The following is a 144,179-nucleotide window of genomic DNA, read 5'->3' on the forward strand; positions in this document are numbered from 1 at the left end:
TGAGCCTATTTTGAAGTTTCTACGACAAAACTTCTTAAAAAAACCTTATATTCCCCCAGGGCATAACTTACAATCCTTGCCCTGAGGGATGTTGAGGAGCGTCCTCCTCAAAAACATAACTTTTATCAGCAAATCAACTACGCGTGGAAGGTGTGTTAGTTGCCTTTCCGATAATTTTCGATTATTAAAAAGGGCATAGGCCACTCCAATTTCCAATTGAATGAGCCATTTTCGAAGTTTCTACGACAACTTCTTCGAAACAAAGTGCCGTGGTCTAAAGGAAAAAAAAATAATACATTGTGCCAACATCGTTCTAATATGCACCCAGGGCATAACTTAAAACCCTTGCCCGGAGGGCTGTCGGGGAGCATCCTCCTCAAAAAGATAATTCCTATGTGGAAATCAACTACGCTGAACAAAATGGCTATCTCAAAATTTTGATTGTATGTCTTTGGGGAAATGGTTGGCGTGGAAGGGGTGTTAGTTGCCTTCCAGTCACTTTCGAATATTAAAAAGGGCACTAGCCGTTCCAATTTCCAATCGAATGAGCCCTTTTCCAAGTATCTACGACAAATCCTTCGATACGAAGTGCCCAGGTATGGAAAAAAAAATATAATACATTGTGCCAATATCGTTCTTAACTTTTTTCGACTTGCACTAATATTCAAAGATAATTGAAGGATTTTGTGATAAGGTATTCGAAGTTTTGTATACAGTAATTTTGATGAATAATGAAGAAGACCAGCGTCCAGCCAGCGACTCGCAAAGTTTCTACCTCATGAATAGGTAGAATATCTTGTAAATAAACATGTGATTTGAGGAATGCTCAAATCTATTCTTTTATAGGTGCGACGCCGGGGACTAGTGGTAATCGTAATAGTAGAGGTAGCACAAGAATATTAAACTTTATAATAAAACCTTATATGCCCCCAGGTCATGACTTAAAACCTTTGCCCATAGGGTTTTTTTTGTTGGGGGGGGGGGGGGTCATCCTCAAAGACCTAATTTCCAGAACCTGAAACTACGTTAAACAAAATGGCTATCTCAAAAATTTTGATTCAATGTGTTTGGGGAAATGGTGGGTGTGAAAGGGGGGTTAGTTGCCCTTCAATCACTTTCGACTATTAAAAAGGGCACTAGCCCTTTCAATTTCCAAGCAAATGAGCCCTTTTGAAGTGTCTACGACAAAAATTTCTAGGAAAGCCTTACATCCCAAAAGGGCATAACTTTAAAACATTGCCTTGGGGATTGTAGGGGGAGGGTTATCATCCTCAAAGACCTAATTTCCAGAGCTTTCAACTACGTTGAAAAAAATGAATATCTCAAAATTTTGATTGCATGTGTTTGGGAAAATGGTGGGCGTGAGAAGGGGGTTAGTTGCTCTTCAATCACTTTCGACTATTAAAAAGGGCTCTACCCCTTTCAATTTAAAAAAGAATGAGCCCTTTTTGAAGTTTCTACGACAACAGTTTCTATAAAAAACCTTACATGTCCCCATGACACAACTTATAACCTTTGCCCTGAGGGCTGTGGGGGAGTGTCTTCCTCAAAAACATAGTTTCTATCTGAAAATAAACTACGTTAAACAAAATGGCTATCTCAAAATTTCGATTCAATGTGTTTGGGGAAATGGTAGGTGTGAAAGGGGTGCTAATTGTCCTTCAATCACTTTGACTATAAAAAAGAGCAGTAGCTATTTTAAGTTCTAAGCATTTAAGCCCTTTTGAAGTTTCTATAACAAAACTTTCTATAAAACCCTTATATCCCCCTAGTGAATAACTTACAAACTTTGCCCTGAGGGTTGTAGGGGGGAGGCTTAACATCCTCAAAGACCTAATTTCCAAAACTTTCAACAACGTTGAACAAAATGAATATCTCAAAATTTTGATTGCATGTGTTTGGGAAAATGGTGGGCGTGCGAGGAGGGTTAGTTGCTCTTCAATCACTTTCGACTATTAAAAAGGGCACTAGCCCGTTGTTTTTCTAATCGAATGAGCCTTTTTTGAAGTTTCTACGACAACGATTTCTATAAAAACCTTATATGCCCTAGGGCATAATTTACAACCCTTGCCCTGAGGGCTGTGGGGGAGTGTCCTCCTCAAAAACATAACTTCTATCTGGAAATCAACTGCGCTGAACAAAATGACTATCTCAAAATTTTGATTGGATGTGTTTCGGTAAATGGTGGGCGTGGAAGGGGTGTTAGTTGCCTTTCCGATCATTTTCGACTATTAAAAAGGGCACAGGCCACTCCAATTTTCAATTGAATGAGCCCTTTTCGAAGTTTCTACGACAACTTCTTCGACACAAAGTGCCCTGGTCTAAAGGAAAAAACAAAATAATACATTGTGCCAACATCGTTCTTATATGCCCCCAGGGCACAGCTTAAACCCCTTGGCCTGAGGGCTGTGGGGGAGTGTCCTCCTCAAAAACATAATTTCTATCTGGAAATCAACTACGCCGAACAAAATGGCTATCTCAAAATTTTGATTGGATGTGTTTGGGGAAATGGTGGGCGTGGAAGGAATGTTAGTTGCCTTCCAATCACTTTTGACTATTAAAAAGGGCACTAGCCGTTCCAATTTCCAATCGAATTAGCCCTTTTCCAAGTATCTACGACAAATCCTTCGATACGAAGTGCCCAGGTATGAAAAAAAAAATATAATACATTGTGCCAGTATCGTTCTTAACTTTTTTCGACTTGCACTAATATTCAAAGATAAATGATGGATTTTGTGATACGGTATTCGAAGTTTTGTATACAGTAATTTTGAGGAATAATGAAGAAGACCAGCGTCCAGCCAGCGACTCGCAAAGTTTCTACCTCATGAATAGGTAGAATATCTTGTAAGTAAAAATGAGATTTGAGGAAGGCTCAAATCTATTCTCTTATAGGTTTGACGCCGGTGACTAGTGGTGATTGTAATAGCAGTAGTAGCATACAAATATTAAACCTTATAATATAAACCTTATATGCCCCCAGGGCATAACTTACAACCCTGGCCCAGAGGTTTTTTTTTGGGGGGGGGGGAGGGGTTCGTCCTCAAAGACCTAATTTCCAGAAATTGAAACTACGTTAAACAAAATTGCTATGTCAAAAATTTTGATTCAATGTGTTTGAGAAAATGGTGGATGTGAAAGGGGGGTTAGTTGCCCTTCAATCACTTTCGACTATTAAAAGGGGCACTAGCCCTTTCAATTTCCAATCAAATGAGGCCTTTTGAATTGTCTACGACAAAACTTTCTATAAAAGCCTTATATGCCCCCAAGGCATAACTTACAACCTTTACCCTTGGAGTTGTAGGGGGAGGGTTGTCAACCTCAAAGACCTAATTTCCAGAGTTTTAACTTACGCTGAACAAAATGAATGTCTCAAAATCTTGATTCTATGTGTTTGGTAAAATGGTGGGCGTGAGAGGAGGGTTAGTCGCCCTCCAATCACTTTCGACTATTGAAAAGGGCACTAGCCCTTTTTCTAATCGAATGAGCCTTTTTTGAAGTTTCTACGACAAGGATTTCTATAAAAACCTTATATGCCCCCAGGGCATAACTTACAACTCTTGCCCTGAGGGCTTTGGGGAGTGTCCTCCTCAAAAACATAACTTCTATCTGGAAATCAACTACGCTGAACAAAATGACTATCTAAAAATTTTGACAGGATGTGTTTCGGAAAATGGTGGGCGTGGAAGGGGTTAGTTGCCTTTCCGAGCATTTTCAACTATTAAAAAGGGCACAGGCCACTCCAATTTTCAATTGAATGAGCCCTCTTCGAAGTTTCTACGACAACTTCTTTGATACAAAGTGCCCTGGTCTAAAGAAAAAAAAACGAATAATACATTGTGCCAACATCGTTCTAATATGCACCCAGGGCATAACTTAAAACCCTTGCCCTGAGGCCTGTGGGGGAGTTTCCTCCGCAAAAACATAATTCCTATGTGGAAATCAACTACGCTGAACAAAACGGCTATCTCAAAATTTTGATTGTATGTGTTTGGGGAAAAGGTGGGTGTAGAAGGGGGGTTAGTTACCTTCCAATGACTTTCGACTATGAAAAATGGCACTAGTCGTTCCAATTTCCAATCGAATGAGCCCTTTTCCAAGTATCTACGACAAATCCTTCGATACGAAGTGCCCTGGTATGAAAAAAAAATAATACATTGTGCCAATATCGTTCTTAACTTTTTTCGACTTGCACAAATATTCAAATATAAATGATGGATTTCGTGATACGGTATTCGAAGTTTTGTATACAGTAATTTTCGAGGAATAATAATACTACTAATTTTTATTTTGTAATTCTGTTAGAAATACATAGCTCTTAGATATTTCAACTATTCTGTAAGGACTCTGATAGGCCAAAGCCATTTTGTTTTTACCAGATTTCTACTTCTCTTGATGAATAATGAAGAAGACCAGCGTCCAGCCATCGAATCGCAAAGTTCCTACCTCATGAATAGGTAGAATATCTTGTAAATAAAAATGGGATTTGAACAAGGCTCAAATCTATTCTCTTATAGGTGCGACGCCGGTGACTAGTGGTAATTGTAATAGCAGTTGTAGCATACAAATATTAAACCTTATAATAAAAACCTTATATGCCCCCAGGGCATAACTTACAAACCTTGCCCTGATGGTTGTTTTTTTTCGGGGGGGGGGGGGTCATCCTCAAAGACCTAATTTCCAGAACCTGAAACTACGTTAAACAAAATGGCTATCTAAAAAATGTTGATTCAATGTGTTTGGGGAAATGGTGGGTGTGAGAGGGGGGTTAGTTGCCCTTAGGAGCCCTTTTTGAAGTTTCTACGACAACTCTTTCTATAAAAACCTCATATGCCCCCACGGCATAACTTAAAACCTTTGCCCTAAGGGCTATGGGGTGGTTGTCATCCAGAAAGACCTAATTTCCAGAAATGTCAACAACGATGAAAAAATGGCTATCTAAAAATTTTGATTGTATGTATTTGGGGAAAAGGTGGGCATGAGAGGGGGGCTAGTTGCCCTCCAATCACTTTCGAGTATTAAAAAGGGCACTAGCCCTTTGAATTTCCAATCGAATGAGACCTTTTTGAAGTTTCTACGATAAAGTTTTCAATGAAAACCTTATTTGCCCCCAGGGCATAACTTATAACCCTTGCCCTGAAGACTGTGGGGGGAATGTCCGGCTCAAAGGTATAATTTCCAGAATTTACAACTACTTTGAACAAAATTGCTATCTCAAAATTTTGATTGGATGTGTTTGGATAAATGGTGGGCGTGAGAGGGGGGTTAGTTGCCCTCCAATCCCTTTCGACAATTAAAAATGCCACTAGCCCTTTTAATGTCCAATCGAATGAGCCCTTTTCTAAGTTTCTAAGACAAAGCTTTCAATGAAAACCTTATATGCCCCCCCAGGGCATAACTTAAAACCCTTGCCCTGAAGACTGTGGGGGGAATGTCCTGCACAAAGGTATGATTTTCAGAACTTTCAACTACGTTTAACAAAATGGCTATCTCAAAATTTTGATTGGATGTGATGGGGAAAATGGTAGGCGAGGAATGGGTGTTAGTTGCCTTCCAATCACTTTCGACTATTAAAAAGGGCACGAGTCATTTAAGTTTCCAATTGAATAAGCTCTTTTTGGAGTTTTTACGACAACTTTTTCTATAAAAACCTTATATGCCCCCGAAGGCATAACTTACACCTCTTACCCTGAGGACTATGGGGGGGGTGTCATCCTCAAAGACCTAATTTCCAGAACTTTCAACTACGTTGAACAGAATGGCTATCTCAAAATTTTGATTGGATGTGTTTGGCGAAAAGTTGGGCGTGAGAGGGGGTTAGTTGCCCTCCAATCACTTTCAACTATTAAAAAAGGCACTAGCCTTTTGTTTTTCTAATCGAATGAGCCTTTTTTGAAGTTTCTACGACAACGATTTCTATAAAAGCCTTATATGCCCCCAGGGCATAACTTACGAACCTTTCCCTGAGGGCTGTGGGGGAGTGTCCTCCTCAAAAACATAACTTCTATCCGGAAATCAGCTACGCTGAACAAAATGGCTATCTTAAAATTTTGATTGGATGTGTTTGGGGAAATGGTGGGCATGGAAGGGGTGTTCCTTGCCTTTCCGATCATTTTCGACTATTAAAAGGGCACAGGCCACTCCAATTTTCAATTGAATGAGCCCTTTTCGAAATTTCTACGACAACTTCTTCGACACAAAGTGCCCTGGTCTAAAGGAAAAAGCAAAATAATACATTGTGCCAACATCGTTCTTATATGCCCCCAGGGCATAACTTAAAACCCTTGCCCTGACGGCTGTGGGGGAGTGTCCTCCTCAAAAACATATTTCCTATGTGGAAATCAACTACGCTGAACAAAATGGCTATCTCAAAATTTTGATTGGATGTGTTTGTGGAAATGGTGGGCGTGGAAGGGGTGTTAGTTGCCTTCCAATCACTTTCGACTATTAAAAAGGAAACTAGCTGTTATAATTTCCAATCGAATGAGCCCTTTTCCAAGTTTCTACGACAAATACTTCGATACGAAGTGCCCTGGTATGAAAAAAAATAATACATTGTGCCAATATCGTTCTTAACTTTTTTCGATTTGCACTAATATTCAAAGACAAATGATGAATTTTGTGATACGGTATTCGAAGTTTTGTATACAGTAATTTTCGAGGAATAAAATTACTACTAATTTTGATTATTAATCCTGTTAGAAATACATAGCTCTTAGATATTTCAACTATTCTGTAAGGATTCTGAAAGGCCAAAGCCATTTTGTTTTTACCAGATTTGTACTTCTCTTGATGAATAATGAAGAGGACCAGCGACTCGCAAAGTTTCTACCTCATGAATAGGTAGAATATCTTGTAAATAAAAATGGGATTTGAGGAATGCTCAAATCTATTCTCTTATAGGTGCGACGCTGGGGAATAGTGGTAATTCTATATCAGTGGTAGCATACAAGTATTAAACATTATAATAAAAACCTTGTATGCCCCCAGGACATAACTTACAACCCATGTCCTTAGGGTTTTTTTGGGGAGGGGTTGTCATCCTCAAAGACCTAATTTCCAGAACTTGAAACTACGTTAAACAAAATGGCTATCTCAAAAATTTTGATTCAATGTATTTGGAGAAATGGTGAGTTTGAAACGGGGGTTAGTTGCCCTTCAATCACTTTCGACTATTAAAAAGGGTGCTAGCCCTTTCAATTTCCAATCAAATGAGGCCTTTTGAAGTTTCTAAGACAACACTTTCTATAAAAGCCTCATATGACCCCAGGGCATTACAACCATTGCCCTGAGGGTTTTAGGGGGGAGGGTTGTCATCCTCAAAGACCTAATTTCCAGAGCTTTCAACAACGTTGAAAAAAATGAATATCTCGAAAATTTTGATTGGATGTGTTTGGGAAAATGGTGGGCGTGCGAGGGGGGTTAGTTGCTCTTCAATCACTTTCGACAATTAAAAAGGGCTCTACCCCTTTCAATTTCAAAACCAATGAGCCCTTTTTGAAGTTTCTACGACAACGCTTTCTATAAAAAAAACTTATATGCCCCCAGGACAAAACTTACAACCCTTGCTCTAAGAGCTGTTGGGGAGTGTCCTCCTCAAAAACATAATTTCTATTTGGAAATCAATTATGCTGAACAAAATGGCTATCTCAGAATTTTCATTGAATGTGTTTGGGGAAATGGTGGGCGTGGATGGCGTGTTAGTTGTCTTCCAATCACTTTCGACTATGAAAAGGGGCAGTAGCCATTCCAGTTTCCTATTGAATAAGCCTTTTTCGAAGTTTATACGAAAACTTCTTGCATGCGAACTGCATTGCTCTAAAGGAAAAAAATAATAAATAATACATTGTGCCAACATCGTTCTTATATGCCCCTAGGGCATAACTTAAAACCCTTACCCTGAGGTTTGTGGGGGAGTTTCCTCCTCAAAAAATATATTTCCTATCTGGAAATCAACTATGCTGAACAAAATAGATATCTCAAAATTTTGATTGGATGTGTTTGGGGAAATGGTCGGCGTGGAAGGGGTGTTAGTTGCCTTCCAATCGCTTTCGACTATTAAAAAGGGCACAAGCCACTCCAATTTCCAATCGAATGAGCCATTTTCGAAGTTTCTATGACAACTCCTTCGATACGAAGTGCCCTGGTATGAGAAAATAAATACATTGTGCACACATCGTTCTTTACTTAGGCAGCGCGATTGCGCTGCCTATGATTGTAGCTATTTTAGGAGAGGCTCAGTAAAGGTCTTGATAATGGGCTCTTTGCTACCTAAGAAACTAGCAGCTTTACATGAACTAAAATCTTTAGGAATGGATCCAGAGCCTAACCTATGCCCAAAGAGAATCTTTTAAAGTACCGTACCAATCTCAACTCTTTCCAACTCCAAAGGGCACTGAACTGTGGCAATCTTTTTGTTAGAAAAACGAAGCTTTCACAGATAGAAACACAACATATATTAAGCCCAAAGAAAGTGCATTTATTTAGGCTTGGTTCCTCTACAATTTCAATTGGCAGTTATCTGTTACCTTGTGGTTAGTGGTCTGATTTCTATCAGTAATTCACTTTCTTAGAGAAATCTTTCAGTAACTTAACTAACACTTATCTGTTAGCTTCCAAAATCACAATTCCTGTCAAACAATTTTTGTTTGGATGGTAGAAACCCTGCTAAAACCTGGGGTTAGACAAAAAATTCAATACAATATAAAGTACTAAGTACATTTATTATATTCTAGTAATATGCAAAATACAAATTAGGAATTAAAAATGAAAACTCAAATTAGTTATCAGGTTAATTTTTGTGTTGCTTTCGCCAATTGTTCACACAAATGAACAAATCTTGTCTTACTAATAAATAAATAATGCTTCCAATTTCATAGATCAAACTAAGCAATTTGGACCTGTAACAAAAAAAATTAAAGACTGCATGAAACTACAAAGAGCGTGATACTCTTGTGTGTATTCATTTTGCTTGAGACGAAGTTGATTCATGTATTCATAATAAAGACTGATTTGCATTTTGCTTGATCAAGCAAATCCAGCAAGGGTTTAAAGTACAAGGCTAATTCAAGGCAACTACTTACTTCTCAACAAGAGTCATACACCATTGGAATCGCTGTCAGCACTCTCTCTGCCTAACCTTTCAAATACCATCTTGACGGGCACTGGGAGAAGAAGCAGTGGAAGTTCAAATGGGAGACATCAACTCGAGGACACTACAGACGTGGAGGACTTTAAAACTCCTAAATGGATTATGGTGATAATTTGGGCTTTGGGATCATCTCTGAGAGGTGCATAGTAAATTCGTAATTTACAAGATGATTTAGCTTGGATACATCAAGTCTTTTCCTCTGCTCTTTCATAGTTCAATAATCATTTCTGGGGGAAATTCCAATTTGAGCCCTTAATGGGGCCCCAAAAGGTAAGACAATCAATAATTTCCAAAAATTTTAAAACACCTTTTTTATATAAAAAAAAGCCGTCTAGTGAGAAAAAGTTACCATTCGCAGCAAAGTTATTTTCAAAACAAACTTACCACAATTTTTAAAAAGAGCTGGCAATCCTTCAAAAATGGCATCAGTAAAATTAACATCATTTTGAGGGGTTTTCTAGCTTTAATTAATAATAATAATAACAATTTATTTATAACCCACTTTTATACAAAACAAGAAGAATAAATTACAACAAAAAGGAAGAAAAATCAAATACACAGATACAAAGATAACTTAAACCTTAATCACAGACAAAAAAAAACACGGATAATATTATGGTATGGGCCTAGGGACAAAAAGGCATGTCTTGTTAAATTAGTACTAAGCAATTCAAACAATTGGATAATGTCGGTAGCACCATACTTCTCAATGCTACGTGTATTACAATATGAAGTGGGAAGGTACAGTAAAAATTTGCAATACCTAAAATAAGCAACACAGATCTGGCGCAAATCATTCTTATTCAATAACGAATACATTCCACTTAAAAACAAGACAGAATGGTCAAAATATGTGGAACACATTTTAGCTAAAGCTCGGCATGAATATTTTCCACAGTTAGGTACAATTTTCACATATTCAATCTTCAACTTTTCTTTAACATCTCTCAGAACCTGAAGTCACTAAAACGTGAGTGTAGAACAAATACTACTTTCTAACCACCATAAATTTGCAATGTTGCAAATTACTGAGAATCCACAGGACAAATTATGAGCTGATAATTTGGGATTGAAAACTAAATATTTGCATTTATGAACATTCGAAAATAGACCAATGTCCCAAAACATCATAGAGATACGTTGCACAAATAATGCCAAAATGGACTTGGTTCAGCTTAAAACTAGCAGGTCGTCCGCATACACAATATAACACAAATCAGATAAATCATAAAATACGAAAGCTTGAAACTTAGTAACACAGTTGAATTCAAGCATTAAATAGATAAGGAGATAGCACTCCAACCCATTGTACTCCAGATTGAACTGGTATATTACCATAGCACCCAGCACCAGATTTTAAACAAAGAAACGAATTACTATATCAAAATTTAAGTACATGTATGACAATCACTCCAAACTCTGACAAAGAGTGCCACACTTTTGCATGGCAAATACTATCAAAAGCTTTAGACAAATTTAAAACGCAAATATGTGATTCACAACTTTTAGAGTGGGCGTCATAAAGAATTGAAGCTAAAACCTTATGCACATGTTGGCACCTCATATGAGGTTAAAACCCAAATTGGTTTGAGTCTCTTGCAGTTTGTTCAATAATATATGGAAGCAGAACATATTCAAAATCTTACTAATACTGCAAGCAATAGTGATGGGCCTATATGAACTGCAATCAAAAGGGTCTCTTCCACGTTTAAGAATCAAAGTTACCGTTCCACAAAGGAAGGAGTCAGGCACCATTGACAAACATAAACAGAACTGAAAAAGTAACTAGAGCTGAGCAACTAGTGCCAGACAATCACAATGTAAATGCTGAGTGCTAATCCTATCAAGGTCACTCAATTTAGACTATAGTTTAAGCATACAATTAACAATACTTTTAGTTGATACAGGAATAACATGACGTTACCGCAAAACTTTAGGTGGCAAAAATTTAGAAACTAAGCACTGAAAATGATATTGAACACTATACTCAATCTTACAAAAAATATTTTTATAATGCCTAAGCCAAGACGAATCTGAAATAACATCACTAGTCCCTAATGAATCAAATTTAGACGCATTAATGACTTCTTTCCATTGTACTGTACTTTTAGGGAACTCAGCACCATTAAATCAAACCAAACAAAGATACTGTTTAAACTCCGCTTTTGTCTTAATTTTTATACCAAACATTTGGCCTTGCAAGGGCCGCCCACACGCAATCCAAATACGAAGCCAGATTTTAACACCATTTTTGACGGTTTTAAAACCTGTGTCTTCTTTCTAAATAGGACTTCAAGTTTTGAGTTTAACCCGGACAGGGGGGACAGCCACATTTTTAGTTTGTTTTGTGCACTCAACTAAGCGAAGGTAATAAACATTCAGTTGCACTCTGGCTTGTGGCGAAAAAACGCTCGTGCACAGTAGATTAAAAGGGATCTTGACACAGGACAACAGAGCTAATAGGGTAGAAATATATAAAGGCCAATTGGCTTTGCTCTACTCTTGTTTCATACACCATTTTTTATAAGCAGTAGCACAAGGATCAGTCTGATCTATAATCAGATGGATCAGTGGTTAATGTCACAGTAAGGGAAAGAGAAAGGTAGTCAAAACCACATTTGTCTTTGTCAACATTAACAACAGAACAGGGAACATTGGCAGAGCAGATACAATGATAAATATTAGTCACAGTACAACTATTATGAATATAACTGTAATTAAGAGCTTTGGGTACTATGCAATAGCCAATTGGCAACGAATCTAAAACTAAGTTGGTACAAGAAGAGGAGCTATCAACATTACAATTGAAGTCACCTTTCACAAGCCACCAATACCCATGCTTTTCAATATTGCATAACAGAGTTTTAAGGGATGAACAGGCATTAGAAAACAAAGTAAGTTAAGCTAGACATTCTGATCACAGTAAAGATATACATTTATAGATACAAGGTGACTAAGTTGTATTGCCATAATATTAACAGAGGAATGAAAAAAGACATGTGACAAAGGAGTAGTTAATCATTTGATAACACATACAAGCCCCCCAGAGGGTTGGTCTTTTGTTTTGCAGGCATTGATGGTAAGCAAAATATGGTGGCTGCTTCTTTGTAGAGAGTTAATGGACATGGCAGGAAGTAAATGTTCTTGCAAGAAAAAATTGTCAAAATCATTCATTTTTTGATTTAATGAGCCATCTTTATCTTTTGCATCATTGATATTAAAAGAGCAGATTGAGACAGATAATTCAACAGTCATTTCCAAGTCCCACATGTGCTCAGGACATCATGTAGAATACAACATTGTAGACTATATGATGCATAACTAACCTCACAATTAGCGCATTTTTGATCAAAAACACAGAGGGAATCACAGGATGATACATGAGAGCCGGCACAGCAGCTGAATTTTGCTGGCTTATTGCATTTCGTTTTCATGTGGTTGGGAGATTGACAATTATGACAGCAGCAGGGCAGTGCAGGAATTCACAGACCCAGAAGTATTCATAACTAACCTTGAGCCTGAGTTGTAGGCTATTACTCTGGGCTACAGCACTAGCAAAGGTAACTTTCACAGCCAGGGATTTTCCCAAACGTTCAGTGTTAATGACCCCTTCACATTCCTTAAAAATTGTTGCATCATAATTAGTGGGCACCCCCTTAACAATGCCATGAAATTTCTTTTTGTGGATCATGATGTCACAGCTATTCAATATGGTTGGAACCGCATCACTGAAAATCTTTGCTGCAGATTGTCTAATCTGAACAAACAGCTTATCGCCAAAAGGCTTTATGCTGTGAATAGCTTCATGACCAGGAATTTTGTTAATGGGATGAGCTCATTTTGAAGGGTTGTCAAGTTAAGTATGCACTTTTGAAATGATAATGGTGGAGGTGCTTTCTGTATGGGGACTAGCATAAGGAATGGGAAGTGATGGAAGATTTAAATCATAAGCTGTTACCTTTTATTTGATGAAGTCAAGGGTACTATCCAGAGCACAAATTTGGAAGCAAGTTTATGATAAGCAACAGCAGGAATTACAGGCACTTCAGTGGGTGAAATAATTATGTACATTGCCACTATTAACTTCTCATTTTCTTACTTCCAAAGCAAATCAATCATATCTTTCACATGCCAAGCAGAGGCATTATCACCTTGTCTCCTTGGTGCTGTTTTGCTACTAGGGTGTATTTCTGTCCATAAATCAACTTTAGCATATTTAAGAATATTTTCAGGAAAAAAACTCCACTGCATGACTAATAATAACTTCATCATCAATACCTGATCGAATGTTTGATTGGATAAAACGAAGAATAGCTGAATGCGAAAACATTACTATTTTTGCTTAGCTCAGCCCAAAACAGTCTAGGTCCAAAACATAGCCAAAATTAATCCATTATCCAGTAAAAAAGTCCATCAAAATTTCAAATGTAATCATTAAAACCAGCATTAAAGTCCATATATATCTGCACTCTCAATGTTATAATATATTCCAAAGTTAATCCAGCTTAAAATTTAACTATTGTACATTGGTCAGATGCCAAATGAATATTGGATTTCTGCAAATTTGTTTTCAAAATAACATTTTACTGTTGAAACTAAGGAAAATGATAATTATCATTCTTGAATCAGCTGCAAATGACAATTTTTCTCACTAGCCAGTTTTTTCAGAAACATGTTTCTAAACTTTTGATTACTATGGGCTGAATATGCTGATAGTAATCAAAATGCATTTTCCTGCAGAAGTGATTATTGAACTATGAAACAGCATAAAAATGGCATCAATTGATATATTCATTTTCATCCTGGTTAAGTTACATTATGGTAAAATTCTAGACAAGCTACTTTTTGCTATCTAGGAAAGTGGGTAGGTTTGGTACATAAAAATTGTATTTATGAATTGAGGACCAAAGATATAGTCTGGAAAAGTATTGCCAAGCTACAAAGTTAACCCTTCTCTGATTTCTATGTCTTAGAAATTTACTTACTTGACAAGTATTAGAATTTTGACAAAACAACATTAGCCTATACCTTAATTTTCAGTTTCTTTTTCTCTGGTTTTGGTTTTGAAAATGCAATTCCCATTTCTTGAGTAGGATTTAAGCCATATTAATGTTTTTATTTGTTTTTTTTTTAATTTAGGATATGTGTTTGAAGATCTTTGAAACCTCATAAATTGGGATTCAGCAAAGCTCTGAAGCTGAAAATACTTTTGTTGTATGCCAATACCTCATTTTGTGTCAGTAATAGATTAAAAAAAAAATACAACACAAATTAAAACAATGCAAAGTGAATTAAGATTTTCTATTGCTAACCATATAAAGATTGAAGACAGGTTACAGAATTAAATAATATTAATTTGTAAAAAGAAAATTGAACAAAGTTAACATTAAAAAACAAAAATAATAAAAAAAAAACTATTACATGCATACAAAAAGCAAAAAACATATCCAATTAAAACAAAATAAACTACTGTATTCAATTAATTTATCAAAAACAAAATTAAAATTATTCACATTCTTATGAATCCATAGTGAAAGTTGTTGTGAGTTGGCTTTCTTACACAAAAAATTGGTCCAATGTTTACTGAACAGCTTTTCTTTTAACATAAAATAGCAATTGATATTTGTAGATACTGCCTGGGACACTTTAAAACTCCTTCTGCTGTCAAGATTGTTTCTTTTTTTAAATCTCCATAGCTTTGTCAATCAAACACAATCAAACATCAGAACTGAAAAGGCAAAAAATTATGTAGGAAATCTTAAATATCACATTTATTATATAAGTGAATGACCAGTCCTGGTCATAAGGAAACATGTTAATAAAATAATTCTTACTTCATAATATGCAAAATAATCCTAGTTAACAAATTTTCTAGCGGGAGCACCTTTATCCTCACTATTTTTACTGTTGCACAATTTTGTCTGTTTTCAAATAGTTTATATATGAAAGCTAAACACCATCACTGCCATCTACCAAAAAGATACAAATAGGCACATAGGATAAATTTACACTGAATTAGGTTGGATTAGTTAGATGGCTCTTGGGTGTTTCTTTTACAAACAATTTCAAGACTTGGAGAATAGACATAAAAATGAAAAATATGATTGAAAAAACTGGAAGAACAAGCAAAACAGGGAGGATAAAGGTGCTGCCCCTGGAAAATTTGTTAACTAAGATAATTTTGCATATTATGAAGTAAAAATTTTATTAGCATGTCTCCTTATGACCACAACTGGTCATTCACTTATACCTTTTTTTTAACAGATAATGAACAGCTTTTTTATTTTTTATGGCAGGGCGGTTTTTATAACTTACTGTTTTTTGTATCAATATTTTTACATTATTTTAAGGTACTTGTCAATTAGCTGGAACCCATGCAAAATATTATATATGGAAGATGCTTAAGAGACTAGTCAAACAGATTTCTTTCAACAGAGAATTGGATTGCAAACCATGGTTTGTCATTGTATTTACAATATTTAAACTTTTTTTTTTTGGGGGGGGGGGGGTAGGGGGAAATAAGGTACCTAGGTTAGGTTACATATTTAATATATGCTATGCTTTACTTTTTATCCCCTAATGTGCAAATATATAGCCCAAATTTGTTTCTATGCTTTACTCCTCACCCCCTAATGTGCAAATATATACCCCAAATTTTTTTCTAAACTATTATATTTTCATCAAGTGTTGTTTTATTTCAATAGCATTAACCAAACTTGACTTCTTGCATGGGTTCCAGCTAATTGACAAGTACCCATTTTAATTTGAACATATTTATTAGAACTTTTAACATTCACCAGATTTTAGATTAAAGTTATGACCATTCCTATTATCTACCTACATGCATAATTGTTGAGGTTCTCTTTAAATTGCTTATATTTCTTTGTTCACAAGTTTATTGAAGCAGCCTTTTAGCCTATGCACCCCACTAAGAAACATCCTGGATCTGTCCCTGGTTCTATGATTATCTACCTTCTACCTTCATCATTTTTTTTCAATAATGAAAAAGGCTTAAGCCACTTTTGTCTCTCACTCAGACTATCTGTCTTGGCTTTTTCCTCAATTAGCCATAGCCAGATGGCCATTTAGGGATTTTGTAAGGCCATTAAGTGATTTCTACTCCAAGATTTTTAAAGATCAGTGCCCTCTAGAGAGAGAAGGAGGGGAGGCAGGTAGGTAGTCTAATTGGAAATAGCCTACCATCCCAGGAAATAAATTAGTCTGCATATCCATCCCTGAATGTTTTGTAGCTTGTCTAGAAGTTTATCCTAAAAATTTATTGTAACAGATCTATCACTTTACACAGAATTTAATGATTAGGCTAGTTTACCTTGATATTTGGATGAGCTTCAGACTATTTGCAGCACTACACAGCCTTCTGATATTTGAAATTCTATTCATTTTAAGCAACTGCTGGGAACCTTCTACTAGATTTATCCAGCAGGAAGCTTTTATGCTCTTTGGCTTCTATCTATAGTCTCACTATCAAGAAGTGTCTCTCTTGTTATAAAGTCTCTCTACAAGTGCTACTTTAATTGAAGCAGCTCATTTCCTGTTTTCGTTTCACGTGCGCGCTTTTTGAGTTATTTGCTCAAGACGTCCCCGTAGTTTCCTGCTACATCGTTTTAAAATAAAAGGCCCATTTTTAGCACTAAGATCTTACATCTTTCTGCAAAGATTATGGTTTTTTTAACTAATCTTTGTTCTAAGATCTCACAGCTCACTGATGTTAGGACAACGTGTGAAAACTACCACTGTTCTGCCATATAGAACAATGATGCGAAAACATTCACGATACGCTCACCATTGTTCTGAGACCACCGATTGGAGCAGAATGAGGACAGATGCTTGCACAAAAACGACCAAAGATTCAAGATCTTTGTTCAAAGATTTCACTTTTAAGCGTTTTCTTACAAAAGATGTAAGATCTTAGCACATTGATGAGTGAAAAAACGCCCCTAAAGTAATGAAAATTAGCCTAATAAAAGTAAAAAACAAAGCAAAGAACATTAAATCAAGTGATAAAAGAACGTTAAAACGAAGAAAATATGTTTTAGCATTAGATTTTTGTCACCTAGTAAAAATACACTCATGACTCCGCTCTTGACTTACAAAATTCGGGAACAAGTCTTCAAAATTCGGGGGATTTTTGGGGAAACAGAAGAAATGGAATTTCAGTAGGAAAGTCTGAGAACCCTAATTCGCTTTTAGGCTCAGTGGGCTCCAGCATGGCTTGACGGTCTGCGTGTAGTAAATCAAGAGTTTTTACGAGGTAGGTTCTAGAGCCAAAACATGAGATTTGAACGCCTAGCTGAAAACACTTTGCTGATATTGAGGCAATTTTTCAAAGTGAAAACACAAAAATCGGCTGAAATATAGTCTGATTAACTATTATTTTAGCTTTTATATTACATTGTATTTGTTATTTTATGCTTTTAGCCAGAAAATGAGTCTTTTATGTCGCCTAAATTAAGAAAGATGGCAAAACTAAAGCATATAAAGGCGACAATAGCGTGCCAAGCAAAAAAAACAGCAATAACTTCTTCGAACAAACGGATATTCTTCCATAATCCAACTGGGAGTTAAGCTACAGGAAAAAGAATAGAAAACAAGAACAACTAGGGAGGTGCAGTAAAATTGGCGCACAATTTAATTGGAAGTCTGGAGATAAATACAGCTACTTCTTGAGGAGTCACTGAAGCTTTAACTTATGACAATAGTCTTACCACCTCACTATATATGACAAGAGAGGATGAATCAATATCCATTCGCTTCATTCCGAATTTAGTTTTTATAATAGATGCTACTGACATTGTTGCCAAGGAATTTTGTTTCTCCAATCGCACATCATTAAGAACACTAACAAGCCTTCTTCCGTCACATTTGAAAATGGTAGCGCATACATGTAATACAAAACCTTTCTCAGATTTTTAAACATCAGCTTTCCACAAGGGTAGGTATTTCCGTCATACCTACGTCAATTTAGTCCAGTTATCGCGTACTGCACCTGGTAAAATAATATACAGAGCCCTAATGCATGGGCTACCTGGAGAAGTGGCCCCAAACCGTCCAACAAGGATGGTTGGAACCTATATAAGTAAGTAAGAGTGGGGTTTTGGGTGGGGCGGCCAAAACCTCGAATTCTTAGTGAGTCAAAAACTAAGCCAAAACTAGGTTTTCAAATTCTGGCATCTGGAAATTTTAGAATTTTCTATATTTCCTGAGAAAGCGATTGCTATATTCAGATAGAATATTGAATTCTGAATCGAGTGGTATGCTTATTTTTTAGCTATTTTATCATGGTCCTATATCCGAATATAATTACCCTAACACCACCAGCGTACGTGGCATAGGAACCCAGCCAAATGTCAAATAGATTCAATAGGTAAAACATTCAGAATAGCTGCAACTGCAAAGGATATAACGAAGAAGTTGACTGCAGTTAAACTGTAGATAAAATAATAAATTCAGGGAAATTGCATGAATTCAAATCTCTATAATGCGTAACTTTGCAAATTTTCAGTTGAAGTTATTTGAAGTTTCAGAAAAATCTCTTAATCTTAAGCGAGTCAGCATTAAAAAAAAAAAAAAAAAAAAAATCAAAATTGACGTTAACCTAAAAAAAAGTCCATGTTTAAAAATCATGCATAAAATATGGCCATTTTGAACAAATCTAGTCGCTTTTAGCATGAAAAACGACGCGTCTGTTTGGCCCTTAAGTAAGATTGTTTGGATTTGGTTGATCAGTGTAGCTAATTCACCATAAACCTTGGTATATTCTACATGACCTAACCTGCTCTGAATAAGTGGTAATAAGAAGCCACGATTGTAGAAATCTTGAATGGGACTTTTGGTAGCGCCACTAAACTTCGAAGGCTTTGGTAAGAACTTTACCAAATCAACTTACAACCGTTCTGTATTTACAGTTTTATAAGATTGAACAACTTAAAGTCTTTGTTAAAGCTTTTCTTGTTTCCTGGGTTTGTCTCTGGAGTTGTACTTCTTCTCTAATGTGGACTAAGGGTGTTTTGAAGAATCCCCGGAAAGAGAAAAGATACAAATTAGTTCAACCCTTCGTATTTCTTTAGCGGAAGTTAAGCCAGTCACGAATTCATTTTTTATTTACTGTCAACCTTTATTCTTGACAAGAATTCCTACAAAACCATTCCTTTACAAGATTCTATCCCTTCTTTTTATGTATAAATATTGTGAATATTTTGCTATTACTTAATCTAACAAGACTGACTTAGACTGTAGGTGTGGTAGATTTAAACCACTTGTTTTATTGCTAGTTTGAAACCACTCTAGTTCTAGGACTCTCGGACTCTTAGTTACTTATGGAAAGTATGGTCGAGCCAGGTCTAGTTTTTCACGCTCCCTCTGGAATCCCCAAGTAAGTATACCCTTGGTAGCTGAAAAAGGTTTTTCGAGAATTGGGATTTAATTATCTAATTTCAGGGCCAAGCTGATTCTAAGAATTTGTCGGCTATACCACCTAGCTTGGAAAACAGATTGAAAATTTACTGATTAAACATTACAGATTAAACTATTACTCACATTAAAAAGAGTGATAGGATCTAGGTACCGTTTTGGTTTACTTTTAATATTGTTCTGACCCAAGTTCCACTGTAATCTAGCGAAAACAGATAGATACTGGGAAATAAGAGAATAGCAAACTTGATGAAAGTGAAACCAACTTATAATTGACTTTCTACGCCTTTTGTTAAATGTTAAAGGCCAAACTGGGGGATAGCCGTAGATTTATTAATCTTATTTATATCTCAAATTATGGTATATAAGGTAGACTCAAGTGAAATTATCAAGAAATATGTCTTATAGGGAGGACTCTAAAGAACTGAATTTGACACTTTTCCTCACTCCTACTGAAGATTAATTAAAAACTTTTTCACACAATAAGTTTTTCAAAGAAAAGTAAAGAACTCCATTAAACAAAAAATGAGCAAAAATAAAATGAAATAATCTACCAAGCGTGAAACTACCACAAATCGGCATCGATGAATAAATGAAACCCAAAACGAACAGAAATTACAATAAATAACCGAGTAAAACTCAAAACGAGCAGAAATTAACATAAGTTGGCTCAAAACCACTATGCCTCCCATGGCCAGAACATAATTTGCACTTTACTGAAAAAAATATAAATGTTTTTACTTTTATAACATTAATACATCAAATATTATAAACTATTTGATTACTAAATATCAGTATATGTATATTAAACTGACAATGAACATTCATTTGTACTTTTTTCAGTAAAGTGCAAATTATGTTCTGGCCTTGGGAAGGCATAGGGGTTTTGAGCCCAACTTGTATTAATTTCTGCTCGTTTTGAGTTTGACTCGGTTATTTATTGTAATTTCTGTCATTTTAGGTTTCATTTATTCATCGATGCTGATTTGTGGTAGTTTCACGCTTGGTAGATTATTTGATTTTAATTTTGTCATTTTTTTTGTTTAATGGAGTTCTTTGCTTTTCTTTGAAAAACTCGTTTTGTGAAAGAAACTTTTTAATTAATTTCTGTTCGTTTTATATTGACATAGTCTTTTCAGGGAAAAATAAAATAATACTTTAAATATTGTCGTTTTTTTTAAGAATTTATTGTTTGGCCTGCTATTTGTATTCTGCAGAAAATTTTTCAGCAATTTTTAACAATATACACCCATTTAAAAATCTGGACACAAAAAGTAGTGTTTAATTTAGTTTCATACCTCCTCTAGTTGACATGAAATGGAAAACTTGATACCATTCGCAAAAAAATCTGTTTGCTTTCTTTGATAGCTTGGATACACTTACGCTATTTTGATTTGGTTAAATTTTAAGAGCGGAAGTAGCCCCGAAATTTAGAACATGATACCCTCAGTCGTTCTTGGGATACTGCTGAGATGCCTTATTGGGAATTAGCATTAACACAGTGTATTTTGATTTAATCTTGAGGCAACATTTAGTTTTTAAACATAAAGGCACATGGGTGGATGGGTGTCGGAGGGGGATTAGTTTCCCTCCAATCACTTTCGACTATTAAAAAGGGCATCAGTCCTTTCTATTTTTAATCGAATGAGCCCTTTTTGAAGCTCTTATGACATATTCTTCGATACGAAGTGCCCTGGTCTAAACAACAACAACAACAAAAAATAATGCATTATACGCAAATCGATCTTTACTATAAAAATGTCAAGCCTTCCAATAACTTTTGACTATTAAAAAGGGCATAAGGCCTTTCGATTTCCAATCGAATGAGCCCTTTTTGGGTTTCTACGACAACGCCTTCTATAAACACCTTATATTCCCCCAGTGCATAAATTACAACCTTTACCCTAAGGGCTGTGAGGGTGGTTGTCATCCTCTAAGACCTAATTTCCAGAACTTTCAACAACGTTAATCAAAATGGCTATCTCAAAATTTTGATTGGATGTGTGTGGGAAAATGGTGGGCGTGAGAGGGGCGTTAATTGCTCTCCCATCACCTTCAACTAATAAAAGAGGCACTAGCCCTTTCAATTTCCAATCAAATGAACCCTTTTGAAGTTTCTACGACGACGCTTTCAATAAAAACCTTATATGCCCCCAGGGCATAACTTACAACCCTTGCCCTGATGGTTGGGGGGGGGGTGTCATCCTCAAAGACCTGATTTCCAGAACTTTCTGCAACGTTGAACAAAATGGCTATCTGAAAATTTTTATTGGATGTGTTTGGAGATCTGGTGGGCGTGAGAGGGGGGTTAGTTACCCTCCAATTACTTTCAACTACTAAAAAGGGCACTGGCACTCTCAATGTCCAATTGAATGAGCCCCTTTTGAAGTTCTTACGACAACTCTATTATAAAGACCTTATATGCCCCCAGGGCATAACTTACAAGCTTTGCCCTGGGGGCTCTGTCATCTGTAATTACATAATTGCCAGAACTTTCAACTACGTTGAACAAAATGGCTGTCTCTAAACTTTGATTGAAAGTGTTTGGGGAAATGGTGGGAGTGAGAGAGGGGTTAATCACTCTCCACTCACTTTCGACTATTAAAAAGGGCAATTTCAGTTTCCAATCAAATGAACCCTTTTTGTAATTTCTACAACAACTTTCTACATAAACCTTATATGCCCCCGGGGCATAACTTACAACCCTTGCATTGAAGGTGCTGAGGGGGTTTTTATCCTATATAAAGTAATTTCCAGAACTTTGAACTAAGTTGAGGAAAATGGATGTGTCCAAATTTTGATTGTGTATAGTTGGGAAAGCGGTTGGCGTGATAGTGGGATTTACTGTCCTCGAATTACTTTCTACTTCTAAAAAGGCACTAGCCCTTTCAATTTCCAATTAAACGAGCCCTTTTGAAGTTTCTAATCGCTTTTTATAAAAACCTTATATACCCCCAGGGCATAACTTACGACCCTTGCCTTGAGGGCTGTCTACTGTCTTTCAAGGCTTGTAAATTTGCTATTTTACATAATTTTAATATTTTTGTCATCTTATTTTGTCCCGGATATGACACGCCATCTGATCTTCCAAACCAGCTGCTCACCCAAAATTTGACTTCTACTATTATGCATAACCATGATTCGGGCATATAATTGAGCGTGGTTAATTTTGAAGAGAAACCAATATTGACGTCTTAACGCTTCCGCTGCATTGCAGTTACAAGCTTCAGCCTCTGTATTTGCTTTGTATGTACCATTCAAGCGATATTACAATGAAGCCGCTAACTCATGGATGATTTCGAACCCAAACAGGAGGATTACCATTTATGAAATTGGAACATTTGTCAGAATCGTTTTTCCAAGTGATCTATAATTATAAGCGAGTATAAGTGTTCTAAACTGTTTATAAGTGATCGGAAGTGTTAATAAGTGATCTAAAAGGTTTATAGGTTATCTAAAGCACATATCAATCATCTTAACCGTTTTTTAATTAATTAATCAATTCTAATTAATACGTTTGTCTGATTAATCTAAAAAGTTTGATATTATCAAAATCGATTATAAGTCGAGTAAAGCGTCAATTAATGATCAACTGCTTTTAAAAGTAACCTAAAGGGTTCTTCTGTAATCTAAATCATTTATAAGTGATCTAAACCGTTTAGGATTGATTTAAACCGTTCATACGTGATCTAAATCGTTTATATGTGATCCAAAGCGTTTGTAAGGGATTTGAAGCGGCTATAAGTGAATTAAAGCCTTTATAAGTGATCTAAAGCATATAAGTGATTTAATGCGTTTATAAATGATCTAAAGCGTTAATGAGTGATCTAAAGCGTTTTTGAGTCATCTAAAGCATTTGTATTCCATCTAAATCGTCTATAAACGGTCTGATGCGTTTATGAGTGATCTAGAGTGCTTATGAGTAATCTGAAGCAGTTTGTAAGTGATTTAGAGCGTTTATAAAGTCTACAGTCTAATATTTATACATAGAAAGGAAGTGCTAACTCTGTAAATGAACTGATCCATAAGAGCTCTTGTCTTAAGTAAAAGTTGACGAGTAAAGAAATAAGGAGTTAGCCAAAGCGTCAAATCCCCCTAAAGATTAAAGAAAAGGTTGAACTAATCTGCCTCATTTTCCTTCTTCAAAACTTCTTCAGATCTTCAAAACATACACAGCCCATAATAAAAAATAGAGACAAACCCGGAGACAAGCCCAAGAAAACAAGAGAAAGCTGTTGTCAAAAGCCTCAAATAATTCAATGTTATAAAAGTATTAAATAAAGTTATCTAAGTGTTTAAAAGCTATCTAAAGCGTTTATAAGTGATTTAAGATGTTTATAAGTTATTAATTAAAAAAAAACTTTCCGAAAAATAAGTTTCTCAAAGAAAAGTAAAGGTCATTTTAAACTTAAGCTCAGAAAATACAAATACCTGTTAAAATTCAAACTCAAAACGACCAGAAACTATTATGAAAAAACAAATGAAACCCAAAACGAACAGAAATTAAATAAACAATCATAGCAAAAAACAAACCAAAAGTAATAATATAAATGAATAAATAGAGCTTAAAGCGAGCAATGCTTAGGTTGAATATGAAAATCAAGCTTAAAACGAAGAAAAATATTTTGCTATTAAAGTATAAATGAAACTTAAAACGAACAGAAATTAAATAAACAATCAATGCAAACAAACATACAATATATATTAATGTAAATGAATGAATAAATCTTAAAACGAGTGAAACCTAAATTGAATATACAAATCAAGTTTGAATCGAATAAAAATAGCTACAAACAAGAGTTTGGGTATCGTATCACTGCAGAAGCCTAAAACCTACTGGGTCATTGGCACTTTACTGAAAATGAATTATATTACAAGTGTTTTCTTTTGTACTTAATATTGAACATAAATATTAAAATTATAGTAAAATTTTGAACTGATGAGCTTTTAGCAATTAATATCATTATGCATCAAATATTCAGTTTAATTTATTAGTTCTTTTGAAGATTGGTCAAGACAAATATAGTATTACTACAAGCAAAATTTGGATACTGCCCCTTCTTTAACTGTAAAAACCTAAAGCCTTCTGCGTCATTGGTGCTTCACTGAAAACGAAATACTCGTATATTAAAAATTTATTATTTTCCAGTTCTTACAGCATTGAAAATGAAAATAAAAATTACAGTGAAAAAAGAAAATCTTGAACTAATGGATCTTTCAACAATTAATATCATTATATATCTAATATATATTAAACTGAATATTAATAAATTAAACTGAATATTTGATGCATAATGATATTAATTGCTAAAAGCTCATCAGTTCAAAATTTTACTGTAATTTTAATATTTATTTTCAGTATTAAGTACAAAAGAAAACATTTGTAATATAATTCGTTTTCAGTAAAGCGCCAATGACGCAGTAGATTTTAGGCTTCTGCAGTGATACGATACCCAAACTATTGTTTGTAATTATTTTTATTCGATTCAAACTTGATTTGCATATTTAATTTAAGTTTCACTCGTTTTAAGATTTATTTATTCATTTACATTAATATATATATTGTATGTTTGTTCGCATTGATTGTTTATTTAATTTCTGTTCGTCTTAAGTTTCATTTATACTTTAATAGGAAAATATTTTTTTTCGTTTTAAGCTTGATTTTCATATTCAATCGAAGTATTACTCGCTTTAGGATCTATTTATTCATTTATATTATTACTTTTTGTATGTTTTTTGCTATGATTGTTTATTTAATTTCTGTTTGTTTTGGGTTTCATTTATTCTTTAATAGTAATTTCTGGTCGTTTTGAGTTTGTATTTTAATAGGTATTTGTATCTCCTGAGCTTAAGTTTAAAATGGCCTTTACTTTTTTTGAAAAACTTATTTTTCGGAAAGTTTTTTTGATTAATTTTTGTTCGTTTTTGATTGCAAAAAGTTTAAAGGTTTTTTTGGGCAGGGGGGGGGGGGGTGCTTACTGTCCGATTATTCTTGACTTTAAAAAACGGATCTATAACTTTCAATTTAATTCGAATGAGGCTTTTTTATAAGTCTATACGATTACCTATTTGATAAAAACCTTATATATGAACAATAGACAGCTTGCATAACTTGTGGACAGCGATTGACAACAATGAATTGATTGAAAAAAATAGTTCCAATAAGGGGGTATAGACCATTTAACTTGCTGACACAAAGGAATCACCGCTGTTTGGAATTTACCTTAATAGGAATTTGTATTTCAAAGCAATTTTGCATCTATCACAGAGTATGTATTTTAACCTTATAATTGGATAATTATAATAGATTTCCTATGTGATCTTCTCATACAAAACCCCTTCCCATAAGTTATAAACCCCCCTTAATAAGTTATGCCCCAGGGCATAACTTACAACGCCTAACCCTGGGCCCTGGTGGGCTGTGTCGACACCGGAGTTTTTTTGTTATCAGAACTTTGAACTATTTTAACAAAATGTCTATCTAAAAATTTTTATCTGATGCATTTAGGGCGTGGAGGAGGGAGAGGGGCTAGTTGCCCTTCAATCTCTTTTGACTCTTAAAAAGCGAACAACAACTTTCAATTTTCAATCAAATGAGCCCTCCCAAAAGTTTATACGAGCATCCCTCCCATAACAAATAATATGAAGGACTCGGAGAATCCTTAAATTACAACCCTTGCCCTGAGGGCTTTGAAGGAGTTGTAATCCTCAAAGACCTAATTTCCAGAACTTAAAACTACGTTTAATAAAATGGCTGTCTTAAAAGTTTGATTGGATGTGTTTGGGGAAAAGGTGGGCGTGAGAGGGAATCACTTTCGACTATTACAAAGGGCACTAGCCCTCGGAATTTCCAATCGAATGATCCTTTTTTGAAGTTTCTACGACAACGCCTTCTATAAAAAACCTTATATGCCCCCAAGGCATAACTTAAAACCCTTGCCTTGAGGGTTGTGGGGGAATGTCCTCCTCAAAAACATATTTTCTATCTGAAAATCAACTACGCTGAACAAAATGGCTATAACAAAATTTTGATTGGATGTGTTTGGGGGAATGATGGGCTAGGCGGGCTAGTTGCCCTCCTATCACTTTCGACTATTAAAAAGGGCACTAGCCCTTTGAAGTTCCAATTGAATGTGCCTGTTTTGAAGTTTCTACGACAACACTTTCAATAAAACCTAATATGCCCCCAGTGCCTAACTTAAAAATCTTGCCCTGGGGGTTGTGAGCGAATGTCCTCCTCAAAACCATATTTTCTATCTGGAAATCAACTACACTGAAAAACATGATTATCTAAAAAGTTTGATTGGATATGTTTGGGGGAATTCGGGGACTGGGGGGAAGGGGCTAGTTGCACTCCTATCACTTTCAAAAATAAAAAAGGGCACTAGCTCTTTAATATCAAATCGAAAGAGCCTGTTTTGAAATTTACGACAACGCCTTCTATAAAAACCTTATAAGACCCCGGGCCATAACTTCAAACCCTTGCCCTGAGGTTTGTGGGGGAGTGTCCTCCTCAAAAACGTATTTTCTATCTGGAAATCAACAACGCTGAACAAATTGGCTATTCCAAAATTTTGATTGGATGTGTTTGGGGGAATGATGGGCGGGGGAGGGGCCGAGTTTCCCTCCAATCATTTTCGACTATTAAAAAGGGCACTAGAACTCACGATTTCCAATCAAATGAGCCCCTTTTGAAGCTTCTACGACGACCCCTTCCATGTGAAGTGCCTCTGGGGGAAAAAAATAATAATAATAAAACATTGGAGCCGTATGGCCTTTACTATAGGCAACGCTACAGCGTTGCCTCTGATCTAGAGCGTTTATAAGTAATCAAAAGCATTTTAATCAATATAAGTCATTTATAAGTGATCTAAATTGTATATGAGTCATCTAAAGTGTTTTTAAGTGACCTAAAGCGTTTATAACTGATCTAAAGCCTATACGAGTCATCTAAAACGTTTATAGTTATCTAAAACGTTTGTAAGTGATTTAAAGCGTTTATAAGTGATCTAAAGCTTTTATTAGTGATCATAAACATCCTTTGATTTTCGAATTAAAATCAACTTGCCATCAGCAACGGCTAATTGGAGAAATCGCAAGCCATGGCTAATTGGAGAAATATCCAAGACAGATAGTCTGAGCGAGAGGCAAAGGTGGCGTAAGCCTTTTTCAGGATTGCATAAAAATGATGTCATTTAACTTGGTGATAGATAGTATGTCGTCCATACATCCTAGGGATGGATGATCACTTATAGCGTTTATGAGTGATCTAAAGCGTATATATTAATATAAATGTTTTCAAGTTATCTAAAGCGTTTATAAGTGATGCAGAGCCTTTATAAGGGACCAATAACGTTTTTGAGTGATCTAAAGGGTTAACAGGTCATCTAAACCGTTTATAAGTCATCTAATAGCAACATACTATCAACTACTTTTGTAATATCAACTCCGCACACAAGAAGATGTTTGATCACATTTTGTTGATAAATATGGGAGTAAAATATTTTTCAATAGTTTACTAATAACAAAACAAAGTGTTATACGTCAATATGATCAACATTGGATCGTTGCCGTTCTTTCTCCCATCAAAGAAGGGACACAATGCTGGGTTACTATTACCTAATATAATTACCTAATAGCATACAAGCAGGTAGATTACTAAAAATGGTAGGAACTGTAGCATTTTGTGGTTTGGGAAGGAACAGCCACACGCTACTTTGTTCATCCATATCTGTACTAACAGACTCTGGTTTTTCCACCAGGAAATTTAACATCCGAACACAGTCATTCAATCTTGATGCCATAATAGTATATGGCTCGCTCAGGAAAACTGGAACATCTGTCGGGTTCTTAATTGCAAATCATGAAACAGAATCATCTTTCAAGATTCGGTCCGACAGCAATCCGTAACAGTCGGCCATGTAAGCCTCGGCGCCTCTCAAGAATATCCGCTTTAAAAATATCACGATTAATTTCAATAGTCTCTTTAAACGCAGCTTTTCAGAAAAATTTCGCTGCTAGTTCAACAACAGAAACCTTATCTGCCTTGTTAATAATTTGTCTCTGTAGAAAGTTTAAAACGGGACAAATATACACTAAGTCCATATTATAGGGTACAAAAACGTACTTCCCCATAATCAAGAGGATATTCAAAAATCATAATCTGTATTTGGATCAAGCCGTCAGTAATTTATAATATTTCGTAATATGAAAATTTATAATATTTTGTATTTTCTTACTGTCAACAGTTTCGCTTATTGCAAAATCTAATTAAATGCAAAGTATAATCCAGCGTACGCCCTCACAGTTCAAAGGTTGAATGAAAGCGTTTATAAGTGATCTAAAGTTTTTATAGTTATCTATAGCGTTTGTAAGCGATCCAAAGCGTTTATAAGTGATTTAAAGTTTTTATAAGTGATCTTAAGCGTTTACAAGAGACCTAACGCTTTCGTAAGTTAAGTAAAGGGTCTACAAGTAATCTAAATTGTTTATAGCTGATTTAAAGCGTTTATAAGTGATCTGAGAGGGTTCAAATCCTAGTGTACCCAATTATTTGGTTTGAGACGGGGGTCATTGCCATGACTCTGTAAGCTCAGCCCGAATCGATCCAGCTCTAAATGGGTATCGGGAGAAATCTGGGGAAGGTAAACAGGAAGGGTGTGCGAAAGCACAGGATGGTTGGCCCCCAACCCCCCACTGCACTTCCTTGCTGAAGGGCTAAGAAACGAAGATAGCACCACCGGTAGAGACTGTAAAGCCCAATGCCGTATTCTTTACCTTTTTTTTTTACCTTTATAAGTGACCTAAACCGTTTATAAATGATCTAAAGTGTTTATCAGTGATATAAAGCATCTAAAAGTCATCAAAAGCGTTTATAAGTCGTCTAAAGCGTCAATAAATGATACAATGGGTATATAGGTGATCTAAAGCGTTAATAAATTACCTAAAGCGTCTATAAGTAGTCTAAAGCGTTTGTAAATGATCCAAAGCGTTTGTAAATGATCTAAGGTGTTTATGAGTCAACTAAAGCGTTTATAAGTGATCTGAAGCGTATATGAGTCATCTAAAGCGTTTGTCAGTCATCTAAAGCGTTTATAAGTCATCTAAAACGTTTATAAATGATTTAAGGCGTACATAAGTTATCTAAAGCGTTTATAAGTGATCTCAAGCATTTACAAGTAATCTAAAGCACTTGTATGTGCATAGACACTGTATTGCCTGTACAATGTATATTTTGCCGACAAAAACAAGCTTTGAATATGTTAGCATTATTTAGAGCAATTAGTGTGCTAAGGTCTTTGGTGTATAAAATAGGCAAGGATGTTTAACAAGTAGATAAATTATGATAAAATACTAAATAATTAAAATATCACATTAAATGGAAGCCACGAATAATGAGGATTTTTAAACTGCAATTAATTTATTCAAAAAGGATTTTATTCCTCTTTAAGTGCAATGATTAGGAAAAAATACGCACTGCTTGCTGGCAAAATGTAACAGGTTGCTACATGTCGTAAAAACGTAAGCTTTCATGTGGAAATGCATTAGTGATCACTCGCTGGTTGTGGTAAAAGTTTATTCTTCATGATATTCTGGATTTCCATTATCATGGAAAACAAGAATTGAACAAAAATAAAAAAATAAATGCTGTTTAGTGGTAGTTTCATAATAAAGCATAAAGTAACACCCCCAGTTTGGGTAATATTTGAGGGACAGAATGGGTACTCATGTCACAAAGAGACCAATCTAAGCTCAAAAGATTGATTTCTAAGTTGTTAAATAATAGTAGAACAAGCATCAGAAGGGTCTGAACATCCAAAAACTAGACAAATATTTAAATTTAAAACTGTCCGCATCCGACCAAAAGTATATAAGTACTGCTTTACATTTTGTTTAAGGCTTACCTTACGGAGCTTATGTTTGGAATCGATCCAGATGTTTCAATATTACTGCCGAATAATTCCCGAGTGAATCTTCAGTTGTGCTTTGCTGCCTGCATCTAAATTTCGGAGCACCCACCTTGCTTCAATGACAGACAAATTACTTTACTTATCGTAGGAACGCTGCTGCGTGTAAAAAAATAGTGCATTCATATGAAAATGCACCAGTAAATGTAATTTTTTTTATGACAAGCCACAGGCAATTTTTCTTAATGAATACATTTTATTGTGTCAAATGTATTCAATTTTCACAGCATTATTTAATTCTGAAACATTCATTTTCTGAGGACAAATTTGCTTTCCTTGATAATTGTCAGGAAAGTTATGTGTACTTGTAGCCTACATGAAACAGGAATCCCAAAGCCCAGTTACTGCAATACTGTCCAAAATCTACTAATGAATGACCAGAAAAATAAAAAATTGGCAACTATAAAGCAGATTGACATTTAACACATTCTGTAACTTCAGTAGTATAATTTCTGAAATGAAGACGCCCAGAGAAAAATCCCTAATATACAAACCAACAAAACTTCACGGTTACTTCTTTAAACTTCACATCGTCCTAAGGTAAAGCCCATCAAAAGCGAGAGAAAAGGTAACGGGTCTGTTATATCAAGTAAATCGGCAAAGTACCGATTTCTCACGGTCATGACGTACTATAGCTTTAAAATTTCCGAAATGACGTTTCTTTAGAATTCCTCACATAATGTTTGAACTGGTGATATCGAGACCAAAATCGCTTAGTGCAAAAATTAATTACAGCTTTACAATTACTTCTTGAAACTTTATCATCCAAAAGCAAAGCCGATTAAAAGAGAGAAAAAAACAATTGGTTCTGTTATAGTAAGTTGCTTGGTAAATAATCAGTTTATCAGGACCATGACGCACAAAAATCCTAAAAGTTCAGAATAAAATTTTATGTTAAAATGATTTATAGTGAAAATATTCATCAAAATATTAATACAGTCAATGTGGCTAATCTCGCCATAGTACTTCAACTTCATCTGTCCGATACCTGAAACAAAGGAAATTAAAGAATATTTGAACTTAAATCTAAAATAATAGGGACGAGCCCCAGCTGCAACTTAGGTCATGATATAGCTAAACTTCAATGCCATTTATGGTGGTAACTTAGGATTACGATGTCATTCATCATCTTGCATAAGAAGATTTTTGTTTCAATCCGATGCAATTTTTTAGGGCTTTTGTGGCTATTTTTCAAAATTCTCTTAAATTTTTTTTCAGAATAAAATTTTACTATTAAGACTAATTTAGATAATGGTTAGTATTCCTGAATCAGCCAGAAATGGCAATTTTTTCTCACTTGCCAGTTTTTAATTTTAGTTAAAAACCTGCCAGTTTTAGGCTACTATGGGCCGTGTTTCGTGCTTTAATAGGTTCCAGTTAACGCTACAACCTCGACTTATGATAGGACGATTAGCAGCACACTCCACCCGATCAAACAGTTCATGGTAGCGAACCGTAAGCAAGGAGTGACCCGACTCAATAGTAACCGAAACTCTAAAAAACAGAATTTTGATACCAATAGACCCATCAAAAGAATTGGCTTATTGTGCTGATTTCAAATATATAAGTTTCATCAAGTTTAGTTTTACCCATTGAAGGTTACGAGCCTGAGAAAATTTGTCTGATTTTCAAAAAAAGGGAAAACACACCCTAAAAGTCATAGAATCTTAATAAAATCACACCATCAGATTCAGCAAGCTCCTATCTGCAAAACTCTGGAATTTTGTATTTTTTGCCAGAAGAAAGATCACGGATGCGTGTTTATTTGTTTGTTTGTTTTTTTCCCAGGGGTGATGGTATCGAGCCGGTGGTCTTAGAATATCGTAAGAGGGCTCATTCAAACCGAAATTAAGTGCCATTTTTAAGTGACCAAAAAGTTTGGAGGGCAACTAGGCCACCTCCCCCTCCCCTTTTTCCCCAACATCATCTGATCAAAATTTTTATATAGCCACTTTGTTCATCATAGTTGAAAGGCCCAAAACTATGCCTTTGGATATAACATGACCCCCCACAGCCCCAGGGAAAAAGTCTTTAAGTTATAAAATTTGGCCACTGTTCACGCATAGTATTGTTATTGGGAATTATGTATACATTTCCGGGTGGGGGGGGCAAATTTTCTGCTGGGTGTTTTTAAACGGGAGATTTTCCATGGGGAGGGAAGTTAGCGGGGGGGGGTGTGAACTTGTCAGGGGAAATTATACACTGGGGGAATTTGTCAGAATTCCTATATAAAATTCTTTTTACGTGTCTTCCTTTCTCTTTTCCGTCTCAATTTTACGCGTGGAGTTGTTAAGGGTAATTGTCCGAGATTTATTTTCACCGGGATTGTATTGTTTAGCGGATATTTCCGTGGGGAGGGAGATTTCTCCGTGGAGGTGACGCCAGATTTCCTGGCATTATTTGAAAACAATCAGGAATTTAATAAAAAAACTAATTTTTTCAACTGAAAGTAAGGAGCAACATTAAAACTTAAAACGAACAGAATTGAGTTATGAGTTAATGCTCATAACTCAACACCTCACTCCTTACGCTAAAGTTTTAATTTTATCCCAATTCTTTGAGAACGACCCCTGAATTTACAAGGGTCGTTTATAATTCCTTCTTTTTATTTTTCGGTAATGTTTGTTTAAGGATTCACTCGACTTGACTTCTGAACGTATTAAATAGAAAAAAACAAGCTATTTTCTTAACTGGAAGTAAGGAGTGACATTAAAACTTAAAACGAACAGAAATTATTCCGTATATGAAAGGGGCTGTCCCCTCCTCAACGCCTTGCTCTTTACGCTAAAGTTTGACTCTTTCTCACAAGTCTATTTTTTAAAACAATAAAAAACTTTGATAACGTCTGCATACTTCCAAATAACAAATACTATATGTAAACGATGGGCAAAGATCATAACTTGCAGCCCTTCCCCCGAGGACTGTGGGAGATTAAGTAATCCTCAGAGATATATTTATTAGGTTTTCGACTATGCTGAACAAAATGGCTATCTCAATTATGATCAGTGACATTTGGAAAAACATTAGCGTGGGAGGGGGCCTAGTTGCCCTCCAATTTTTTGGTCACTTAAAAAGCGCACTAGAACATTTAGTTTCCTTTCGAATGAGCCCTCTCGCGGTATTTTATGACCACTTGATCGACACGATCACCCCTGGAAAAAAAATAAATAAACACGCATTCATGATCTTTCTTATGGCAAAATTCCACATTTTTGCAGAAAGGAGCTTGAAACCTTTACAGTAGGGTTCTATGATACGATGAATATGATGTTTTGATTTTCGTTAAGATTCTATCGCTTTTAGGGGGAGTTTCCCCTTTTTTTTGAAAATAAGGCAAATTGTTTCAGGCTAGAAACTTTTGATCGGTAGGACTAATCTTGATGAAACTTAAATATTTGTAATCAGCATAAAACTCCGATTCTTTTGATGTATCTACTGGTATAAAAATTCTATTTTTTAGGGTTTTGGTTACTATTGAGCCGGCTCGCTCCTTACTTGCAGTTCGTTACCACGAACTGTTTGATCAGTTCGACTTTTTTTTAAACTTGCGCCTATTTTAAAGCTTGTGTACAATGGGTTGTGGCTAATGTGTGTCCTTTTAAAGCAGTAAAACTAACCTGAAAGTCACAAGGGTATTGATTCTAAGAATTTGATTCTTTCCAATGAACTAGATTATTTTTGATGTTTAATTTTTCATTATTCTACAGTTTGTCAAATAAAAACCAGTTCAAAATATAGATATTTTTCAGTAAAGCAAATATGACACTCGAGTCTTCAAGAGTTTAAGGGGCTTAACTAGAGTTAACTCGGCTTTTTGGAATTGTTTCGTTTCAAGTTTAAGTTGATATATTATTCATATTGATTTATATTCGTTTCATGTTCAATTTTTTAATTCATAGTAATTGCCATTTGTCTTAAGCTTGGCTTATTATATTAATTTATTTCTGTTCGTTTAAGATTTTAATATCACCCTCCACTTTTCTTTATAACAGATGTTTATGGAAAACATTTTAAAAAATAAAGCAAATTTCTAAATAGAATGCTTTAAATTTCAAACCAAATCTAGATGACAGAGCGAGAAAACAAAAATAAAAAACTACACCTTACTGAAAAGATTAGATATTTTACACTTTCTGGCAGACATGTCGGCGACTATTGAAACTACAGTGATTGCGTTTGTCTCGATACTTGGATAAATACCTTTACCTAAAAATCAAGAATGACACATATTCGTCTCCAAAGAAAAGAGCAGCACTTACTTTTTTCGTGAACGAATAAGAAGCTAAGAAAGAGTTCTCTAGCGGTTTTAAGCTGATGCTAGGATTTACAGAGGCATATTTACTTCGTATACCTTCATATTTACTACGTATGAAGTAGGGAGCGGAAAATTGTTCTCCATGTCTGGCAAAATGAAAAAAATTACGAAAAAAAAGGATGTTTCTAGCCAGTGAAAAAAAGAAGGATAAATATACAGACATTTTGTTCGAGACCACTGCTCGGAAATCTTCAGTGCACAAAAGTAAATTAAGAATAACAAATACACGAATATAGGTCCAAAGGACAAAATAAAACAAAATAAAAACAAAACTCTAACACAGAACACTAAATTTAAAAAGGCCCTCTCCAAGCAACAGAGTGAAGGTAACTTTTAGAAATTATTCTGTATGTCTTACCTTCGGACTATAATTTTAAAATTTTTTTTTTGGATAGAAATTATCGGAAAAATTCTTTTCGTATAAAGGCTTAAATACTACATTTCGCCTTCGTGTAAAAGTATGAATTTAGACATAACTTTTCATCCAGAGCACTACAATATGACATACGAGCAATAATTTTACTTGTTGCAAAGATCACAGAGATACTTAAAATACAATTAGTCACTCTTCATGCAAGGGTAGGTAAGTTACTTTTTGATTATTTTGCTATAAAGAAATTTATAATTCCTCTGCTGTTTATACGCAATGCAAGCAACATTTAAACGATTTGTAGGACATTGATGACCCGTGGCGATGTCTTTAACATCTCTGTTTTTATAAATAATATATTTACAGTTTCTCACTTGGATAGAACAACTGTCAAGACTCACTACTTATTTGATTGGGGGTAAAATGCCATTGACCCCAAACAGATAAGCAATAATTATGCATTGGCAATCCGAAATTTTAAAATAAGCAAATAATACCTTTGCGTGCAAGTAGTTTGCTCAAGTGGAGTTGTAATCCCTGCATTATACATTTCTATTCCAGCCCAGGCTATCATAGCGCCGTTGTCTATGCAAAATCTTTCATCTGTAGCGAATAACTTAGCTTGTCTTTCTTTGCACATCTGATCCATCATTTCTTGCAATCGGAGATTACATCCAACACCACCACAAATAAGAACTTCTTCACTGCCACAGTGTGCCATGGCTCTTTCTGTAATATGTAAAGTTGATCAATCAGTATTTTGATCGATTACTTTAAGTGGGAAAGTTGGATGTCAGAACTGACGATTACAGGAATTATAGCAATCAAGATGTGGCTTGTAATCAAAGAAATACAAAGCCCGATAACTAATAGAAAGCAAATATGTATCTTAGAACTACGAAGATACTAACTATGGACATTTTCCCCTAGCGATGTAGATTCACTTCTCAAGCCCTGCAGGTTTGATAGAAATCCTAGAACCAGCCTTTCAGTAGGCCCAAGTGCCGAAACCGAAACTATCTTATAGCTTTCCGCTGAGTGCAGGCATACACGTTTTATAAGATAGGAGAAATTTACGAACCAAAATAATAGCTTTTCATTTTCCAGAAAATAGATATAATAAGGCACTATTGCAACAAAAAAGAAAGCCGTTCGACAAAACAAAAGAAGAAAAGAAATTCGGTAAGTTTTTCGGTCTATTTTCAGGGAATTTTCAGGAATTTAAATTTGTAAATAAATTAAATCGGTAAATAAAAACGAAAAAGATGGGTTAAATGAGGGAAAAGGCATAAATAAAAAGAACGACAGAAACTAATGGGATGGTTAATACTTTATTTTTCGGCAATGTAGGGATACAATATTTTAAGGAGTTTACAAGTCTATTGATTTAAACAAACCATCTGCAAATTTCCGTAAAATTCTCTTCATCTTTCGCGTGAATTTTACAGCGTGTTGTAAACTGCATTAGTTTATGGAGCGATTCTTTGGCTTTCAGAATTTCTTCTGGTGTGAAAAAGCCGACACCTGTATCAACTATTCCCTCCTGTTTTTCTCGTCTTTCCATACTGTGGCTCACGAAGTTCAACACAGCATTCAAGAATAATTTGTCCTCCATTTCCGTCGACATCCCGAAAACAACGCGGTACTGTTGACGCACCTTAAGAAAAGGTTGAATATTGCTTATAAAATTTGCCTAGTAAAATCTTCTATTGACCACTTCCAATCGGCAACACTGAGCTAAAATAATTGTTCCCAGGGGAAATCACAGCGGTCAAAATAACCAGGCCATAGATAAGCCGATTATAAAAAGTCTTCAAATAAGTTTCCACTGGGAAATTACTCACAATGTAAAACAGGGTTTTATCCAAAAAAGAGTTCTCTACACCACAAGCTCTAGATCAAGATATATCTATCTATAAACAAGACCAATGATTAACAATGTTGTTTATCATTACAAAGAATGGAGCTGGGCTTAACATGGCTCCCTAGAGCACAGCATTGTACACTGGGAAAAGATCGGAACATACATTTAGGTATTTAACTACTTGTGGTCTAGTTGAAAGGAAATACGCTATTATTCTAATTAAATGGGTATCGACATGGAATTCATTTAAATGTTTTTCTACCAATGAATTATGGTTAATTGAATCAAAACCTTTTGCAAGTCCACTGCTACAATATTCAGCTAGATATTAGGTTTCTTATGCCTTTTAGATATTGTGTCTATTAGGTAAACAAAATATTGAGGGGTGAATGTAGAACTTAAGTACCAAAATTGCCTAAACTCAAGATTTGGGATTATCTTTACTTTTAACCACTCATCTACAAGGCTGCCATCTAACTTGGAGGAAGCAGGGCAAGTGTAATGGGTAAGAAACTCTCAAAATCTTGATTGTTACCTTTCGTTTTGACAGGAGTAAGAAAACCTAATTTCCACTAATTTGAGAACTTACCAGCAGAGCTAATTTGATTAAAATTAAGAAGAGGTTTAATAAGATAGCCAGCAAAGGCTTTAAGCATTTCCGTTTGAATCTGTAGTGGAGAAGTGCTACACTTTTCCATGTTCTTAATTTTTCAACGACTGAAATGACGCTAGCGACCAAAGAAGTTTGAGTCGTTTTGTTCTTTCTGCGTGGTTAACTTCAAAAGGTTATGTATTTTTTTCTTCTTTTTTTTTTTTGGGGGGGGGGATATTTTTCTGCTGCCTAAGCCCCTGTCATACTTAAAGCAAACAAGGAAAGGTTTCTATATTTACTATGCGAGGTGGATAAGAGGACATCAGATACCATAAGGTGGCCGTGAAGAGACTGAAAAGCTAAGTTGTTCTAGTTTTATCTTGGCTAACATTCCTGCATGTCAGCACAGAGACTTGCAACGTAGGCAAGGAGACACCCGAGATGGAGATGGAGGGGTTTATGAGAGGAATAGTCCATTGAGGAGATAAACAACAGTATGCATGTTTTATATCCAAATTACTATGTGGGAAAGCGAAGGGGGTCGGCCCGATCTTGGGGGTAAAAAGGGGATCCCTCCACAAAAGCCCTTGTTATTTGCAGGTATTGATCTCAAAATTCGGCATCAATTATGTATGATTTAAATAGTTATTACTATGCCGTACAAGCATGGTTAAGTCAAAAGAAGCCTGAGACATTTCAAGTTTTGAGATTATTGTTTAAGATTATATGTACATGTTTTCGTTTGTTAGTATACTATCAATTTTACCAGGATTATTGAGTTTTCTAGGTAGAAAATAAAGCTTAAAGTCAAATGCCCTTGCTTCAAACAGCATGTACTATTTTATAAATTTTGTTTTTTTTTAACCAGCATTTGAGACAACTCTAAAACATAGTAGCAATATATACTTATTTTACAAATAATGATCGAGTATAGGAGATCTGGGAAAGTTAAAAAAAAATAACAGACCTGTAGTTTCAACTAACATTGCAAATATGGTTTCTTGAAGAGAAAAGCACAAGTCTTCTTGGGTGTAACCACTTTCTAAGAGTTTGGTAACTCTTTCTTCTAAATACGTCAAAAGGCCAGAAAATGAGACATCCATTCCTTTCACTATATACGGTAACTGTACAAACTTAGTTCCTCTGGAAATAAAACGCATTCAACAGAAAAGTCTGTCTACGCATAATTGATCCAATGGACAATAATAAAAACAAGTAAATGGTGACACAATTATTAAATCTTCAAAATTAGAATTGACTATACATATTTTTAGCAGTTTACAGTACGTCGTGCCCAAAACCACGACTTTATGTTTTGATAATTTTCCAGGAGAGCAAAAATACAAAGAAGTATCAGTAGCAAAATAACTAAGTTCTACCAGAACTGCTAGAATACAGAAGAATACGGAGCTACTAGAGAACTCCCACGAAGTACAATAGCTAAGCTTTAACAGAACTACTAGAGAACAAATAGGATAGAGAAGGACATGGAACTACTAGAGGTCTTTCATGCAGTACAATAGCTAAATTCCGCAAAAAGTGTGGCGTAAGTCATTTTGTTTTGGGCATGACACCTTACAGATGAAACTGGCTGTAGCTATTAGTGGTGCAAAATTAATTAGAAATCTTTGCAAAACGACTATCTGCCTCTTATCGATTTGTAGTGATTGGTCACTTTACATGCCAGCTTCAAGCCCTTTTGAGGGTTATCCCCATGTTTGCAAAAGATAAGTGTAAGTTCATTGGCCGTGCCTTGTCTTATGAAGCGGTGTTCTGTCTGAAGAATTCTCGTCTGTTGTATGGTCTAATCACGAATTACAACTGGAATATAGCGAAAGAAAGACTAAGGCCAAGTCACAAGTCACAGACCAACAAGACCCTTTGCCATAAGATCGCTGATGGTTAAAACATCAGCTATAACTTTGGTAAGGAGGCGAGGGCCTCCTTGCTCTTACCAGAACCATTGTCATCTGACGTCACAAAGCTTCCTAAATAACTTTCTTTCAGCTAACAATAATCTAACGAATATTTCCAGTCTCCTGTTTTTTTCTCTCTCTCTCTCTCATTACATCTTGGCATTCTTCTAAATCACTCGTCTTTTCCTTGACCATTGAACACATTTGACAAATAGGAGACGCATTTACACCTATAGGGAAGATTTGTAAGATATTTCCGGCTGTTTCTACTTCTTGTTTTGGATACCATGGCCCTTTGAAACCTTTCTCTATTTATTCTCTAAAAATCTTTAGTCAATGTGGCCTTACATTTCTGCAGAACCATCCTATTTTCCGATTTTATCCAGGTATACTCAATTAGCACCAAACTTTCACCTCAAAGAGCTAATTTTCATCATCTTTGGACATGTAAATACGAAGTTCTGATGCTAAAAATACAGCTTAATTACCATACATCCTTTTCCCTTCTCTCTATTCATGAGTGTCTGGGGATGCAATTTAAAGCAATAAGATCTCCAGCGATGCAGTAAAAATGGACAAGAGACATTTTCTTGTCTAATGGCCATTTAGCAAAATTAAGGGCAGGATTTTTAACACTATTCCCATCGTCTGGGAAGTGGCAACTACGAATATAAAATATAAAAGCCATTTAAATATTGGGATAGAAGAATATCTCTTAAGGTATTGTGTAAATATTCATTAATTCTAACACTCTTTTAATCTTAATCTTATGCAACGAATCTCATTTCTTCATGAATATTGGATTGAAAAATTTAATTTTATTATTTTCTTTTTTGGGAGAGGGGGGGGGGAGGGGCGTAGGGCCCATGAATCGAAAAAACAAATACTGTTTAGACTGATTTTGTTTTAAACAAGACAGATCGTAATAAACTATACTCCAGGATTTGCTGTTAAAACTACCCGGAACCTATCATGACTGCTAAAGAAAATGCTATTATGTTCCAGTCTTGACGGGCCAACTTAGACTGAAGAACTAATCCGTGAAAATTATGACAAAATAGTTCGGACGTGCTGAAGCACGAATCATGCACTCAAAACTGAAGTAGGCCTACTACTTAAGTAAATTTTTGTTCAGTTACATAATCTCAGACACTTAATTAAACCCTTAAATACAAATCCCGTGTCCGATGTTGCGACACTGCTCTGGACCGTCTCTCTCCCAATATCTTTCGAGTCAATTGATCTATTCTAAGCATTTCAGTTTGAAGGATCGTTGAATACCTTCCAATTAGCAAATAGCCACTCGTTCAGCTGGTACTTACTTAGTAGCCAGGAAAAAACTGTGGATGCTAGGAAAAGTGCACTAGAAAATTTTGAACAAAGCATATAAAACTACAAATGAAAGATTTGCAAAACAGTTCAAGTTCATACACATTATTCTATGCAAAACGTCCAAAGTTAAAGACATATGTGAAAATAGTCCCTCCGAAATAGATTTTCATCACTGTGAACCCTCTTCACTCAGTTCGTCACTCTAAGCTCTGATCATTACCAACGGTCAGAACTTGCAATATCTTGCGTTAGTTGTACACCCCCCCCCCTAACTGGACCAAAACTACGCCTCCAAATACATCTTTCTACCTAATTTTGAATTGTACTGAATTATAGTCAAACTATTTATTCTTGTTTTATATCACTTCGAATCTTTAGTTAATCTTTTGAATGCTGTCAAATTTGTATTTTGTTAACACTAATGTTTATTGTGTTAGTGTTTAAGTTTTTATTGTTGATATAAAGCAAATCTGGCTGTGTCAAACCTTGTGATTGTATTTATAAAAATTAGACATGGTTTTATCCTATCCAGACTTCAGGAAACAACAAGCTTTTAAAGCTATTAATCGGAAAAATTAATTTCTGAGAAAGAGCCTGATGTTAAGTGTTTTTCAGACAATGTCTGGGCTAAAAGAATTACTAGTGCAGTTAGCTGGTAGCGCCATCATTACATATGCCAAGCTAGCAGCACTACCACTTTTTACGACATAAAACTTGACAAAAAGGAACGCAGCTTGAGATTAACTGGTACCATTTTCTCTCACTGCTGTACCAGCTCTCGTTGAAAGAAAAAAACTTTTCACTATGCTTTTGACGTTCGAAGGACAGCGTAGTGCCCCCCAGATAAAAGTATTGTCCATTTTATGGAAACTTTCAGGTTTTACACTGGAAGTAAGGTTCTTACTTTCTTAGGTCAAACTTCAGCTCGGTTTCATCTACACATATTTATTGTTGCCCTCCAAAAATTGACACAAATAACTTACTTCTTTGCCAATTGTTCAATATTATATCCTGGACTTGGATCATTGGGCAGTTTCAAAATCCTAGCAAAACGGTCCAAACAGTTACCAACAGCAATGTCAATGGTTTCACCAAATATTCTATACCTTCGTTCCAAGTAAGCAATAACTTGAGTGTTCCCACCACTGACATATAAAACTGTGGGGTTCTTAGCCCCAGTAATTAGTCGGGCCATTTCAATGTCTAGAAAAAAAAAGAATAAAAGGAAAGGAAATCTGAACAAATAACGATCCATTTATAATGAAAATTTGATAACGTCAAATTTCAGTCCGCTCCAAAACTGGGTCCAATGTCTATGATAGATCGCGTGTTCTTAGACTACGATTTAAGTGAAACTGCACTTGTTTCTTGACTTTTCAAAAGATGTGGTTCTGTCTATACACCACGTGACAGCGTGTATCTTGGGATTTAGGCAACAGCCAAATTCAAAATGTTATGAACATTGTAACAATAAATGTTGGGTTAACAAAACTTTTAGTCTATTAGAAGCAAATTATTACAATTCTTTAAAAATAAGTTTATTTGTAAGGTAGTGAATCACTGCTGTCAGTGTTGAGAAATGACACACCTGGTTTAAATTTTTTATTTTATGAGATTCAGTAAGCCCTTTTCACCTCAAAAATTTTGAAATATTTCAACACTTTGCTATAAACCTTTATGTTAGGAAAACTAGTTCATTATAAAGAAGCCATGTATAATCCCGTTTTGAACTTTCTTTTTCGGGCAATAAAATTGAGTAACAAGTATGATGAAATAGTTGCGAAGGCAGCTCAGAATTTCAAAGCCGATGAGCTAATCAAGGCAAAGGAAGGATTATGTCAGTCAACCAATGCGTCTATCCCACCTTGAGAGCATGTTAAACCCCAAGACTTAGTCTCTGATCTAATAAGAGCCATCCGTACCTCTGCCGAAAAAAATAATACCCCCGAAGTTTGTGATATATGAGCGAGACAAGGTATCCATATTCTCAGGGAAGGTCATAGCCACACTGACTCGTAAGGTTAATGAGCTTCGTTCAACTGTGAATGATCTTTTTATCCACCAAAGATTCTTCAAATCAGCTTAAAATCCTCATAGACCTCTACTGTGTGATTCTTAAATAACCCAAAAAGAGACTTAATAAGCCAACAATCATAAAAATCATCTTGAGCCCCTTGCCGGCGATTGTTCATCAATATCGTGAATCTGTAGCCGCTCAGCAACGAGAAGCGTGTGGTTATCGATGACAAATTACCATATAAGTCTCTTGCTGATACGCCAAAAAGCGCTAAAGACACTGACGCTAGGCTGAAGACCCTCATGTATTGCGGTTTTATTAGACATGTTCCTGATGAGGTCTCTCCACAGGATTTGTCTTCCATGATTCGGAAATGTACAACAGCCGAGAAAATCCGGCAAACTCACTCATACAAGCTTGTTTTTGAAATCAAGGACGATTTAAAAGCAGCAATGAGCAACTCTATAACCTTCAGCTACAAGCGCCTCAGTATAGATGCCCATGGATATTTGCCGATGAGATATTTTCAGTGTCAATAGTACGGACATTCTGCTAAGAATTGTTATAATGCTTCTCAATGTTTTCGTTGTGCTGGTAACCATGCGAACATAAAGGATAAATCCTGTTATTCTGCACTGATGTGTGCTCTCTGTAAGCAGTGGGACCACTTTTATTACAGTATTAAGCATCCTGTGGCCAGAAAACTAATGATGAAACCATGATCACCTCGAAACTAAAAGTGATTTCATGGAGTCTGAAAGATAGTGTAATGAATAAACTCCTACTAATAGAAAGCTTAACGTCTTGCAATGATGTACTGTGCATACAAGAGTATTTCCTTTCCGCTGAGTCCTCTTTCTTATTAAAAGTCAATGATAAAACCAAAGTTTTCACTGTGCCAGCCAAGCGTTCGAGCAGAAGCAGAGCTTCAACCGGACTTGCAGTGCTAACCACTTCCCACCTCTCAGCACCCCTCTTCGTCGAGAACGAGTGTTTACTTGGCTTAAAATCTGGTGACGTGTTCCTGCTACTTAGCGACTGAATACAGGGATCTTACTTCTGGAAAAAAAAAGTTATCTCGGGCTACAACAAAGCTTGCTAAATCTTTGCAGTAGTGTGCCCTTGCATCTCATCACCTTATCGTTGCTGGGGATGTCAACTGTAATCTCTCACTGGCAGATCAGTCAAGAGCTCAAATAGACCTACTTTCACCGGTCTTTTCCAATCTGACTTTTGTCTAAGATGACAATTCGTATCCGTATATCCACAGCTCAGTAGCTACTACCTCCCTTGGTTCCATGCTCTTATCGAGTGATGCGACTGCTAAGGGTACAAGCTATGTTGATTTTAGCTTTTCAGTATCGGTACATTTATATAACGGTTTCGTTACTAACTATATTCCCCTTTCTAATCAAAAAAAAAGAAACGGAAGTGAAATGTTAAATGTGATTGGAAGAAATTTAATTTGAACGCGTACAAAGCAGAGCCCGATGCCATACTTGGACAAATTAAGGTCCTCTTCCTTCTGCTATAACAATCCTCAGAGCTTCTAGAATCAGAGAAACAAATTCTAATCAACATTTACTTTAGTGAAATCACTCATGCAATTCATTGCGCCGTTCCTTTAGGCATAGTACGCCCAAGGTCAGAAACACCTGGTTGGTCGCTTAATCTGGCATTACAAAAAAAGATGTAAATCCTCTAAATTTTGGTGCCAGATATGGGATGATTGTGATAAGCCAAAATCTGGCACCGTTAATGATGTTAGGTTGTATGCTAAGAATCATTTTACGAATTGGCTCGCCAACTATAAACCTAAAATTATTGCCCACAAGAGTGAAAATTTCGAAACTAATCCAACTGAGACCTGGAGATTCATAGGAGGAAAAAAGGCCAGAACGATTGTCTCAGAGTTACCAAGTGAGAGTGACTTTATCAATTATTTCACAAGCAAATTTTGTTTCCTCTTCCCCCTTGATCCTGTGTTAGAATATCATTAAAAATCTCTATTAGCGGACAGTCTGGTCGATGTTGAATCAGATATTGGTTTTGCTAGTGCTATCATTCGCTTTCAAAAAAGTTCTCACGTCAAAATGACCATTTATTTGGTTTTCATTTACTATATACAAGTGACAAGCTTCTGCAGCACCTACAGTTATTGTGTCAAATTATTTTCAACTCTGGTACTGTTTCCGAATCTTTCTGCATTGGTAAATTGACTCATGTTATCAAAAAGATAAAGATAGCCGGTAGTTCTGCTCTTATAGGCCTATAACAGTTTCTTATGCTCTTTGTAAGATGGTGGATCTATTAGTGATAAAGGATGTAAATGGTGTTCGTTCTACTCCAGACAATCATTTTGGTTTTAAGGAAGGTCATAGTCAAGAGCACCTGCATTACCTACTTGCTAATGTTCTGATTGATACAGAGAGGAGCGGTGAGCTTATCGTTCTGGCAGCTCGAGATGTTTCTCGTGCTTTCGAATCTGGCCTGCATTCTCATTTATTATATAGTCTGCAGCAGCGTAGTCGTGATCGCTCACTTGAGCGAGTTTTCAAAAATATGTAAGCTAGGTTATGTGTTGCCTTAAAGATTTCCTACCAATGATGATTATGTTATCTGTAAGGCTGAAATAAGAGTTTGGAAAGGAATGCGCCAGGGTAGGGTAACTTCGCCCCCCTTGTATAATAATAGTGCAATCGAACCCTAAAAAAGATTATAATTAATTTAATTTTTAAAGGATTGGACCTTTCCATGCTCAATTTCGCTAATGATATTTTACATTTAAGCAAAACTGTGTCGTCTATTGAGAATAATTTGTATATGCTTAGTAGGGAATATGTCAAAATCGGTCAGCGATTATTTAGGTAATGGACCTAATAATTATATAATAATCGTTAAAAATCAGGAGGATTGCAGTGTGTCTGCGCTAAATCAAAATATACAAAGTAGGCACACCAGAAATGGTATTTAATTTCAACCAAAGCTGCCATTTAAGGGTTACTGAGCTTGTTGTTTACAAATTTGAGGCCAATACTGCAATTAAGAAGTCTGAAATTGGAATCCATTAATTGGCTAAACTAAACGAAGCATTTAAGCAATCTATTTAGCTTCCAGGATAGTGCAAGCAACACTCTAATTCTTCGAAGGTTTAGAAAAGTAGTAATGCCTTCCTTATCTGCAGAAAATTCCATTCGTTTTAAATGCAGCTTCACTGTCCACTGTAATCTCGTGTTCCTTTTAGATTCAACATCTTAAATAAGCTAATCTGCTCGTTTTATGGTTTGAAATTTACTCTTTACAATTTATGGAATTATTTAATTTTTAATTAGGTCCAACTCAAACTAATTATAGCAACGGTTATTGCTTTTAATTGTATAAAAATGATGTATCTTTTTGGCCTAATGCCAAGTCAAGCATTAGTTTCCTCTATCATTTCGTTACCAATATAGGCTTTAATTCGTCTGATATCAATACACTAGAACACTCCTCCATTCTATATTGTTTAAAGTTTCTGTTTTGGCTAGTCCCCGACAAAACCCCAAACATTTTAGGTATTTTTCTTTAAACTCATCTAAGCATAATCTAGGGCTTCCAGCCTTTCTTTTACCAACTTCCACCTGACCACAACCTCTCATGATGCAAAAACTTAGTGTCCTCATATTGATTCCAGGTACTACCTGACTTAAAGTGACCTGCAAACATGAAAAGTTGACAAGCCAAATCAACATAACTTTAAAGATGCAATAGAGAAATTACTTACGGCCAATACAGTGGTTGACACCAACAATTGGTACTTTCCACAGTTGAGATAACGTTCGAGCCACAATGGCAACTGATACAAGAGGCGCACCCATACCAGGACCTTTAGTATAGGCAACCACGTCAACATCTTCTGGTGAAAGCTTAAAAATGAAACTTAGAAAAAAAAATACACGGTTAACAAGCCCAATTTTGGTGTAATGAGTATTAGAGCATTTATGCATAATTGGGGAAATCAGTATAGCAAGGTGCCAGCTTCTGTCAATTTGAGGCATCTTTCTTTGCAAGCTGAAACAAAGCCTGACTTTTGTATTCAAGATTGTGGTCGATTAGCTTTTTGAAATTTATATAATAAAATTTTTGTTTTATTTTTATATATTTTGTTTCATTGTTTGTTTTGTTTTATGTTACGTTTGGTGTCATTATGTGTCATTTATACTCTTTGGTTTTCACATTATTGTTTAAAAAAAATTTTTTCACACGGACTAGGTAAGTTTCTTTTCCATCCTCCTTCATTTTCCCACTTGCTGGCGCTGAGGGCAAATCTTGAATATCCATCCAAATTACTAGTAATTCTTTTCCTTCTATTGACCTTATCCTATTTTCAATAATTGATTTTTCTCTTCTAATATTAAAATATGGAAATAGTAAAAAAAACTAATAAATTATAAAGGTTCGATTTTCAAACAGTTCGTGGTAACGAACTGTATAGTAAGAACAACTCGTCTTAATAGCAACCAAAACTCTAAGAACCGGAATTTTGATACCAATAGATACATCAAAAGAATTCGATTTTCATGCTGATTTTAAATATATAAGTTTCATCAGGTTTAGTTTTACCCATCAAAGGTTAGGAGCCTGAGAAAATTCGCCTGATTTTTGAAAAAAGGGGAAACACCCCCTAAAAGTCATAGAACCTTAAGGAAAATCACACCATCAGATCCAGCATATCAGAGAACCTTACTATAAAGGTTTCAAGCTCCTGATCTGCAGAAATGTGTAATTTTGTATTTTTTACCAGAAGAAAGATCACGAATCCGTGTTTATTTGCTTTTTTTACAGGGTTGATCGTACCGACCCAGTGATCCTAGAATGTCGCAAGAGGGCTCATTTGAACGGAAATTAAAAGTTCTAGTTCCTTTTTTAATTAAAAAACACAATTTAAATAAATTAAAAAAAATTAATTTAATTTTTTTTTTTTATGTAAATTCTGACTAAAAACTGCATTTTAATGGCTAATCTTCATGAATGCCAGCTATCCTAACCACTAGTATGCTTACCATTGTATCATCGGAGGTTTATGAAAAATAAGTTGCATATTACCAAACTGAAAAGGTTACTGTTTACAAAATGTTGAAAAGATACAAAGGGATTGATTTTTCTCGTATAAAGTATCGACCCAGTGGTCTTCGAATGCCCCGGGAGGGCTCATTAAATGGAAATTAAAAGATAAAACAAAAAGATTTATAATGGAGGGCATATAACGTTTTTACAGAAAGCGTTGCCGTAGAAACTTCAAAAAGAGCTAATTCAATTGAGAATTGAGGTGGCTAGTACCCTTATTAATAGTCAAAAGTGACCGGAGGGCGAATCCCCCCCCCCCACGTTCATCATTTCCCCAAACACTTCCGATCAACATTTTGATATAGCCAATTTGTTGAACATAGTTGATCCGGAAATTATATTTTTGAGTATGACAACCCCCCGCAGCCCTCAGGGCTAATATTGTAAGGTCAGCCCCGGCGGCATATAATGTCTTTAAAGAAAGCGTTGTCGTAAAAACTTCAAAAAGCGTCATTAGATTGGAAATTGAGAAAGTTATTGTCCTTTTTAATAGTCGAAAGTAATCGGAGGGAGAATCACCCCACCCCATGCCCATCATTTCCCCCAACATTTCCGATCAACATTTTGATGTAGCCATATTATTGAACGTAGTTGAAAAGTCTGGAAATTATGTCTTTGAAAATGACACCCACCCCCTCCCCCATAGCCCTCAGGACAAGGGTCGCAAGTTATGCTCTTGGGGTATATAAAGTTTTTATAGAAAATTTTGTCATAGAAGTTTTGTTCAAAAGGGCTCATTCGATTAGAAATCGAGAGGACTAGTGCCTTTTTTATTAGTCGAAAGTGATCAAAGGGCAAATGCCCCCCCCACCCCTCATACCCATCATTTCCCCAAACACTTACAATCATAATTTTGAGATAGCCATTTTTTCAGCGCACCAGAAAGGTCTGAAAATTGCGTTTTTGAGGATAAAAAATCTCCCCAGCCCCTAGGGCAAGGGTTGTAAGTTATGACCTGGGGACATATAAGGTTTTTATAGAAAGCGTGGTCATATAAACTTCGGAGGGGGCTCATTGGATTGGTAATCAGACGCTCCAGTGCTCTTTTTAAGAGTCAAAGTGTTCGGAGGGCAGCTACCCCCTTCCCACCACACACGTCGTATTGTCTCGAAATGCATCCAATAGAAATTTTGAGATAGCCATTCTATTCAAAATAGTCTAAATATCATATAACAAGGCATTTGGGGTTGAGACAAAACCCAAAGATTAGGGGCAAGGGTTGTAAGTTATGCCCAAGGGGTATTAAAGGTTTTTATGGAAGGGATGGTTGTTTAAATTTAGAAGAGGCTCAGTATTTTTCCCTGAAAAAAAATTCGTCAATATAAAACGATCAGAAATTAATTAAAAAACTTTTCCCACAAAATAAATTTTTCAAAAAAAAGTAAAGAACTCCATTAAAACAAAAATGAACAAAAATAGAATCCAATAATATACCAAGCATACAACTACCCCAAGTCAGTTTCAATAAATAAATGAGCCCAAAATAAACAGAAATTAAAATAAGTAACTGAGTCAAACTTAGAACGAGCAGAAATTAATATAAGCAGGGTTCTAAAGCCTAAGGCTTCCAAATGCCAGTCTATAATTTTTACTTTAAAGAAAAGAATTCTTTGAAAAGAAATCAAAAATTAATGAAGATTTTAAGAAATAAATATCAGCAAATGTATATTAAACTGACAATGCACATTTTTTTTTCAGTTAATTCATTTGAATTTTTTTTTCAGTGGACAACTCATCGTAACAAACACCAGGAGATTTCCTGGAGTCAGAATAGGCATCGGATTCGATATATTATTCTCATTCTCAAAACAATTCCACTTGCAAGTCTTATAAAATAAAAAGAACATTGTAGTATAGATTTCGATTTATTACACGAATATACTTATTACTCATATAGCTTATCCTATCCATATAGAAGATATCATGGTGATTTTTTGGGGAGGGTAAGGTAATGGAAGAGCTCCCAATACCTCTGTTTGTATACCCCACATGAAAATAAGGGAGACTGGAAAATAACTGGTGTACTCACTTGGAATATTTACTTTAAGGCATATATGCTACAATATGTCAAGAACACCTTGCCATAATAAATTTTACAACAGTTTCAACGGAAATCTGGACCCTTTTTTGCATTTTGTTACTATTAGTTTGAACTTTTGTTTTAAGATGAACTACTGCTTCAGACATTAGCCATAGTGACTAATTTGATCTAGCAGAAGCATTCGAAGCCTCACTAACTGCCGATAATTATGGCCAAATATGACGAGACAAAACTGCTACCATACATGAGAAGAAAATGCAAAATTTCACTAGGCTATATACATTTTTCCTCATATAAGAACAGTGCATACAATTTATTATTATTATAGCATGCTTGTTTTAACTAATTACAGGAATTGAAAATCCAAATTTAGCCGGAACGGTGAGGTAGGATTAGAATTGGTCCTACATTTACCAACATAAGGTAAATGTTGGCTTCATTCTATCATAAATTACAAAGGCTTGCAAAATTTGAGTTATTGAAAAGTGCGAGACAAGTTTTTACCGAGTTTTAAATTATTTGGTGTGCTGATTTCGAAAACACCCCTAATTTTTTCCATTACATGAGGATTTTTTGAAAAATCGATATTGATATTTTGGGTAAAATACTATTTAAAAATAAATCCTTTCAAACCCTTTTGCATGTTTTATCTGGCAACAGTGTTTTTACTCATTTAAAATTATGTAAAATAACTGACTCTTGGCGCTGCAAGTTGATTTTTTGGAACAACTAATTTTTTGTAGGTTTAAATGGCTTGAAACCGCTGTTGCCAAATTGCACGAGCCACTTCTGGTCGAGAAAAAAACCACTGTCTTTGAGTTTAAACGTTTTTCATCAATTTGTGGTGCAACCACCACAAATTAGATGTAAACCACCAATATACTACTTAAATTTGTTACTAAGGTAATTTAAATAAAATAGACGATTGACCAAGAGCAACAAATATATATATATATATATATATATATATATATATATATATATATATATATATATATATATATATATATATATATATACGTACCTGAAAGCATGAAAGAAGTTTTAAACAGAGTAAAAACAAAGCAAACATGGGTTCCTATTTAAGGGGATTGATTTTTTTTTTCTTTTATAATCAATCTTAGACCTATTACGTGTTAGTACCCAACAGTAGTCAGCGGGATTGTTCTTACATCATTTTCCTTGACACCTATACTGCTCATCTTTGATGCCTAGGTGGAGCCTTTCACCCTTTTCTTCTCACAGTGATCCTGCATTTTTTGGGAAAAATAGCTAAGATTTATGGAGGAACCAAACACTTGAACGTATCCATTATATCCATAACCGATTGGTTATAGTCAGGATCCTGGTAATTACCCAAAAATTTACTGACAACACCTCTAAAAGGAACCCAAGCTTTTTTTTTTCTTTGTTGCCATGCTAGTCTCAAAGCTTCTGGATGACTGGACCAACAACGATTTTCTCTTCCAACTTGGCTTGAGATAAATCTGGAAACTGTTCCAGCAAGAATATGAAAAAAACCGCCATCTTTTGGAACAGTCTGTAAAACTGTTTCATTCCACCTAATCACACCTGCAAACGGGATGGCAATAACTTTCATAGGATCAAATAAGCCGTTCCTAATGACATTATGGGTACCTGGTTCTAAATGTGGTCTCTTTGGCCATTCTTTTCTTCTTAATGCTGTTTTATTTCGGCTGTCCTAGTCATGGATGAAACTTGGGGACTTGTATATCCTCCTTTAAGACCAAGCATGTAGACAGCTTTCAAACCACAGGAAATGATTCAATCATGGTCAAAACATTGCTAAAATTTTTAGGCTGAGCACCTGGTATTCATACTCTACTTTTAAGTGCATTTAGTGTCCAACTGCAACAGATACATAGTGGCCTCCATGATGAAGAAAGAGAGCGTTAATGCTCTTTTGATGAATCTATAAACAGCCTTCCTTTATCTTTGACATAGTTTGGACTAAATTTTACCATCAATCCACCAATACCAGGACAAAAGACCAGGTTCTCCACTTCATCAAAGTATTTTTTTTTTAAACATCTTTTTCACGATTCCTCCAATAATAAAGATATGTTCCTTTAGTCAATGCGTGTTTTTCTTTCATTCTGGAGCTCAACAATTCTACTGTCTCTGTCAAAATGCCTGGCTCTCTAATCTGATCATTAAGCTCAATCTGAGAGAGCTAAGGCAAGTAGCCTCCAGAGGGCTTATATTTGATGTCAGAGCCTTTAACTTCCAGATCTTTTTTATTCTCAAGACTCTAAGAGCGATGACTGGCAATTTAGTTGCAGGTAAAGGGACTATATATATATATATATATATATAGAAAATTAGAAAATTATATATAGAAAATTAGTTTTAAAATAGATCCTAAATGTCGCATCACTTGTGGTATTTTAATTTGAAAAATACACAAGTTTTAAAGCAAACAAACTAAAAAATCATAAATTTTCCTAGTTAAGTCTTCTTGGTCCCATTGGCAAGGCCTCAGAAGGAGGTACAGTTTTTCACCAGTTTTGTGGGATTCTATTTATGTTTTGTAAACTGCGGGCAGATTTAATTTTGGTATGATACTCTATTTCTCCAATCAATTCCTGGCATGAATTCCCACATGCAGACGCAGTTTCAATTTGTATGGGTAGAATAATAATTTTACGGGCTAGCGCATCCTTCTAAAAAAATGCTGTACCCGATACCGAGTTCCAAGTACTTTAATGGTGTTTTGGACATTTCCTGGATGAGAGGGGGGGGTCCTAAGAGAATCAATACGAACTACATATATCTATAGCAGTCATTTTCTCAGAAATCAGTTATACTTAACTGATTATATCTAGTCAGTTATACTACCTTTGCTTCTTCCAAGGCAGTTTGGACAAGATCAACAACATGAGACTGATGGTGCCGGGCTGTTTGACTTGGCTGGAAACCTAAAAAAAGAAACACTAAAGTAGTATAAATAGAGTAAAAAGAATTAATTAAGGTAACTGTTTACATTAGTTCGTAATAATAAACCTGTTTCAGAGGCAACGCTGTAGCGTTGCCTATAGTAAAGTCCATACGGCTCCAATGTTTTATTATTTATTATTATTTTTTTTTCCCAGAAGTACTTCATATGGAAGGGGTTGTCGAAGAAACTTCAAAGGGGGATCATTCGATTGGAAATCGAGAGTTCTAGTGCCCTTTTTAATAGTCGAAAATTATTGGAGGGCAACTAGCCCCCCCCCCACGCCCACAAGTCCCCCACCCACAGCCCAGCCAAATTTTGTGATCGGCATTTTGTTCAGCGTAGTTGATTTCCAAATAGAAAATATATTTTTGAGGAGGACACTCCCCCCCAACCCTCAGAGCAAGGGTTTTAAGTAATGCCCTTGGGGCATATAAGGTTTTTGTAGAAGGTTTTGTCGAAGAAACTTCAAGAAAGGGTCATTCGATTTGAAATTAAAAAAGCTAGTGCCCTTTTTAATAGTCGAAATGGATTGGCGGGCAACTAGCCCCCCCCCCCCCACGCCCATCATTCCCCCAAACACATCCAATCAAAATTTTGAGATAGCCAGTTTGTTCAGCGTAGTTGATTTCCAGATAGAAAATATGTTTTTAAGTAGGACTCCCCCCCACAACCCTCAGGACAAAGGTTTTAAGTTATGCCCTGGGGGCATCTAAGGTTTTTATAGAAGGCGTTGTCGTAGAAACTTCAAAACAGGCTCATTCGATTGAAAATCGAGAGTTCTAGTGCCCTTTTCAATAGTCGAAAATGATTGGAGGGCAACTCGCCCCCCCCCCCCCACGCCCATCATTCCCCCAAACACATCCAATCAAAATTTTGAGATAGCCCTTTTGTTCAGCGTAGTTGATTTCCAGATGGAAAATTATTTTTGAGGAGTATACTCCCCCACAACCCTCAGGGCAAGGGTTTGAAGTTATGCCCTGGGGGCATATAAGGTTTTTACAGAAGGCGTTGTCGTAGAAACTTCAAAACAGGTTCATTCGATTGGAAATTAAAGAGCTAGTGCCCTTTTTAATAGTAGAAAGTGATTGGAGTGTAACTAGCTCACCTCCACCCCCCACGCCCATCATTTATCCAAACACATCCAATCTAAATTTTCAGATAGCCATTTTGTTCAGCGTAGTTGATTTCCAGATAGAAAATATATTTTTGAGGAGGACACTCCCCCACAACCCTCAGGGTAAGGGTTTTAAGTTGTGCCCTGGGGTCTTATAAGGTTTTTATAGAAGGCGTTGTTGTAGAAAATTCAAAACAGGCTCATTCGATTGGAAATTAAAGGGCTAGTGCCCTTTTTAATAGTCGAAAATGATTGGAGGGCAACTCCCCCCACTCCCATCATTCCCCCAAACACATCCAATCAAAATCTTGAGATAGCCATTTTGTTCGGCGAAGTTGATTTCCAGATGTAAAATGTATTTTGAGGCGGTTATTCCCCAGCAACTCTTCGGGCACGGGTTTTAAGTTATGCCCTGGGGGCATATAAGGTTTTTATAGAAGGTGTTGTAGTAGAAACTTCAAAACAGGATCATTCGATTGGAAATTAAAGGGCTAGTGCCCTTTTTAATAGTTGAAAGTGATTGGATGGTAACTAGCCCCCCCCCACGCCCATGATTTCCCCAAACACATCCAATCAAAATTTTGAGATAGACATTTTGTTTAGCGTAGTTGATTATCATATAGAAAATATATGTTTGAGGAGAATGCTCCCGCACAATCATCAGAGCAAGGGTTTAAGTTATGGACTTGGGACATACAAGGTTTTTATAGAAGGCGTTGTTGTAGAAACTACAGATAAGGCTCATTCAAATGGGAATTAAAGGGATAGTGCCCTTTTTAATAGTCGAAAATGATTGGAGGGCAACTAGCCCCCCCCCACGGCTATCATTTCCCAAAAAATATTCCAATAATGCTTGTGAGGGAACCAGTCTGTTTAGTGTAGCCGATTTCCAGATAAACAATGTATTTTTGAGAAGAGCGCTCCTACAACACTCTCAGGGCAAGGGTGGTAAGTCATGCCCTGCGGGCATGTAAGGTTTTTATTGAAGGCCCTCTCATAGAAACGACACCTAGTGCTCTTTCAATAGGAAATTAAAGGGCTAGAACCCTGTTTGACAGACGAAATTGACTTGGGGGTACCTAGCCCCCCCCCCCCACGCCGATCATTTCTCCAAACTTCTCCCATGAAAATTGTATTCAGCGTTGTCGATATACAGTTATAAAATTTAATTTTGAGGAGGCACTCCCCCACAACCTTCAGGGCCATTAATTTAAGCTACGATCTTGGGGCATAGCAAGTTTTTATAGAAGGTGTTGTCGTAGAAACTTCAAAACAGGCTGATTCGATTGGAAATTAAAGGGCTAGTGCCCTTTTTAATAGTCGAAAGCTATTGAAGGGAAACTAGCCCCTCCCCCCGACGACCCCAGGTCTCTCACATACATGAAATCAAAATTTTGAGATATCCATTAATTAAAAGGAGTCTTTATTTCCGAACCTTAGGCATTTATTGATGATACCTCCCCCACAGCCCACAGGACAGGGGCTGTAATTTGAGAATTCTAAGAATACTGCCCATTATTTCTTATGGAAGGGATGCTCGTATAAACTTTAGACAGGGCTCATTTGACTGAAAATTGTAAGTTCTTGTTCATTTTTTAAGAGTCAAAAGACATTGGAGGGCAACTAGCTCCCCCTCCTCCAAGCCATAAATGCATCAGATAAAAATTTTGAGATAGACATTTTGTTAAAATAGTTCAAAGTTCTGATAACAAAAAACTCCAGTGTCGACACAGCCCATCAGGGCCCGGGGGTAGGAGTTTTAAGTTATGCCCTGGGGCATAAATTATTAAGGGGGGTTTATAACTTATGGGAAGGGGTTTTGTATGGGAAGAACACATAGGAAATCTATTATAATTATCCAACTTTAATGTTAAAATACATACTCTGTGATAGATGCAAAATGGCTTTGGCACACAAAATCCTATTAAGGTCAATTCCAAACAGTCGTGATCCCTTTGTGTCAGCAACTGAAATGGTCTAAACCCCCTTATTGGAGTTATTTTTTCAATCCATTCATTGTTGTCACTCGCTGTCCACAAGCTATGCAAGCTGTCTATTGTTCATATATAAGGTTTTTATCAAAGAGGTAATCGTATAGACTTTGAAAAAAGCCTCATTTGATTTAAATTGAAAGTTATAGATCTGTTTTTTAAAGTCAAGAATAATCGGACAGTAAGTACCCCCCCCCCTCCATGCCATAAAAACTTGAAACTTTTTGCAATCAAAAACGAACAAAAATTAATTAAAAAAAACTCGCCCTCCACCCGCCCCTCCTTGAATAACATTTGCCTGGGAAACCCTCTTTTCTTCTTCTTTTTCATTGCTGCTAGGTGGGAACTGGAACATTATCTAGTTCTATGTCAGAGCTCATTCGAAAGGTAATTTTTATACCTACTTAAGACAAAGCTCCCCCCCCCCTCCCCTTGAAAAACAAGGTAAATCGCTTTTTGCATGAGAAACCCTTATGTGTCCTCCTTTTTCTTCTGTTTTTTTTGTTTATTTTTTTTTTGCTGCTAGCTGGAATTTTTATATATAATCGTTTATTACACATTCAAATTGTGACGCCATCATAAAGTACCATATAACACCCAAAAGTGCACTTTAGGTGGCAGTTTTAGAATGGAAGGCCTGGGAAGAATGAAGAGAGTATCAGCATGATCTCTATTGTTGAAAGCCCTAATTCTGTGCTTTAAAATAGTAGTAGAATGCTATTAATACGCCCCATGACATAGATACCTCTTCGAAGCCCGGTACCGGCACTTTTTTCAGACAACACAGAACAGAGATTCCCCCAGTGCTGCCATTTACATATCAAAAACCATAGATGGCATTAATATTAACTAAAGTTATAGATGGCGACATGTTTCCTTTTTCAATGACACATTTGTTTGCCTCTAAGCAGTTTGTCAATTGAGTTTGTGAAATTTTTGTCTGGTGTAGGAATCGAATGTGAGAACCATGATTTCCTATAGTAAAAGAATAATGCGTTAGTCAGATGAGCCAACAAGTCATTATTATTATTATTATGTTCTTAGAAATACATTCTAACCAAATGTTATCAGTGCAATGTTTCCTGGCGCAAGCCGCCTGGTGTTAAACATCACTGTATTGTGCCAAGTTAATATGCAATTACTGTGCCTTGAGATGAATGTTTATGGAAATTGCTTGGCATCATTCTAACAACTCTTTGTTTCCGAGAATTTTTTTTATCATATCTCAGTTTCCGGTGAAAATGCATTTGTTTGCCAAGAATAAAAACTGGTCCAAGTAATTATTATTACTTGAAGGGAATTTGAAATGAGAATATGTCAGATAAAAGATTTTTTTTAAAAAGTTTGACCCCCCAAACTTTTTTTGGGACTTAAGAATTTTTTGGACTTATAATTTTTTTTTTAACTTTTTTTTTTCATGTCTTAAGGTGACATGTAATCTTTGGTGAAAATGGTTTTTGGACTTTTTTTTATGCGGTAATCCCCGTGGTATTCTGTGCTTGGCCATCGACTGTAGATGGTTTATTGTATGTTTTCAATCAATACTAATTGTGCACTGGAAGGATAAACAAATACGTTTTATTTTAAAAAGTTAAGATGATGACGATATTGAACAAGTGAACCTTATGACTACAGATATACATAGACTGCAAGATGATTTAACAGCAAATGTGAAATATACTAAAGACAATGATTTAAATCAGTATGTGAACATAGTGAGATAAAATATGCCATTATTGTATTTTGAAAATAAAAATATTTCAAAAGAAGATAAAAGTTGATGATATGTCCAAACACTTTTGGACTTTGTTGATCGGACAGACTGACAAAAAGACACTCACAGAAACACAAACACACTGGCACAAAGACGCAAAGGAAGACAAGAATAAAGAATATAAAATGGGATTTGAAGTAAATTTGACAGGCTATTAGCAAAGGGTTTTGTCAGTTGTATATTTTTTTGAAGGGAACCATATGACAGCAGGTTGTTAAAATGAGAAAAACTGCATACTTAAATCAAGTATTTGTGTTGCAATTGGCTAGTTTTAAAGAAATGTTTTGATGTTAGATGCTAGAAACAAGCTTGAATCAAGGAATGTAACCTGAGAAACCTTGGTTCACTTAGCGTGACGGGCTACGCTAAGTGAACCTAAACGAACCTAACTTGAAAGCAGTAAACTTAATGTAACCTAGCTATCGGTAACTAAAACACTCGGAATTTACCAGCTAGATAAGTGTGTTGTGTTCATAAGTGCTCTTATTAATTTTTGGGAGGGCTCAGCAACAAAAATACTGGGAAATTATCAACTACCTGAGTTTATTGTAAGGAAAAGTACTTTTATTAGGTTGTTGATACTCAGTCAGCAACTAAGACACTCGGAATTTACCTACTAGCTAAACTCGTTGTATGCAAAAGTTGTTTTATTTAATTTTTTAAAAGTTACCATTTAACAGAATCGGAATTTACCAAGTAGCTAAGCTTGTTACACTCACAAGAGCTTTCAACATAGTTTTTATACATAGCCGGTAAATAAAAGACTAGAAATTTACCAACTAGCTGAGATTGTTATAGTCAAAGGTGCTTTAATTAATTTTTCGGTACTCAGCGAGCAACTAAAACACTTGGAATTTATCAACTACCTGTATTTACTGTAGTCATAAGTGCTTTTATTAGATTTGTGATCATCAGTCAACAACAAGATACTCGAAATTTACTTACTGTTTGAGTTTGTTGTATGCAAAAGTGCTTTTATTTAACTTTTTGATGCTCAGTCACCAATAAAAGACTCGGAATTTATCACGTAGCTGAGTTTGTTGTACTCAAAAGTGTTTTTATTAAATATTTTTTACACACAGTCGGTAACTAAAATACTCGGAATATACCAGCTAGCTGAGTTTGGTGTAGTCAAAAGTGCTTTTGTTAATTATTTTTGGTACTCAGCAATAAACTAAAGCACTCAAAATTTATCAACTACCTGAGTTTATTGTAGTTAAAAGTGCTTTTATTATTTTTTTATACTCAGTCAGCAAATAGGACACCCGGAATTTACCTACTAGCTGAGTTTGTTGCATGCAAAAGTGATTTTATTTCATTTTTTTATACTCAGTCACCAACTACTCGGAATTTACCAGCTACCTGAGTCTGTTGTGGTTAAAAGTGCTTTTATTATTTTTTTTTGGTATTCAACCAGCAACTAAAACACTAAAAATTTATCAACTACCTGAGTTTATTATAGTCAAATATGCTTTTATTAAATTATCTGATACTCAGTCAGCAACAAAGACACTTGGGATTCATCTACTAGCTGTTTGTTGTATGCAAAATGGCTTTTATTTAGTGGCTTCTCAGGGTATATTCCTTGATTCAAGCTTCTTTCTAGCATGTAACATCAAACATTTCCCTAAAACAGAGCAGTTGTAGGACAAATCCTTGATTGAAGTCTGACATTTTTATCAATTTGACAACCATTTGTCCTATGGTCCACTTCCAAAAATATTCACTTGACAGAACAAATTGCTAATAACCAGTCAAATTTATATAGTTCATTTCAAATTGTCTATGTCAATCTCATTACCAGCATATCATGTACAATTCTAATATGAGCATGTTAAAAATTCCTATAATTTTCAAAATCAAGGAAGGTTTATCAGGGTACATTCTTGATTCAAGCTTGTTTCTAGCAAGTAACATCAAACATTTGCTTAAAACAGGGCAGTTGCAACACAAATCCTTGATTAAAGTCTGAGATTTTTACCAATTTAACAACCTATTGTCCAATGGCCCCCTTCCAAAAATATTCACTTGACAGAGCTAGTTGCTAATAACCTCTCAAATTTACCTAGAATCTTTTCAAGTTGTCTATATCAACCTCATTACCAGCATACCAGGTCCATTTCTAATTTAAACATGTTAAAAATAACTTCAATTTGCAAGATCAAGGAAGGCTTCTCATGGTACATTCCTTGATTCAAGCTTGTTTCTAGCATGTAATATCAAACGTTTCCTTAAAACAAGCCAACTGCAAGACAAATCCTTGATTTAAGTCTGAAGTTTTTATCAATTTAACAACCTATATGTCCCATGGCTCACTTCCAAAAATATTCACTTGACAGAACCTTTTGCTAATAACCTCTCAAATTTACATAGAAATCCTTTCAAGTTGTCTATGTCAACCTCATTACCAGCATACCAGACACAATTCTAATATGAACATGTTAAAAATCCCTTCAATTTGCAAGATCAAGGAAGGCTTCTCATGGTACATTCCTTGATTCAAGCTTGTTTCTAGCATGTTACATAATACATTTCCTTATGAAAAGCCAGCTGAATGACCAATCTTTGATTTCAGTCTAAAGTTTTTATCAATTTAACAACCTATTGTCCCAGCGCCCCCTTCCAAAAATATTCACTTGACAGAACCATTTGCTAATAACATGTCAAATTTACATAGAAATCGTTTCAATTGCCTATGCCAACCTCATTACTAGTATATCATGTCCAATTCTAATATGAACCTGTGAATAATATTTCAAATTTCAAAATCAAAGAAGGTTGCTCAGGGTACATTCCTTGATTCAAGCTTCTTTCTAGCATGAAACATTAATCATTTCCTTAAATCAAGCCAGGTACATGACAAGTCCTTGATTTAAGTCTGCAATTTTTTCTCAATTTAACATCCCACTCTCCTATTGGCCCCCTTCAAATGATATACAACTGACAAAACCATTTGTTAATAAATCATTTCAGTTGCCTTTTTCAACCTCATTACCAGTCTACCATGCCCAAATCTATTTATGCACCTGCTAATAATCCCTTCAAATTTCAAAGTCAAGGAAGGTTTCTCAGGGTATATTCCTTGATTCAAGCTTCTTTCTAGCATGTAGCATCAAACATTTCCTTAAAACAGGTCAGTTGCAAGATAATAACATGATTTAAGGCTCAAAATTTTACCAATTTAACAGCCCATTGTGCTATTAGCCCCCTTCCAAAAATATTCACTTAACATAACCATTTGCTAAAAACCTGTCGGATTTACGTGGAAATCATTTCAAATTGTCTACGTAAACCTCATTATCGGTATACGATGTCCTAATCTAAAACGAACCTGTTAATAATCTCTTCAATTTTCAAAGTCAAGGAAGGTTTCTCAGGATAAATTCCTTGATTCGAGCTTTTTCTGGTATTTAGCATCAAACTTTCCCTTAAACAGGCCAGCTGCAAGATAAATTTATGATTTAAGTTTCCAATTTTTTTAATTAATTTAACAGCCTATTGTCCTATTGGCCCCCTTCCAAAGATATTCACTTGACAGAACTATTTGCTAATAACCTGTCAAATTTACGTAGAAATAATTTGAAATTGTCATTGTAAACTTCATTACCAGCATACCATGTCCAATTCTAATATGAACCTATAAAAATTCCTTCAATTTTCAAAATCAAGGAAGTTTTCTCAGGGTAAATTCCCTGATTCAAGCTTGTTTCTACCACGTAACATCAAACATTTCCTTAAAACAAGCAAATTGCAAGGCAAATACTTGATTTAAGTCTGCAGTTTTTCTCATTTTAACAACCTGCTTTCCTATGGTACCCTTCAAAAACACATACAACTGATAAAACCATTTGCTAATAACCTGTCAAATTGATTTCAAGTCTCAATCCATTTTCTTTGTTTTTGTCTGTCTCTGTGTCTTTCTGCCAGTCTGTTTGTTTGTGTGTGTCTTTTTGTCTGTTTGTCTGCTCTAAAAGTCCAAAAGTGTTCACCCATATCATCAACGTTTTTTTTTTATTCCGAAACGTTTTTATTTTCAAAAACACAATAATGGCATATTTTATCTCACTAGGTTCATATATTGATTCAAATCATTGTCTAATATATTTCAGTTGCATTTAAATCATCTTGTAGTCTATGTATATCTGTAGTCATAAGCTACACTAGTTCAATATTGTCATCATCTTTACTTTTTAAAATAAGACGTATATGTTTATCCTTCCAGTGCACAATTAATCTTGATCGAAAAGATACAATAAACCAACTACTGTCGATGACCAAGCACAGAGTACCACGGGAACGGCCGCATAAAAAAAAAATTCCAAAAACCACGTTCACCAAACATGTCATTTTAAGACATGAAAAAAAGTTGAAAAGTTTTTCAAGTTCTAAGAAAAATTCAAGTTAAAAAAATTTCTAAGTAAAAAAAATTATAAAATTCTAAGTCCCCCCCCCCAAAAAAAAAAACAAAATTGAACTCTGGAGGGAGTATGGGGCCCTGGAGGGGAACATGGGGACCCAAACTCATACTTAAGTCCGGTAATGGAAAACCAGTGTGCTCAGGACCAATACATTATAGAAAGGATACCTGACCAGTTGTAACTATTACAATTTTTGGGACCAAAACAAGTGCCATTGACCAATCAAAAGAATCTCAAGGCAATGATATCGTTTGCACTAATAACATTTGGTTAGAAAGTATTTCAAAGAACATAATAATGACAATGACTAACGCGTAGTTCTTTTGCCATAGCAAATCCTGGATCTCAGGTTCAATACCTACACCAGACAGAAATTCCACAAATTCAATTGAAAAACTGCTTAGAGACAAACAAATGTGTCGTTGGGAAAGAAAACATGTCGCCATCTGTAACTTAGTCAACAAAAGCGCCATCTATGACTTCAGTTATGTAGATGGGCCATCTATGACTTCAGTTATGTAGATGGCAGTACTGGAGGAATCCCCGTTCTGTGTGGTCTTAAAAAGGTGCTGGTTATGCCATTTCTGGGGATCATCAGATTTCTGGGTCCTGGAAGCAAAAAAAAAGTATCATCATGATCTCCATGATTTTTAATGTTCTTCAGTTTTCTAAAATCTTTATAAAATTTCTTGATTTCGTAAAGATTTAACAGAACAATATTTTTAATATTAAAATTTTAATTTTCAGAACTTTCACCAAAGCTTGAAACACTTCAAAATAAAACACGGTGACAACTCCAGAAATCAAAGTAAAAGAGCTCTGTGGTCCAACCGGTTGTAGCCTATGATATGAACCATGCTTGAAATTTTAAATTATTCTTTGTTATTTGGATATAGTGAATACGTGGATTAAATGTGAGTCTGTTATAGTTAGTAAAAACGCACAATTTTTTTTTTAAACAAAGCTTATCTGATGAAAGCAAAGACCAAAATTGAAACTTAAAACGAACAAAAACTACTGCTTCGCAGTTCAAGCAACATATTTTTTTTAAATGGTTCCAAACCAATTTGCTTGTGATATTTTCCTATTTTTATAGAATGCCGAAAATCCGGCACTTAATTGAAAACACAAAACCGACGCAACAAAACAGAATTAGAGGCAAGAATTCTTTGAGGAGCCTGCAGAAAATAAAAGACTAATTTACAAAGCTCTCATTAGTCTTTTACAAGCCATGAAATCAATAAATTTTACTAGATAATTTTGATTCTCTAAGAAAACTCAAGCAGTTCTTAGTAGAGTGCTAGTTTTACAGAATTTTACAAATATAGGAAAATATTAACAATTCAGTTTATTTGAAACACTTTTTCAAAGATATTTTGCAGAGACTGCGAAGCAGTAAATTTGCCCTTTCAAGTTTCAACTTTGCCCTTTACTTTCATCAGAAAAAAAAAAAAAATTTTTCCTTGAAGACAAAAACATCAGTGTGCCAGGACTCTGGTCTCCTAAAAAGTGGACAAAAAACTGCAATACATTGAAATGAATGGTCAAAGACTAATAGAACCACAAAAGGAATAAGCATCACCGAAACCAATACTGATTCCCTTAAAAGTTGTGCAAGATTTTTTGTACTCAGTTTTTGGTATTAGTGATACTTGTGTTTCAAAGAAACGAAAAAAAAATCAATACTTATTGACCAATTCAAACATAGTGGCTATTTCATAATTTTGACTATTGCTAAAAGAGTCTAAAATGGACAAAGGGGTCCTCTGCCCTCCAAGTACAGTTCAACATTCCCCGAAAGTTTCAACTTAATGCCCTCAGCTGTTCCAGTGATTATGCTGATGCGCCCTTTTGACAACCAGCATGCACATAGTGTGTATTGATTTTAAGACATTCCCTCAAAGTAGTCACAGGTGGACGTATTAGCAACTGCCAGCAGTTACAGTCACAGTTGCAAGTTGTCGCAGTTGGAAGTAGCCACAGTCACAACCAGTTACATTTGTAACCTCAATAGTAGTAGTAGTAGTGGCACAGAAAGTTTCAAGTTATTCCCCTTACCCATTCCAGTTACACCAGTTACGTCTTTCCAGGTTATGCATTTACGATAGCTTGATATTCCAGTAACGCCTTATTGATAACTTGAATGCAGATAATTTCCTTTGGTTTAGCCCAACATACCCCTCAACATTCCTCGGAATTTCACCTTAAAACCCTTACCCTTTTTGGACGCACCCAGGATACCCCCCCCCCCTCCCCTTTCTTAATGATAAATCCTGCATGTAAAAAATTAACAAATTGCATAACTTACATTTCTTGCCCTGGGGGCTGTAGAGGCATGGCATCCCCAGAGGCATAGCTATTATAAATTGGGCTATTTTCAATAAAGTGGCTTTTTAATATTTATGTCATTGTTCGGGGTAATGACATAAATATTAAAAAGCCAGAGGCAATCCTCAGAGGCAATGTTGTTTGACTTTTCAAGTGTCTTGAACAAGATGGCTTTTCCAAACTTTTGATCAGATATTTTTGGAGGGAGGGCAGCTAAAACAAAAATGGATGAGGGAAAGGAGGGAGTATCTAAAAAGGGCAAGAGCATTGGTTGTCCTCTGGTAGCTCTTCAACATCCCCTAAAATTTTCAACTTAATAACCTTAGCTGTTCCTTAGATATTGCTGATACATTCTTCTGACAACCAGCATGCACACAATGCGTTTTATTGTCTTTGACATCCCTCTCGAACCTGTGAGGGGGTTATATAATCCCTGTGGGCATAGATTTATAATCTATGATTCGAAGATTTATATGATCTTTGTGGATTTCAAGAAAGCCTTCGACTCCGTAGATCGTGAAAGCCAGGGAATATTCTCATCCACTATGGAATCCCTGAAAAAATGGTGACGATTACTACCGCCATGTATGACGATGGTGAATGTTGCATCAAGACACCAGAGGGCCAAACTCGTTTCTTCCGGATTTTTTCAGGAGTAAAACAGGGATGTGTTCTATCCCCATAACTTTTTGTAATAATGGTTGATTATATCCTGCGGAACACAGGGACAGAAAGCATCAGATTAAGCCCTGAAGTCCAGGTCATAGATATTGACTTCGCAGACGACTTAACAGTGCTTGAGTCAAACATAAAAGAAGCTTCAAGAATTAATGGACGAGGTCACGGTAAAGGCAAACCATCTTGGCCTACGTGTGAATGCTGAGAAAACCAAATGCATGGCGACTAGTGACTCTCCTCTGTCCATCAAATGTGGCGACCAAAACGTTGACCAAGTCGTCCAGTTCTAATAACTGGGAAGCATCATTGAGAACACCAGCTCGATAGTGAAAGAAATACTCACCAGAATAGGACAGGCAAATGGCGCCTTCAACAAACTACGTCAACTATAGAGACATCAGAGATCTTCTCTGCACCTAATGCTACACCTTTTCAACAGCTATGTTATACCAATACTACTCTACGCAGCAGAAACACGGCACCTGAATCAAGAACAAGAGAGAAGAGTCCTGGCTTTTGAAAACTCGTATCTTCGTAGAATATTGTACATCCATTTGTCAAAGAAGGCGGCAAACAAGCCAATCCATGAAATACATGCTCACCTCTAATTACTGACACTATTAGAGTAAGAAGGTCAAGATATTTGGGCCATGTCCTACGTATGGATGACCATAGACTCCGTAAAGCCACTTTACACTGGCAACCGCCAGGAATTCGCAGCCGGGGAAGACACAGAAACACACTAGGCTGGACCTACTAAAGAGATCTACAAAACCTGCACACTTCTGTTCTACCGGAATGGGAGGACATCACTGCAGCAGCAAACATAAGGGAACATTGGTGGCTCCTCCTTGATGCCCTGGGTGCTTCAGGAGGCACAGGCGGATCTAAGGTCTAAGGTAAGGTGGGCACAGTTATTTCACCTTTAAACTATTTTGAACAAGACGGCTATTTTAAATTCTGATCTGATGTTTTTGGAGGGAGTGCAACTAAAAAGGAAATGGGAGGGTAGGGAAGCCCTTCAACCACTTTTCAACACCCCCTTCAACTGAAAGTTTTAACTTAATACCCTCAGCTGTTATCAAAATATTGCAAATCCTCCGTTTGCATAAACTGGTTGAACATAGTGTTTTTTGATTTAGCATAACATACCCCTCGACATTTTCCAAATTTTCACCTTAATACCCTTAGTCTTTTCAGATACACCCAGAATCAAACATTTCTCCGTTTCATTACGATAAATCCTAATTTACTAATGATATAATGATAAGGCCTAATGTACAATCCTTGCCTCAGGGTTATGGGGGCATGGCATCCCTGGAGGCCTAGCTATTACACAATTTGACTGCCAGTACTTTGAACAGAACAACAATTTCGAAATTTTTATCAATGTTAAGCAGAAGGGGCAACTAAAAAGGACAAGGAGGGGCACTTGTTGCCCTTAAATCTTTCTTCAAACTCTTCTCAGCATACCTTGAAAGTTTCAACTTAATACCCTGAGCGTTTCCTTAAATATTGCTGATATTCCCTTTTCACAACCAGCAAGCACATACTGTGCTTTGATTCTGTTCAGCATCCCCTTTTCATATTTCCTAAAATTTCCATCTTAATACCCTAAGCCTTTTTGGAGATTCAGGATAAAACCTACCCTCTTTTCCAGTAAAAAAAAAACCTTATATGTTAACAATAGGCAACTTGCATAACTTACAGCCCTTGCCTTGGGGGCTGGGGGAAAATTAACCCTGGAGGCATAGTTATTTGACCTATGGACTTTTTGAACAAAATGGGTATCTTAAAAGTTTGATCGTATACATTTGAGGGGAACAAAGCATGAAGGGGGGGGGGGGGGCTGGTTGCCTTCCAATCACTTTTGATTCTTGTAATAGGCATTGGAACTTTTTATTTCCAATTAACTGAGCCCACTCTAAAGTTTATGCAACCACCTTTCATATGAGTTGCCTCTGGTAAAAAAAAAAAAAAAATAACAATAATAACCCACGTCGAAGCTTTATAGCAATTTACTGCAGGCAATGCTACAGCATTACCTACTGATTTGAAGTATACGAACAAATATTTGTATTGTACTCTTAGAAAAAATTGCATCAAAAACTGAGAAGAAACATAAAATTTAAAAGCTTTTAAGCTTTCTTTCTAAGCACTCCTTTGTGTAGCCCTATGTACCTGAAAAAAGGGATTGTGCTCTAAGTCACCTTGTCAGCATTGAAGACCCATGGCACAACTACCAACATGGAGAAATGATTGGCATTCTCAGGCAGTATGCAATCCCTTATATTAAGTGAACTTTCATAAGTTGATTACGTCAGTCCAGTACAATTTTCAAAGAAATATTCCTACTTTAATTGATAATAAATATGAAGACAATAATACTAAGTTCATAGAGTTACACTTTTGTGCAATAATGGCTAATTTTTATGGTCTGCCAGATTTGTTAATTATTTTTTTCTGCAAGTGCAAGCACTAAGACTGTGCAACAGCTTCATTGAAATAATTCAAATGATCTATTGAAAACCATATCATATATACCCCACATCGCTCTAAGTAAAGAGAACTGTGGGCACAATGTATTTTTTGGGGGAGGGGGTTAGAACAGGCCACTTTGTGTCAAATAAGTTGTCATAGAAACTTCAAAAAGGGCTCATTCGATTGAAAATTGAAAGGACTAGTGCCCTTTTGAGTTTGCCATTTTGTTCAGCCTAGTTTAAAGGTCCGACAACTTTGTATTTGAGGTTGACAACCCCCCCCCCCCAGAACCCTCCGGGCCCGGGTGGTGAGTTATGCCCAGAGGGCGAATTGGATTGGTAATCAGAAGTTCTAGTGCCCTTTTTAAGATTCAGAGTGATTGGAGGGTAGATATCCCCTTCGTGAAATGCATCTGAAAGAAATTTTGAGATGGTCTTTTGTTGTCGTAGAAACTTCGAATAAGGCTGATTCGATTGGAAATTGAAAGGGCTAGTGCCCTTTTTAATAGTCGAGTTATTGGAGGGCAACTAACACCCCTCCCACACCCACCATTTTCCCAAACACATCCAATCAAAATTTTTAGATACCCATTTTGTTAGACATAGTTGAAATTTTCAAGAATCGTGTCTTTGAGGATGACAATCCCCCTCCCAAAGCCCTCAGGAAGAGGGTTTTAAATTATGCCCTGAGTTCATATAAGGTTTATATAGAAAGGGTGATCATGAGGGGGCTCATTGGATTGTTAATCAGAAGTTTTAGTTCCCTTTTTAGGATTCAGAATAATTGGAGGGTGTATACCCCCCCCCCCCACACACACACACACACCTCGTATTTTCTCGAAATGCATCTGATAGAAATTATGAGATGGACACTTGTTGTCATAAAAACTTCAAAAAAGGCTCGTTCGGTTGGAAATTGAAAGGGTCTTTTTTAATAGCCAAAAGTGATTGGAGGGCAACAATTATACCCAGGGGAGCATAAGATTTACATAGTTCTAGCTCCCTTTTAAGAGTCAATTATGATGGAGAGCAACTAGCCCTACCCCCTTCCTGACATCCTCCTTACCCGAAATGCATCCATATGAAATTGTGAGATGGCCACTTTGTTACCAATAGTCCAAAAATATTATGACAATGTCATTAAGGTAGGCACAATCCCCCAGAGCCCATGGGCAAGGGTTGTAAGTTATGCCCTGGGGCATAAAAGGTTTATATGGACTGGGTGGTTTTATAAACTTTGGATCAGATGTAGCTCATTTTTTTGAAAGCCCCCCCCCCCCCAATCGTATCATTCCCAAAACATATTCAATCAAAAATTTAAGAGATCTATTTTATTCAGCCTTGTTGAAAGGTCCAGTAATTATGTCTTTGGGAATGTCAACCTCCCCAGTCCTCAGGACAAGGGCTGTAAGCTAGGCAATTCGTTCATCGTTTACACATAGTAGGCCTATATGTTATTGAGAAAGGTATGCATGTTCGAATTTTACTTTCCAAAAAGACAAAGTTATACACAATCCTTATATGTATAAAAGTTGTCAAAAGGGTGTAACACAAGAATAACTGAGTATATTAATTTGAAAATTCAGGACATGATAAGGGATATGATCAAAAAGACAATATTTGCATACTACCAACACTACTATAATTACCATCCTGTTGCTACCACCTCTACTACTACCAGACTAATCCATTTCAGTATTGAGGGGAAATTCGAACTAAATCAAAAGATGTTATATGCATGCAGATCGTCAAAATAGTATATTTCAAGAATTGATTTGGGTATTAAGTTGGAACTACCAGAGAATACTTAAAGGGGAAGATCACCATAGACAGCACAATAGCGCTGCCTAAGTAAAGAGCAATGTGGGCACAATGTATTATTTATCTAACTAAAAGGAAATATGTGCACACTACTGCTAATACTAATGTTACTGCTACATTCATTACTATTACTACAACTACTTCTTCTATTGTAACTATTTGTAAGGATAAGTGCAATGTCGTCAAAATTTCAAAATTTGTAAGAGCATACAGGTTATCAAAAGTGTATACCAGTAATGTCATGGCAATCACTAATGGTATCAAGTTGAAACCTCCAGGACTGAATGAGAGGGATGTTCTACTCACCAAAAGGCAATATGGCAATATTGCTGCTGCTAGTAGTACTACCACTATTCAATACTATAACTAGTAATATCAATACTACTACTGTGACTACTATTACGACTATGCCTAAGGGTATGAATGTCAAATCTTCAAGGAATTTCAAGGGTGGAAGGTGAAATGAATCACAAGGTGCTGTCTTTATGAAGGTTGTCAAAAGATTGAACCAGAAATGTATCTGGAAAAGTTTGGTGTATGTAGTTGAAAATTAAAAGGCTTGTTTTCGATGATGTCGTGCTGGCCAAAAGAAAATATTTGTATCCTAAAGCAACTGAATCTACTCACGTTATTGCCAGTGCTACTATACTGCTACTAATGGCTATCAGTACTACTACTGGTAGCCTACTGCTACTAATGTTGCTACAGTCATTGCTACTGCGCAATCTAAGGGCATTAAGATGAAGCTTTTAAGGAATATTCAGGCAGATGTTGAACTGAATTAAACAAACTATGAGCATGTTTACTTTCAAAAAGGTGACAAAGTAATATCTGAAGAACATCTTATATTATTAAGTTAGAAATTTAAGGGTAAGTTGTGGGGGATTTTGAACTAGGCAGAAGGCACTAGGTGCATACTTTTAATACTACCACTACAGTCACTGTAACTAATGATGCTAAGCGCAATAAGGTGAAACTTTTAGGGAACGTTTTGGAAGTCTTAATTAAACAAAAACCGTATGCATGGAGGTTGTCAAAAAGGCATATAAGCAATATCATAGGCAGCACCACTCTATAATAGCTGGAAATATCATTGAAACTTTTAAAATAGCTAATTCAATTCAAAATTAAAAGTTCTGGTACCTTTTTAAGAGTAAAAAGAGATTGGAGGGCAAGAAGCCCTTCTCTCAAGCCCTTTCATTTTCGAAACGCATCCAGTCAAAATGTTTATATAGCTATTTTGTTCAGCATAGTTCAGCATAGTCCAGCAACTATGTCTTTAGGGACATTGGGCCTGTCAACCCCCAAAATTATGCAATTGACCCATTATGCTTTGAAACTAAATGTTGCTTTAAACTAAATCAAAAGGAATTGTGTTTATGGTTGCCAATAAGATACCTCAGCAATATATTGAGAACTGGGGGGTATTAAGTTGAAAATTTTGGGGCTACTACTATTACTACTTCTGCTTTCAAAAATTTAAATAAACCTAAAGAGTGTAAGTGTGTTTAGGTTGTCAAAGAGCACAGATAGAAGCTATTGGGAATTATATTAAGGTGTATTTTTCAGGTCAACTTCAGGAGTTATAGAATTAAATTAAAAAATACTGTTTGTGTCAGGAATCAAAATTGTTCAAAAAGTATCTCCAATGTACAAACAGCAACCCAAAATATGAATTCTTATAAAAAAAAAAGCTGAAAAGACATAAAATACTTTTTTCTTCCATGAAAAAGACTATAAGCGGCAACGCTATAGCGTTGCCTATAGTAAAGGCAATACAGCTCCAATGTTTTATTTTTATTTTTTTCTTCCAGAGGCACTTCATATGGAAGGAGTCGTCACGTAAACTTCGGAATCGGCTCATTCTGTTGGAAATCAGAAGTTTTAGTGCCCTTTTTCAGAGTAAAAAGTGATTGGAGGACAACTACCCCCCCCCCAGGGCGTTTTTGCCCAAATGCATCTGATAAAAATTTTGAGATAGCCATTTTGTTAAAAATAGTTCAAAGATCGTATAACAAAACTCCGGTGTCAACAAAACCCCCCAGGGCCCCGAGGCAGGCGTTGTAAGTTATGCCCTGGGGGCATATATGGTTCTTATGGAATGGATGCTCATATAAACATCAGAGAGGGCTCATTTGATTGGAAACTGAAAGTTATAGTTAAGTTTATAAGATTCAAAAGAGATTGGAGGGCAACTAGCCCTCCCCCCTCCACGCCCTTTTTTCTCAAACCCATCCACTATGAATTTTGAGATAGCCATTTTTTTTTTTAATAGTTCAAAGATCATATAAAAAACACTCTGGGGTCATCAAAATCCCCAGGGCACGGGAGCAGGCGTTGTAAGTTATGTCCTGGAGGCATATATGGTTATTATGGAAGGGATGCTTGTATAAACTTCAGAGAGGGCTCATTTGATTGGGAATTGAAAGTTATAGTTCACTTTTCGAGAGTCAAAAGAGATCGGAGGGCACCTATCCCCCCCCCCTCCACACTCTTTTTTGCTACAACCCATCTGATAAGAACTTTGAGACAGCCATTTTTTTTAAAAATAATTCAAAGATCATGTAATGAAAACTCTGAGGTCAACACAGCCCCCCAGGACCTGGGGCAGGCATTGTAACTTATGCCCTGGGGGCATATATGGTCCTTATAGAAGGAATGCCTGTATAAACTTCAGAGAGGGCTCATTTGATTGGAAATTGAAAGTTCTAGTTCAGTTTTTGAGAGTCAAAAGAGATTGGATGGCAACTACCCCCCCCCCCCCGCGCTCTTTTCCTCCAAATGCATCCGATAAAAATTTTGAGATAGCCATTTTTTAAAAACAGTTCAAAGGTTCAGATAAAAAAAAAACTCCGGTGTCGATACAAACCCCAAGGCCCGGGGACAGGCGTTCTAAATTATGCCGTGGGGGCATATATGGTTCTTATAGAAGGGATGCTTGAATGAACTTCATAGAGGAAATTTGATTGGAAATTGAAAGTTCTAATTCACTTTTTAAGAGTCAAAAGAGATCGGAGGACCACTAGACCACACACTCTTTTTTCCTCAAACCCATTTGATAAGAGCTTTGAGATAGTTCAAAAATTAGATAACAAAAACTCCAGTGTCGAAACATCACCCCTGGGCCGGGGGGGCCGGGCTAGTATGTTGTTCCTACGAAAGGGATGCTTATACAAACTTCAGAGAGGACTCATTTGATTGGAAATTGAAAGTTCTAGTTCCCTTTTTAAGAGTCAAAAGAGATCCGAGGGCAACTAGCCCCCCTCCACACCCTTTTTTCCCCAAACCCATCCGACAATAACTTTAAGATAGCCATACTGTTAAAAATAGTTCAAAGGTCAGATAAGAAAACTCCTGTGTCAACGCGAATCCCCCCCCCGGGCCCGGGGCAGGCGTTGTAAGTTATGTTCTGGGGGCATATATGGTTTTAAAAAAGGGATGCTCGTATGAAATTCAGAGAGGGCTGATTTAATGGGAAACTAAAATGTCTAGTTCACTTTTTAAGAGTCAAAAGAGATCAGAGGGCAACTATCCCCCCCTCCACGCCCTTTGTTCCACAAACCCATTCAATAAGAACTTTGAGATACCCATTTTTCTAAAAATATTTCACAGATGATATAACAAAAACTCTGGGGTCAACACAATCCCCCAGGGCCCGGGAAAGGCGTTGTAAGTTATGCCCTAGAGGCATATATGGCTGTTATGGAAGGGATGCTCGAATAAACTTCAGAGAGAGGTCATTTGGTTGGATATTGAAAGTTCTAGTTCAGATTTGAAAAGTCAAAAGACATCGGAGGGATACAAGCCCCCCACGCCCCTTTTCCCCAAATGCATCCGATAAATATTTTGAGAGAATCATTTTGTTAAAATTAGTTCACAGGTCAGATAAAAAAAAAACTCCAGTGTCAATACAACCCCCCAGGCCCCGGGGACAGGCGTTGTAAATTATGACCTGAGAGCAAATATGGTTCTTATGGAAATGATGGTCATAAAAACTTCAGAGGGTACATTTGATTGGAAATTGAAAGCTCTAGTTTACTTTTTAAGAGCCAAAAGAGATCCGATGGCAACTAGCCCCCCCCCCTCACGCCCTTTTCCCCCAACTGGGGGGTTGTCAGTTGTCTCCTGGGGGCATTTATAGTTCTTATTGAAGGGATGCTCGTATAAACTTTAGAGAGGGTTCATTTGAATGGAAATTGGAAGTTCTAGTTCACTTTTTAAGAGTCAAAAGATATCGGAGGTAAACTAGTCCACCCCACACCCTTTTTTTTCAAACCCATCCAATACGAATTTTCCCAAATGCATCCGTCTTTTCCCAGATGCATCCGACGAAAATTTTATATAGCCATTTTGTTAAAAATAGACCAAAGATAATATAACAAAACTCCAGGGATAAAACAGTCCCCCCCCCCCAGAATCCGAGGGTAAATGTTGTAAAATGTGTCCTGGGGGCATAAAAGGTTTTTTTATGGAAGGGATGGTTGTATAAACTTCGGAGTGGGCTTATTTAATTGTAAATCATAATTTCTAGTGCCATTCTCAAGAGTCAAGTGATCAGAGGGCAACAAGCCCCCCCCCTCCAAGGCCCTTTTTACCTCAAATGCATCCAATTAAAATTTTGAGATACCTATTTTGTTCAAAATAGTTTAAGATCAAATAACAAAAACTCGTGGGGTCGACACATCCCCCCAGAGCCCTGGAGAGTGTTGTAAGCTATGCCCCGAGGGCATATAAGGTTATATGTAAGGGGTGGTCGTATAAACTTAAGAGATGGCCAGTTTGATTGGAAATTCAAAGTTCTAGTTACCTTTTTAAGAGTCATTAAAAGTGATCGGAGGGTATCCACCCCTCCCCCCCTACATATTTTTCCCCAAATACGTCCAATAGAAACTTTGAGATAACCATTATGTTCAAAATAGTCCAAAATTCAAATTACTATAAATTAGGGGTTGAGGAATCCTCCATAGCACCTGGGACAAGAATTGTAAATTATGTGAGTTGTAGGCTCTTAAGAATCAAAAGTGATCAAAAAGTAACAGCCCCCCCTTGTGCCTTTTTATCCAAATGCATCTTACCAAAATTTTGAAATAGCCATTTTGTTCAAAATAGTCCAATGCAAATTACTATAAATTAGGGGTTGAGAAATCTTCCCTAACCCCGGGGCAAGGATTTTAACTTATGTAAGTTACCCATTATTAAATATCAGTATATATATATATATATATATATATATATATATATATATATATATATATATATATATATATATATATATATATATATATATATATATATATATATATATATTGAATTGACAATGCACATTCATTTGTATTTTTTCAGTAAAGTGCAAATTTTGTTCTGGCCTTGGGAAGGCATAGGGTTTTGAGCCCAACTTATGTTAATTTCTGCTCGTTTTGAGTTTGACTCGGTTATTTATTGTAATTTCTGTTCGTTTTGGGTTTTATTTATATATCGTTACGGATTTGTGATAGTTTCACGCTTGGTAGATTATTTTATTTTATTTTTGCTCATTTTTTGTTTAACGGAGTTCTTCACTTTTCTTTGAAAAACTTATTTTGTGGAAAAAGTTTTTTTTAATTAATGTCTCTTTGTTTTATATTGACATAGTCTTTTCAGGGAAAAAGAAAATAATACTTTAAATCTTTTGTTTTTTTTTAAGAATTTCCAGTTTGGCCTGCTATTTATATTCTTGGGATAATTTTTCAGGATTGTTTAACAATATACATCCTTCTCAAAATCTGGACAAAAATATTAGTGTTTAATTTAGTGTCTTACATCTTCTAGTGGACCTGAAAGGGAAAACTTGATACCATTCGCAAAAAAAAATCTGTTTATTTTCTTTCATAGCTTGGATACACTTACGCTATTTTGATTTGGTTAAATTTTAAGAGCAGAAATAGCACCGAAAGTTTGAACATAATACCCTCAGTCCTTCTTGGGATACTGCTGAGATGCCTTATTGGGAATTAGCATTAACACGGTGCATTTTGATTTAATCTTAAGGCAACAGTTAGTTTTTAAACATAAAATTAAAAAGGGCATCGGCCCTTTCTATTTAAAATCGAGTGAGTCCTTTTCGAAGTTCCCACGACAATTCCTTCGATACGAAGTGCCCTGGTCTAAACAACAACAATAACAAAAAAATAATACAGTATGCACATATCAATCTTTACTATAAAAATTTCAAACCTTCCAATGACTTTCGACTATTAAAAAGGGCACTAAGCCTTTCGATTTCCAATCGAATGAGCCCTTTTTGAAACGAAAACGCTTTCTATAAACACCTTATATACCCCCAGGGCATAAATTACAACCCTTACCCTAAGGGCTGTTAGGGTAGTTGTCATCCTCTAAGACCTAATTTCCAGAAATTTCAACTATGTTAAACAAAATGGCTATCTCAAAATTTTGATTGGCTGTGTTTGGGGAAATGGTGGGTGTGAGAGGGGCATTAGTCGCTGACCAATCACTTTCAACAATTAAAATTTCACTAGCCCTTTCAATTTCCAATCAAATGAGCCCTTTTGAAGTCTCTACGACAATACTTTCAATAAAAACCTTATATGACCCCAGGGCATAACTTACAACCCTTGCCCCGAGGGCTGGGGGGGGGGTGTTGTCATTCTGAAAGACCTAATTTCCACAAGTTTCTACTACGTTGAACAAAATGAGTGTCTCAAAATTTTTATTGGATGTGTTTGGAGGAATGGTGGGCGTGAGAGGAGGGTTAGTTACCCTGCAATCACTTTCGACTATTAAAAAGGGCACTAGCCCTGTCAATTTCCAATTGAATGAGCCCCTTTTGAAGTTTTACAACAATTCTATCTATAAAAACCTTATATGCCCCCAGGGCATAACTTACAGCCTTTACCCTGGGGGCTCTGGGGGTTTGTCATCCTTAAATACATAATTTCCAGAACTTTCAACTACGTTTTACAAAATAGCTATCTCTAAACTTTGCATGAATTTTTTTGGGAAATGGTGGGCGTGAGAGGGGGGTTAATTACTGTCCGCTCAGTTTTGACTATTAAAAAGGACAATTTCAATTTCCAATCAAATGAGGCCTTTTTGAAATTTCTACGACAACTTTCTATAAAACCTTATATGCCTCGAGGGCATAACTTTCAACTCTTACATTAAGGACTCTGATGGGGCTATCATCCTCCTAATTTTGAGAAATTTCTACTACGTTGAACAAAATTGATATCTCAAAATTTTCATTGAATGGGTTTGGGAAAAATGGTGGGTGGGAGAGAGGGTTAGTCGCTCTCCAGTCACTTTCAACTATTAAAAAAGGCACTAGACCTTTCAATTTCCAATTGAATGACCCCTTTTGAAGTTTCTACGACAACGCTTTCAATAAAAACCTTATATGCCCCCAGGGCTTAGCTTACAACCCTTACCCTGAGGGTGGTGGGGGGGGGGGGGGTTGTCATCCTTAAATACCAAATTTCCAAAACTTTCAAATACGTTGAATAAAATGGCTATATAAAAATTTTGATTGGATGTGTTTGGGGAAAAGCTAGCGTGAGAGGGAGGTTAGTTGCCCTCAAATCACTTTCGACTATTAAAAAGGGCACTAGCCCTTTGAATTTCCAATCGAATGAGCCCTTTATTCAGTTTCTACAACAAAGATTTCAATAAAAACTTTATATGCCCCGAGGGCACAACTTATAACCCTTGCCCTGAAGACTTGTTGGGAGAGTGTCCTGCTGAAAGGTATAATTTCTGAACTTTAAACTGCGTGGAACAAAATGGCTATCTCAAAATTTTGATTGGATGTGTTTGGGAAAATGGTGGGCGTGGAAGGAGTGTTAGTTGCCTTCCAATCAATTTTGACTATTAAAAAGGGCACTAGTCATTTCATTTCCAATTGAATGAGCCCTTTTTGAAGTTTCTACAACAACGCTTTCTATAAAACCTCATATGCCCCGGGGGCATAAATTACAACCCTTGCCATGAGGGTTGTGAGGGGTTGACATCCTTAAAGACCTGATTTACAGAACTTAAAACTACGTTGAATAAAATGGCTTTCTCAAAATTTTGTTTGGATGAGTTTGGGGAAACGGTGGGCGTGAGAGGGGGGTTAGTTGCCCTCCAATCACTTTCGACTATTAAAAAGGGCACTAGCCCTTTCAATTTCCAATCAAATCAGCCTTTTTTGAAGTTTCTACAATAACACCTACTATAAAAACCTTATATGCCCCCAGGGCATATAAAGACCTAATTTCCAGAACTTAAAACTACGTTGAATAAAATGGCTATCACAAAATTTTGATTGGATGTGTTTCGGGAAATAGTGGGCGTGGAAGGGGTTTTAGTTTTAAAGGGCACAAGCCACTCCAATTTCCAATTGAATGAGCCCTTTTCGAAGTTTCTCTGACAACTTCTTTGATACAAAGTGCCCTGCAATAAAGGAATAAATAATACATTGTGCCAATACTGTTCTTATATGCCCCCAGGACATAACTTAAAACCCTTGCCCTAAGGGTTGTGAGGGAGTGTCCTCAAAAACATATTTTCTATCTGAAGATCAACTACGATTAAAACAATGAAAACCGCAAATTTTTCTTTGAAGATGTTTGGGGGAATACTGTGTATGGGGGGGGGCTATTTGCCCCCCAGTCACTGTTGACTATTGAAGGGGATACAACCCAACCCAATTTCCATATGACAAATCTATACTCAAACTTTCTTCGACAACTCCTTTGATACGAAGCGCCCTGGTATGAAAAAAAAATAAAAATAAAAATAAACAATACAATTGTGCCAACATTGTTCTTTACTTAGGCAGCGCGATTGCACTGCCTATGATAATTGGGAGAACAGAATACAAAGACGAGTGAGAATTGGATTAAGAATTGGTTGTTAGACTGCAGTCATCTTCAGGGAGTAGGGTTTGTGTACTTCTAATGAAAGGTGTCTTCACTACAAACAAGAGTATGGCTACTCTCCGTTTTACTAAATGTAAAAATATCATTCTCTTACTTAAATAACCAATTTCCGTACTTAGAATTAGCATTATCTTATTTAAGGGGCTACAAAGTTTGGCAAAATTAGTTGAAAACTGAAAGGACTAGTGCCCTTTTGAGATTGCCATTTTGTTCAGCCTAGTTGAAAGGTCCGACAACTATGTATTTGAGGATGACAACCCCCCCCCCCCAGAACCCTCAGGGCCCGGGTGGTAAGTTATGCCCAGGGGGCTCATTTGATTGGTTATCAGAAGTTCTAGTGCCCTTTTTAAGATTCAGCGTGATTGGAAGGTAGATATCCCCTTCGTGAAATGCATCTGACAGAAATTTTGAGATGGTCTCTTGTTGTCGTAGAAACTTCAAAAAAGGTTCAGTCGATTGGAAATTGAAAGGGCTAGTGCCCTTTTTAATAGTCGAGTTATTGGAGGGCAACTAACACCCCTCCCACACCCACCATTTTCCCAAACACATCCAATCAAAATTTTTAGATACCCATTTTGTTAGACATAGTTGAAATTTTCAAGAATCGTGTCTTTGAGGATGACAATCCCCCTCCCAAAGCCCTCAGGAAGAGGGTTTTAAATTATGCCCTGAGTTCATATAAGGTTTATATATAAAGGGTGATCATGAGGGGGCTCATTGGATTGTTAATCAGAAGTTTTAGTTCCCTTTTTAGGATTCAGAGTAATGGGAGGGTGGATACCCCCCCCCCCACACACACACACACCTCGTATTTTCTCGAAATGCATCTGATAAAAATTATGAGATGGCCATTTGTTGTCGTAGAAACTTCAAAAAAGGCTCATTCGATTGGAAATTGAAAGGGACTTTTTTAATAGTCAAAAGTGATTGGAGGGCAACAAGTATACCCAGGGGAGCATAAGATTTTTATGGAAGGGGTGGTCGTGTGAACTTTAGAAGAGGCTCATTTGATTGGAAATATATAGTTCTAGCTCCCTTTTAAGAGTCAATTATGATGGAGAGCAACTAGCCCTACCCCCTTCCTGACATCCTCCTTACCCGAAATGCATCCATATGAAATTGTGAGATGGCCACTTTGTTACCAATAGTCCAAAAATATTATGACAATGTCATTAAGGTAGGCACAATCCCCCAGAGCCCATGGGCAACGGTTGTAAGTTTTGCCCCGGGGTGTATAAGTTTTTATGGAATGGATGGTTGTATAAACTTTGGATCAGATGGAGCTCATTTTATTGGAAGCCCCCCCCCCCCCAATCGTATCATTCCCAAAACATATTCAATCAAAAATTTAAGAGATCTATTTTATTCAGCCTTGTTGAAAGGTCCAGTAATTATGTCTTTGGGAATGTCAACCTCCCCAGTCCTCAGGACAAGGGCTGTAAGCTAGGCAATTCGTTCATCGTTTCACATAGTAGGCCTATATGTTATTGAGAAAGGTATGCATGTTCGAATTTTACTTTCCAAAAAGACAAAGTTATACACAATCCTTATATGTATAAAAGTTGTCAAAAGGGTGTAACACAAGAATAACTAAGTACATTAATTTGGAAAATTCAGAAAATGATAAGGGAGATGATCAAAACGGCAATGTTTGCATGCTACCAATACTACTACAATTTACCACCACTACTACTGCCAAACTACTCCGTTTACAGTATTGAGGAGAAATTCGAACTAAATCAAAAGATGTTATGTGCATGCAAATTGTCAAAATAGTATATTTCAAGAATTGATTTGGGTATTAAGTTGGAACTACCAGAGAATACTTAAAGGGGAAGATCACCATAGACAGCACAATAGCGCTGCCTAAGTAAAGAGCAATGTGGGCACAATGTATTATTTATCTCACCAAAAGGCAATACGGGTAAGCTACTGCCAACACTGACACCATATCAGCATTTACTACTATTACTACTACGTCTCCAACTGCAGTGGCATGTAGAACTACAGGCTCCAAAGTGGCCATTTCGTAAGTTGCGAAAGGCCACCGATTGTCAAAATGGCATATTGGCATCGTCGAAGCACCGATTATGTGCATTAAGTTTAAACTTCTAAGATTTGATGAGAGGGATGGTCAATTCATAATAAGGCAATATGGCAATACTGCTGCTGCTAGTAGTACTACCGCTATTCAATACTATTACCAGTAATATCAATACTACTACTGTGACTACTATTACGACTATGCCTAAGGGTATGTAGGTGAAATGTTCAAGGAATTTCAAGGGTGGAAGGTGAAATGAATCACAAGGTGCTGTCTTTATGCTGGTTTTCACAGGGGTGTAACAGCAATATCTTAGGAACAGTTAGGTGTACGAAGCTGAAACAAACAGGGCTTATTGTAAGGGATGTTGAACTAACCCAAAGAAAATATTTGCATCCTATTGTTACTGCTTCTCATACTACTACTACTGTTACTATACTGCTACTAATGGCTATCAGTACTACTACTGGTAGCCTACTGCTACTAATGTTGCTACAGTCATTGCTACTGCGCAATCTAAGGGCATTAAGATGAAGCTTTTAAGGAATATTCAGGCAGATGTTGAACTGAATTAAACAAACTATGAGCATGTTTACTTTCAAAAAGGTGACAAAGTAATATCTGAAGAACATCTTATATTATTAAGTTAGAAATTTAAGGGTCAGTTGTGGGGGTTTTGAACTAGCCAGAAGGCACTATGTGCATACTTTTAATACTACCACTACAGTCACTGTAGCTAATGATGCTGAGGGTATTAAGGTTAAAATATTAGGGAACGTTTTGGAAGTTTCAATTAAACAAAAAAACCGTATGCATGCAGGTTTTCAAAAGGGCATTTAAGCAATATCATAGGCAGCACCACTCTATAATAGCTGGAAATATCATTGAAACTTTTAAAAGAGCTAATTCAATTCAAAATTAAAAGTTCTGGTATCCTTTTAAGAGTAAAAAGAGATTGGAGGGCAAGCAGCCCTTCTCTCGAGCCCATTCATTTTCCAAACACATTCAGTCAAAATTTTGAGACAACTATTTTGTTCAGCATAGTTCAGCATAGTCCAGCAACTATGTCTTTAGGGACATTGGGCCTGTCAACCCCCAAAATTATGCAATTGACCCATTATGCTTTGAAACTAAATGTTGCTTTAAACTAAATCAAAAGGAATTGTGTTTATGGTTGCCAATAAGATACCTCAGCAATATATTGAGAACTGGGGGGTATTAAGTTGAAAATTTTGGGGCTACTACTATTACTACTTCTCCTTTCAAAAATTTAAATAAACCTAAAGAGTGTAAGTGTGTTTAGGTTGTCAAAGAGCACAGATAGAATCTCTTGGGAATGATATTAAGTTGTTTTTTTTAAGTGAACTTCAGGAGTTATAAAATTAAATTAAAAAATACTGTTTGTGTCAGGATTCAAAATTGCTCAAAAAGTATCTCCAATGTACAAACAGCAACCCAAAATATGAATTCTTATAAAAAAAAAGCTGAAAAGACATAAAATACTTCTTTCTTCCATGAAAAAGACTATAAGCGGCAACGCTATAGCGTTGCCTACAGTAAAGGCAATACAGCTCCAATGTTTTATTTTTTTTTATTTTTTTCTTCCAGAGGCACTTCATATGGAAGGAGTCGTCACGTAAACTTCGGAATGGGCTCATTCTATTGGAAATCAGAAGTTTTAGTGCCCTTTTTCAGAGTAAAAAGTGATTGGAGGACAACTAGCCCCCCCCCCCCCCAGGGCGTTTTTGCCCAAATGAATCAGATAAAAATTTTGAGATAGACATTTTGTTAAAAATAGTTCAAAGATCATATAACAGAAACTCACGTGTTGACAAAAGCACCCAGGCCTCGGGGGAAGGCGCTGTAAGTTATACCCTGGGGGCAAATATGGTTCTTTTAGAAGGGAGGAGTGCTCTTATAAACTTCAGAGAGGGCTTATTTGATTGGAAACTGAAAGTTATAGTTAACTTTATAAGATTCAAAAGAGATTGGAGGGCAACTAGCCCTCCCCCCTCCACGCCCTTTTTTCTCAAACCCATCCACTATGAATTTTGAGATAGCCATTTTTTTTTAAATAGTTCAAAGATCATATAACAAACACTCTGGGGTCATCAAAATCCCCAGGGCACGGGAGCAGGCGTTGTAAGTTATGTCCTGGAGGCATATATGGTTTTTATGGAAGGGATGCTCTTATAAACTTCAGAGAGGGCTAATTTGATTGGAAATTGAAAGTTATAGTTCACTTTTCTAGAGTCAAAAGAGACCGGAGGGCCACTATCCCCCCCTCCACACCCTTTTTTCCTCAAACCCATCTGATAAGAACTTTGAGACAGCCATTTTTTTTAAAATAGTTCAAAGATCATGTAATGAAAACTCTGAAATCAACACAGCCTTCCAGGACCTGGGGCAGGCATTGTAACTTATGCCATGGGGGCATATATGGTCCTTATAGAAGGAATGCCTGTATAAACTTCAGAGAGGGATCATTTGATTGGAAATTGGAAGTTCTAGTTCAGGTTTTGAGAGTCAAAAGATATTGGAGGGCAACTACCCCCCCCCGCGCTCTTTTTCTCCAAATGCATCCGATAAAAATTTTGAGATAGCCATTTTTTAAAAACAGTTCAAAGGTTCAGATAAAAAAAAAACTCCGGTGTCGATACAAACCCCAAGGCCCGGGGACAGGCGTTCTAAATTATGCCGTGGGGGCATATATGGTTCTTATAGAAGGGATGCTTGTATGAACTTCATAGAGGAAATTTGATTGGAAATTGAAAGTTCTAATTCACTTTTTAAGAGTCAAAAGAGATCGGAGGACCACTAGACCACACACTCTTTTTTCCTCAAACCCATCTGATAAGAGCTTTGAGAAAGTTCAAAAATTAGATAACAAAAACTCCAGTGTCGAAACATCACCCCTGGGCCGGGGGGGGGGGGGCGGGCTAGTATGTTGTTCCTACGAAAGGGATGCTTATACAAACTTCAGAAAGGACTCATTTGATTGGAAATTGAAAGTTCTAGTTCCCTTTTTAAGAGTCAAAAGAGATCCGAGGGCAACTAGCCCCCCCCCCCACCCCCTTTTTTCCCCAAACCCATCAGACAAAAAATTTAGGATAGCCATACTGTTAAAAATAGTTCAAAGGTCAGATAAGAAAACTCCTGTGTCAACGCGAATCCCCCCCCCGGGCCCGGGGCAGGCGTTGTAAGTTATGTTCTGGGGGCATATATGGTTCTTATGGAAGGGATGCTCGTATAAACTTCATTGAGGGCTCATTTGATTGGAAATTGAAAGTTCTAGTTCACTTTTTAAGAGTCAAAAGAGATCAGAGGGCAACTATCCCCCCCTCCACGCCCTTTGTTCCACAAACCCATTCAATAAGAACTTTGAGATACCCATTTTTCTAAAAATATTTCACAGATGGTATAACAAAAACTCTGGGGTCAACACAATCCCCCAGGGCCCGGGACAGGCGTTGTAAGTTATGCCCTAGGGGCATATATGGCTGTTATGGAAGGGATGCTCGAATAAACTTCAGAGAGAGGTCATTTGGTTAGAAATTGAAAGTTATAGTTCAGATTTGAAAAGTCAAAAGACATCGGAGGGCAACAAGCCCCCCATGCCCCTTTTCCCCAAATGCATCCGATAAATATTTTGAGATAATCATTTTGTTAAAAATAGTTCACAGGTCAGATAACAAAAACTCCAGTGTCAATACAACCCCCCAGGCCACGGGGACAGGCGTTGTAAATTATGACCTGAGAGCAAATATGGTTCTTATGGAAATGATGGTCATAAAAACTTCAGAGGGTACATCTGATTGGAAATTGAAAGCTCTAGTTTAATTTTTAAGAGCCAAAAGAGATCCGATGGCAACTAGCCCCCCCCCCTCACGCCCTTTTCCCCCAACTGGGGTGTTGTAAGTTGTCTCCTGGGGGCATTTATAGTTCTTATTGAAGGGATGCTCGTATAAACTTTAGAGAGGGTTCATTTGAATGGAAATTGGAAGTTCTAGTTCACTTTTTAAGAGTCAAAAGATATCGGAGGTAAACTAGTCCATCCCACACCCTTTTTTTCAAACCCATCCAATACGAATTTTGAGATAGCCATTTTCTTAAAAATAGTTTTAAGGTCAGATAATAAAACTCCGGTATCGACACAACCCCCCAGGGCCCAGGGTCAGGCGTTATAAGTTATGCTCTTGGGGCATATATGGTTCTTACAAATTTTGAAGTAGCTATTTTTTAAAATAGTTCAAACATCAGATACCAAAAACTCTGGGGTGGACACAACCCCCCAGAGCCCAGGGGCAAGTGTTTTAAGTTATGCCCCTGGAGGCATATAAGGCTTTTTACGTAATGGGTGGTCATATCATCTTTGAAGGTTGCTCATTTGATTAGAAATTGGAAGTCCTAGTTCATTTTTTAAGAGTCAAAAGAGATCCGAGCTCAACTAGCCCCCCCCCTCTAGCCCTTTTCCCCAAATCCATCCAATATAAATTTTGAGATAGCCATTTTTTAAAATAGTTCAAACATCATATAACAAAAACTCCAGGGTCGACACAAACCCCCAGAGCCCAGGGGCAGGTGTTTTAAGTTATTCCCCGGAGGCGTATAAGGTTCTCACTTAAGGAGGGGTCGTATAAACTTTGAAGCTGGCTCATTTGATTAAAATTGAAAGTTCTAGTTACCTTTATATGAGTCAAAAGTTAACAGATGGCATGTACCCCTCCCCCTAACACAAACACCCTCTTTTCCCTAAATGCATCAAATGAAAATTTTGAGGCACCCAGTTTGTTTGAAATAGTCCAACAATAAGATAACAAAACTTTGTTGTCAACATAAACCCCCCCCCCCTCCCCCAGAGCCAGAGTTGTAACTTATGCTGCAGGGCATATAAGGTTTTAATGGAAGAGGTGGTCATATAAACTTTGGAGGAGATTAAAATAATTATAAATTGAAAATTCTAATTCACCTTTTAAGAGTCAAAAGTGATCCGATGGCGACTAGCCCCCCCCCCCCATCCCTCTCAACCGTCTTTTCCCAGATGCATCCGACGAAAATTTTATATAGCCATTTTGTTAAAAATAGACCAAAGATAATATAACAAAACTCCAGGGATAAAACAGCCCCCCCCCCCAGAATCCGAGGGCCAATTTTGTAAAATGTGTCCTGGGGGCATAAAAGTTTTTTATGGAAGGGATGGTTGTATAAAATTCGGAGTGGGCTTATTTAATTGTAAATCATAATTTCTAGTGCCATTCTCAAGAGTCAAGTGATCAGAGGGCAACTAGCCCCCCCCCCCTCCAAGGCCCTTTTTCCCTCAAATGCATCCAATTAAAATTTTGAGATAGCTATTTTGTTCAAAATAGTTTAAAGATCAAATAATAAAAACTCGTGGGGTCGACACATCCTCCCAGAGCCCTGGCAAGTGTTGTAAGCTATTCCCCGAGGGCATATAAAGTTATATGTAAGGGGTGGTCTTATAAACTTAATAGATGGCCAGTTTGATTGGAAGTTCAAAGTTCTAGTTACCTTTTTAAGAGTCATTAAAAGTGATCGGAGGGTATCCACCTCTCCCCCCTACATATTTTTCCCCAAATACATCCAATAGAAACTTTGAGATAACCATTTTGTTCAAAATAGTCCAAAATTCAAATTACTATAAATTAGGGGTTGAGGAATCCTCCATAGCACCTGGGACAAGAATTATAAATTATGTGAGTTGTAGGCTCTTAAGAATCAAAAGTGACCAACAAGTAACAGCCCCCCCCCCTTTTGCCTTTTTCTCCAAATGCATCTTACCAAAATTTTGAAATAGCCATTTTGTTCAAAATAGTCCAAAATGCAAATTACTATAAATTAGGGGTTGAGAAATCTTCCCTAACCCCGGGGCAAGGATTTTAACTTATGTAAGTTACCCATTATTAAATATCAGTATATATATATATATATATATATATATATATATATATATATATATATATATATATATATATATATATATATATATATATATATATATATATATATATATATATATATATATATATATATATATATATATATATATATATTTATATATATATATATATATATATATATATATTATATACTTATATATATATATATATATATATATATATATATATATATATATATATATATATATATATATATATAGGCTATATATTGAATTGACAATGCACATTCATTTGTATTCTTTTCAGTAAAGTGCAAATTTTGTTCTGGCCTTGGGAAGGCATAGGGTTTTGAGCCCAACTTATGTTAATATCTGCTAGTTTTGAGTTTGACTCGGTTATTTATTGTAATTTCTGTTCGTTTTGGGTTTCATTTATTTATCGATGCTGATTTGTGGTAGTTCCACGCTTGGTAGATTATTTGATTTTATTTTTGCTCATTTTTTGTTTAATGGAGTTCTTTGGAATTAGCATTAACATGGAGGGGGATTAGTTGCCCGCCAATCGCTTTCGACTATTAAAAAGGGCCCTTTCTATTTAAAATCGAATGAGTCCTTTTCGAAGTTCCCACAACTCCTTCGATACGAAGTGCCCTGGTCTAAACAACAACAACAACAAAAAAATAATACATTATGCACATATCAATCTTTACTATAAAAATTTCAAACCTTCCAATGACTTTCGACTATTAAAAAGGGCACTAAGCCTTTCGATTTCCAATCGAATGAGCCCTTTTTGAAACGAAAACGCTTTCTATAAACACCTTATATGCCCCCAGGGCATAAATTACAACCCTTACCCTAAGGGTTGTTAGGGTGGTTGTCATCCTCTAAGACCTAATTTCCAGAACTTTCAACTACGTTAAACAAAATGGCTATCTCAAAATTTTGATTGGATGTGTTTGGGGAAATGGTGGGTGTGAGAGGGGCATTAGTCGCTGACCAATCACTTTCAACAATTAAAATGGCACTAGCCCTTTCAATTTCCAATCAAATGAGCCCTTTTGAAGTATCTACGACAACACTTTCAATAAAAACATTATATGTCCCCAGGGCATAACTTACAACCCTTGCCCTGAGGGCTGGGGGGGGGGTGTTGTCATTCTGAAAGACCTAATTTCCAGAACTTTCTACTACGTTGAACAAAATGGTTATCTAAAAATTTTGATTGGATGTGTTTGGAGGAAGGGTGGGCGTGAGAGGTGGGTTAGTTACCCTTCAATCACTTGCGACTATTGAAAAGGGCACTAGCCCTGTCAATTTCCAATTGAATGAGCCCCTTTTGAAGTTTTACAACAATTCTATCTATAAAAACCTTATATGCCCCCAGGGCATAACTTACAGCCTTTACCCTGGGGGCTCTGGGGGTTTGTCATCCTTAAATACATCATTTCCAGAACTTTCAACTACGTTATACAAAATAGCTATCTCTAAACTTTGCATGAATTTTTTTGGGAAATGGTGGGCGTGAGAGGGGGGTTAATTACTCTCCACTCAGTTTTGACTATTAAAAAGGGCAATTTCAATTTCCAATCAAATGAGCTCTTTTTGAAATTTCTACGACAACTTTCTATTTAAACCTTATATGCCCCCAGGGCATAACTTTCAACCCTTGCACTGAGGGCTCTGAGGGGGTTATCATCCTAAAAAACCTAATTTCGAGAAAATTCAACTACATTGAACAAAAAGGATATCTCAAAATTTTCATTGGATGTGTTTGGGAAAATGGTGGGCGTGAGAGGGGCGTTAGTCGCTCATCAATCATTTTCAACTATTAAAAAAGCCACTAGACCTTTCAATTTCCAATTGAATGAGCCCTTTTGAAGTTTCTACGACAACACTTTCAATAAAAACCTTGTATGCCCCCGGGGCATAACTTACAACCCTTACCCTGAGGGCTGTGGGGGGGGGGGAGGGGGGTTGTCATCCTTAAATCATATTAAAAAATAAACATGCCCAAAATAACCGTGAGAGGGGGGTTAATTGCCCTGCAATCACTTTCGACTATTAAAAAGGCACTAGCCCTTTGAATTTTCAATCGAATGAGCCCTTTTTCAAGTTTCTACGACAAAGCTTTCAATAAAAACCTTATATGCCCCCAGGGTATAACTTACAACCTTAGCCCTGAGGGCTCTGGGGGGAGTGTCATCCTTAAAGACCTAATTTCCAGAACTTTCAACTACGTTGAATAAAATGGCTATCTGAAAATTTTGATTGGATGTGTTTGGGGAAAAGCTAGCGTGAGAGGGAGGTTAGTTGCCCTCAAATCACTTTCGACTATTAAAAAGGGCACTAGCCCTTTGAATTTCCAATCGAATGAGCCCTTTATTCAGTTTCTACAACAAAGATTTCAATAAAAACTTTATATGCCCCGAGGGCACAACTTATAACCCTTGCCCTGAAGACTGTTGGGAGTGTCCTGCTGAAAGGTATAATTTCTGAACTTTAAACTGCGTGGAACAAAATGGCTATCTCAAAATTTTGATTGGATGTGTTTGGGAAAATGGTGGGCGTGGAAGGAGTGTTAGTTACCTTCCAATCAATTTTGACTATTAAAAAGGGCACTAGTCATTTCATTTCCAATTGAATGAGCCCTTTTTGAAGTTTCTACAACAACGCTTACTATAAAACCTCATATGCCCCCAGGGCATAAATTACAATGAGGGTTGCCATGCCATGCCATGGCCTTGCCATGAGGGTTGTGAGGGGTTGACATCCTCAAAGACCTAATTTCCAGAACTTAAAACTACGTTGAATAAAATGGCTATCTCAAAATTTTGATTGGATGTGTTTGGGGAAAAGGTGGGCGTGAGAGGGGGGATAGTTGCCCTCCAATTAGTTTCGACTATTAAAAAGGGCGCCAGCCCTTTCAATTTCCAATCAAATCAGCCTTTTTTGAAGTTTCTACAATAACACCTACTATAAAAACCTTATATGCCCCCAGGGCATATAAAGACCTAATTTACAGAACTTAAAACTACGTTGAATAAAATGGCTATCACAAAATTTTGATTGGATGTCTTTCGGGAAATAGTGGGCGTGGAAGGGGTTTTAGTTGCCTTTCATCTATTAAAAAGGGCACAAGCCACTCCAATTTCCAATTGAATGAGCCCTTTTCGAAGTTTCTCTGACAACTTCTTTGATACAAAGTGCCCTGCAATAAAGGAATAAATAATACATTGTGCCAATACTGTTCTTATATGCCCCTAGGGTATACCTTAAAACCCTTGCCCTGAGGGTTGTGGGGGAGTGTCCTCCTCAAAAACATATTTTCTACCTGGAAACCATCTATGCTGAACAAAATGGCTATCTCAAAATTTTTATTGGCTGTGTTGGGGAGAATGATGGGCATGGGGGGGGGGGCTATTTGCCCTCCAATCACTTTCGACTGTTAAAAAGGGCACTAGCCACTTCAATTTCCAATCGAATGAGCCCTTTTCGAAGTTTCTATGATAACTCCTTTGATACGGAGTGCCCTGGTATGAAAAAAAAAGAAAAATAAAAATAAACAATACAATTGTGCCAACATTGTTCTTTACTTAGGCAGCGCGATTGCACTGCCTATGATAATTAGGAGATCAGAATTCAAAGACGAGTGAGAATCGGATTAAGAATTGGTTGTTAGACTGCAGTCATCTTCAGAGAGTAGGGGTTAAGTAGTTCTAATGAATAGTATCTTCACTACAAACAAGAGTATGGCTACTGTCTGTTTTCCTAACTGTAAAAGTATCATTCTCTTACTTAAATAACCAATTTCCTTACTTAGAATTATCATTATTTTACTTAAATGGCTACAAAGTTTGGCAAAATTAGTTTTCCTTTTTTTTATTATAATAATTTGGAGAACAGAGTTCAAACAGAAGTGAGAATTGGATTAAGGATTGATTGTTAGACTGCAGTCATTTTCAGGGAGTAGGAGCTATGTACTTTGTACTTCAATTGGATCGTGTCTTCACTGCAAACAAGAGTATGGTTACTGCCCGTTTTTCTAATGGTAAAAGTATAAGGCCTACTGCATATTTGGCGCTTTTTCTAACAGGAATTATATTACAAATATTTTCTTTCGTTCTTATTACAACAATGAAAATTGCAGTGAAACCAGACCAGGATTTACCGACAGGCCCACTAGACCCTATGGCTTTCACTATTCCCAAAGTTTTCAAAATTTCCCTGAAAATCTTGCAAAAATGGAGCAGCAAAAATGCTTAAGCCTAGAGGCGTCAAAGCTTTAAATCTGGCCAGGGTGAAGCAATTCTTGAGCTGGTGAGCTTTCAGCAATTAATGTCACTATATATCCAATATTCAGTCAAATTTATTAGTTCTTACCAAAACTGTTAACTTATTTTGGAATAAAAAATATTTTGAAATATGGAATTTTGAAAAACATGAAACTTTGGAAAACAAAATGAACAGAAACTAATAAAAAAAAACTTTCCGAAAAAGAATTTTTCTACAGAAAAGTAAAGGCCATATTGAAATTAAGATCAGAAGAAATAGAAACCTTCAATAACTCAAACTCAAAACAACCAGAAATTACTATTAAAGAATAAATAAAACCCAAAACAAAAAGAAATAAAATAAACAATCATAGCAAAAAAACATACAACAGGTACTAATACAAATAAATAAATAATCTCGAAACAAGTAAAGCTTAAGTTGGATATGCAAATCAAGCTTAAAATGAACAAATATATTTTTCTATTGAGGCATAAATGAAACCCAAAACAAACAGATATTAAATAAACAACCACAGCAAACAAACAAACAATAGTTATTAGTATAAATGAGTAAAAAAATCTTAAGAAACTTAAAATGAAAATGCAAATCCAGCTTGAAAGAAACAAAAATCTCTACAAAGAGTAGTTTGGGTTTTGCCTCCTTCTTTCACTGTAAAAGTCTAAAAGCTACTGTGTCATTGGCAATTTACTGAAAATGAATTATATTACGAAAAATTTCTTTTGTACTTACTACAACATCAAAAATAAACATAAAAATTACAGTAAAATTAAATTTCGAAACGATGAGCTTTCAGCAATTAATATCATTATATATCAAATATTTTGTTTAATTTTAAGAGTTCATTTCAAGACAATCTAAGACAAATGTAGCTTCACTACAAACAAGAGTTTGGATACTGCCCCTTTCCCTAACTGTAAAAGTCTAAGGCCTACTACGTCATTGGTGATTCACTGAAAACGAATTATATTACAAATATTTTCTTTTCCAGTTATTGCAGCATTGAAAATGAAAATAGAATTACAGTGAAATAAAATCTTGGACTGATGATCTATCAACAATTAATAGCATTATATACAGAAGATTCAGTTTGATTTTATTTGTACTTTTGAAGATGGTTCAAGATATATATAGTTTTCACTAAAACGCCAATGATGCAGTGGGTTTTAGACTTTTACAGCAAAAGAAGGAGGCAAAACCCAAAATCTTCTTTGCAGAGATTTTTGTTTCAAGCTGGATTTGCACATTTGATTTAAGTTTCACTCGTCTTAAGATTTACTTACTCATTTATATTAGTAACTATTGTTTGTTTGTTTGCTATGATTGTTTATTTAATTTCTGTTCATTTTGGGTTCCACTAATGCCTCAATAGCTTTTTTTGCATTTCAACTTAAGCTTTGCTTATTTTGAGATTTATTTATTCATTTATATCAGTACATATTGTATGTTTTTTTGGTATGATTTGTTTTCACTGTTAAGATTTCAAGTCTTAGTTGTCAGCTAATAGCCACAAATCTGATATTTCTCTCATATCTGAAAATCTTTTTCAGACCTGACCATAGTTGGGTCTATTACCACACCAAGAAAATATATTTGGTTTTGAGGTTTGGAAGTTTTAAATGGACTATGTTTATAAAATAAATGACAAAATTTGTGAAAAAATCACAAATATGAAAAAAAGAGCTGAATTTCTGTACAATACTATCTTTAGCTACTTAATATTAGCTACACTAATGTTAGCTACTGGTTACATCTCTATAGTAGTTTATCTTGCTCAGGCTAAGCTGATTATCTCCAAGTCAACACAAAAAACCAGTTTTGTAACAGATCAAGAACAAAGTGTGGTCTCTATACCATGTAAGTATCAAAATCTGAAGTTCTAGGGCCCCTTTTAAGGGAAAAAAAGATATTGAAGGGGAACCAGCCCCCACTCAGGCCCCCTTTTCCCCTAAGTTATCTGATCAAAATGTGGGTAAGTTGTTTGATTGGGCAAAAATACTTTATTGAAAAAAAAAGAACATGGATTGTCAGTTTAGTTGACATATACTGATATTTATTTCTTAAAGTTTTGATACTTTTTATTTATGAAAGTAAAACAAGTGAAAGCATTTAAACCATATTTGTTTTCAGGAAAGCACAAATTATGTTTTAGTCTTGAGAAGGCATGGGAATTATCAGCCCTACTCATGTTAATTACTGCTTGTTTTGAGTTTAACTCAGCTAGCTATTGTAATTTCTGTTTGTTTGAGTTTTTTTTTTTTTTTTTTTTTACTGATAGTGATTTATGGTAGTTTTATGCTCTGAGGATTATTTTACTTTATTTCTGCTAACTTTTAGCTTAATGGAGCTCTTCCCTTTTCTTTGGAAAACTTATTTTGTGGAAAAAGTTTTTAAAATTAATCTACTAAAAACAAATACAAGAGTTTAACCTCTGAACTCTATATTTCTACTTTTCTGTTTGTGCATTAATGTTTCAGTTCTCAACACTATGTTTCTATTTTTGTTGTTTGTTCTTTAACAGATACAAAGAACCAATTATATAGGGAAATTTACTATCAAGAAGCTGCATTTCCATAAAATCACAGATATGGTATTTTAATGTTTTGTTTATAGACAACCTTTGGAACTATACTCTTATTTTTTTACATCAGTTAGATTCTAAAATTTAAAAAATTATCAAATAATTGCAACAGCTCTGTATATCCAAAAAATGGTCAAGAAATATGCTTGTGCATGTAGAATATCAATAAGAAAATTATGGATAAACTGGATCTAACAAGCAAATGGTCTATTAACTTATGTTTACCTTGCATTTGGTAAGTTAATCATACATTCCACAAATCTACCTTGTCATGGCATAAGTTCCCATCTTGATCTATTTCTGAAGCTTTAATCATCTCACTCAACTGTTTCCCAAGGTAGCAAAAAATCTACAATTTGACCATATAGTCTTTTAACCCTTAAAAACATAGAAGGAGTAGGTTTGGAGATAGGAACTTCAGACAAATTCCAAGTTCATAATTTAGTTTTTCAATCCAAGACTGACAGTTTCATTTACCCAATATAACAAATAGTTTTTGAAAGTGTTTTTATTTAGAGATTCTTTATTGCTTTTAAGGGATTTTGAAAAATTTGCAGTGAAAACAACACAGGAGGGGCAAGCATTATGTTCCAAGTTAATGAATCTTTGGCAATACAAATTCTAAAGATCTCTTTAGAGGAGCAAATTCATAGAATAATAAATTATTGAATTTCAAAATTGTTAATGACTATTCTCTCTCTCTCTACCAGTCCACATAAATTCAATATGTCAGCTTCACCACACCTCAGATAATAAAATGAGTAACCTCAGATGAGTAGCTTCAGAGGATAAAACATTAGAATAATAGAGGGTGGTAGTAGCTAATCAGGAAACAATGGACTTAATGAACAAGCAGAACTATCTAAGAATGCCTGGATTTTTGGCTCTATTTTTCAAATTGGTTATCAGAAAATATCCAAAAAATACCAAAAACAAAAAATTTATGGCATACAACAAAAATCACATAGGAAAAATGTAATGCATTATTTGAGTCCCCATTTGTTGCTTGGCATATGTCTACTTCTAAGGTAACAATTTTATACCTGGTCTCTTCTGAACTAAACACTATAGGCTATTAGCAAAAGAGAATTAATATTCAATTACATATTTTTCTAAATTTTATGGTTACTACCATGACAATGGCCTCCTTCCCCTCCCCCCATATTGGGGTTAAATATAACCATAGGTTACATAGTCTACAAGACTTTGCTCATTTGGTGCATTATTTTCTTTTTACTTGTCTCTCATTAACAATTACTGCATAATGCAACACAATACCAATTTGAAATAAGAAATAACAGCAAAAGCCACTTTTTGTATGTAGCCTAGGACTAAAACTGGCTCATTGGGGCAGGCTGGAACACAACTGTTGCAGCAGAAATATGAATCATGCATGTTTATTCAGACCTTTGGAGTAGCCATTGTAATATCAGAAGAGCAGTATTTTTGTTTTTATTCCCATTGATTAGACCTACTCATAATATGCAGGTTAGTGATGCTTCACTAGCCTGTTAGCCTACTATACCTTCCCCAGGTGGTGTTACATATGTTTTACGGGGGTTGGCTAAAACTACGTTGTTTTTCATAATCCCTATTCCAATTTTATTTGCACTTCCTTCCATTCCTAAGCATACAACCATTGTTTTATCAATAAGTCAGGAATTTTGTATTTAAATGGTTTGCCTAAATTCAAGCACAGCGCTTCCTTCCAGGCGAGCCAAATCTATTTCAAGTTTATAATAATAAAGACAAAAAAAGAAGCAATGTGTAGGGTGTTGCTAGTTTTTGCTATTGATTTTGTATTATTTTTCTTTTTGAAGATTAACGTAAATTTCAAAGACACCTGAGAATTTGTGGAAGGATCAAATCTGGTGTTACTCCGAGATGACGGCAAAACTTGATCGCACAATTTTTACAGAATATGCCCTCTTTAGACCTTTCCACAAATTCTTGATTGCATTTGAAATTTACAATAATCTTTAAGAAGGATTATGATTCGTTGTGCTATAAAATGCAGAAATAATATTATAATACCAGAAATTAAATAATGTGACTGCTTTCCTTCAAAAATTGACTGAATTTTTGTGTAGCACTCAATTTAGTTAAAATTTAACATTATATAGAATTTCCCATGTATTCTCAGTACCATTTCACAACGATTTCTAATTTTCCTTGTGAACAGCAGGCCAAATCAAGATCCTAAGAAAAGGCCTGTTTTTTCTGTCTTAATGAAGGTTAGAATTCAAAATAGTTTGTAATAAATAAGCTGAAAAAATAAACCAAACAGAAACAAGGTTACATTCTTATAGACCTTGCGTAATACGATATCGTATGTGAACTTTGTAAAGATGAAATCACCAATATGAGAAATTTAATTTTGACTATAATTTCAAAGATTCAACTTGTGGTGATTTCAAAGCTTGATTTGACCATTATTTTGACTTCACAAATGCCTTTTATTTGATCTCTGGATGTGTCAAGTTGATCTCCATTTGCTTATTTTGTTACTACTTCAATTTGGTGGCAGCAACTTTCGTATGTTTGGCTTGCTTGATTTTGAGGGAATTTGATTATTGCATTCAGTTAAGTTTTGTGCTGCTGACAGCACAGCCATTTGTTTGCTAGCACTTTTCGTTATAAACTATTTCTAATGTAGGACGCTGTTCAGGTATTGTGAGATGTCTACCGGTCTCCACTCCATTATGAACTCCTTCCTGTTCTTGGAGGGGAAACCCTGCCATTGTGGACACATAATGAAGAAGGAGTGAATGTTTTATCAGTTTTTCTGACCATAGCTCTCAATGTAAACAGTGTTTTAGAGTGACACCCGCTGAGGAGATTATGGTTTTTAAAATGACACAGCTTTGCACTGAGTATCAATTGTTTTGGGTTTTTCTGAGGGGTGGTTTAATGTCTCCCTGGCTATGTAATTTATAATGGTAGCCTCTTCACCATGGTGATAGTATACTATTTGTGGGCATGAATGTATTGTGTATCAGTGGTAATAGACCTGAGATTAACTTTTCAAGAAGCTGACCCTCGTGAATAGCAGAGCATTGACAAATATTAAAAATTACTTACTGAGGATAGAGGGACAATATAAGGACAGCGTGAGCAGGGGTTTATCCTCTATGCTTTTGCCTACTTCCTCCAGACTCTGAAAAACGCCTTTTTTTGGTATTATCGTTGAAAAAATAATGGAGGTACGTCCCCCCCACCCGCCGGTATTTTTGTGAATTAACCCCGCTGAACAAGAAGGATCCAGAGAGAAAAAAATCCCATACAAATTATAGCCCAGGAATTCTTTTCAATCCGGTCGTAAGCCAGCTTAAACAATCTGCATAAACTTGAGAAAGAATTTTGCTCCCTAGTTCTTAGTCTGCATTGTAGAGACTCGTTGCATTTTTTAAGGCCATAACAATTTTATTATTTTTATATAATCCAACTTGAAGACATATCCGCACTATTTTATAAATATATTGTATATTTCCTTACTCCACTTTGAATTGTATTTTATAATGGGTCATAAACAAAGCATTATTATTATTTTGACTGATAAATTCAGTTATTTTCCAATGGACTTCTTTAGAGTTTTAGAATTCATCTCTTATGGTTAGGAAACATAAGATTCGTTTAGTTAAACGCAAGCTTAGTGCAGTTACTGAAGCTTTTCTTGTTAAGTTTTAAATTTTATGTTTTATACATGCAAACTATTAGTAGTTTGAAATCATTACATTTTGCAAATATCTTCTGTAGGATTAGAATGGAAGCGTTTTTGTTTGAAAAGAATATTTCGGCTGTACCACGTAATTTCAGCTATTACTTTGTCTTTGTATATCTTGTAAAATTCAGCATACAGATAAGAAAACTACTGTTGTAAACATATATCTTCTCTAACTATAAAAACAAGCTTAAATCTTCAGTTATATGATCAACCACAAAAACTGCGCTTCAATGTGTGTGCGTCCCCAAACTTAGACCACTCAGGTCCAACACGCGGTTCGACACAGGTTGTGCAGATTATCGTTTTGAGTGCCGTGTTCACCATTGGGAAACGTATTCTCAGAACCCGTGTTCAACCATGCTATTCTGGCGTATTAAAATTTTGAGCAACCCGTCTCTAACACGCTTGGAACCCGACGTTTAAAACGTTATAAAGTTTTGCAGGACTCAACACGGAGAACCTGAAAACGATTTTTGTTGAACATGCTTTGACCCCCGGTGCCTGAAAACACGACTTAAGATGCATCATTGTCACCATACTTATGTGCAACTAAATTTCCATAGACAGACTTTTTTTTTATAAAATGTTAGCTATTTTCTTAAAAATTTACGTACATAATGTTTGGAATTTTTGAGTCGAAGCATTTGTAAAAACACAAGAATTATTTTCTTATTATTATTTTATCTATTTTTTCTTACAAAGCATAAGACATTGATTTTTTAGTTGCCAGTTCTTTTGCAATTCCTGAAGTGTTTTATCGTTCTGTTTCAAAGCTCTGGAGTTGACTATATTAAAGATCCACGTGGCTTCCTTGTGTTATTTATTTCCATATCCACCTTTATATGGAAAATCAAAGGAATTTAGTAAAATATATGCAACACAAATATAATGCCTAAAAATTAGGAATATAAATTCTACATTTACACAATGAATTGCTAAAAAGGGAAAAGGGGGAGAAAGGGATGATATTCACTTATTTAATGTTTCAATTATGTAGGAGGTTCTTCTAAATATTTGTGATGGACTGTGATGCATCAATTGCCATTCAAATGAGGGCCCCCGTCCAAAGTTTCTACGAACGCTCCCACTGCAGCTGAAATTTGTCACCCCTCCCTTTTTTAAGAATGCCCAAAAAATTTTAATAAATGTCTCTTTAGGTATGACATGGTCCCCATAGCCTCTTTGGGAAGAATCGTAAACAGAATAGATGCAGTCCATTAAAATGTATTATGTGTTATTTGTTCACTGGCAACTTTGAATGAAGGATTGATAATAGAAACTTTGGATGGGGCTTATTTGATTCGAAATTAATGCATCACAAAGATACGAAAGAAATTTTTCTCCTACATAATTGGAATGTTTAATAAGAAAATTTCCTCCCACTCTTTCATTTGCCCCTTTTACCACTTACTGTGTAAAGCTTATTTTGCTAATTTTTGGACATTTTATTTGTGTTATCTATATTTTACTTAATTTCTCTAATTTTGTTCAAATCTTCTGTGCATGACATACATTGTTTTTAATTAGTTTTAAAGTATTTTCTGGTTTTCTTTTTGTTCAGCTCGAATTTGGCTCTATTTGAGCTCGTAATAGATTTTCTGAAATAAATATTGTCTAGCCATGCCTTAAATTAAAAATTGGTCATAAGGCTCCTCCACTTGTGAAGTCCTGGTTTCATTTGCTTATATGATTATTTATTTAAAAAAATTCTCAAAAAAACAGTTTTTCAAAGAAAAAGAAAGAGCCGTATTAAGTCTAGAACGAGCAGAAATAAAATCAGCTTAGGTTTAAAACTTAAAACTATCAGCAGCCAATATGGCTAAATAAAAGAAGCCCAAAACAACCCGAAATCGATAGAAGACCAAATAAATAAATAAATAAAAACTGTTTTTTGAGAACCGAAAACGAAGAGAAATTGAAATAAATAATCATATCAAATATGAAGATAAGCACCAGTGCTATGCAATAACAAATGAATACCAAACGGTACACATATTAAAATGAATGGTCAGTTCAAATTAAAAGAAATTTCAACAAACAAGAGTAGGACTACCCCGACCCCACTTTCCGTCTAAAAGCCATAACATCATTTACAACTTTGCTGAAAACGCTTTGTATTTTGATGAGCAATGCTCTAGCATTGCCTACAGTATAAAGGCACGAGGCTTTGATGTAGGGTAGGGCTGGTCATAAGGGCTGATCGTGTAAACTTTAGAAGACGGCTCAATCAATCGGAAACTGAAAGTCCTAGTGCCCTTTTTAAGAGTAAAAAGTTTTCGGATTGCATCCAGGCCCCCTTCTGTACCCTTTTTTCCTCAAATACATCCGATAAAAATTTTGAGATAGCCTTTTTGTTGAAAATAGTCTAGAGGCCAAAGAACTGTGTCTTAAGAGTTTACATGACCTTACACAGCCCCCAGGACAAGAGCTATAAGTTATGCAAGTTGCCCCTTGTTAACATATAAGGGTTTTTTTATTGGGAAAAGGGGTATGCTTGACCCCGGGGGCAAAATGCTTCGGGTATTAAGGTGAAATCTTAAGGAAATGTTGAGAAGAAATGTTGAAAACAATCGTGACACACTATGTGTATGCTGTATGTCAATAGAGCGCATCAGCAATGTCAAAGGAACGGCTTTTTGAAGTTTTGAAATATATTTTAAGTTAGTGGAATTTATTTTATATGTTGAGGGGGATACGATTCGCCTGGATTATGAAATATTTCATTTTTGATAATTTTTCTTAGGATTGTTGTAGCTATCCAATAACGCAAGGCCCAGCGAGAGTAGAATGAGTTAAAATGTGATGTACTAAAAAAAAAAAAAAAAAAAAAAAAAAAAAAAAAATGGTGTTATGTTTTTTTTTATAAATTAAGTAAAAAAACTTTTTCCACAAAATAAGTTATTCAAGAAAAGTAAAGAACTCCATTAAACCAAAAATGAACAAAAATAGAATCAAATCATGTACCAAGCATACAACTATCACAAATCAGTATCAATAAAAAAAAAAAACCGAAACAAACAGAAATTAAAATGAGTCAAACTCAAAACAAGCAGAAATTAATATGAGTAGGGTTCTAAGCCCCATGAGTTCTAAAAGCTAGAATATAATTTGTATTTTACTGAAAAAAATTCAAATAAATTTAGCGAAGAAAATGTGTATGGTCAGTTTAATGAACAAAATAGAATCAAATAATTTACCAAGCATACAACTACCATAAATCAGTATCAATAAAAAAATGAAACCCAAAACAAACAGAAATTAAAATATGTCAAACTCAAAACGAGCAGAAATTAATCTAAGTATGCTTCTAAACTCTATGCTTTCTATAAGCCATAATTTAATTTTGTATTTTATTCAATTTTTTTTTTTTAATGTTTTCACATTTTAAACCTTAAGAAATCGAAAACTAATCAAGATTTAAATTAATAAATATCATCATATGTACATTAAACTGAAAATGCAAATTTGTTGCAGCAAATTCATTAGAATTTTTTAGTTCTTTACTGAAAACGTTTGACACTAAGAGCTCAAAATCCTATTCTATGGCCAAAAAATTTATTCATAATTAATCATATTTCTAAAAATAACCTTGAAAGCAGTTGCGTTGTTTCAGGCGGGCAATGATTTGGAGAAAAGATGATTCTATAGCCCATGCTCTTGACTTTTTGGATGGCAGGGGCGGATCCAGGATTTTTTTTAAAAGGGGGGGGGTGCAAAATAGATTGATCCTATAAAAACAATTTAGTGGGGGGAGGCGCAAAATAGGTTTATCCGATAAACTTGCGTTAAAAGCAAGTTTAATTAAGGCAAACTTGGGTTATTTAAGTAAATTACACTACTTTGGACTACGCTAGGGGGGCCCGTGCCCCTCTCGCCAATCCCCCTGGATCCACCACTGTCGGATGAAGATCCATATTGCCCTCCCCCCGCCCAATAAACTGCTCTAGCTACATTCCTGCTTGGGAGCTCCGAATCAACTTTGTAATTCTCATTAAATATATCAGGACTACTAAGGTTATTTTTTTACATGAAAAGAATTGTCATTATAAGCTAGTCCTCATTGGAGCTTGAATTATAAGTACACATTCTCAAAAGTAGGAATTTGTAATTAGTCATGAAAATGTATCATAAATGGTATTAATTTTTTTCTTTTTCATTTTAAGTTTTCAGTTGTGTTTCTATTCTACATTCACAGAATTTTCATTGAAAATTTTCAAGAAAAATGCTACATTTTTGTCTAAATTACTACGGTGCAAAGAAATAAGCAAAGCTAGTTCATTAGATTCGGCGCGTTTTTCGTCTATAAGAGCTTAGACATTAATAATTTGATGAGTCCAAAGACAATCTATCCTTCAGAAATGCTTTAATTGCTTAGGCTATTATCTATAGGTTTAGGTGTTATCTCTTGGAAAATTCTCCAACTCCATTAAGAATACTCCCTGAGGAAAATTACCCCCTCTCTCAGTCGTAGTTGATAAATAACAGTTCAAATAGGGATAAAATCCTTTTAATAGACAGCGATGATGAAAACAGTGATAGAAATTCACAAAAATACCAGATATTTCGATCACATATACAGTGACCGTCATCAGTAGTAAAACTGATTACTTCAGTTTTAATACTGATGACGGTCACTGTATATGTGACCGAAATATCTGGTATTTTTTGTGAATTTCTATCACTGTTATCATCATCACTGTCTATTAAAATGATTTTATCCCTATTTGAACTTTTATTTATCGTCATGGAAAGGCAGTGTGGTTTCCGAAATTATCTAAGTCGTAGTTGAAGATATTTTTTTTTTTTTAATTTTGATTTTTTTTTTAATTCATGCCAAGGCTTAACTAAGACATGATGTAACCAAGACTTAATCTGAATAGGGTTCTAAACCCTATGCTTTTTAAAAGGCGGAATATAATTTGTACTTTACTGAAAAAAATCAAATGAATTTACTGAAAAAAATGTGCATTGTCAGATTAATATACATATGCTAATATTTATTCCTTTAAATCTTAATTAATTTATGATTTCTTAAAGTTATTAAAGTGAAAACATTAAAAAGAATTTTTTTAAAAGAATTGCTATATAAGAATTAAAAAGATAAAGAATAATTTTTTTTGCCATAGAATTTTTTTTTCAGAAGAAGAAAAAAAAAACACATTGTGGCCACATCGTTCTTTACTTAGGCAGCGCTAGCGCGCTGCCTATGAAAGAAATAAAGTTTTAATCGATGTAAAGAAAGCTTCAGATGTTTTGTTTACCTTTTAATAGGTTTTAAAAAATGATGATACTATGTACCTGACGAATGCCTTGACGAAGATACGCTGGGCATAAAAGGTTGGAGCTGCTTTGGTGTTTTGAAAGGGCCTAGGTTCTCTGTGCTCTGTCATAAGCTCCTTTATTTCGTCCCTATCACCAAAGGGAAATTCTGCTTGCAAGGCATCAGAGTGGACAACACAAGTTTCACAAGTTCACCTAAGCAGAACCGTGTCTTCATACGGCGCTATAGGGCGATAGGGACGGGTTATCCGGATTAAGGATTAGGGTTAATCCTTAAGGATTAACGGCCCCCGAAGAAATCATAGCTTAGTAAACGACACAGCATTGCACCTTAGATCCTAATTAATGGACATTTCCTCTGGGTTCTGTGTGTTCAGGTGGGCTTTTTGGACCGAATTACCTCTTCTTAGCTATTTTATAGAATGGCATCACCGAGCATGGAAAACCATGTAGTGATCAAGATGGTCCCAGGATTACAATGTTAAAAAAAAACCATTGTATGGGCATTTTGACTGACGAATTCAGACATTTTGAACTAGACTTGTCAGGAGCTTCACAAACCCATAGCCTAGGGGTAGAAAACATGAAATTAGGTGATATAGTTTGTTTATTCAGGCAGAAAGGATGGGGTACATAGGCAGGGAGTAGGGCTCATGATGAATCAGGAAGTTTCGAAGTCTTGCTTAGGTTAGTAAGGTACTAACAGTTTGAAACACAGCTAAGAATATTAGTGAAGCTATTTTAAGCTTGGTAGAAAATAGGAGGAGGTTTGTGCAGGGAGTATTTAAATGTTAGAACATAGGAGAATAACAGGAAAGTAAGAGAAGTAGAAAAGGCATTGAAAGATGAATTAAGGAGGTGTGAAGTAGAGGCCACAGATAAAAAAAGAATTGGATGAAATCTGGATAATTTAACCAGCCAGCATAATTGTAAGGTAGTGTACTGGCATCATAAGAGATTGCGAGGAAATGGTCAGTTTGGTCTTGTTCTATTTAAAGATAGAAACGGGTCTCAACTAATGATAAGGAATAGGTTAAGGAAAGATGAACATAACATTTTGAGAATGTGTTATACCGTGATAAAGTTTTAAGAAATAATATAGAAAAGAGTGAATAACTTTGGAATAATTTGGAAGTGAGTGAATATTTATTTTGCAAAGAAGAATTAGTGACAGTACTAAAAGGAATAAAAAATAGAATATATCTAGTGATTATAGGAAAGCTTTAATTACCCCCCCCCTCATTAGAAAATTTATAAGAGTGGGTATGGTAATTTACAGAGACAATAGCTCGGCTTTTGTAGAAAGCAAATTACTTCGTATGATGATACTTTTAAGATTTAGAGATGCTATAGATAAGGTTTTAAGATAAGAGCAGTGTGGTTTTAGGAAGGGGTGAGGATGCGTCTTATTTTCACTCTTAGTTTGATAATTGAGAAATGCTGGAATCATTAAACGCTTTAGTCCTCAGTTTTATAGATTACGGAAAAGCGTTTGGTTCACTCAATTAAAAGAGCTTCAGAGGAAATCTTATTCTTGCATGATATTTGAGATAAATGCATTAAAGTGATTAGTGCTATGTACGAGAACAATATTGTTGCCGTTAGGAAATTAGGCGACTAGCTGGTAACGAGAAGATCGATTAAATGGATAGCTTCACTTACCAGGAGTGATACTCATTTTAGTAAAGATGGTGGATGCAGTGAAAATGTGAAAAGTAGAATAGCCAAGGCTCCTGTTTTGTTTTCTCTGCCAATCAAGACTAGAATAATAAAAGCTATAGTGATGACAGAGGTCAAGTATGGTTCTGAAACATAAGAGCTTCATCGGTATAGAGCTTCATAAGACCTACATCCATGGGCGTAGGGAGGGGGGCAGGGGGGCAGATGCCCCCCTGCCCCTCCCCACCCCCCAGACCTTCAAATTTACATTAGATATGGCTGAAAAAGCATATGGTTTGGAAAAAGCAGTTGATAAAACTACATCACACTATTGACTGCCCCGCCCCCCTAGACAATATGCTGCCTAATGCTGCCTACGCCCATGCCTACATCGGCTGAACAGGATTTGTTGCCAGATTGCTAAAATTTTCATTTTTTTAATTAAATTTTTTTGGCAATCTGTTATTCTAAAATAATTTTTTTTGAGGATTTTTTCGACCATCCATCTAACACCAAACGTAAAGTAGGCCATCCCCGAATCAAGTAGGAAAAGATCATTAGGAAGGATTTAAAGAAGCTGGAACTTCTTGGGAGGGGGTAAGAAGAAAAGCTTTAAATAGATTGGGAGGAGGAGAAGGAGCGGGTGTAGCTGCGTTGGACATAGTTGGTTTGGTGCAGCAGGAAGTTGTTAGCAGCACTAAGTGAAGAGCGTTAAATGGGATTCAGTTATGTGTATATATTAAAAAAGAATGTTGTCAAACGATTTTCTGGGCCAATAAATTTTCAGCAAATAAATATTACCATACGCAAATACTGTTTAAATCTTTACAGATAATGGTTAATTTTATAGAGGCTGCACAAATATTTAGGAGTAAAATCTGCCTCAGAGTGCCAGAATCCCCTGGGAGGTTAGGCGTTAAAATTATTAGCAGTCTAATAGTTTGACCCGGCGGAGTTTTATCTTAGTCCTTAAGAAAATCGGCGTCTCCAGGCACAAAATGGTGGACAAAGCCTTTTTGATACGACACCATCTCTTTCGTCATAAAAAGGGCACTAGAACTCAGGGTGTTGGTTAAAATGTTTATATCAATATTCTACAACCACTATTTCAATGGAACCATTCCTGGCTAAAAAAGAACAAACCAAAATGCATTCAAGACGGTTCTCCTGGGGAAACATGAACATTTTAAATTTGTTAGATTAGTAGATTGAAAGAATAAGTAGTTTAGTAGATCTACAATCTACTTAATTAGAATTGAACGAGCCTTTTTTATTTAAAGAATTAGTAGATTGAAACCTCTCTTCTAGAGTTCACTGACCGGTTGAATTTTATGGTAAATTTTTTAATCCAAATTGTAGGCTACTTATTTTTGTAGTTTCACTTTCTTTTTCTTAAATTAAATGAAGTTTTTTATACTAAAAAATTTGGTTAGCTAACTTTGAATACAATGTATTTTAGACTTGACAATACATCAATTGTTTTCAATATTATGTTTTTACGTAAAGCGTGGTTTCTAATCCTTAGTTTCTATTGGTCCAAACTAGACCTTTGTTTTTGGTTAGTTAAAAATAGGATACACAGCAATATTATATCTGTAAAACTAAAAACAAGTCATTGTCTATTCCTGCGACTAGTGTGACCGGAGAAAGACTATTTTTGGTGGTAGGCATGATAGTGACTATTATAGTGACTTAGAAAAGAAATGGCCTCAGTCCACACAGAGTGGATAAGTTAACTATCATTTACGATAACTATAGCCACATCCTGCAGTTATAATTAACTTCTGAAGCTTACCTGAATGAGTTTTTTTTTCGACGGACTAATATTCAAAGGTAAATCATTAATTTTGATACGGTATTCGAAGTTTTGTATACAGTTATTTTCGAGGAATAAAAACAATTCATAGTTTGATTATTAGTTCTGCTAGAAATACATAGCCCTTGGATATTTCAACTGTTCTAAAGGGACTCGGATAATTCAGAGTCATTTTATTTTAAATAAATTTTTACGTCTTTTGATGAATAATGAAGAAGACCAGCGTCCAGCTAGCGACTCGCAAAGTTTCTACCTCATGAATAGGTAGAATATCTTGAGTATAATAGTAAGCGTACTCATGCAAATAGTGTACTAGAGTGAAGAAAGTACAGTGGAGTAAAGTAGTATGCAATAAGTACTACTATAGTCAAGAAAGTAAAGTAAAGTATTATTAGTCCAGGAAGGGAACGGTTTGACCGGGAACAAATTGCAAGAGAAAAGATTCTTTGACTACCCAACTAAAAAAATGTGCTGATTCCATATGCAAAGTTGGCTCTGGCTCATCTATCTGTTTCATAAATTTGTTTTTGTTTAGGTTGAGGTTTATTTTGAGGGGGTGATTTTCGTGTTTCCTATATAGGTGTACAACAACAAAATTGATGTCTAGAATAGTGTCATAGGTCATGGTGATTATGAAAATCACTTTTATTTGAACGTAAATTTAAAACTTAAGTTTTTTTTTAGGTTGAGGTTGATTTTAAGAAGGTGAAATTCGTGCTTCCATGTAAAGACGTAAAACAACAAAATTTACGTCTAGAATAGGGTATTAGATCACGGTGATTATGAAAATCACCTTGATATGAACGTGAAAATAAAAATTAGGTTTTTCGAGGTTGGGGTTGATTTTGAGGAGGTGAATTCGTTTTTACATATAAAGGCGTACAGCAACAAAATTGATGCCTAGAATAGGGTACTAGATCACGGTGATTATGAAAATCACCTTTATTTGAACGCAAAATTAAAACCTTCATTTAAATATTCCATTAGTCTTAAATCACGCTTAAACTGAAAGAAACCAGTCTAAGTATGAAATATCTACCTGCATCCCACTATCATATATTTTCTCCAGGCGTTTGTAGCGACAAGTAGCTGGCCTTCTGCTGATCTTTTCTTGAGAAATCCAAACTCTGCGGGTGAAATGAGGCTTCTTTCGAGTAGTTGCCCTCCAATCACTTCCAACTATTAAAAAGAGCACTAGCCCTTAGAATTTCCAGTCGAATGGGCTTTTATTGAAGTTTCTACGACAACGCCTTCTTTAAAAACCTTATATATCCCCAGGGCATAACTTAAAACCCTTACTCTGAGGGATTTGGGGGAGTGTCCTCCTCAAAAACATATTTTGTATCAGGAAATCAACTACGCTGAACAAAATGGCTATCTCAAAATTTTGATTGGATGTGTTTGGGGAAATGAAGGGCGTGAGGGGGGGGGGGGGCTAGTTGCACTCAAATCACTTTCGACTATTAAAAAGGGTACTAGCGCTTTGAATTTTCAATCGAATGAGCTTGTTTTGAAGTTTCTACGAAAACGCCTTCTATGAAAACCTCATATGCCCCCAGGGCATAACTTAAAACCCTTTCCCTGAGGGTTGTGGGGGATTGTCCTCCTCAAAAACATATTTTCTATCTGTAAATAAACTACGCTGAACAAAATGGCTATCTCAATATTTTGATTGGACATATTTGAGGGAATGATGGGCGTGGTGGGGGGGGGGGAGTTGCCCTCCAATCACTTTCGACTATTAAATAGGGTACTAGCCCTTTGAATTTCCAATCGAATGAGCCTGTTTTGAAGTTTCTACGACAACGCCTTCTATAAAACCTTATATGCCCCCAGGGTATAACTTAAAACCCTTTCCCTGAGGGTTGTGTGGAGTGTCCTCCTCGAAAACATATTTTCTATCTGGAAATCAAGTACGCTGAAAAAAATGGCTATCTGAAAATTTTGATTTGATGTGTTTGGGGGACTGATGGGCGAGGGGGAGGGGCTAGTTGCCCTCCAATCACTTTCGACTATTAGAAAAGGGTACTAGCCCTTTGAATTTCCAATCGAATGAGCCTTTCTTGAAGTTTCTATGACAACGCCTTCTATAAAAACCTTATATACCCCCAGGGCATAACTCAAACCCTTGCCCCAAGGGTTGTAGGGAAGTGTCCTCCTCAAAAACATATTTTCTATCTGGAAATCAACTACGCTGAACAAAATTGCTATCTCAAAATTTTGATTGGATGTGTTTGGGGGAATAATGGGCGCGGGGGGGGGGGCTAGGTGCCCTCCAAGAACTTTCGACTATTAAAAAGGGCACTAGCCCGTTGAATTTACAATAGAAAGAGCCTTTTTTGAATTTTCTATGACAACGCCTTCTATAAAAAACTTTTATGCCCCCAAGGCATAACTTCAAACCCTTGCCCCGAGGGTTGTAGGGAAGTGTCCTCCTCAAAAACATATTTTCTATCTGGAAATCAAGTATGCTGAAAAAAATGGCTATGTGAACATTTTGATTGGATGTGTTTGCGGGAATGATGGGCGCGGGGGGGGGGCTAGTTGCCCTCCAATCACTTTAGACTATTAAAAAGTGCACTAGCCCTTTGAATTTCCAATCGAATGAGCCTTTTTTGAAGTTTCTATGACAACGCCTTCTATAAAAAACTTTTATACCCCCAGGGCATAACTTAAAACCCTTGCCCCGAGGGTTGTAGGGAAGTGTCCTCCTCAAAAACATATTTACTATCAGGAAATCAACTACGCTGAACAAAATGGCTATCTCAAATTTTTGATTGGATGTGTTTGGGGGAATGAAGGGCGGGGGGGGGGGGGCTAGTTGCCCACCAGTCACTTTCGACTATTAAAAGTGGCACTAACCCTATGAATTTTCAATCGAATGAGCCTTTCATGAAGTTTCTACGACAACACCTTCTATAAGAACCTTATATACCCCAGGGCATACCTTAAAACCCTTGCCCCAAGGGTTGTGGGGGAGTGTCCTCCTCAAAAAGATATTTTCTATCTGGAAATCAACTACGCTGAACAAAATGGCTATATCAAAATTTTGATTGGATGTGTTTCGGGGAATGATGGGCGTGGGGAGGCCTAGTTGCCCTCTAATCACTTTCAACTATTAAAAAGAGTACTAACCCTTTGAATTTCCAATCGAAAGAGCCTTTTTCGAAGTTTCCACAACAACGCCTTCTATAAAAACCTTATATGCCCCCAGGGCATAACTTAAAACCCTTGCCCTGAGGGTTGTGGGGGATTGTCCTCTTCATAACAAATTTTCTTTTTGGAAATCATCTACGCTGAACAAAAGGGCTGTCTCAAAATTTTGATTGGATGTATTGGGGGGAATGATGGGCGTGGGGGGCCTAGTTGCTCTCCAATCACTTTCGACTATTAAAAAGGGCACTAGCCCTTTGAATTTCCAATCGAATGAGCCTTTTTGAAGTGTTTACGATAACGCCTTCTATAAAAACATTATATGTGCCCAGGGCACAATTTGAAACTCTTGCCCCTAGGATCGTTGGTGAGTGTCGTCTTCATAGTGATATTTTTTGTCTATAAATCAACTACGCTGAACAAAATAACTATCTCAAAATTTTGATTGGATGTAGTTGGGGAAATGAAGGGTGTGAGGGAGGGGGGGGGGGACTAGTTGCACTCAAATCACTTTCGACTATTAAAAAGGGTACTAGCGCTTTGAAATTACAATCGAATGAGCCTGTTTTGAATTTTCTACGAAAACACCTTCTATGAAAACCTCATATGCCCTCAGGGCATAACTTAAAACCCTTGCCCCGTGGGTTGTGGGGGAGTGTCCTCCTCAAAAATATATTTTCTATCTGTAAATCAACTACGCTGAACAAAATGGCTATCTCAATATTTTGATTGGACATATTTGAGGGAATGATGGGCGTGGGGGGGTAGTTGCCCTCAAATCGCTTTCGACTATTAAATAGGGTACTACCCCTTTGAATTTCCAATCGAATGAGCCTGTTTTGAAGTTTCTACGACAACGCCTTCTATAAAACCTTATATGCCCCCAGGGTATAACTTAAAACCCTTTCCCTGAGGGTTGTGTGGAGTGTCCTCCTCGAAAACATATTTTCTATCTGGAAATCAAGTACGCTGAAAAAAATGGCTATCTTAAAATTTTGATTAGATGTGTTTGGGGGAATGATGGGCGAGGGGGAGGGGCTAGTTGCCCTCTAATCACTTTCAACTATTAGAAAAGTGCACTAGCCCTTTGAATTTCCAATCGAATGAGCCTTTCCTGAAGTTTCTATGACAACGCCTTCTATAAAAACCTTATATACACCCAGGGCATAACTCAAACCCTTGCCCCAAGGGTTGTAGGGAAGTTTCCTCCTCAAAAACATATTTTCTATCTGGAAATCAACTACGCTGGACAAAATGGCTATATCAAAATTTTGATTGGATGTGTTTGGGGGAATGATGGGCGCGGGGGGGGGGGCTAGTTGCCCTCCAATCACTTTTGACTATTGAAAAGTGCACTAGCCCTTTGAATTTCCAATCGAATGAGCCTTTTTTGAAGTTTCTACGACAACGCCTTCTATAAAAAAAACTTTTATGCCCCCAAGGCATAACTTAAAACCCTTGCCCCGAGGGTTGTAGGGGAGTGTCCTCCTCAAAAACATATTTTCTATCTGGAAAACAACTACGCTGAACAAAATGGCTATCTCAAAAGTTTTATTGGATGTGTTTGGGGGAATGATGGGCGTGGGGGGGGGGCTAGTTGCCCTCCAATTACTTTCGACTATTAAAACGGGCACTAGCCCTTTGAATTTTCAATCGAATGAGCCTTTTTTGAAGTTTCTACAACAACGCCTTCTATAAAAACCTTTTGTGCCCCCAGGGCATAACTTAAAACCCTTGCCCCAAGGGTTGTGGAGGAGTGTCCTCCTCAAAAAGATATTTTCTATTCTGGAAATCAACTACGCTGAACAAAATAACTGTCTCAAAATTTTGATTCGATGTGTTTCGGGGAATGACGGGCGTGGGGGGCCTAGTTGCCCTCCAATCACTTTCGACTATTAAAAAGAGTACTAACCCTTTGAATTTCCAATCGAATGAGCCTTTTTCGAAGTTTCTACGACAACGCCTTCTATAAAAACCTTATATGCCCCCAGGGCATAACTTAAAACCCTTACCCTGAGGGTTGTGGGGGATTGTCCTCTTCATAACAAATTTTCTTTTGGAAATCAACTACGCTGAACAAAAGGGCTGTCTCAAAATTTTGATTGGATGTACTTGGGGGAATGATGGGCGTGGGGGGGGGTGCTAGTTGCTCTCCAATCACTGTCGACTATTAAAAAGGGCACGAGCCCTCTGATTTTCCAATCGAATGAGCCTTTTTAAAGCGTTTACGACAACGCCTTCTATAAAAACATTACATGCCCCCAGGGCACAACTTAAAGCTATTGCCCCTAGGGTTTTGGGGGACTGTCCTCTTCAAAAAGACATTTTCTATCTGTAAATCAACTACGCTGAACAAAATGGCTATCTCAATATTTTGATTGGACATATTTGTGGGAATGATGGGCGTGGGGGGGGGCTAGTTGCCCTCCAATCACTTTCGAGTATTAAATAGGGTACTAGCCCTTTGAATTTCCGATCGAATGAGTCTGTTTTGAAGTTTCTACGACAACGCCTGCTATAAAAACCTTATATGCCCCCAGGTCATAACTTAAAATACTTTCCCTGAGGGTTGTGGGGGAGTGTCCTCTTCAAAAACAAATTTTCTATCTGGAAATCAACTACGTTGAACAAAATGGCTATCTCAAAACTTATATTGGATGTATTTGGGGGAATGACGGGCGTGGGGGGGGCTAGTTGCCCTCCAATCACTTTCGACTATTAAAAAGGGTTATGCCCTCAGGGCATAACTTAAAACCCTTGCCCCGTGGGTTGTGGGATGTGTCCTCCGCAAAAAGATATTTTCTATCTGTAAATCAACTACGCTGAACAAAATGGCTATCTCAAAGTTTTGATTGGATATGTTTGGAGGAATGATGGGCGTGGGGGGATAGTTACCCTCCAATCACTATCGACTATTAAAAAGGGCACTAGCCACTCCAATTTCCAATCGAATGAGCCCTTTTCGAACTTTCTGCGACGACTCCTTCGATACGAAGTGCCCGGGTATGGAGAAAAAACAAAAATACAAAAAAACAACACATTGTGCCCACATCGTTCTTTACTTAGGCAGCGCTCCCGCACTGCCTATGATTTAGTGAAAAGTGTGGTAATTATTTAGAATCTGATAAATACGCGAGAGGTGAAGTTTCGTTAATGCTAATGAAATAAAGCAAAATAGGATGAAAATATAATATTTTATGAACAAAATGGGCTATATATTTGCACATTAGGGGGGGGGAGTTAAGCATAACATATATTAAACACGTAACCTAACCTATCCTTGGTTTCTTTTTTCCATTTCAATTCCAAAAAACTAAAGTTTAAATCTTTGTGACGGAGTGAGCAATACCTCACTAGGCAGTGAAAACCTGTTTCTCGCGTGTTATTCATATTCTAAGTAAGTACCAAAAGTGTTTTAAAGTGTTTTAAGAAAAGTGAAAGTATTTAAAAGTACAGAAACGAATATGCATTGTAAATTCGTATTTTAAGGTTATATGTTATAGGCCTAATGAATGGGAGCAGGCCCTTGCCTCCGTGGGTAGCTAGATTGAGAATTTTGAAATTGTTGTATGGTAAATTAATAGATGGAGAATCGTATGAATGAAGAAATTGTAAAAAAAAAGAAAAAAATGTTTTTTGGAAAAAGGTAGATAAAAGGTACTAGGAGAGAAAAAATTATGTATCTGAGGAATTAGAAAAGTGGAAAGCTGTGGAATGTCGAGTATGAGGTAAAATATAAAGGTAGTAAAGTGAAGGAAGTAATAGTGAAATAGGGATGAATTAGATTACAAATAAGCAGGGAGTTTTAGAGCAAAAAGAAAAAAGAAACATGATTGATTTTCATTTTATTTTCAGGAGTACGAAAAGAAAACAATTTAAAAAAAAGAAGGAACGACTGAGGTTATTAAGTTGAAACTTTTAGGGTATGTTGAGGGGGATGTTCAAAAGTGATCAGAGGGCACTACGTGCACTCTGATTATTATAAAGGTGCATCTGTAATATCTTAACAACAGATAGGGTATTAATTTAAAACTTTCAGTGAAGGTTTTTTTTTGGGGGGGAGGTGTGTTACAAATTGGTTGGAACATCTAATAGCTATGCCTCTGGGAATGCAATGGCCCCAAAGCCCCCGGGGAAAGGAATATAAATGATGCAATTTGTCCTTTTTTTAAATGACTGTGACTACTTACCACTGCGAGCACTCGCAACGGTGACAGCAACTACTTGCAATTGTGACGACTTTTATTTGTAACTGCCCTTAGAAAATTTTGAAGGGAGTATTGAACAAAATCAAAACACAGTATGTGGAAGCTGGTTGTCCAAAGGGTGCGTCAGAGACGGGCGAGGGCAGTAATCTGAAACTTTCAGGACACGTTCAGGGACTTACTTAAAAAAATTGGGACAAAAAGTCAAACTATATTGTAAAGAGTAAGGTATTGAGGAGGGGGCAACCGTTCTTCAAAATATAATAATTTCTTTTCGTTTTAAGTTTTAATGCTGCTCCTTACTTTCAGTTTAAAAACACTTTTAAAAATTGAATTCTGATCTTTTTTTAAGTGTCGGAAAATATGGCTCCCCCTCCATGGAAAATTCCTTCCCCCCACGGAAGAGCCATCCATGCAATATTATTCTCACTTAAAATGCACCCACCGCCTCAAGGAAAATTCGTCCGGGGCAACTTCATTCCCGCTGAAACTTACCGCAGAAAATTTCTTGTGGATGATTCCCGCCTGTAAAAAATCTTCTTAGCACACTTTCAATTGATAAAGACCATACCAGATCATGCCGGAAATACCCTCTCCGCAGAAAATTTTTTCCAGAACCCCACCCCTCTCTCCCGGTTGAAAATTGCTCCCACATAAAATGCCCCCATGGATAATTTCTCCCGCAAAAAGCCCCCCTCCCCCATGGAAATATTTTCTGGAAAATTCTGGCGTATGGAAGTTCTGGCTAATTTTCCCAGTGTAAAATTTTCCCCTTGAAAAGTCCCGCTCCCCAGATACCTTCCTCCCAGAAAAATCTTCCGTGTGGAAAATACCGCAAGCAGAAAATCCACAACCCCGTTTTTTTGCGTGGAAAAAAAAACTACAATAAAACGAGCAGATAATCACGCATCTTCGATCTTTCTTCTAGCAAAGAAAAAAAAAATCCACATTTTTGCAGATAGGAGCTTGCAACCTCTTCAGTAAAGTTTTCTGATACGTTGAGTCTGATAGTCCGATTTTCATTAAGATTCCTTGACTTTTCGGGGGTGCTCCCCCCCTATTTTTAAAATCAGGCAAACTTTTTCAGGCTCGTAACTTTTAATGAGCAATATTAAAATTAATGAATTTTATATGTTTGAAATCAGGATAATGAGCCATTTCTTTTGATGTATTTACCGATATAAAAGTTCTATTTTTAGAGTTTCCATTACTATTGCGCCGAGCCGAGTCGCTCCTTACTTACAGTTCATTACCACGAACTGTTTGAAAAATACCACAAAGTTTTGAAATATTCTTTCTTTTGAAATGAAAAAGACTATCTCAATAAAAAACGAACATAACTTATTTTAAAAAACTTTTCCACAAAAGAAGCTTTACAGAGGAAAGTAAAGAACCATATTAGACCAAAAATGAGCAGAATAAAATCAAATAATTTCCCAAGCGCAAAACTACCACGAAACACCATCAACAAATAACTGAAACCAAAACGAGCAGAAATTACAATAAATAACCGAGTTAAACTAAAAACGAGCAGAAACTAAGATAAGTAGGGTTGACGCCCACCATGCCCCTTGAAGACCAGAACATAATTTGCACTTCACTTTAGAAAAGATAAATTTTCAATATTTTCGTTTTTTTTAACTTCAATAAATCCAAAATTATTAGGATTTTAAGCAATAAATATCCGTAGCCTATATGTATATTAAACTGTCAATCCACATTCATTTGTTGTCGTTGTTTTTTTGCAATCTTGGTTATGATGGTGTTTTTTTTGTTATTATGAGAAATTGAAACATTCAGCTCGAAATAAGGATTGTTTTCAGTAAAGTGCATATTATCTTCTCGTCGTCTGAAGCCAGGGGGGGCGTATGTCCTGCTCATCTTAGTTTCTGCTCGTTTTGAGCTTGACTCGGTGTTTGATTGCAGGAGTGACTACGGGCATTAATTTCGAACTAAGAATATCGAATAAAACTTATCGTAAAGAGGGAGGCGTTGAGGAGGGGACAGCCCCTTTCATATAAATAATAGTTTCTGTTCGTTTTAAGTTTTAATGTCGCTCCTTACTTTCAGTTAAAACTAGTAGTTAAAAAAGTTAAAAAGTTTTGTTAATAGTAGGTTAATACCATTCGATGACATTATTTCTCAATACGTCTAGCTGTTTGCGAGCATACCTAGTGTTTTCGTTTTCAATGCCCCTTTTCAAACAGTTCGTGGTAACGAACTGTATGTAAGGAGCGACCCGGCTAAATGGTAACCGAAACTCTAGAAAACGGGTACTCTAGATACCAATAGATACATCAAAAGAATCAAATTTCAATGCTGAATTCAAATATATAACTTTCATCAAGTTTCGTCCTACCCATCAAAAGTTATGCGCCTGAGAACATTTGGCTGATTTTCGAAAAAAGGGGGAAATACGCCTTAAAAGTTACATAATCTTAATGAAAATCACACCATCATATTCAGCGTATCAGATAACTCTACTGTAGAGGTTTCAAGCTCATACCTCCAAAAATGTGGAATTTTGCATTTTTTTTTTGCCAGAAGAAAGATCACGGATGCGTGTTTATTTGTTTTTTTTTTGTTTTTTTTTTCCCCAGGGGTGATCGCATCGACCCAGTGGTCCTAGAATATCGTGAGAGGACTCATTGGAACGGAAATTAAAAGTTTTAGTGCACTTTTTAAGTCACCAAAAAAATGGAGGGCAACTAGGCCCCCTCCCACTCTCATTTTTTCCCCAAAGTTACCTGCTCAAAATTTTGAGATAGCCATTTTGTTCAGCATGGTTGAAAATATGATAGCTATGTCCTTTAGGATGACTTAATTCCCCGAAGTTCCCGGGGGGAGGGCTGAAAGTTATGAACTTTACCCAATGTTAACATATAGTATTGGTTATTAGGAAGTATACAGACGTTTTCAGGGGGGATTTTTTCTGGTAGTAGGGGGGTGGGTGGGTCGGGGGTTATTTGAGAAGATCGTTCCATTAAGGAAGTTTTCATGGGGGAAGGGACATTGCTATGAAGGGGGCGCCAGTGTAAACCTCTATTGAGGTTCTTTCTGTATGCCCTTTTGTAATGATCAGATTTACTTGTTTACTTAAAGCCCAAATAGAGCCGATAGTCTTTGTTCTAAGGTCTTCATTTAATAACGTGAGAATGAACACAGAGAAAATAAGTTAGCTCAAGATCAACTAGCTACGACAAAGGTGAGCGATGGACTGCCTTTAGAAATGAGGGAAGAATGTAAATTTCCTGGAACGGAAGTTCCCGGCCTGGGAACGACCAGTTTCCCACGACTAGCTTTAGTCCCAAGAGCTCCCCCCTGGACCGCTATTGTTGACACATAAATCCCCAACTAACTACGAAAGGAGATACCCGGAAAAGCTTCTCGAATTGATGTTTAGTACTTTACACATTCTCCCCCCCTGTTTTAAGTTAAATTTCCCAAATTTGGCTTATCCCCTTCTCATTAAACCCCCAAACTTTAATTGAATTCAAAACATTCCCTTCCCAAATTATTCACTTCTCGCCTACTAACATTCTACAGCATGAACTAGTAAACAATTACATAATACAAACACTATACAATACTTGCATAAGTAAAAACTTACATAGTATAAACGAACCACACTAACAACAGTAGTCGGAAACTGGATATTTTAACACTTCATTTTTCTTTGTATATTTTAAAATAGACTTGTTCCCCATACCCCTGAATTTGATGAGGACAAGGAAAGTTGGGATTATGTATAAACTTTGAATTAGGGCAAAAGGAATGACCGGGAAAGGCTAATTAATCCTGAAAAAACCAGCGACAAATAAATGAAATTGCAGAAACTCTAAAAATCAAACCATGCAGCAATGACGTTAAGATATTATTACCAATAAAATCCTCGGGGTTTTATTGCTGCGGAACGCCTCGGTTTAGACCTATTTGGTTTTTCTTTACTAGCTTGTGGTTCAACAAATGGCAGTGCTACTGGGAATTTCTCTACATTATTATTGGTGCTACTCTCCCGGACAGTATTACTTGTAGGACTAGTATGTTTCGACAAAATAGTAGATACATTAGTCATGTCATGGTGAGTATCCCCTGTGTTTACATCCACAAATAATGGGTTGATGGTATTGGACTCCTGGACTGTTAATTCCCCGTTTTAGCTTCTTGATTCTAAGTAGGCGGTGCTTGAGTTAACTTTATTTCTTAAACTTTGTTGCTGTGCTACTGGTACATCTATACATAAAGAAATTTATTTTAAACGCTGACCGAAACGCCGAACATCACTTAATGTCTTTTCCGATTCTTTAGTGATTGGTTTATTACTTACATACTCAAAGTACTCTGGATTTTTTGCCAGAAATACGGAGGGGTCTTTATCTGGTTTCATTAGTCTGATGTTTAATATTCTTCTGGTACCCTTTCCGTCTAGTTCCTTTAGTAGGAAAACTTGGTTTGGTTGTATTACTTTTATTATTATACCACTCTGTAAACCTCTATTTCTATATGCCCTTTTATAATTGGCAGATGTAATGGTTTACGTAAATTCCAAAGATAGACGATAAACGTTGGTATAAGGTCTTTATTGAATAACGTGAGAATACACACAGAGAAAATAAGGTAGCTCAAGATCAACTAGCTACGACGAAGGCGAACGATGGACTGCCTTTAGAAATGAGGGAAGAATGTAAATTTCCTGGAACGGAAGTTCCAGGCCTGGGAACGACCACTTTCCCACGACTAGCTTTAGTCCCAAGAGCTCCCCCCTGGACCGCTATTGTTGACACATAAATCCCCAACTAACTACGAAATGAGATACCGGGAAAAGGTTCTCGAATTGATGTTAAATACTATACACCGGATTTCCCAGCATTATTTAAAAAAATGATCAGAAATTAAACATAAAAAAACAAGTTTTCCAACTGAAAATAAGGAGTAACATCAAAACTTAAAACGAACAGAAAATATTACGTGTATGATTGGGTTCACCCCCTAGTCAATACCTCGCTCTTTAAGCCAAAGATTTTTTAGTACTTTCATAAGAGCTATTTATTCTAAATAACGGCCTTTGTGATTAAGAGGTCATTTTTAAATAATTGGAACGAAATTCGAACTTTAGCTTAAAGAGCGAGGTATTGACTAGGGGGCGAGCCCCCTAATATACGTATTAAAAATACATGAATATAGAAGTTCGTTACGTAAGTTAATTCGTAAGTAACATATATTTATTACTAATAAAAACGTTCGTAAATAAAATTAAACAACTCTCGAGAAAGCCATTTAACCAAATAAAAGTAAAATTAATATACAAATTTTGTTTTAATTATCCATGTATGGTAAGATAGAATCAAAATTTGCATTAGTTCAAAAACGTTCAAAAATTAAGTAAAAAAAACAAGTTTTTTTTAACTGAAAGTAAGGAACGACGTTAAAACTTAAAACTAACAGAAAATATTCCGTATATGAAAGGGGCTGTCCCCTCCGCAACGCCTTGCTCTATACGCTAATGTTTTACTTTCTCACAAATCTTATTTTTTTAAACAATAAAAAACTTTAGCGTAACGAGCGAGGCGTTGAGGAGGGGACAGCCCCTTTCAAAAAACTTGTTTTTTTTATTTAATTTCATGTAGAAACCATTGAAACCCGTTAGATATATGCCACGATTTTGGAGTAAGTTGGATTTTGCTCGAAAGCTCCAGCCTCATTCTACCTGTTGCACTGCGTTAATGTCTCTCAAGTTCAATTTATCCTTGCGGCTGTCAGTGTTTTTCTGGGACTATTTTTACTAGAATTTTGTCGCGTGCCAGAAACCATCATCTCCGGTTTCTAAACATTTCCCAGTCAGTTTTCCCTTGGTTGTGTATACACACATGTTTTCTCCTCCGTATGTAAAATATAAGGTTTGAACGCTTATTTTGCATAATTTATAGGTGATTAAAGGAATTGATATTGAAGATGTCATACAGATCTTATGTGAGTTAACTTTTGCGGTTTTGTTTGTCGTATCGTCTTTGTGAAGTCAAGCTTTGTACAGTTGTTTTGTGAGTTATTCCGCTACTATTTATGGGATGTTATTTTGTTGCAAGGTGTTGATTTCACGGTTGCTCATAATTTCTTACATTTCCATTGGCTACTCTTTCCTCGGGAAAATGGAGGACTCCAAAGTGTACACATACAATGTTTAAGGGTCCCAATTACTTTTAATTAACATTTGCGTGGTTTACTGCATCTTTATAGGTTTGTACTGGGTTTTACGCCAAAGTTTGTTGGCGTCAAAAATTGTAATGGCGTTTTTCTTCTAACGTAATATTCCTTTCTTCTTCATTTTCATTTTCGACTCTTTCTGATTCTCGCTGTAGCTTGTCTTCTAAAAGCACAATTCTTTGTTCTTCACTTTCATTTTTGACCCGTCCTGATTCTCGCTGTCGCTTGTAATTCTCGCTTCCACTTATCTTCTAACCACATATTTCTTGGTTCTTCACCTTCGTTTTTACTAGTTGCTGTTATTGTTGTCGCCAGTATTCTAACCGCCTATTTCTTTGTTATTCATTTTCATTTATCATTACTCCAGACATTTTTTTCAACCCCCTTTGTCTTAGCTGCTCGGATTGGTCTTGTCACATTTGGTGGTCTTAGGTTGTTCATCTTCACCGATTGTTAATTTAGATTTCTCGGGTCATCCTACTGATCTTGTCTCATGTGATGGTTCAGTTTGTTCATTTCGAGCAATTGCTAATTAACACTTTTGTCCCCTAAGCATTGTTAAACTGCTTAAAACGCCTTTTGTAAATAGACTACACCTATTGTAATTAGACACTTGGTATCTTATAATTTGCTATATTTCATTTTTAATATTGCATGCATCATAGATACTAAGAACGATACGACCGCTCCTGGCGGGAATGTTGTAATTTATGCTCTTGAAATATGCTCACAAAAATGATGTTACTCCCATTATTCTTTTTCCAAAATTAAGGCTCTTAACGAGTTTTCTCAAACTCACGCTATATCCAGATTTTTTTTTTTCAGCCCAGAAAACCCCAGGATACCAATTTTTCCAAAAAAAAGTATTTAGGCGTTTTCAAGAAAAAAATTTATACATACATAAATAAATATGCAATTATTTGTAGTTTAAAGAGATAACATATATAACACACACACACACACATATATATATATATATATATATATATATATATATATATATATATATATATATATATATATATATATATATATATATATATATATATATATATATATATATATATATATATATATATCACTGTGCACCATATATCACTATGGTTCACCATATATATATATCCCATATTTATATATATATATATATGCACCATATATGCACCATATATATATATATATCACTGTGCACCATATATCACTATGGTGCATGGTACAAGGAAGATAACTGGTGCTGTAATTTGCACAGTCACTATTTCTCAAGCATTTGATTATATTCTTTACAAGCATTCAGAGCTCCGGAAGTATTATTTTGCGCATTAAAATCAGCCAGACTCTTATCTGAATTATTTTTTTACGATATTGAATCCACAAATATGTCAAGTGCTTTTACAATCAAGTCATTTGTTCTATGCTTTCCAAGAGCCAGATTTATTTGTTGCCCATCGTTATGCTTTTTAAGTGATCATGTTCTTTATTCCAGATGACACGATCGTCGGACAGTTACCCACAGCCTAGTCTCTATAGTGGATCTTCAATTTCAAGCAACAAGGTAGGTTGTATTTCTTGTCGAAAATTCAAATTAAACCAATCTCAATGTATGTGCTTGGTTAAATACGTGTGTCAATTTTGGTGTTTAAAAGTTTATTGTGCATAAATAGTTCCGAAGACTAAGTTTATCTTATTTTTGAGTTGGAGAGCCTTGCTCCACTTAAAGCAATCCGAATTTACCTACCAGATTAGCCGTCTCATAAGTGGTTGTCAGTATTTTTAAATTGTCTCCGATGTCTTTTTTTCTGTACACTCTTGTTTGCATCTTCAGTCAAAACTAAGTTCAGCCAACACGGTATTAAAATAATATGTTTGACTTTGCGGTGATAAATCTGAATTGGTGTGTCAAATAGTGGTAAATAAAGTAATTCTAACTCATATTGATATGATCTGTCAGGTATTGCCTCATTTATCAACTCGAAGTAACAGAGCAATTATTTGACCCAATAATTACTCTGTGGTTTTCAGCATGACAAATTTGCAATTGGTTTATTAGTACACCTTGAGAGCGAAAGTTTTTAATAATTTTTTTTTTCTCTTCAAAAATACATAGAAAAACATTCAGTTTTGTACGGACTTTGTTATGCGGATATATGAAATAAGAAATACATTAAAAAGTGTAATTTTGACTTCTTATGTTTAAATGATATATCTTATATGGTCTAAGTTAAGGAATGTCAACCAGGGGTCTTAAGATTCGTATGGTAATCTGCACAATATCTCATTATAATTGACATGGGTATAGACAGAAGGGAGTACGGTACTTCCGTATTATATGGGGCACACTTAAGAAGTGAAGTTTGGTGAATGCTAATGAAAAATAAAACAAAACATGATGAAAATACAATACTTCAGTAATAAAATTATGAAAACTAGAACAAAGAATTATGGTTGGGGGCGGCACAGAACGCATTAAATACCTAACATAACCAAAAGACCAACTAAATGTTTAGTTAAAATATAGCTACAATGTAATTTTCCACCGAGCCGAAGCTAATTGTCTGGTAAAAAGACTGCGAAAACCGGTTATTGTCTCATCTTTGCGATTCAAATTCTCGAGTGTGTACCATATAATGCGGAAATACCGGGAGTATTTAAGCGTTAGAACCCCTCAGAGCAAAATATAGTTTTATCGATGTGTTCCTCTCCTTTAAGTATTCAATATATTCTGAACTTGTCCCCTTTATTATATCTTTTGTCACGCCATCCCTTCCCTTATAGTCAAACATCTCTTTTTTTTACCCTCCCCCTGTCTGCTACCTAATTTTAGATGAGCTAATCAGCCAAATTCACTCGAAACCAACTTCGAAACACTCGAAAACAAATTATATGGGAAGGTTTTATATGTCTTAATTGATATTTGTCGTAATGAGAGCCATCGTTAGTTTGAACCATCGGTGTTCCTCCGTTTAGGTCACTGAGTTGTCAAGAAGTTTCCCAGAAATAAGTTCCAAAGGTGGCTAAAAAAAATATTCATCTTGCACAATTTCGTTTAAAACTTCGTCGCACTTTCGGTTCACGTAATTAATAATTGAAATAAATGAATAGATAATAACAGGTAAAAATTTACTTGAAACAATGAACTTAACAATACCGGAATTTTTTCTTCTGGTTTGGATTAGTATTGAGACGCTCTCGCATAATCTCATCACCGGAATTAAGTTCCGAGTCCTGCAGAGGGTCGCTGCAGCCGTGCAGCTGAATTTAAACTCTTCGTCTCCTATTACCAAGCAGAGCTCAAATGAGCTGCATCACTAAAGGTCAAGTGAACTTTCAATTTGTCAAATTATTAATGTTTTTGTGTACACTTGGAAGCACGAGGGAAGAAAGCCCTCTAGAGGCAGGATCGGAGACACAAAGGTGGCAGAACCGAAAGTGAACGCCATCATAACCGATAATTTCCGGATATAATGATATGTGCTAAGGGAAAGAACAGAGATTTAATTTATAATTCCTTTTTTTTATAGTTTTATAACAAGTAAATAGTTATTTCCAATTATAATTCAGAAGACCCTAATCCAATCCCACTTACTCTAAACACACACAAAAAAAAAACAAGAATGAACAAAAAGTAAAAAAAAAGAACGAAAAATGGAGCAGAGCAAGACTGAGACCGAATAACAGGAAATCTATAACTTAAACAAGAGACAAAAAAAGATTAATGTTTATTGTTTAAAATGCAACTATTTTAAAACTGAAAGTTTATGCTAAAAGTCACAAAATTAGAATCTCATTCGGCTTCCGAATCATTCTACACGTTAAAGGAAAGGGCGACCTAGCAAATATTGAGCCCATTTTATGAACATTTACAATAAAGCTTTTGTTTTGAAGGTGAATGTTTGAATTTTTCAGACATAAAAAGGAATTGTTGAGCAAAATTAACGTGTAAAGAACTTTGTAGGATTTTTAATTCTGATACAACAGTACGAAGAGTTCAAATGTAAATAAGCACTACGTGGAAGCTTGAAAACACAGAAATTACGAAACAACCCAAATGACGATTTCTTATAGAAATGTATCGTGGAACAGTAAACTTGATGAAAACATAAAAATAATCATGGGAAAATACAACATGTACTTGGTGCACCAAATTCTTTATTTTGCTATACCACACCGCGCAAAAAAGTAACAAAGTCAGAAAATACCAATAGGTTTTTTTTATCTGCCAGTTCTAGTGGCCAATTAAGTAAAAAAAACAAGTTTTTCTACTGAAAGTAAGGAGCAGCATTAACAATTAAAATGAAAATAAATTATTACGTATATGAGGGGGTTCACCCGCTTCTTAATATTTCACTCTTCACGCTGAGGTCATTTAGTACTTTTATAAAAGCTTCCTATTGTTTTAATTAAACGGCATTGTGTTTCAGAAGTCGTTTTTAAAGATTGTTTTTTACGCCAAAGCTTGACAAAAGTCAAGCTTTGGTGTAAAGACCGAGGTATTAAGAAGGGGGAAACCCTCTGAAATACGTAATTATTTCTGTTCCTTTTAAGTTTTAATGTTACTCCTTACTTTTAGTTGAACAATCTTATTTTTTATTTATTTAATTTATAAGGGTTTTTTAAATAGTGCCGGTAAATCCGGCTCACCCTCCACCAACAGATCGTCTAGTCAGTGGTTCTCAGATTGTGGTACGTCTACCCCTTGGGGGTACGCAAAGATTTTTGGGGGTACCCGGTCGGACAACAAAAAAAATAAAGCAACCCTTTAACTCTAGGAATGGCAATTTTATTAATATTTTAGCTATAGTTTACTTAGTACCGGTAACTGAGAAGGGGTACCTAAAATGTTTTGTGGATAAAAAGGGGGAAAGTGTTTAAATGAGTTTGAGAACCACTAGTCTAGATAATTCAATCCCGGGGAAAGTTAGTCTGTAAAATTGAGTCGGCAAAGAGAAAGTAAGACAAATAAAAATAGTTTTGCTTAGGAATTCTGGAAAATTCCCCCCGTTTAAAATTTCACCTGAAAAGTTCACCCCTCGGAAACTTCCTTCACCATGGAAAATTGTAAAATACCCCTAGCAGAAAATTCACCCTCCCCACAACCGAGAAATGTATGCCTACTTCCCAATAGCAAATCCTATAGCCTACGTAAACATTGAGCAAGTTTCATAACTTAAAGACCTTTCCCGAGGGGCTCTAGAGGATCATGTCATCTCCAAAGATATAGACATTGGACTTTTCAACTAAGCTGAACAATATGGCTATCTCAAAATTTTGATTGAACGACTTTCATGAAAAAAAAGGGGTGGGTGGGGGCTAGATAGACCTCCAATCTCTTTGGTCACTCAAAAATTGCACTAGAACTTTTACTTTCCGTTCGAATGAGACTCTCCAGGTATTATAGGACTATTTATTCCAAGCGATCAACCCTGAAAGGAAAAACAAAAACGCATCCGTGATCTTTCTTTTGGCAATAAAAAAAATAATGTAAATTTCCACATTTTTGAAGATGGGAGCTTGAAACCTCAACAATTGAGTTCTCTAATAAGCTGAATCAGATGATGTGATTTTGACAAGAATTCATTGATTTTTAGGGGATTTTTCCCTCCTTTTAAGAAAATCAGGCAAGTATTCTCAGGCTCGTAGCCTTTAATAGATAAAACTAAAATTAATAATTCTTATATATTTATAATCAACATAACAAGTCGATTCTTTAAGGAGATTACATAATAAGGAGATTAATCTCCTGGAAAGAAAAGGGAGGCAGAAATTAAAAATTTTCGGGCACAGTGTCGATTTATGATATTTTTTATCATAAATCGCACCGTGTCGATTTTGTTATATATTATATTCTAATTAATTAAATTGTGCAAAATCTGCATAAATCATGTGCTTATATTTATAAAAACACATAAACTAAATTAGAGAGTATATTTATTCAGTATCTTTATATATGTGGTATTTCTAGTATAGTTATTTTAGTATCACTATGTACAGTATCTCAATATTTGTCAAGTTTTCTCACAAAGGAGACAACAAGATATAAATTATTTTGTAATCAGTTTAAATTGCCAGCTATTTTCAGTACCTTAGTATATTCCCCGATAATCCCCCCAACCCAACATGAACATGCATAAACTCTCAATTGTAAGGTGTCTAATAGCATCTCAGGTTGGTATGATTTTGAGGGCAGTTGCACCCACGGGGGAGATAAGGAACTGGATGTCCCACGGGAAGACCTATACATTTCTTCTGGCACTATCTCAGGTTGCTATTTTGACTCAAAAGATGATATAAAAAAATTACTAAAGGCTAGATTTAAATACTTCATGTAGTGAATTTACTGTTATTTACACTGGTATTGAAAATACTCTCTTGATAAAAAAGGGAAAGATAATTTTTCAAAATGTTAATACTGAGTCATTGTTTTTAGGGCTATTCTACCGGGGCCAAACCAAGTATCACTTCGTATTCAAAAGTCAATGAGGTTCGGTCGCCGAAATCAGAAACGCTTGACAACACTGTTCGATCAGGGTATGAGCCTCGAAATCGATATAATAGCTCTTCCTATGAACCTGTGAAAAGCTATTATAATAATGGCTCAAGACAAGATGGGACCCTGAATTACAAGCCAAATATACGCGACGGAAAGTCTCCAAGCAAGTTCGGTACAACTGAACCCAGTAGATCATCTCTCGATTCTGACGGACAAAAGCGTTTTGGATACTTGAGTAGAGTTGAACCAAAAGGATTAACTAAAATACCGAGCTTGTCTGAAGATAAAGAAACTGCATATAATAGCAAAGAAAAAGTAAGTAATTTTGGAAGTCACAGGACTTCGAGCTTCCGGGAGAGAGAACCGACTGAACCCACAACCTCTCGCTTCTATAGCTCTCTACCTAGAAATCAAGGATCTGAAAAAACCTTCACCTCAAGATTTTTAAAGCCACAAGGGGAAACACCAGTGAGCTATTTAACGAAAAAAACAAATGAAGTAAAAGAACAGAGACTTGAGTCTACCAAAGACAACATAAATTTGATTGTTCCGACCTACCGTCCAAAATATTCACGTTTTTTAAGTTCAACCTCAAATCCAACTTGCAGCAGACCTAATAGCAGCCAAGATGGTTTTAAGTCACCCACTTCTCCAACTTTACCCGTACCTCCTGATATATTGGGATCAAAAGCAAATTCTTATTCATCTTCTCGGTTGAAACTCCAACCAGTTGAACACAAAAAGCAGTTTTCGTCACCGAAATCATCTGAATCGGCGCACTCTCCTGGTAATTCCCCAGAAAAAACTTCATCCAGCTCATATTCTTCTTCTGGAGAGGAGGAAAGAGAGGAGGATTTTCTCACATGCAGAGCAACTTCTCCAAATATGTATTGTGGCGATCCAGATCCAGGGAGCATAAGTGCTGAAAAAAAAGTAGAGAGATCTGCTAAAAAGCTAATAACAGCACAGTTTTCTAGCAAGGAGGTTCAAACTGATACGGAAAGAGAGGAACCAAGAAAGTCTCGTTTTGTTGGATATACTGGGTATGCAGGGCCGTCTTACAGTTCTTATACACCAAGTCGCCCCACTTCGAGCTACTACGACAAATATCTCTCTCGAAACTATACGACGAATTTAGCGAAATATCGAGATGAAACCAAAATAGAAGACACTCTAAAGAAGTCCCCAAGTCCTCTGGCAATGAAGCCGCCATTGTCCCCTTCAATATCAAAACGTAATGGCGAGTCTACAAATGACATCAAAGAAAAGATAAAAGCCGGCATTCTTGACGTTCTGATGTACACATCGATGGCTGGTAAAAGTCTGGAAAGAGTACAACGGTCATCATCTAGAGAAAAAACGTGTGCTAGGAATCCAACTGCACAAGCAAAATCACGATCACCCTCCGTTGAAAACCAACTAAAACCTCCTGTTTCTCCATCTTCTCGTGCAAGACGTATTGATCTTTCTCCATCTAACGAAATGTTTGGAAAACCTCCAGTATCTCCATTGCCGAGGAACATTTCCAACCCTAGCTGCTTAAGCAAAAGTTCATCAAGATGCTCATCAAAATCTTCACAACTTCCCACACAACCCAAACAAAAGCGACAATCTTTGGTTGGAAAAAAATCTTCAAGTGATGCAAGCAGTGAAAGTGAATCAGAAAGTTCAATTGAATTTAGTCCAAGTTCTAAGTCTTCGAGTATCAGTAATCATAAGAAAGAGAACTGTCAAAGCAGCTCTGAAGAAGAAACGTCTAGTAGTAACTCAGCTTGTCTTCCAGAATACCGAAGAAATGGTTCATTTTCAAGATCAAGAGTTATTAGCAACAATTCCAAATCCAGCTTACCTCGTTCCAGTCCAACTGCAAGTCACTCGCACGTGCTACATCGCAATAGTTCTAACTTAAGTCAAACAGAACTAAGAAATAATGTGCGTAAAAGTATGTCTGGCTCTAACCGTGGAAATTTGGGATCTCGGGCAAATTCAAGATCAAGCATTTTAGAAAGAAATCCGTCTAATTCCAGTAGAACAAGCATGATAGAAAGAAGCGGATCAAATTTGAGTCGATCTAGCTTAATTCAGCGAAGTGGATCTAACTTGGGCAGAAACAGAACCCCTCAAAATCCCTCTAATACAAGCAGTCGACGCAGTTCTACTGCAAGTATTTCTAAAATCGTACCTAATTTGAAACGTCATCCTTCTAAACAAAATGTCGTTGAAATTCCAAAAACAAATTTGGTCAAAGGTCGGAACTCATTTTCTAGTAGATCAGGATCTTCCTCTCCTGAAGTTTTGAAATCCAGTTCTTCCGATAAAATCCAGAGCAGCAGAAAGTCTTTAGCAGTGGAATGCACGAGAAAAAGCATCAGAAATCAGTCTCCCTCTTCTAGCAGCATACAAAACCGTAAAAACTCAATTGAACAGAAGCCTCTTGAAATTCCAGTTCATCAATCATCTTTCCAGAGCAAGGAGCTTGGAAAAATACAACGTAGCTCAACTGTTAGCTCAGATTGGTGGAATGGTGTTCCTGAACTGAGGTCTTCTCCAGGTTTGTTTCTACTTCTGATCTTTGATTCTGCTTGTGCGTGTTTCAATATTTATGTTCTTTCGAAAATTTAATCTCGAATGAAAACTTAACTATGCAATAGATCCAAAAAATTAGCTGCCGAATGGTCTGGGAAACGGAATGTACGAATTAAAGCGCTTTTGAGGAAATCTTAAAATGCTGACTTTTACTGACTTTTATTTTTTAGACTTTGCATCCCTTTTAGACCTGATGATATTTTCCACACCGCCTAAATTGACTAAGCATTGAAAACGTTAATTTCATACCATTTGATTTTTTTAAAATAGGGTATTTTAAACTCTATTCTTCTCCGCCCTTCTACGCGTGACCGCTAAAAAATATTAGGGTTTTAGCGAATATCTAAAACCGTATTCTTTAATCACTTGCGCTAACTAAGCTTCTGAGACAAAAATAGACTCTGTCAAGCTAGGTCCCCGGCAAGACCCGCATTGGTAGTATTGGTAGCTGTTCCACAACCAAGCGCCGATTTGCCATAGCTGGTTGACAAGTAGAAAAACGGATAAAGACCCCCAGAGCCATTGCTGGCGCATGCGGCGTCTATTCAACGTTTCAGTTGCTGTAAAAGTTGATGGGTGGAAATTAACTGGTAGTCAGCCTCGAAAGGCAATTGCTGTTCAATTTTTACATTTATACACGCGTAAAAAAAAAAAAAAAAAAAAAAAAAAATAATGAAAACTTTGGTTTATAACTCTTTATTTTTTTTTTTTTTAAGCTGTTTGTTTTGAATGTCTTTTTGAATATTTACTATATGACTGATTATTATTATTATTATTATTTGTTATTTAGAATATTGCTGTTAGTTTTTTCATGCTAAAGTTACTGTTGTAAAGGCTTAAAATTTCTCAGGAAAAGTTAAACTTATGGAGAATCCGTCCATTCTACAGTTTTTTTGCGGTACCCGTATTTCTTTCTAGAGGAGTGGACTAAGGTCAATAAAATTGCCTATTCGTTGCTGGTTTTACTACCAAATGGTCGCTTTTATTGTTTTATTGCTATCGCGGAGGGTTAGCCATGATTTTTGGCGTAGGTAGGATTTCATTATGGGAATGATTAAACTATTTCTTTTTAAGAAAGGGGGGGGTACAAACGCTGCTCAAACCTCATTCTAGCTACTCCACAAGGGAGTCCAGCCCTTATCAAGCTTAGTAACTTTAGTTTTAAACTAAGACTTAAGGCTTAATCCGAAGACTAAGACGTTTCGTTTGATTAATTTCAATTTTGTGAATGTTATTTGATTTCATTTTACGATTTCGGTTTATCACAGTTCGAAAATTTTTGCGGACTGTGAAGCCAAAATCTTCATGAGAACTGTCTATTTTTGGATTTTTGAAGAGATTGTTTATTATTAAGCGTATTAAACCGCTATCAATCAATTCCCTCTGTTTGAGCTTGACATTGGTTTTGGTACTTTTTGCACAGCTACATAAAAATAAAACTCAAGAAAAATGACTTTTACAGAGCAAACCAATTGTAATGTTTTTTTTTTTTCTTTAAGGGATGGAAAAATATTTTTTTTACTTGTAAAAAATTTATTCCATATTTTAATCTAGATGAAAATGAAAAACAAGATCATCATTTACCTGACTCTGAAACTGAATCTACGTCTTCCAGTGAGCTGCACAGTAACAAGAAGTCTGGCTCCCCTTTTCTCCCTCCTCCAAACCATGATGTATTCCCGAGTAATGAATCACCTAGTTCTGAATTGGGTGATCGCACATCTCCCGATGGATTTGAATGGCCGGAAGAGCCTGTATCTCCGCCTCCTAATCTTTACGTTGTGAAGAAGGAAAAATCTTTGCCTAAAGTGGAAAAATATTTGGATTACGATGGGGAAGCTATATCAAAAGTTGAAAGTAATGATGATGATAGCAGTATTGACAGTGAATCTAGTGAAAGTGACGAAGAAAGTTTAAGCGAGGCTCTGAGTAAAGCCATCGGCAAAGAAGTAGCTGTTTCTGATGAAGAATTGAACGAAGTTGAAGACGAAGATAATGACATGAAGGAAATCATTTTCCCTTCTGATAAGAATAAATGTAACGGTAAGTTTTTATATTCTTAAGAAATTTCTTTCGTTTTAATTCGAATGGACAGAAACAATCCAGTAAAGCTGTGACACTCATTAGACAGAAGAAAATTAAATTTGTCTATTTACAGTTTCAAAGTTTCTAGAAAATATGGTCTTATAATGAGAAGTTCCTAAACCCTGGGTTACGCATAATCTGGGATAAATGGAACATTGGAGCATTCATCACAATTCATATATTTTCTACTGTTCATGAAATTAAAGTCACAATATTAATGGCATGTTATCCATGATTTTGAGCTAGGTTTCATCTTTACATATACATTTAAAATCGCACTGTTTAATGGTTTGCGCAACAAGAAATCTCCAACTTTGATTCAGTTTACCCCTAGAATATGCATCAGTTTAGATTGATGTTTTGCATGCTTGCTATAGGCGCAAATCTCCTGGACTTGGACGCTCTGATCTCAGCAAGGAAGACTCTTTTAAAAATTTCACTAATGGAAATAGTCGTCGCCACTGACAAAGAAGTTTTGGCAATTATGCACGTCCCACGTAAAACTTTTTAGCAGAAAGATAGATATTATTGCTTGTTTAAGTTGAAAACGTATGATGATTTTGAATCTATATGATTTGAGGCAAAAAAAGGGGCCCATTGCCCCAACTACCCCTGCTTTCGCCACGTTGCTTCGTGCTTTAATGGACTTACGCAAGGGTTTTCAATCATTGATGGAGGTACAAATGTTGCCCTTAGACTCTTTAACATTGCCCTCTTGGCCCCTTGCAATTTTAACTTTTAAGCAGAACGATAGGTATATTGTGCCTTTTTTGGAAATGAATCACACAAGGATTTTCAATAAAAACGATTAAAAAATAAAATTGGGGTAGTTGTACCCTCAATCGCGACATCGCTCTCCCTTCAGCACTTAAAACTCATTCAAACATGATTTCAAGCCGAGGGAATTACAAAAGTAAAAAAAAACATTGGTTCGGACGAAGAAGGGCCTAAGAAATTTCATTGTCAGATTGCCCTGAAATTTTTATCTTCCAGTCTTCAAGCAGTTCCCAGTTCACCAGAAATTTTCTTAATAAAGGGCTCAAGTTCGTCCGAATATGGGCCAAACAAACTTTTTTCGGTCAGCCAGGACCAAGAATGTCTTCAATCCGCCCGAACCACACGGAGTTTCTAGAATGCTTTTAATCATTACTGACGTAGATAATTTCGGAGACCACACTGCCTTTCCATGACGATAAATACAAGTTCAAACAGGGATAAAATCTTTTTAATAGACAGTGTTTCACAAACAGTGATAGAAATTAGCAAAAAATACCAGCTATTTCGGTCATATTTACAGTGACCGTCGTCAGTAGTAAAACTAAACTGAGTAAAAACTAAGTTTAGTTTTACTACTGATGGCGGTCACTGCATATGTGACTGAAATATCTGGAATTTCTTGTGAATTTCTTTCCCTGTTTGTGAAAAACTGTCAATTAAAAGGATTTTATCCCTATTTGAACTTTTTTTTATCATCATTACTGACGAAAAGAATAAGAGATTCATGATGCCCAAAACCGAATATCGGCTCAAAAATTACATCCACATTTCCTGGACAAAGTGGAAGTCAATGATGAAAAAAAGATTGGAACTAATTTTAGTGTTATATAATTTTTTTCCATTTCTAGTTAGGTTGAAAGTTACGGGGCATGTAGACAAAGCCAAGACAACATAGCCGAAGAAGAACAATTTTAGAAATGGATTCGGTTGTATTGATTCATGACGTCTGATGTACTTTTTTCTAAGACTACTCAACAGCACTCAGTATATAAATGACCTTTACATGCATTCATTTAAACGCATTAATATTTGAACAAAACAGAATATGAAGAGATTCTATTAGTCTAAGAAGAAACATCTGCATACAGGGGTTCAAAAATGAGGAAGGGGAAGATGAAATAATTTTGCGCTCTTGCATTTTTGTATTTAATTAGACTCGTGGTTTTGGAAAGAATATTCCTAATGTACAGTATAAAACTTGAATAGCGTGTTCTCGTTTGCTTTTAAACTTTACTAGTGCTATTTTTTATACTTTCTCACTTTGTTTCCTTTTTGTATTGATAACAAATATATCACCTACTGTTTTGAAAACAGGTACTATTTTATTGCTCAGATCTGACCTGGATTCATTCCAGCCGCGTCTGCCAAAGTGAAATCCACCGAGTCCAGGAAGCGATTGTTTTATACTCTAAGGATTCCACACCAAAGTTTTCTCCTTGGCAGACGCTAGATCTGAATTAGAACGGGGCTTCTGCTGTCTTCTTTTCAGCAAAATATTTTGCCTGTCTCAGTAGAGGAAAAAGCTGTTAACGTTAATATAGAGCTGATAGTTAAATAAAAAGACAATTCTGGGAAAATCTTCAAGAGATTGTTCTGAGATAGTGATTTTGCTCTGGTTCATATTGTTCAAGTAATGGAAGCTTGGGGAATTTACAAATCACACCGAGCTTTAAAAAAAATTGTCACAATAAAAACTAATAAATAAAGATACAATACGTAACATCAAATACTGAAACAAATAAACAACTGGAAGCCAAAAATAAGAATGAAAGCCAGAAAATGATATAGAAAGAAAAATGATATAGTAAAGATCGACAAAAAACTCCATAAAATACAGAAAATATAAAAGTATGTAAGATAGAGATATTTTAACACGAGTCGAATATTTCAGGTCAGAATATGTCTCCCCTCCCCCAACTCTGTTTAAGAGATGCTGAAATTCATATAAATCCCAGAAACATCAATTGAAACAGTAATGTTTAAGGGCTTTCGGTACCAAAAATATCATTTTGCGAGTCTCAGTGTCGGTTGACAGTTTCAAAGACAAAGGACACATTAGCAAATTTTCCCAGTACAACAGAGAGTTCCCAAAGCAATTTTTGTTAAAAATGATAGGGGATCTTTTGTGTATCATTAGTTCGAAAAGCTAAGGAGTGGCTAGTTTAAAACAGAGGAAACCATCGTATCTCTTAGTAATTGTTGAGCAAAATGTTGTCTAATCAATGTACGTACAACATGAATAATGTGCATTCTGTATCCGCAAGGATTTCAATCAAGACAGTTGGCACAACAGAAAGGTTCCAAAATCGTAGAATTATTCATACACATTTCTTTTTAGCTGATTTTTATGTTTTCCAAACGGGTATACTACAATATTTTTTGGGATTGCCCTTTCCTGAACCTTAGATAAAAAATTCCGCTCCGTTCAAACAAAAAACTAAATTTACGCTTCTTAATGATCAAGACCGTATCCAGCAGGAGGTTATGGGGTTTGACCCCCCCCCTCCCTAAAAAAAATATTTGTCTGACTCGTGAAAATGTAACAAAAATGAATAACCAAATTTGATGCGTTTTTTAAGTTTTGTTTGTAGCCCCTCCCCCTCTCGAAGAAATACCCCCCTCTTCGAGCAAAAATCCTGGATACGACTTTGCTAATGATGTGCCGCAACTTAAAACCCGTATTAAAAATCATTTCTTTTCAGGAATTTGGTAGTGTTAATGGTTCGAGAGAAGGCTTTTTTTTTTTTTTTTTTTTTTTTTTTTTTTTTGCCATTTTATATTTATCATTATTTTCAGTTATTATTATTGTTTTCCCCTTTTTTCATTTTAATTGGTTTGGTGATTTGGCACGAATGATATCCAACCGGTCGTTCTTTCAAGTATCTTTTTGCTTTAATGCGACTTTTTGTCCCATTGAGTTGTTTTTTTGTTAATAAAAGTGTATTATCCTGAACCTGAAATGTATTTTCTTGAAATCTGAATATCTCCACCTCTCAAGGCCGTATCCAGAGGGAGGGGGGTTAGGGGGTTTGAACCCCCCCCCCCCCTCCCGAAATGTTTGTTTGACTCGTAAAAACGTAACAAAAATGGATATAAACAAATTTGTCTGCGTTTTTTTAGTTTTTTTCGTGCAAAAGTCCTCCCCCCCCGAAAAAAAATCTTTGAGTAAAATAGCCTCCGAAAAAAAAATTCTGGATACGGCCTTGCCACCTCTGATACCATTTCTATCACTATTTTTACCGACCTGGGTGTTAAAATCTCCTAATAAACACAACGTATTTCTAACCTGGGACTCAGTCTATTTGCTCCTGTAGATGTAAGCAAAATTCATATACACTCATACTGAGTCACTACTTTTTCAATCAGTTGGTTCTACAGTGGCATATACTACTATGACTGATACCCCGCATATTTTAGTCTCGAAATGAGCGACTAGCATTCTGTTACTAATACGTTCCCAACTTAAACGAGATTTAGCAGCTTCCTTATTCATCATGAGCCCTACTTCCTGTAATGTACCCCATACTTCTTGCCTGAGTAGATAAATTTTATATCACCTAATTTCATGTTTTCTACCCCACGGATATGAGTTTCTGAAGCTGCTCATAAGTCCAGTTCAAAGCGTCTGAATTCGAAAGTCAAAATGTCGATACAGGTAGTTATTTTTTAACGCAGTAACACTCCAAGTTGTATTTTTCATATTCTTTAACTCATTGAAATTATTTTGGTCTCAGGAAAAGCAAAGTTCCCAGGACCAGTGAAGGACAGGGACTAACACATCTTCTCAATTCTACACAGAAGCGATTAAGCCGGCTTAGAACCGGATTAAGCGCTCCCTGGGACTTCAGTAACAAGTTCCTGGAACTTCCAGTTGAATGGAGGCTTTGTGAAATCCTAGGCCCATCTTGGTTATCACATGGTTTCCAGCGTTTAGCGATACTCTTCTAACAACAAGAGTTGAAATCCTGTACAGGCAATCTCAAGCCTATTACATCTGACTCATTGTATATTCATCCCTATGAATATTATACTAATACGGGAATACAACCGACAGTAGATAAGTTTAACTTGGAAGAGGTAGTTCAGTCCAAAACGCCAACCAAAATAGACCAAATAAAGAAGAAATACCCCTTAATCAGAACTTAATGCAAATTTCGTGTCGTTTACTAGGCTATAATTTCCTAGAGAGGCACCCCTCTTCAAGGTCACCCTGCAGCGCGTTGGCCATTACCTTGCTCGTCGAAGGGGGGGCCATTACCCCCTTCAAGACGCTGATGTGCGCTGACGGATTCCCTATGCTACCTAGGAGCGTGGGATCAAGCTTCGCTTCCTAGAACTCTACCATCGCCGCAGAAACTCTTAGGCTTAGCTTAGCCCTTGCTTCGACCTAGAGTAAACAATAGGATTCAGGAAGGGGTATAACACACTGATAGGTCTAAAAGCATTTTTTGGTCTGAATTCTTGGTAACCTTTTTTTGAGCAAACAAGAGCACACACCTTTAAGTTAAAATTTCTAAGAACAATTTGGGCTCAGATTTAAAAAAAAATTTTCTCGTGACTTGCATTAAATTTTGTTATTGTACTGGTTATAAGCTGTCGGCCTGTCGTCTGACTTGACTAAACAATCTGTCAGTCAACAGACATAAGGTAGAATAAAATCGTAGCGGATATTATTTTGCCAGGACTGGGAAAAAAGCATGCTCCCTCCCCAAAAAAATAATATTCCATTAACCCTTTCCTCCCTTCACTAGAAGATAACTTTTCCTAAAATTTTTAGCACGATCCGCGAGACAAAACAGGGTATAGTTAGAAAAACACATATAAAATACCTGGTATTGAAACCAATTGCCTGTTCGTAATTTCTATAACGAGACATAGCTGCTTGCCTCTAGACCCGTGACTCCCAACATGGAGCGCAGGCCCCACCGGTTGGGCAGGGCAATTTTTTGGTGGGTATATATTATACTTTAGATCCTTAGTTGTGAGTCTGTGATATAACATCCATCAGAGTTGCCACCTGTAGCACGAAAGTGTTATTTTAGTACTATTTCATCATGTCTAGCACTATGGCAGACATATAAAATGTAATTACATGATGTGTCTGACATCAAAATATATGTCAGAACATTTTTAATCATGACAATATTTTAAATACATTTAGATACGGGATATGCCTGCTCGTGTACATTTTCCCATTCAGCACTCTGATCAGCCCAGGATACAATTTTATTCATCATAGGCAGCGCGCTAGCGCTTCCTGAGTAAAGAACGATGTGGGCACAATGTTTTTTTGTTTTTTTTTCTCCATACCCGGGCACTTCGTATCGAAGGAGTTGTCATAGAAACTTCGAAAAGGGCTCATTCGATAGGAAATTGTAGTGGCTAGTGTCCTTTTTAATAGTCGTAAGTGATTGGAGGGCAACTAGCCCCCCCCCTCACCCATCATTCTCCCCAACACATCCAATCGAAATTTTGAGATAGCCATTTTGGTCAGCGTAGTTGATTTCCAGCTAGAAAATATGTTTTTTAGGAGGACACTCCCCCACAACCCTTGGGGCAAGGGTTTTAAGTTAAGCCCTATGGGCATGTAAGTACGATGGTGGCACAATGTATCATTTATTAATTTTTTCCTTTAGAACAGGGCACTTCATATGTAAGGGGTTGTCGTAGAAACTTCAAGAGGGGCTCATTCGGTTGGAAATTGAGAGTTCTAGTGCCCTTTTTAATAGTCGAAAGTGGTTGGAGGGCAACTAGCCTCCCCCCTCACGTCCATCATTCCCCCAAATACATCCAATCAAACTTTTGAGATAGCCAGTTTGTTCAGCGTAGTTGATTTCCAGATAGAAAATATGTTTTTGTGGAGGACACTCCCCCACAACCCTCAGGGAAAGGGTTTTAAGTCATGCTCTAGGGGCATATAAGGTTTTTATAGAAGGCGGAAGTTGTTGCAGAAACTTCAAAACAGGCTCATTCGATTGGAACCTCAAAGGGCTAGTGCCCTTTTTAATAATCGAAAGTGATTGGAGGGCAACTAGCCCCCCCCCCACGCCCGTCATTCTCCCACACACATCCAATCAAAATTTGGAGATAGCCATTTTGTTCAGCGCAATTGATTTCCAGACAGAAAATATATTTTTGAGGAGGACACTCCACCATAACCCTGAGGGCAAGGGTTTTAAGTTATGCCCTGGGGGCATAAAATGTTTTTATAGAAGGTCTTGTCGTAAAAACTTCAATCAAGCTCATTCTACTGGAAATTTAAAGTACTTGTTCCCTTTTTAATAGTCGACAGTTATTGGAGGGCAACTAGCCACCCACGCCCATCACTTTCCCGAACATATCCAATCAGCATTTCGAGATAGCCATTTTGTTCAGCGTAGTTGCTTTCCAAATAGAAAATATGTTTTTGAGGAGAACACTCCTCCACAGCTCTCAGGGCAAGGGTTTTAAGTTATGCCCTGGGGGCATTTAAGGTTTTCAAAGAAGGTGTTGTCATAGAAACTTCAAAAAAAGCTCCTTCGATTGGAAATTCAAAGGGCTAGTGCCCTTTTTTATAGTCGAAAGTGATTGGAGGGCAACTAACATCACCCCCCACACCAATCATTCCCCCAAACACATCCAATAAAAATTTTGAGATAGCTATTTTGTTCAGCATAGTTGATTTCCAGATAGAAAATATATTTTTGAGGAGGACACTTCCCCAAATCCCTCAGGGCAAGGATTATAAGTTATGCCCTGGGGGCATATAAGGTTTTTATTGAAATCTTTGCCGTATATACTTGAAAAAGGGCTCATTCGATTTGAAATTCGAAGAGCTAGCACCCTTTTAATAGTCGAAAGTGATTTGAGGGCAACAAACCCCCCTCTCACGCCCACCTTTTCCCCATGCACATCCAATCAAAATTTTGAGATAGCCATTTTATTCAACATAGTTGAAAGTCTTGGAAATTAGACTTTTAAGGATGACAACCCCCCCCCCACAACCCTCAGGGCACGGGGTGTAAGTTATGCCCTGGGGGCATATAAGGTTTTTATTGAAAGCGTTGTCGTAGAAACTTCAAAAGGGCTCATTCAATTGGAAATTGAAAGGGAATTGAAAGGAAAATTGAAATTGAGTACCTTTTTGAATAGTTGAAAGTAATTTGATAGCAACTAACGCCCCTCTCACACCGACCATAGTCCAAAACACATCTAATCAACATTTTGAGGTATCTATTTATTTCATAGTATTTGAAAGCCCTTGAAATTTGGTCTTTTAGGATAATAACTTCCTCAGTGCCCTCAATGCAAGGGTCGTAAGCTATGCCCTGGGGAATATAAAATTTTTATTGAAAGCATTGTCGTATAAACTTCAAAATGGCTCATTCAATTGGAAATTGAAAGGGCTAGTGTCTTTTTAATAGTTGAAAGTGATTGGATAGCGACTAACGCCCCTCTCACGCCTAACATTTTCCAAAACACATCCAATCAAAATTTTGAGATATCTATTTTGTTTATTTTAGTTGAACGTTCTGGAAATTAGGTCTTTTAGGGTGATAACCCCCTCAGAACCCTCAGTGCAAGGGTTTTAAGTTATGCCCTGGGGGCATATAAGGTCTATATAGAAAATCGTTGTATAAACCATAGGCAGCGCGATTGCGCTGTCTAAGTAAAGATCGGGGACAATCGAGAACAAGACAAGAAACGGGGAACAAGTAAAGGGGAGGACACTCCCCCACAACCCTCAGGGCAAGGGTTTTAAGTTATGCCCTGGGGGCAAATAAGAACGATGTTGGCACAATGTATTATTTATTAATTTTAACCTTAAAAGCAAGGCACTTCGTATAGAAGAAGTTGTCATAGGAACTTCGAAAAAGGCTCATTCGATTGTCAATTGGAGTGACTCATTCCCTTTCTAATAGTCGAAAGTGATTGGAAGGCGACTAACACCCCTTCCACGCCCACCATTTCCCGAGACACATCCGATCAAAATTTTTAGATAGCCATTATGTTCAGCGTAGTTGATTTCCAGATAGAAATTATGTTTTTGAGGACAGTCCCTCGCAGCCCTTAGGGCAAGGGTTGTAAGTTTTGCCCTGGGGGCATATACGGTTTCTTATAGAAGGTGTTGTCGTAGAAACTTCAAAAAAGGCTCATTCGATTGGAAATTCAAAGGGCTAGTGCACTTTTTAATAGTCAAAAGTGATTAGAGGGCAACTAACCCGCCTCTCACGCCCACCTTTTCCCCAAACACATCTAATCAAAACTTTGAGATAGCCATTTTAGTCAACAAAATTTTAAGTTCTGGAAATTAGGTCTTTAAGGATGGCATCCCCCCCCCACAGCCCTCAGGGAAAGGGTTGTAAATTATGCCCAGGGAGCATATAAGGTTTTTATATAACGCGTTGTCGTAGAAACTTCAAAAAGGGCTCATTCGATTGGAAATTGAAATGGCTAGTGCCCTGTTTAATAGTCGAAAGTGATTGGAAAGCAACTAACACCCCTTCCACGCCCACCATTTCCCCAAACACATCCAATAAAGATTTTGAGATTGCCATTTTGTTCTACGCAGTTCGAAGTTCAGGAAGTTATACCTTTGAGCAGTACATTCTTCCCACAGTCTTCAGGGCAAGGGTTGTAAGTTATGTCCCAGGGGCATATAAGGTTTTCATAGAAATATTTGTCGTAGAAACTTGAAAAAGGGCTCATTCGATTGGAAATTCAAAGGTCTAGTGCCGTTTTTAATAGTCGAAAGTGATTTGAGGGCAACTAACCCCCCTCTCATGCCCATCTTTTCTTCAAACACATGTTGCCTTAAGATTAAATCAAAATGCACTGTGATAATGCTTATTCCCAATAAGGCATCTCAGCAGTATCCCAAGAACGACTGAGGGTATTATGTTCAAATTTTCGGGGCTTCTTGTGCTCTTAAAATTTAACCAAATCAAAATAGCGTAAGTGTATCCAAGCTATTAAAGAAAGTTAACAGATTTTTTTGCGAATAGTATCAAGTTTTCGATTTCAGGTCAACTAGAGGAGGTATGAAACTAAATTAAACAGTACTTTTTGTGTCCAGATCTTTAAAATTGTGCATGTTGTTAAAAATTGCTGAAAATTTTTCTCCAGCATGCAAATAGCAGGCCAAACTATAAAGTCTTAAAAAACGAAATTTTTAAAGTATTTTTTTTCCCCCTGAAAAGACTATGTCAATATAAAACGAACAGAAATTAATTAAAAAAACTTTTTCCACAAAATATGTTTTTCAAAGATAAGTAAAGAACTCCATTTAACCAAAAATGAGCAAAAATAAAATAATATACCAAGCTTGAAAATTCCGCAAATCAGCATTGATATATAAATGGAACCCAAATCGAACAGAAATTACAATAATTAATCAAGTCAAACTCAAAACAAGCAGAAATTAGCGTAAGTTTGGCGCAAAACCCCTATGCCTTCCCAAGGCCAGAGCAAAATTTGCACTTTACTGAAAAAATACAAATGAATGTGCATTGTCAGTTTAATATGCATATACTGAAATTTAGTAATCAAAATGTTAATATTATTTGATTTATTAAAGTTATAAAAGTAAAAACATTTATATTTTTTCAGTAAAGTGCAAATCTTGTTCTGGCCTTGGGAAGGCATAGGGGTTTTGCGCCCAATTTATGTTAATTTCTGATCGTTTTGAGTTTGACTCGGTTAATTATAGTAATTTCTGTTCGTTTTGGGTTTCATTTATTTATCGATCCTGGTTTGTGGTAGTTTCACGCTTGGTAGATTGTTTGATTACATTTTTGCTAATCTTTTGTTAAATGGAGTTCCTTACTTTTCTTTGAAAAACTTATTTTGTGGAAAAAGTTTTTTTAATTAATTTACATAAAAAAAATTTAAAGATTGACTTCAAAACTAATCTAGGTACACCTAAATGGAGCATGCGCGTGTTGTGGTTCAAGCCCCGACAGGCGCCAATCCATAGCATCATATCATATTTTTTAGATTAGCTATTGGCTGGCTGAATCTCACCGACACTATCAACAGAACATAATAAATGCTATTTATAAATGTGTATATTTTCTTATGAGAATTTGTGATTTTATTTATTTTTTTAGACCAGTATGAAAATCATTGTATTCTAGGAAACCAACCCGCAGAAGTCAGATTAAGAAGAAAGGATTCAAGTACAGAAAACCAGAACAGCGTTCAAATAGCTGAAGCTGAAAAGCTGGCAGAGTATCTTAAAAGGTAAGAAAAAATCCTTTCTCAATGGAATTTCTATCAATAATATATTGAACACTTCTAACAAGATTACCAGTCCCAATGGAATAAACTTAGTTCTTTTATAAGAGTGGTTTACAACCAGAAGCAGGCCCAACACTGAACTTCGAGAAATTTTTCCGGAGGTGAGTTTTCTTGAATTTCGGTTTCGGTGAGTTTATCGAATATGCTATATATGTGAAGTGGTACTTAAAACATTTTAAAAATTCGCACCAATCTACGTTGAAACCACATTAAATGTCACAAACGTGTGGCAAAGTTGACAAAAGAACAATTTGTTAAGGAAATATGAAAAACTAAAGACTATGATAATATTTTGTGTCAGAATGGATACTGTTCGACTAAAGGTAGCTTTATTACTCAATAAATGGGATCCCCTAACCTTTTCCTACGTCTGTGCCGCTTTGAAATACATTAGTTTTCACTTCATATATGTACCATATTTAATAACTGTACTGAAAGTAAGGAAAACTCACCTCTGGAAAATTTTCTCGTAGCTCAGTGTTGGGTCTGTTCCTGGTTGAATACCGTTTTTCTGAAAGAACCAAGTCCATTCAATCATTAATGATCTTTACTTCAATTGTCAAATAAGATTTCAGCATTTATTTTTATACTGCAGAAATAGTACAGCTTAAAAATGTGATCACTCAATGACCACCATACCAAAAGCAGACCCAAATGTGCTCTGTTTACGACAGATTTGTCTCATGTGTTCCTATTTTGTAGCAATAAAAATAGTAAATATGTGGTTAAGAGATATTATATGGGTGTATCTAAAAGTTTAATAATTTTACTGGAGAATGAAAGTATTTAAGCCTTTTGTGGGGAACATTTTTATTTGACAATAAAAAAAAACTGAAATAAATATTATAGGTTAACATTTTATTTTCCTTTTGGTCCTTGGTACATAAAATGAGGTTTCATTGCCAGGTACTGAAACAAATGTTTTGCCATTTCTAAACTGATCAGCTGTCTCAGAATTTCGTTCGATAGTATTTTGTTTCAAAAGGATCGTTGAAAATAAAATTTTCTGTCGAGTGAGTTTTTTCTCCATATACAACGGCCTCTGACTTAACAAAATTGACACTAGGAAAAAAACAAACGGGAAAAAGAGCTTAGGAGGATTAGTAGGATGAACGAGGCCAGTGCCAACGACGCAGTAGGTTTTAGACTTTTACAGTGAGAGAAGCAGGCAATACCCAAACTCTTGTTTGTAGTGATTTTTGTTCATTTCAAACTTGATTTGCATGTCGTTTTGAGTTTGAATTTTAACAGGTATTTGTATCTGCTGATCTTAAGTTTAATATGGCCTTTACTTTTCTTTGGAAAAACTTCTTTTTTGGAAAGTTTTTTTAATTAATTTTCGGTCGTTTTTTATTACAAAAAGTTTTAAGTTTTAAAAAATTCTTTATTACAAATTCAAATTTCTTTTTCAACATCAAACTTTCATCAAAGTATCAAAACTAGCATCAAAGTAACAGTGTTAAAGTAAAAAAAATAACAAAGTAAAGAAAACATCAAAGTAACAAGGTATCAATGTAACAATAAGCAACTTGCATAACTTACAGCCCTTGCACTGTGAATCGAAGATCCCACGTAAATCACTAAATCCAAGTATCAAAGTAAACAAAGTAACAATAAGCAAGTTCCGCAACTCAGAGCCATTCCCCCAGGGTTGGAGGGGGGAGGGATAAGAGACCATCACTCAAAACCAGTATATAGAGCAATCCTCCCATTTGTGCTACAAATGGGAGGGTACTCGGAAGTCGGCTTTGATGCTATGGGGATGGACGGGGATGACTGTGCACAACCTTCCATCGGTGGCCCTGTTTTCACTAATCTTAGTGCACAGCTAGCAATGCATCCAGGAGATCCAAAATTAAACATGGTCTTTTTTCTTGATAGATACCCTGAAAAACGGAAATTAGAACTTTCAATTTCTAATCATTTGAGTCCCCTCTGAAGTTTATACGACCACCTCTTCCATAAAAGCCTTTTTCCCATGGTCATAAGTTAAAACCCTTCTCCCGGGCTGGAGGGGGATATGTTGAACCCGAGTAGTTTGTCATTTGATCGTTGGACTATTTGAAAATTAATGGCTATCTCAAAATTTTTATCTGATACATTTTGGAAAAAGAGGGTGTGGGGGGGGGATGCCCTCCGATCACTTTTGATGACTCTTAAAAAGTAAATAGAACATTCAATTCTCAATCAAATGAGCCATGGTTGAATTTTATGCGACCACCCCTTACATTAAACCTTATATGCCCCCGGGGAACAACTTACAACAATTGACTTCGGAATCTGGGGGTTGTGTCGACCCCGTAGTTTTCGTTATTTGATCTTTAAAATATTTTGAACAAAATGGCTATATCAAAATTTTGATCGGATGCATTTGGGAGTAAAGAGCGTTGGGGGGGGGGGGGGTTCTAGTTGCCCTCCGATCCCTTTTGATTATTAATAAGAGCACTAGAATTCCAATTTGCAGTCGAATGTGCCCCCTCCAAAATTTATAGGACCATCCCGTCCATAAAAAA

General features: G+C 36.2%; 3 protein-coding genes across 10 annotated transcripts in view; 1 reads left to right on the top strand and 2 right to left on the bottom strand.

Annotated features, from left to right (window-relative positions):
• Positions 1–16,748, bottom strand: part of mRpL47 (mitochondrial ribosomal protein L47) — a 64,646-nt gene extending 47,898 nt beyond the window's left edge. Inside the window, exon 1 of the mRNA XM_089096220.1 lies at positions 16,482–16,748. Coding sequence (XP_088952346.1) covers positions 16,482–16,552 — 71 coding nt within the window. The 5' untranslated portion in view covers positions 16,553–16,748. The remainder of the gene's footprint in view (positions 1–16,481) is intronic.
• A 14,675-nt stretch (positions 16,749–31,423) lies between these two features.
• Tcs3 (Probable tRNA N6-adenosine threonylcarbamoyltransferase Tcs3) lies at positions 31,424–104,115 on the bottom strand. 3 transcript variants are annotated; one of them, XM_089096222.1, is made up of 7 exons: positions 104,085–104,115; positions 52,962–53,041; positions 46,719–46,860; positions 41,922–42,141; positions 38,658–38,833; positions 35,732–35,963; positions 31,424–31,537 (listed from the first exon to the last, which is right to left on the bottom strand). In XM_089096222.1, exons 1-7 carry the CDS (start codon positions 104,098–104,100, stop codon positions 31,498–31,500), a joined length of 906 nt encoding a protein of 301 aa, XP_088952348.1. In that variant the 5' UTR covers positions 104,101–104,115; the 3' UTR covers positions 31,424–31,497. The 3 variants fall into 3 exon arrangements, with proteins under 3 accessions (XP_088952348.1, XP_088952347.1, XP_088952350.1); XM_089096221.1 differs by lacking the exon at positions 104,085–104,115 and adding an exon at positions 94,944–95,070; XM_089096224.1 differs by lacking the exon at positions 104,085–104,115 and adding an exon at positions 93,644–94,145.
• Positions 104,116–119,090: 14,975 nt separating this feature from the next.
• Positions 119,091–144,179, top strand: part of LOC148947717 (uncharacterized) — a 258,938-nt gene continuing 233,849 nt past the window's right edge. For 5 of the 6 annotated variants that reach the window (XM_089095389.1, XM_089095391.1, XM_089095392.1 and 2 more), the window contains exons 1-5: positions 119,091–119,225; positions 120,937–121,005; positions 125,878–128,491; positions 130,081–130,569; positions 141,477–141,609. In XM_089095389.1, coding sequence (XP_088951515.1) covers positions 119,208–119,225; positions 120,937–121,005; positions 125,878–128,491; positions 130,081–130,569; positions 141,477–141,609 — 3,323 coding nt within the window. In that variant the 5' untranslated portion in view covers positions 119,091–119,207. The remainder of the gene's footprint in view (positions 119,226–120,936; positions 121,006–125,877; positions 128,492–130,080; positions 130,570–141,476; positions 141,610–144,179) is intronic. The other variant, XM_089095388.1, reaches the window with a different exon arrangement.

This window comes from Artemia sp. Qi Xiang Cuo, chromosome 10 (genome assembly GCF_049724085.1).
Source record: "Artemia sp. Qi Xiang Cuo chromosome 10, ASM4972408v1, whole genome shotgun sequence".
Taxonomy (NCBI): domain Eukaryota; kingdom Metazoa; phylum Arthropoda; class Branchiopoda; order Anostraca; family Artemiidae; genus Artemia; species Artemia sp. Qi Xiang Cuo.

What these genes read in the sequence shown, in the direction of transcription:
- Tcs3 (XM_089096221.1), bottom strand. Translation starts at nt 95,058, where the DNA reads ATGGTTGTATGCTTAGGAATGGAAGGAAGTGCAAATAAAATTGGAATA. An exon ending in TGTCAACCACTGTATTGGCC is followed by an intron (nt 42,142 to 46,718) that starts GTAAGTAATTTC and finishes TTTTTTTTCTAG; the next exon opens with ACATTGAAATGGCCCGACTA. An exon ending in ATTGAACAATTGGCAAAGAA is followed by an intron (nt 38,834 to 41,921) that starts GTAAGTTATTTG and finishes TTTTATTTCCAG; the next exon opens with AGGAACTAAGTTTGTACAGT.